This window comes from Xenopus laevis, chromosome 2L (genome assembly GCF_017654675.1).
Source record: "Xenopus laevis strain J_2021 chromosome 2L, Xenopus_laevis_v10.1, whole genome shotgun sequence".
In the NCBI taxonomy this organism is placed as follows: domain Eukaryota; kingdom Metazoa; phylum Chordata; class Amphibia; order Anura; family Pipidae; genus Xenopus; species Xenopus laevis.
Window position 1 is genome coordinate 87432990 of NC_054373.1, and position 144179 is coordinate 87577168.

The 144179-nt window shown below is 37.2% G+C and overlaps 1 protein-coding gene across 1 annotated transcript; it reads left to right on the forward strand.

Moving 5' to 3' along the window:
* The first annotated feature begins 13567 nt into the window (after positions 1-13567).
* Positions 13568-77686, forward strand: epha10.L (EPH receptor A10 L homeolog). Its single transcript, XM_018246715.2, has 3 exons — positions 13568-13855; positions 73527-73591; positions 75969-77686. Exons 1-3 carry the CDS (start codon positions 13684-13686, stop codon positions 76677-76679), a joined length of 948 nt encoding a protein of 315 aa, XP_018102204.1. The 5' UTR covers positions 13568-13683; the 3' UTR covers positions 76680-77686.
* Positions 77687-144179: the final 66493 nt, after the last annotated feature.

The window sequence follows — 144179 nt, forward strand, 5'->3', positions numbered from 1 at the left end:
TATAACTATAGGGAGCTTAGTTGCTTTCATGTGCAGGGTAGTTTCTGTTCAGGATCTCTGTGCTGTGACAAGCACGAGTAGAAACTGTCCCGCACAGTTCAAATCCAGGCACTAGTGGGAGCTGCCAGGTCAGTAACTATGGGGGAAAAACAGCAACTCATTTTGTGAGTTGTAATATGATCAGCCTAGTGGATAAACAACTATAATACACAAAAGCCATGAATATCTTGTAAAATATATCTTTATAAATGGTGAGTTCTGAGGTCATCAGTTATAAATGGTGAGTTCTGATGTCATTTCTGTCACATGACTCACTGAAACTTGTGTATTATAATAAATAAAGTACTCCGTTGTTGTAAAATACGAGGATATTAGAAGTTACCTCGGAGTTCCATGACCTATTCCATGACCTATGCTGCTCTTGACTCTGTTACTGTCATGTGTAGGTGCAATTGGCTCCTCTCCGACTACTCTCCTTGTCGAAGAGATAAGCATACCTCAGACAAAAAAGGGAGTGGGGCTTCACGCTAAAAAAAATGAGCTAGAAAAAATGAGCTGAAGGGTTCCACTGATTACTCAGAAACCAATTACCGTATATACTCGAGTATAAGCCGAGTTTTTCAGCCCCCAAAATATGCTGAAAAACTCTACCTCGGCTTATATTCGGGTCAAGCGCAAAAACGGTCGCCGGCGTCTAAGAATAATCGCCGGCGCCCAAGAATAGTCACCGGCGTCCAAGAATAGTCTCCAAGAATATTCGCCGGCGTCCAAGAATGGTCGCCGGCATCCAAAAACAAGACGCCGGCACCTCCAATGGGAGCAGAAACCCTCAATTTTTTGATTGAAACTTACCAGAAGCTGCTGCATTTTTCACCCTCGGCTTATACTCGAGTCAATAAGCTTTCCCAGTTTTTGGAGGTAAAATTAGGTACCTCGGCTTATACTCGGGACGGCTTATACTCGAGTATATACGGTATTTGTCAAGACTGCTCAGTACATATTACCAGGGACTGGAGTATGCACAGAACAGACCAGGTAATTTTTGGAGTGACAAACGAAAAGACGATGCGGCTAATGGCGGAGCTCACCCGTGACACGTGATGAAGTGTCAGGTTTACTGACACGAAACGCGTTAGATGTAATCCCCCTCCACAACAATTTTAATGCGCTTAATAAAGCCAATAATATGATATCTAAACGCCAGACTCCGTTATTGCTTTGAACGGCGCTCCGCAGCGGTACCATTGAAGTATAATTTTTGGAGTGGACCAGGTACTCTGCATGCATGTGCAGACGTTGCTTCGTGGTCCCATTGGTTTGGAAGGTAGGGTTGCCACCTTTCGAATCGGCAGGGGGCAGGCCGTGATGTCAGAGGGCGGGACAGTGATGTAGGTCGGTGTGTCAGTGGCATCAGGGGGCAGAGCTATGACATGGCGATTGGCAGATTGCCGTGTCAACCGAGGGAATCCTGCCCGGTTTTCCTTATTTGGAAAACTGGGCAGGAAGTTTTGACCCGGGCAGCCCTTCAAAATACCGGGCTCAGCTGTCCAGGTCAAAACCGGACAGTTGGCAACCCTATTGGAAGGGGAAGTTAATATGGCATTGCGATTTGAACTGCAGCAGTATCTTCTGCTGGCCAGCAGCAAAGCTAATGTGAGCATTATATGTAGGGTTGCCACCTCACCCCTTTAAAACAGAACACACATGGAATCCACAGCCTGCATGGCTAATTAACAATTCATTTAGATGCATGGCTGCACATAAATCAGTTCAGTCTGCAGCCTGCATATAAATGAATTGCTAATTAGCCATGCAGGCTGTAAATTCCATATGTATTCGGTTTTAAAGGGGTGAAGTGGCATCCCAAATTATATGGCTGAAATAAATTAGCGATCAGGGAGAGAAAAAGTGCCTGTAACATATGGAACAGAGTTGTAAAAATAGGTTGCATTGTCCTTTAAGATATGGAAATGGGGAATTCAACGTTTCACATTATCAAATTGCTGGCACAGTGAGTATTTAAATCTTTTTACAACCCTCATTTCTTCAGTAGTCTTATACTGCCACCTTCTAAAAAAAACCCTGCTGTTTTTCTTGCTACCATCAGCCCCCCATAAAGGTGATGTGTGTGTGTGAAACTACAGAAATAATAAAGAGTAAGAATTCTCATCTGTTTCCATCTTACAGAATTTTTGTTGTGTAGCTAAAGGTAAGAGGTTTTACTAACTAGCTATTTTGGAGATGGCACTCGCATCGTCCAAATTCAAAAATTCGAATATCAAAATGAATCATGTACTGTCTCTTTAAAACGTTGACTTCGGCCATTCACCATCTAAAACCTGCCGAAGTGCTGTTTTAGCCTATGGGGGACCTCCTAGAACCTATTTGAAGTCAATTGGCGGACTTTGAGTAATCAAAGTTTTGTGTGGGAAAAACGTAGAATCTAATTCGATCGAATGCGCTATTCCTTTGATCGTACGATTCGAATACGGCCGAATACGGACCACTTAGTTGGTCTTTTTGAATTCAAATTTCGAAGTATTTTCAATTCTATATTCGACTCTTGATAAATATGCCCCTAAGTGTATAAGTGTCATGTTTAGCTACTCGCTTTGTGATCATCAGTGCACAACTTCAAGGATGGCATTTCATTGTTCTCTGCAAATGTATTTTGTTTATAAGTGGTAAAGCTGGCACAGTAATCAAAGTTAAATGAATAAATACTACACACCATAAAAACAATAAAATACAATGGTTTAGATGCTAAGTTTTTACAACACATTTAAAACTATGCATCACAGTTCACATATAATAGCCTTTTTGCCAAGTTCTTTGGAGGTAAAAATTAAGACATTTAATTTAAAAAGAAATCTTATTTGATTATTGATTCCAATTAAGTTTGTCTTTGTGCAGGGGAGTGCTCAGTAGCATTTGTTACAAATGGTCTTTAGTTTAATCTACTAGACAGGGCAGGGATAAGCCGACTTGGCTCCCTAGGCAACCCAGCTGGCCAGCCTGCTACCCACTGTTGCGTCTGCCCGACCAAGACTGTGCTGATGTGCAGTAACAGAGGGAGGGCAAGGAGAGGGGAGGAGGGAAGGGAGAGCTAAAGAGAGCAGCAAACACGAATTAGGGTTAGGCAGAAGACGCTTAATAGGTACCTTCCAATCGCCCCCTTATGGTTATGTCCTAGGCAGGTGCCTGTTCTACCTACCCATAGTTCAGGCACTGCTACTAAAACTTATTTTTTCCTGTTGTCAAAACATCCTATATTCACATCCCATGCCCTTGATGTGTTATGAGGAAAATGTAATTCTCGGTCCAAAGAGGTATCATTTCCCATACCTTTCTCACTCCTATGAAATAATTAATTTAATCTGGTTAACTGCAAGGCAAATGTATTTCATGCTGTTGGTGAAAGATGATTTGCAGTGGTGGTGAGAGAGAGCCATGAAGAAAGTCTGTAAATCCTGAGTACCAGGAATAATACCATTTGCCCACAAAGGCTGTAAGCAAAATTTGTGCCGCAACTTGCATGCAATTTACCAAAGCAGATACTATTTTGTCCCCCCCCAATGGTGAATATTATGCATGTTGCAGCACACACTATTTAGAGGGTACCTAAACTGATGCTGGGAAATCAATGTGTTGTTTTTAAGAACATTACAACTTTTCTGAACTTTTCAAGTTGTCTTCGTTTTATCTTTTTAATAGTTTTTACATTATTTGCCTTCTTCTTCTGACTCCTTCCAGCTTTCAAGTGGGGGTCACTGACTTAATCTAAAAACAAGTGGTCTGTAAGGCTACAAATGTATTGTTAATAATACTTTTTATTACTCAACTTTCAATCCAGACCCTCTCCTATTCATATTCCAGTCTCTTTTGCAAATCAATGCATGGTTGCTGGGATAATTTGGAGCCTAGCAACCAAATTGCTGAAATTGCAAATCGTCTCAGAATATTATTCTCGACATCATTCTTAAAGTTAATTTAAAGGTGAGCAAAAATATGTCTATAAAATTCCAGAAATCAAACCCTATAGGTTGAGCCAGGATTCTGAGCATATTGAGATTGTATAATGTATGCAGGCACCAACAAAATGCTGTTAATATTCCCAGGAATATCAGTGTCCTATAGTTGCTAAGCTAAAAGCTGCTTTTTACCGTTTAATATATGTAATTATGTAATAATAAAAAGATTGACTTTTTGAAGAAAACACAGTATAATAGATAGTACAAAAAAAACCAAGATTGTTTAGTTTCAAACACCAAGTTCCAAGAAACAACTCTTATACTTTTTATTTACCCTACCTTAAACATTACAATGGGGCCATTTACATGAGAATACATTTTAAGCAGCTATTAATATGTATTATCATGCTCAGTGAAAACAGAAACAAGTCAAGATCATTGTAAAATGAGCTCCCTTGCTCAGAAAGATGCCCTGTGCATCTATTAAAGTGTCTAGCAATCACATTTTCAAAGTGTATATATTATTGTACTGATGCTATTTACTTCCTATGCCATGCTGTGCTCCTCTGAGGAGGCAGACAAAGCCAATTGGGACAAGAGATTTTTGTTACGGGCCAGTCTACATTATATACTACGTCAAGACTAGGGACACAACAACAACTTGCCTCCTAAATGTTTGGTAAATAAAGCTACCGTAACAGAAAAGAGATAGCAGAAAAGAAATCTGCTGAGCATAGTTCTGCCTTATTGTGGTTGTCCTCCAGTGTACTCTGCAAAGCTATCATATATCAGATGGTCATTTTTTTTCGTATTCAGTCTTTACTCAGCGTGTTTTGTTGCAAAAACCCCAGATGTTTCTTGAATGAAAAACATTCTCATTAGAAGGATTTACATTCACAATAAATTGGAGTAAATTTACTGTGAAATATTTTGCCAATAATTATCAGAATACATTATTTTTATATGTAGGATTTGTTATATTGGTTGATATGGATGGGCACTGATAATTTCATTAATAGGACTTTGCATTGCATGCCCTGCAGTGGTTAATCTCATGTTCAATGATTGCTGCTCTTTATCAAGTTGCAGGGCCATGTAAGCATTCAGTGTTATTGTTTCTGTCCTGTAGGCCCACCTATCCCACCAGTACATAAATTATATTTTCTATAGAAAATATCAGCTCATTCTGCCCACAAATACCCGGGACTAACTTATTTAAGATATAGAGCTCCTGTTGCATGTGTTTCAGAATACTGACATCTATGTGTTACTGAATTGTAACTCTGGAACCTGTGAGCATTTATTGTGGACTTTACAATGCTGAGGAACAACTGCTACCATTTTCAACAATAGCCTTATACTGACAAAAGCTGTTATTAAAAGACAAGGAAACTGGGCCAGTACTACTATTTGAAAAAAAAAAAGTTGTTGTGCTGTCATCCATAGCTACGGCTGCCATGTTAGGCCATATTTAAAACTGGGTAAAGGGGCAGGCTGATGAAGTCAGGGGTGGGGAAATGCAGGGGCAGTGTTACTGTGTCGCTTGGGTGCTATTGGTGGATCTCTGCCAGGTTTTCAGCATCTTGAAATAGCAGACAGCACCTTGAAAAACCAGACTGTCTCGTTCAAAACCAGAAAGGTGGTAACCTGACCCCTAGCATATACTTAGATACCTGCATGCAATTGTCAGATTTTACTCTACTGCACACATGCAAGCCCCCCAACTTGCATGTCATTCATACAGGCAACACAGAAGCCCTGTACCTACTACCTGTCCTATCACAATGAAAAGGCTGTCCTGCACCCACTGGTGCTCTCAGCATTAGCACTAATGAGTGTGATCTTGCACTTTTGCCTGAGGCCATAGTAAATTACCCCCTTTAATCTACAAAATCACATGCCTATATGCCTCCCCCTCATGCCCCTCAAGAATAGGGACATGCCGAATGTAGCAATGCCGAAAGGAAAGCAATCAACTGACAAAATTATACATAAAAAAGCACTTTAAGGATTTGTTTGAGTGCCATTTTTACAATAGAAAACCTGGGTCAAGGTTTAAACAGAATTCCACACTACTCCAGAGTCCAGAGCCTATATATAATGCTGTGTAAAACACAAACATCTGTCTCTGGCCAATTGTCTTTGACCCTTTTTGCAAATAAGGCCATGGTAGAATCTGTTATTGAACCCTTCTTATGTCAACTAACTCAGTTTCTTTTCAAAAATTAAGGTTACCATACAAGTGCCTTGTATAAGCTGCAAATAGACAAGTTAGTAGCCTAATGGGCGGTGTATGGAGCATTCCCATCTAATATCTGGCCAAAATATTTGTTAGATATGTATAGTGCATGTTTGAAAATACTATCAAGTGAGTGCCAGGTCAGACCTTTATATATAAGGCTAGCTTCAGACAAATAATTTAGCAGTGCCCAGCTATTAAAATGTATGCGATCATACCCAGATACATCCAGTAACATGTAGAAAGATAAGGTGGTAACAATATTGACAACTTCGTTTCAGTTATGCACAAATCTGAGCGCAGTCTGTGCATGTGTAGAGTACCGTGGACAATCCACATACTCTTTTGTGTGCTTTATTTTCAGCAAAAAAATATGACAGCGAATATTCTGTTGCAGTATTTTTCTTAAATAAGTTAGTACTCGGGGGTTGGGGGGGATGTGATCAGAAAAAAAAGTCAGGGTTTTTCTGCTATCACTTTTTCTCAACCTAGAAAATTAGTAAATAGGTATTGAGAAGGTATATTTTTCAAAAATTTTATTTGTGAATTTTCCAGATTCTTTTTAATTAAAAAAACTCAAAAACTTACCAAACATGAAAGTGCACTTATCAAAAACTTGTTAAAATTATTACTCAAAAACAAACAAAAAAGCTTGATTGCAGTGAATTAGCATTCTACTCATCATTTTAATAGGTCTATAAACTCTACAAAAATTATGAAAAAGTAAAAAACTTGAATTTAAAATAATACATTTTGCAAAGATTTGAGCATATTGAGTTTTTTGCATTTGATAAATCTCAACAATGCAAGTTTTTGAAGCTCTAATATGAATTTCTGAGTTTTAGCACAAAAAAGTATTGAATTGATTTTGAACGTTGATAGTGCCCAAACAACACATTTTGAGGTCACTATAATGCAGCTTCAAAAAGAAGAAAAATGGAGCCCTATCCATTTGATACAGGAGCTTTCTGGATAACGGCTTCCGGATAACGAATCCCATACCTGTATACAAAGTTTTCATGGATTCTGCTAGAAGTCCACATATCTCCTCTCCAGGATTGCAGTATATTACAAGCATTTATTTTTCAGGCTGCTGCTACTTTGGAAGGGTTTTCCTGAACTGCAGATTGCATTTAAACTGGATTAAGACAGATTTGCAATGTGTATATTACAATGGCTTTGAGAATAAAACATATTATTGTAATGCCATGCCAATTCTTTTTTAGATATTCGTGTGAAATCAGTCCAAAATATATTTAGCATTTTTAGTTTTCCTTTGGGATCAATGAATGGATACAGATAGTAACGGATGCATATAATGATGTGTTGCTTTGATTTACTATGCAGGACTTAACATATTTTATAGATCAATATAGGAGGTGGAAGTGATTGTCCAAATAAATTAAATATGATCTGCTCAACAACAAAACTTCTTATATTAAATCACATTAAATATATATATACTGTGCATGGAGCTTGTCCAGCTGCTAAATGTTACCTGTGAAATGCTTTGAAGCTTGCGCGTAAATGATATTGATGGTCTCCCAGTGTAATATATAAATGTATTGATTACCTATTTCTGTGCATGATCTCTATAGGAAAATGATCAATCAAAAAAGTGAAAGTGTACTAAAATTATTATAAATCTGAGGTAAATAAATGGCAATAAGAAACACCAGTATCCTTTTAATAAGGTGAAAGTTCATCTATAAGATCTGACACTGTAGTTTGAGATACTTGCAAAAGTAATTCAAGATATAAACCCAAAGAAAAGCAGTGACTTCATCACTGTGTGAAAGTCTCCACCTATTAGCTTTTCAGCATGCTTTCACAATTACTTGATCCCTTATCCTATATCCTTAAGGTAATAGGCTATATGTAACAACTCACCCTGGTGAGTGGGGGGACGGAAGGGATGCCTGCCGCCCCCTTGGCGGGGATGCCCGCAGCGCTGATCTTCCTCACTGGAGCCGGTTCTCTAGCGCCTCTTCTTTAATTTTATGCGCAAAATGGCGTGAAATTTAAATGTACTGAAAGGTACATTTTTCATTTCCACACTGCCCATTATAGGATTTGTTTCCTGGTGCTTCTAGCGTTCTGCTGTTGATTCTGTGTCTGATCTTGATTCCTGTTTTGACCCCTGCCTGGCTATTCGACTATCCTGATTTCCTGAAACCTGACCCTTGCCTGCTATCTGACTCCGATTCTGCTAAATCCCTTCTGATTGATCGCCCGGTTTGACCCTTGCCTGCTTGACTTTGTTTGTACTCTGCCTGCCTCGAACCGGCCTGATTTGACTACGATCCTGTCTTACGCCTTGTACCATGACCTTCTGCCCAAAGATTTTGCATACCGTTGTGCCCCTTTGCTTGGTCAGAACCCTTCGCCTTGCACCTCTCGTTATAAGACCTGGCAGCATCTGAGTAGCTGAGGGCTCCTCCCGAAGCCAAAGGCAGCTGCTACAGGCAGAAGCACGAGCTGAGACCAGGGTGCTTGGCATCGGTTCTGATTTTAGGGTGCCAACCGTTATACTATACATGTAACAATTCGGATCTTTCCTTTTCATTACAAACGTTCAGAGCTTGTCAGATAAACAGGCAAAAACAATTCTGTAGTAAACAGAGGCTGATGTTTGGTGCACCCTTGAAAATTTTCCTTCTTGACCGTTCGACGAGCTGACCATTATACAAGTATTCTGCTAATATTGGTCGGCTCGTATACAGGCAAAATATCTATCCGTGTCAGGAAATCAAAATGTGTTGCTATCTTTTCCCACGGGCCACAAGCACCTGCTTCTCTCAGATTTATCCTGCAAACTCTCATGGCACCCTTGTAGGTTTGAGTATCAGCATAAGGGTACCATTGGCTCCAAAAAACATGACTGGACTAGAACAACGCAGTGAAGCTGCCATTCTCCTTAAGGGGAACAAAGCTGCCACCGACCTTGTTAAGGGGCAGGGATACAGGCACTGGGGGTCTTCCTCATCCTGAGGGCCTATTTATTACGATTGTGAATGAATAAGTGATACTAATGCAATTGCATTGGCACCATTTAACAGATACTTACCCCAAACACTGTAAGACTGAAGGCACGGACATTGACGGCCACAGGGTCATAGCAAAACTTATGTGCTGACAGGCTCTGGTCTCAATTTCTGCCTGTACTGTACATGTCCAACAGAAAGGGATTACATGATTTAGTGCAAAAAACCCATACCTCTCTGAGGGGTCTCAGAGACATTCAGGGAAACCAACAACATATAATGAAAACTTCACATTCATCACCTCTATGTCATGGTTGGCACTCTAAATACAGAACCGATGCCAAGCACCCTGGTCTCGGCTCGTGCTTCTGCCTGTAGCAGCCGTCTTTGGCCTCTGGAGGAGCCCTCAGCTACTCAGATGCCGCCAGGTCTTATAACGAGAGGTTCAAGACGAAGGGTTCTGAACAAGCAAAGGGGCACAACTGTAAGTCTTTGGGCAAAAGGTCGTGGTACAAGGCGTAAGACAGAATCGTAGTCAGATCAGGCCGGGTCGGGGCAGGCAGAGTACAAACGAAGTCAGGCAGGCAAGGGTCAAAACCAGGAGATCAATCAGAGGTATTAAGCAGAAGAGGTAGTCGGATATCAGGCAAGGGACAGGATACAGAAGTCTAGAATCATCAAAGGCCAGGCAGGGGTCAAAACAGGTATCAGAATATCAGATTAGCACAAAGCTCAAACACCACAGGAATAAACCTATAACGGGCAATGATCACAAGCCCCAGTGACCTTTTATACCTTTAAATAATTACGCCAGCGCGACTGTGCCTATAAAATGCACCGAGGCGGGACGCATGCACCCTAAGGAACTGGCGCTTAAGGAGGAAGGACGCGGCGTGGCAGGCATCCCCGCCGCACCACTAGATCACCAGGGTGAGTTGTTAAACTTGGGAGGCGATGTTAGAGAGTCTTCTTTAACAAAAAAAACCTGTCTATCCTGCTTCTACATGTACCTCTATAGAAGGTGAACCCCATGATCACTGGGTAGTGGTGAATGTGCACATTCATGAGACTGGCCTTGCTAATCATGCTACTGAGGAAAGGAGTATCAGAACCCTATTGGACTGCAGCACCTCCCCTGTTCATGCGCCTAGTCATGGAGTAAAAGTCAACGCCAAAAACTACCAACTGGGCTGAAAAAAGAAAGGGCTTAGTCCTGCTAAACAAGTCCTTCCTCGCCCGTTTGAATGAGGACCATAAATATTAATCAGGCAAAAATCTTGTGCATTCAGCAGGATGTCAAGGACCATGCAACAACTCGTCTCTACTTCAATGACCCATTTGACTGTCACCTTAACAGTCTTAAAAATGACTGCCACTCCACCGTAAGTCTCGGCCGCAAGAGACCAATAGGAGGGACCGTGGCTCCATTCTTTTTTGGCTTTATGTATATCGGCCAGATGACATAGCCTAGTCTCTTGCAAAAATAAAACTTCTGCCACAATTTGGAAGAACAAAAAAACAGGCCAATTCTCACACTTGCAACATTAATGGTCGCAAAGAGAATTGGAGGGGGGGCAGCCATTTTCAGAGTGATTAAATTCTGCCTCTTTGTCCTTCTGTCATCATCTGAGGAGGAACTATTGCCATCATAGGAATTCAGTTCCCTAGCTAGCCGAGCCTCTTCTTCTTCCAACTCCAAATGCTCTGCCCAACATAGGGGACCAAAGCTATTTTCTGCTAGGCGCACAGAATCAGTAAGCTTCTCCTCGGTCTTGACAGGTTTTGTTTTACCCCTCTTTTTCCTATCCCTCTTAGACTTAGACCCACGTCAGGCCAGCCCTCCGATCACTTTGTGTAGTTTGAGAGGGTGAGATCGGGTGAGTTTGAGAGGACGGGTGAGGGGGAGCAATCACAATATTTGGTTCAGCATTGGTTGTAGGGGAAGTGCCTTCCTGTCTGAAGTCTATACTTGGGAGGCCTTGCAGCACCCTGGGATACAGGAGGAGTGGAAGATGAAGCACCTTGGAGAACAAGAGGAGTAGAGAATTAAGCACCTTGGGGTATAGAAGGAATGGAAGAGGTGGCTCTAGCAGGGGCTTGCTGAGTTGTGGGCGTTGCATAAACAGGTTCACCCATCTCTTCAATAAACGCATCTTCAATACTTTGCCACGACATAGGACACTTACTGTATGCTTGGCAAAGTTGCACCTGATACTGTTCGGGCATGCCTTTGCCACAAACCCAAAGCCAAGGCATAAGGCACACTTCATTCTGTCACAGTCCATACTGAAGTGTCTGGGTGACCCATATTTCCAGCCTTGCCTAGGATGGCCTGGCTAAAAACAGTAAATTCTGTCTTTTACTTTACTTATGTAAAATGTGGAGCTGGGGATATGTTGTGTGACATTCCAGATAGTACATAGGTGAACCCAGGCCTGTCACCCCCCTGCCCAAATACCTCTTTCATCCACAACCTTTTGTATTGCTCCTAGCACCTCACCGTACCTTTTTAACCAAACCTTGAGGTCTGCAGGGGGGATGGACTCATTGTCCACAAGTATGGTGACTTTCACAACCCCCGGTCTGGACACCGGAATGACTTTAAAGCTAACCCATTTTCCCTCTGCCTCTGCTGTCCTTTAATTCCTCCAGAAGGTATTGAGGTCCTGTAATCTCACAAAACTGATTGTGTAGTCTATAAACATGGTATTGTGGACAAACATAAAACATCTTTTGGTAGGAACTCTAATTCAAGCACCTTATCATGCACAGACCTTCTCTCAGGTGGGGACCCCTCACCTATCCACAGCAGCAGCACAACATCAGTGAGAAACCCCCCATATCCCCACCATGAGAAGGCAGGGAGACCCCCACAGCTGCACCAACTATGGAATTTAAAGTACCCTTTAATGAATTACATTAGCAAAAGATCTCCGGCCAGTGCCAAAAGTGGAACTCTCAGCTATCACAGAAAGAAAAACACCATAAGTAATATCAGGTGGACTAGGATGCACAGGGGGACCCTCAGCAGCTGCACTTACACAAGCATTTACAGGACCCCTTAATGTATGACTGCTCCCAGATGTTACATGAGCAAGGGGTCTCAGGGCAGCAACAGAAGCAGAACTCTCACCCCCCAGAGAAGGAGAAATGCCACGAGTAGTACCAGTTGGACCCTGGGTAGGTGCACTGACACAGGAGTTTTCAGGACCCCTTAATGAAAGACTGCTCCCAGATGTTAAATGTGCAAATGATGTCTTGGCAACACCAGAATTGGAACTTTCCACAGCAACAGCCATACACCCCACAGCTTTCACCCCCACAGATCTTACAGCACAGCCATCAGCCACATTACCAGAAGCCCTTGGGGCCCCTTCATTAGCTAGATTTTGTTTGGCATTAATAACAATAACCTGGGGGTAAAGGACAGACCTGTTGCCCTGTTTAGGGGGAAGAGACAAAGCACTAGGGGTGTCATTGGGAGGGGTTTTTCTCACCACCTTTTCAGCACCTGCAAGGGTAGAATTGTTTTTACCCAGTTTATTTTTAGCAGTCCCTCTACCCCTGGTGTCAGAGTCTTTAACAGCTGTAACCAACTCAGTTGCATCAGAATGAATCATGGGAGTTGTAGGCAATACATGAGAAAACTGCAGCTTCCTGCTGCAAAACTCTCCTTCCACGGCTCCAATAGCATCCTCAGATTATGGTTTACTGTCACTGCAGCTGGATCATGGATAATGGCAGATGTAGGCACTTGCAAGGGACAGTACTTGGTTTTCCTACGAGCAATGCCTTCCTTCCTGATGTCAGTGGCATCCTCAAACTGGCCCTCTGCTGCCTGTACAGCTGTTACTTTCAGAGCAGAACAAGAGAGGATGATGGGAGTTGTAGGCACTGATAAACACAACTGCCCCTTTCTGTTTCAAGCCTCTGCCTTTTTAACATTGACTGCATCCTCAAACTGTTTTGGCACAGTTTCTGCTGGTGTAACTGTCTCAAATGGACCAGAGAGGATGGAGGTAGATGTAGGCAACATTACACTAGACTTTGGACCAGAGGGATGAAGGTAGATGTAGGCAGCATTATACCAGACTTAATTTTCCCGCCAACAGTCCCTTCTTTCTCTGTCATTGGGACCAGAGGGGATGCTGGGAGTTGTAGGCACCTTTGTATAAAGGGGTGCACCCTGATGTTATGGTGTATACGTGTCAGCAGTACCTGGAATAGTGGAAGAGGTGCACATTTGCCCTTCCCCAGAGTTCCTAGCAGGATAAGTTGGTTTTAAGGAATAGCTCACGCTGAGGGTGCTGCACTCATAACACTGGAGGACACAGAGATATGGAATGGTGTTTCATTTTTAGCAGGTCCTTACTGTACACTGCTGTGTCCCTTCTAGCCTATACCTCCTCCCAACACGTGCTGGCTCCCTCCTCTTCAACTCTTCAATTGGTCAGTGCTCCGGTTTTGGCCCCTCCCTCATCTTCCTATTATGGAGCAGCCTGAGACCGGGCTGGGAGCTTCACAAACAGTAGACAAGGAGCATCAGTATCAGCATCAGCATCAGCAGCATCCCTGGGTATCCTCGCACAGCATGGGGCTCTGCAGCACCCTCACCTGCCTGCTCTTCCTCACACTCCCCTGGCAGCACTCTGCAGAGCAAGGTAGGGAAAACCCATTTAACCCTAGCATGGGCTCTAGAGGGTTAATCTCAGCTAATGGGATATGTAGGTCTGCACTCAATTGACATTATCTATCAGTATGCCAGTCTATGTCTCTCTCATTCTCTCTTTCTATATAATTTTAATTATATATGTATATATATATATATATATATATATATATATATATATATATATATATATTCCTTACACTAGCAGTTAATAATAATATTGGATATGTATATTTATATGGATATAAATGGGGATTTTATTATGGGATAGCACTGTAGTAAGTACATAATGCTGCACTGACTGGATCATTCATATCATGCGCACTTTGATGATAGCACATTGCATTCATGAGTAATAACATCAATCTGATTAGCAAAACACTTATTGTTAACATGCCTGGCCATGTGGTTAAGCATTCCTATCAATGTTTTACAAGTCATATCACATGGATTACTGTTATACAAGCCTGTTGTGGAATGGCATATAGTACAGTTTCAGACTGTAGTGTATTTATCACATCATGTGCTAGTTATATGAATGGTAACTATATTGATACTGATAATGTTGTACAAACCCCATAGATTTTACTACTGTTACTACATGTTCTTATTCATGGGATATTTACTTAATTTGACATTGTTGTTAGTGATGTGATAATCTCACCACAGTATGAACCAGATATAATTATGCCTGCTTAATTTCACTCCAAAAAACATATCTTATTATTGTACTATTTTTTTTTAGTCTACACTATAAACCTGATATTGTTTAGTTAAGCAGGGATGAACATATGTTACAGATATCAATAAATCTGAGAGTGGCAGTCACACACCTACTGATTAACAATACTCACCTTTTGGTCGCTAATTATGCTACAGATGCTTGACACGTATTGTGTAAGTGTGTATAGCAGCAATCGGATATGGTATCTACGTGCATAGTATAAAAGTGTGTATAACAAAGTATGTCAAATATAGTTATTGTGATAATTATTAATCCAGTTGCTGTTTTCAGTATGAATCCTTTGTTCTGCATGATGACATACTGAAAGAAAATTTGCTACATTTACAGACATGAGTATTCCATTTGCCTGCCATAGGAACTTCCAGTTAACCCCTTTGTACCCACAGGGCTGGCATTCCTTTTCAGGATTGGGCTTTATTAATATAAGGTTTACATTTACTGGATGTGCCCGGGGGGCATTTGTTTACAGGATTGATGTAGCACATACCTCTTAATTTAGATATAACATTCCCATGTTCAAATATTTACTTTTATGTCTGTTGCTATTGTCTATTGGCTTGTTGGCAACCCAGATTTATTAATAAATCTTCTTTTAAAACCTGCGAAAATAGGCAAGCATTTTAACACGAGTGTTTTAAAGGGGTGGTTGGTTTAAAATTCAATATTATTTAGAGAAAAGCAAAAACATTGGAGTTGTGTAAAAAAAAAAGTGATCATATTTATTGACACCATGATTGGACTTGGAATGAAACTTAACTTGAGTGTCACCTTGTCCTACTATTTGTGCTATAGTCACCTCATGAGCGATTTTTATTATCCATTATTAGAATAGTGCTCAATCTAAGGTTCTTATATTCACAGAATGGTCATTTTTTATCAAGGGCCTCTGTTTTTGGAATGTGAAAGAAAATCAAAGTACGTGGATGAAACCCATGCAGACAAGGGGAGGACATGCAAACTCCTTGCGAATTGTGCCCAGGTCAGGATTCAACTCTAGGACCCCAGTGCTGCAAGGTTGCAGTACAAACCATAGAAGCATCATGCCACCATATTAAGGAAAGGGCAGCAAATATTCTTAGAATATTTGACTTCAAAACACTTTGAATATAATGCACACGTAAGAAGCTTTTTTGTAATACAACTCTGAAACACTGTTTTTGATTAGTTCTGTTATTGCCTAGAAAATTTGTTTTCACCTCATTTGAGGTTCAAAGATGTCTGCAGGTGTATGCTGGGCTACTGTGTGTACACTGCAATGTATATATCAGCCAGAATTAATTTTAGTTTATAGGTGTTGGTCCACTATTATGTACAGCAAGAACAACTATATTGTATCAAGAACTGTATGTTATTATAAATAGAGTAGCCGTAGTGTCACTGTCTCTTTAAAATCTATTATGCTGAAAGCCCACTTGTATGGAAAAACCATTGCAGAAAGACAATGATTGATTTGTAGTAGTGTTTAGATTTCTGGAGACTATTATATAAGAACAAGCTGACAATACAACTGCTAACCATGGAAATGCCAGCTATTTAGTATCTCAAGAGAGTATCTATTGGCAGAAGATTCCTTTGTCGGCTCTCAAAGACACAACATAGAGTTGCACTGTCACTGTGGCAGCAGGTTTAAGTCCTCTGCCCCTAGACAGGGTTCAGTTTTGCACAGAAGAGATCCAAATAAATTATATTAAAAGCATTCAAATTGGGGGCATCTAACTGACAGAAAAATAAACAATTTCTGTTATTACTTAATATCGCCTAATGAATCATTGTTTTAGTTTATTATTGTGTGTGGGTAGGGCTGACAACAAGACAGTTAATAGGTTGTTCAGACATTAAAAAAATAAATTAATGAAGCTAAAGTAATTTTTAAAAGCAGCTCTGTTCAATCTTATAAGCACAGAATGTACAGTATAATTATGTTTTTTCTGGATAGGGGAGGGGTGCTAAAGGGAATAGCACAGGTGTAAGGAGAACTAGCTAAAGCTTTCACTGTTATTAGCTGCAGTAGCTTTAACGTGTGTGTCAGCTGCTAGGGAGCCAAGGGTGTTAGAGGCACGTGTCTATCAGTCTGTCATATGAAATACTTTACTCAAGGCAGTAAAAATCAAACCTTGACTTAAAAATATGGATCTCTTGGAGGATTATAATTTAAAAGGTTGCTGATACTTATGTGAAAAAGTAAAGGTGTGATGGTCACAGAACTGCCATATTTTGACTGAATTAAAGTGTAGAAAAGTCACAGTGCAATCTCAGTGCAATCTCATTTTGCGCCCTGTGTCTTGTAGTCGTCAGGCTGCTACTTAAAGCAACCGTGACGCTACAATTATGTATTTTACTACCTGGTAATTCAGATAAAACTATTGTGTATATCAATGCTGGTACAATCACTTTATCGTAGGAATGACCACCAGATGCTCTTATAATATTTGATTAATATTATTACAGAGTGAATAATGTTTACATATTAATATGTCTCTGCACAACAGTCATTTGTTTTTACAAAATAGATTGTGTGCTCCACTTCAGCTGTGTGGTAGCCTCTTTGTTTTAAATTCTAGGTAAACAATTGTCATACCTATTCCATCCTATGAGTGTTAGCAATCTTATAATGGAAGTTTTCACTTTAAGCTTAATGGGTCAGTGGAAAGTGTGTTGAAAAAAGTTTGAAAACACTTAAAGGCGTAGTACATCACCTTGTTCAATGACATCATATGTGATTAATATATTTTTTGCATTTACGTTGATAAGGAAATATGCATGTTTCTACACTAAAGACTGAAACTGAAAGTAGCAGTCCTCCCACCATCCTGGTTTATAGAAACTTGTTAAAGCAAATTACCGGAGCACTAAAAAGCCCAATGTATAAACCATTCAGCCTTTGTTAGGATTTGAGTTAAGTAGCTTTTCATTTTACAAAGGACTTCTTAGTAGACTGGCAAGAAGGTTGTAATAATTCTTATTTTCAGTTTCAGTCTTTACAATGAGAGATGAAGAAATACAAAAATCATGTATATTTTTCAATGAAAATTAGAGGTAGAAAGTATGTTCAGCACATGCCATACTCATTTAACTAATGTTGAAAAAGAAATTATAGGAATATAAAGCTTCCATAAAGGGTAAAGATCTAAACTGCAAGCTCTGCTACAATTAACCTAAGCCAAGACCTATATCTTAAACGTTATGTATCTTTGACAGTGAGACCCAACCCCCTCTATATGGGAAGGTAATAGCCGCTCACATCCTCAGCCATCTACCAACCAACCCCCCCTGATTGCACCAGCAAATAGAGGTTACCATATAATAAGACCCTGTGACCGCCCAATCTCCCTTGCAAGGTCTGTGGTATGGTAGTCATGTCACTGATCATTGAAATGGCATTTAGATGCTCAAGTGTTTCACAAACCATTTGCTTTCAAGTTGATTAAGTAGCAGTGAGCACTATATCGAACTTCATAACAAATCATATATGATCCAGGTAGTGAATCCATTAGATGTATCCCTTCTGTAACAAATTAGAAAAAAATGAAATTACTGATTTGAATTATTAGCTTTGGTTAACATGTGAAAGAATATTGAAAGCAGTAGAATAAGGGTTAATTGAGAATGAAATGCTGTTTTTAAAGAATACCATACTCATTTCAAAATAGAATTGATGCCCAGAAGTACCAAAAAGATGAGAAGATAAGAGTGGTATAGAAATTAACCACAAAATACCTGGCTGAATGTTTGTTTTACTACTTTAGAACTAAAAGTGGGGCTTATTTACCAATTGCAGGATGCAAAGTGCAAAAATCCAGTGTAAGGTGCAGAGCGCAGGTATGTTCCAGACTCTAAAATAAGACACTAATAAGCTCTATAGTGTCTTATTTCTTATTTCCCAGTTGGTAGCATAGTGTCCATTTAACGCTTAGCAGACAGTGGAATCCTAGGTAATTAATTATCTATGATAAAGAGTATATGAGTCGATGAGAGTAGTTTGGTAATTTGACCATATAACCAAAATTGGTAATATTTAAACTGCACAGTAGTATCTCATATGACTTTAATATAATTCTTAGTTTGATTCCTCTGTAATTCCCAAAAAGGTATACTGAAATAAAATAGAATTGCCATAATGATGTCTCTTTGGCCTGTCATGTACAGCTGGTGCACTGCCCAATACAGAAAACTGCATATGCAGCCAAGTATCCTTTGTATTTTTTCCAGAACGTTTGCAGCTATTTATGCAGGACTTATCAGGACATGTGGTGCTCAAAAACAAATTCTATGGCTATGAAAATACAGAAACATATACAGAAAATAGAACCAGAAACCTTTAAATGTATTACAAAGTTAAAAACTACATTTTAGATACATTAGTCAAAGATTATCTGACTGGTTTCCATGCCCCTAAGATCCAAAAAAATCAAATCAGCACAATTTGGACCATTGCTGGGGTGGTGAAATTGGGCAAAGACTTGCTCTTTTAGTGTGGATCTTACCAGCTTCCCCCACTATATATACTACTTGACTTCAATCCTCAGGGGAGGCACATTCCTCAGCTGTCTCTCACCCACCAGTCCTAGTCTGCCGATTATATTCTGCCTGTGCCTCTTATTTTGCAAGTAACCCTGGGCTCATTTGTCTTGAACAAATAAACTTTTCATCTGTTTTCACTGCAAGAACCTCCTGGCGTCCATTCTTTCCTATTTTCATTGCACAGTAGCCTGTGAGAGTTGTAGTAATGCTACACCACTAGTGATGGGCAAATAAATTCACCAGGCGAGAAATCGCAGCGGATTTTCCGCATTTCACTGACTGCGAGTAAATTTGCGAAAATGCAGTGAAAATTCGATGCGTCAAAAAAATTTGGATGCTTGTCAGAATAGTCACGCGCATAAAAACTGTCGCGTGCCAAAATTAGCAGGAAATTCGTGAATTTTTCAGTGAAGCAAAGCAGGACAAATTCGCCCATCACAAAACACCACACCTTTATTCTTCCACTTAGCGAAGGCCCTGCCTTTAGTGTTAGAGTCACATATAACCCATGCTCTAATCACTAGCTGGATATTAACCCTGTTTAGTCTGCCTAGCCCAAAATAGTGTTACACTTAAATAAAACCTTGTAGGGAGAGATGCAATAAAATCATACGTTTGTGCAAGAATATACCATACTTATATTTTAACAGATATCTGAATTCTGTTAGAGTGGCCATTCCATTACAGCTGGGGGCAAAGTATTTTCCTAAATGAATGTCTGTGTACATCTCTTTCTCTAATAGCGGTGAAGCCTGTATAGTTTGTGTACCCCTGAAGGTTAACCACACTAATGATTATGCAAATTGCAGGAGGGGATACAAATATGATAAAGGTAACTGTTAAAAGATTGGACATGATGGGCTGCTGCCTTTTGCCTACTCTGACTATAAAACATAAAACATACACTTATGTGTAAGCGCTGCCTGTCTGATCTCCTAGTGACCTCATAAAGCTAATGCCATCAGAGATACAGGGATTTGGGCGGATGAACAGATTTAATAAGTAACAGATTTTCTATTGAAATGGATGATAGCAGCAAAAAAGTTCATAACAGAGTTTTTGATAATTAATAAAAAAAGATAACATTTAATACATTTTCATCTTCAGTCATTTTTTTTTTCTCCATAAGTCCTGTGTGTGCTAGATTCTTTTGAGCCATTATATATATATATGAATATCTTGTAAATGATATAAACGGTGAGTACTGATGTCATTAGTTATAAACGGTGAGTAGTGGTGTAATTTTTGTCACATGACTCATTAAAACCTGTGTATTATAATAAATAAAGTAGCCTCATCTGTAAATTATAAGGATATTAGAAGTCACCTCGGGGTTCCATGACCTGTTTAAAAACACTCGACCTTCTGTACAGATACATATATTTTGTATGTGTCCATGAAAAATATATGAATAAAAATGTGAATAGATATGGTTTAAATAATGTATTTACTCGAGTATGCAGTGATACTAAAACGAATAAAGCATAATAGGTCGAGTCAAATTATATCTAAAACGATGAATTAGATGTAACTACATTACATAGAACAGACTGGCATATTTTTTTGGGATAAATCTGGATATATAGAGTTATGGGGTTTATAATTCATTTTTTTCTAAATAAGGGCCTACTAATTTTTTTTCTGATTAAAAATCATATCCTATGGTGCTTTGTTTCAGGTAATTAGGTAATACCTAAAACATATCTTAGAAACAAAGGCACGTTGTGATGTTTTCTCTGCATGTTTACTGCTGTCACTTTGGATTGCACTGCAACATTGGAATACAAAACGGGTTTCGTAATGAAAAATGTCCTTTAGCGTATCTTTTAAGATGAAATAGATTATGCCTGCGACACTCTGCCACAGGTTTTAATGGCCTGTCTCCTCATTACAATATTGCTTGGGAGAGACAGGGTAACATAGAATGTGACAGACGATAACCTCAGAGGCTGGTCTGCTCTTATCTGCTTGCTATAAAATTTCAGACCTTATTTCAAACAATTTAAGCCAGAAAAACCATTACTATTCAACAGAGCTGAAGGTGGTTCACTTGGGTATGATACTTTTTTTCACCCTCTTTTAGATACATGTAATATCTTATATGTTCTCAGTTCACCTCTCTAATGTCGATACAAAAATGGATAGAGAGACATATCTAGGTCATTCCGCTTTCTGAATTTGAATTTAAATAATAATTCATAATATAAAGTAAGGTCACAAAGGAAAGTGTTTCAAAAGTCACCCATAATTTGAGGTTCTGCTCTCTGTGGGGTAATACACATATATAAATTACATTACCACCTGCTAAGGCTGCTTACACTAGCTTTAATGTTATGGACTGAATTCCTAGGTTATATAATTACAGTATTTTATACACATTTTATTACATAGCCTTATTAGCCATGATACCATTTCCAACTTGTTCAATACATGCCGCCAGCTTTGCCCAAAACATCAGGAAGTTTAGCCTATTTCTTCAACACAACAGTTGTTTCCCATATTGAAGCAGGCAGGAAATTTTTCATCTAGAAATTGTTTGGCAGTTAACATTAGGGGGCCCATTTACTTAGGTCAGTGAAGGAATAGAGGAAAAAAACTTTGAATTTCGAATGGTCTTTTCGACCTTCGACTACAACTTCGAATCGAACGGTTCGAAGTAAAAATCGTTCGACTATTCAACCATTAGATAGTCGAAGTACTGTCTCTTTAAAAAAAAAACTTCGACCCCCTAGTTCGCCACCTAAAAGATACCGAAGTCAATGTTAGCCTATGGGGAAGGTCCCCATAGGCTTAGCTATCTTTTTTTGGTCGAACAAAAATCGTTCGATCGAACGAATAGCGCTAAATCCTTCAACTTCGATATTCGAAGTCGAAGGATTTAACTTCGACAGTCGAATATCGAGGGTTAATTAACCCTCGATATTCGACCATAATTAAATTTGCCCCCAGGTGTTCTAAAATGTCGTTCCCAGACACAAACTTTTATGGTAGATTTTAAATAACCCTTATCTTGCTCTAATGAGTGTAAATGGTTAAATGAAAGACACACTGCTGCTTAGGAGGTTGCTACAAAAATCAAAACGCTTACAAATAAATGTGGAAACTCTCGTGATTTGGCATAGATGGCCATAGTTTTGGAATAAGGAAAGGGTGAAAAATCTGAAAATGTTTCTTTGGCTGCTGAAATATGGGAAAAAGGAAAAAGCTTCCCTTGTCCTGTAAATTTCACTAAACACTTATCTGAGCAATTTAGTCAAGTGACCGAGAGAACAATGGTAAATAAAAGAAAAACAGACAAAAGAACACAAATAACAAGAACATTGCTTATGTTGCTAAGAAAAAGAAAAACTTTTTGAAATATGATCAGAAATAAACCAGAACAGGAGCAGTTGACTGGGTTTGTAACTGGAGCTTCCCACCAGGTGCAGAACTAGGGGTAGGCAGAAGAGGCACGTGTCTAGGGTGTAACAGGGGGAGGGGGTAATTCTATGCTCATCTACCTGCCTGCTCCTAGTTCATCTGTCAAAAATGTTAGCTCCCTGGCAGGCTGCAATCTATTGGCCACTCTGCTTTTACTCTTCAATCCCCCCATCTTTTCAACACAATCCCTCCACTTGTCACAATGCTGTGGAGGGAGAGCAGGGAATGGTTGCGGGGTGTTAGCTGAAAGTGGGGGGCTCCAGCTACAGTACCTAACCAATTAGTTACTCCTGCTCTGTGTCAGTTGTTTTCTTATTTTAGTGATTAGTGACCGGGGTATCTGTGCCGTTTTGCTTTGCTGAAAAATTCGGTAAACAACGGATAATTTGTGAAACGCATTGAAATCAATAGGCGTCAAAATAATTTTGACGCGCATCAAGTTTGACACAATCTGCAATTTTTATACGCGCGACTATTTTGTCCAAATGCATTAACGTTAATGGGCGTCCGAATAATTTTGACGGACTAACAATTTTATGCGCGCGACTATTATGATGCGGTATATTTTTTGCCTGAGAATTTTTGCTTCATACCAGTTGTCATGTGATGGACACATAAGTTGCTTATAAAATGGTCTGTTGTCTGTATTATGAACGCTTCCTGACCAATCCCAATTTTATGTTCAGCAAGGTCATTTTGTACGCAAAACAAAGTAGTAAGTAGTATGCCTAGTATTTGGAGCTTTGACTAAATAGTAGTGCCACTGCTCTAGAAATCAACAGAATAATAAATAGCAATATGCTACCAGAATATTATTATTATTGCCCATTTTCTATAGATCCATCATAATACACAATGCTACAGTGATGTTTAAAATCTATGGCCCTTGCCAACAAATACCAACAATCATGCATTTGCTTTAATGTTAAAATAAAGAATAAATGTGGTTGCTCGCATGTACTGCCCCATGCGTAATGAATGACCCATTTAAAGATTTTCTCTAAATTTGAAAGAAAACAAATATTCTGGAGGGGTGTCCTGAGAGTATTGCTGCCCATGTGATGAGGTACAAAGCACTCAAAATCACCTCCATTTCACCTGTATAGCAGTTGTCTGCAAAATCAGGTGCATTTACTTGGCAGGTTATTGTCTCTTGGAAGCCCTGAATGCCATGTTTCTTAGCATCAATAACCTGACAAATAAATCCAGACAACTGCCATAAATTGAGTATGATTTTGAGAACTACCAACTGAGAAAACACTAGGAAACATCCTGAATACCATTGTTTTTAAACAAGGTTTCCATGATATATGTCTTTTGGCTGAAGTTGCCTTAAAGCTCTTTATCGACACATTAGTGATGTTTTTAAGTTAGGTGTGAATGTGATTAATATCAAGCCCTGGCTTGCTTCTTAAGTGCCTGATTTAAAGATTAGAGTAGACACAAGAAATGTATCTGTGTGACTCCTATTCTCTAAAACAGAGTGCTGGGGATTGCATTGAAAGAATCACACTTTGGAATTCCCTGACACAGTGTTTTCAGAATGACCACTTCTGTTGCCTTTATAGATTTCTGGGTGCTTGCATCATCTTGCTAATCATTAGCTCAATAGGTTACAAGCTATTGATTGTAGATCTAGTTGGCATTGCAATTTTTCCAAAAAGTTGTACAAGGGAGATTTTTATTCATATATCTGTTTATTTGTTTTTACAACAAAACATATTTTCCAAACATTATATTTGACTTTTCGTTTTGTTGTTATTTCATTTCCAGTAATGTGTTTTATTGATACACATGTCAGTAACAATGTTGACATTGAAAAGTTATATAATCAGTTTAACATAAGGAACAAATCATAATAATAACAATCTAATGAAATTTTTTAATCTATTACCTCTGAAAGTCAGTATATCAAACCTTGGTAACTGGTTACATTGTCTTGTGGGTATCTTCCATATTTATTTATTCTGGTCAAGGTAGTCTTGGTCAATGGGTAGCAATTTAGTTTAGCTAATTTATAACAGGAAGGAGGGAGATTTTTTAAATTCTACCCAAGGCTGCCATATTATGGTATGGTTCTCTCTCTTGTTTTCAGTTAATGCTGTTAAGTAGTGCATTTCTTGGATATAGTCTAGATATAAACTGTGTTACTGAGAGCATAGGAAAGATCCAATTTAATGCTATAACCCACCTTCCAGCAGCCAATAATTGTAGTAATAAATAGTTATTTGATTTGTTTAAACCTTGGAAAGGGTAGTTCAATAGAATATACTCTGGGGATCGCAGTAAAGGAACCTTAAGTATTACGGACACTATTTGTACTATTTTCAACAATCGGACAGGTCCACCAAGAATGCTTATAGTCTCCTATCTCTCCACAACCTCTGAAACACTGTGGGGAGGCGTTAGGACACATAGCACTCTTATATTTTGGTGAGTACTTTATATGGCAATTCTGGCACAGCAGTATTAGGTGATATTCAGTGCTTTAGACCAGTCTTCTAAAGACCATGTTAGATTGAAATCTTTTTCCCATGCTTCCATATAGGAAGTGGGGAAGGTCATTGGTGTTTCAATTAATATTGAATATATTGTTGAAATATTTCCTTTAGTCAGTGATACATTTTTGCAAAGGTTCTCAAATACAGATACTGTGAGAGTGGGTTCTGTTGGGATTGAAAGGAATAAACGTGAAACAACTGAGAATACCTCAAGAATTATTTTGGAGGGATGTGTTCTCAGCCTGTTGTTGTACACATTGCTGACACATGACTGCATAGCTAGACACAGCTCAAACATCATCATCATCAAGTTTGCAGATTCCACGACTGTGGTGGGGCTCATCAGCCACAACGACGAGTTGGCGTACAGAGATGAGGTTCAGAAGCTGGTGGTCTGGTGCAGTGAGAACAACTTGTCAATGAATGTGGATAAAACAAAAGAGATGATCGTCGACTTCAGGAGAACTCGTCCTGCTCACACACCGCTCAACATCAATGGAGTCCACATTTCAGATGACCTCACCTGGACCACCAACACCGCCTCCATCACCAAAAAAGCTCAGCAGCGTCTTCACTTCTTAAGACGACTGAAACGGGTCAGCCTTCCACCTTCCACCCTGACAGTGTTCTGCAGGGGCACAATAGAGAGCGTCCAGATGAGCTGCATCTACATTTGGTACAGTAGTGCCAGCGCTGCTGACCGGAAAAGTCTACAGTGGACTGTCAGAGCAGCTGGCAACATCATTGGAGCGGCTCTTCCATCACTGCAGGACATCTTCCACAAGAAAGGCTGTGCAAGAAAGGCCTCCTGCATTGAAATGGACTCCACACACCCCTCACATGGACTGTTCACACTGCTGCCATCTGGCAGACCATCTCGCAGCATTAAAGCCCAATCAACTAGGCTGCACAAAAGCTTTTTTCCACAAGCTATCAGACTCCTTGACTCACTTCCTGCCCTCCCACTACATTCCAGACACACCTGAACTGTGAACTAAACTTTTGTTTTGCACTTCTGTACTTTACACACCTGGACTACCTCAGAGACACTCTGATATCTGTACTAGCTGGATCCATGTCGTCTCGTCTCTGTGTATTCATATACTGCTGAGATGACAATAACGTTTACTTTGAGTTTTACTTTGAAATGTTTCTTTAAGAGTCGTCCATAACTTTAAGCCTCTGATAGATAGTAAGTCATATAATTTGGTATATTTATGGGAAGTCCACCATTGGAAATCTTAATTTAATCCTGGTGGAAAAATCAGGATTGCCTATCAAGGCTTGCATGTAACTATTTTTATCTTTTGGAATCAGTTTATTTTTCATTGTCTTCCAAAGTTGTAAATTAAATTTGACTATAGGGTTGGTAATGGTAAATTTCCGAATATTACTTGCGGTTAACCACAACAATTCTGAAACTTGTAGTGGATATATTCAGGCATTCTCAAAGTCTACCCATGGTAAAATACCTGTTGTATTATGCCATTGAATTATTTGTGCTAATCTGGCTGCCCAGTAGTAGTTTCTAATGTTTGGAACCTTGAGAACCTTGAGATGTTGATCGATACAATGTGTTTTTCTTAAATCTATCATATTTATGTTTCCATATAAAATGCCATATATGTCTCTGTAATTGTGTGAGATCTTGGGTTTTTACTGCTATAGGTAATGCCCTAACTAAATATTTGGTATATACCTGAGTATAAGCTGAGTTTTTCAGCATCCAAAATGTGCTCAAAAAGTCTACCTCGGCTTATACTCGGGTCAGCGGTACCCGACCCGAGTATCTGAGATTGCAGTCACTTTTAATCATTCCTATACCAACAGTACACTTGGGGAGAGACTGCAATATCTCACAATGCCCTCTGTTGGTTATATGAAAGCATAACAGTGCGCCCTCTGTTGGTTATATGAAAGAATAACAGTGACTGCAATATCACACAGCGCCATCTGTTGGTTATATCAAACAATAACAGTGACTGCAATATCACACAGCGCCGTCTGTTGGTTATATGAAAGAATAACAGTGCGCCCTCTGTTGGTTATATGAAAGATTAACAGTGACTGCAATATCACACAGCGCTCTCTGTTGGTTATATGAAAGAATAACAGTGACTGCAATATCACACAGCTCCCTCTGTTGGTTATATGAAAGAATAACAGTGCGCCCTCTGTTGGTTATATGAAAGAATAACAGTGACTGCAATATCACACAGCACCCTCTGTTGGTTATACGAAAGATTAACAGTGATGGCAATATCAAACAGCACCCTCTGCCCATGGTAGTGGGACAGTGGGACAATGCACACAGTAATCCGTTTGACAATTCTCTGTCACCATCTACTTTGCAAAGAAGTCCGGTTGATCGCTGGGGGGGTCGCTTTGGCAGAATGTGCGCTGCTGGGAGACAGGGCTGTAGTTGTGTCTAAGATAATACTAGAGTCAATAAATTTACACAGTTTTCGTTGGTAAAATTAGGTACCTAATTAGGTACCTTGTCTTATACTCGGGTCGGCTTATACTCGAGTATATACGGTAATATATTGGGGAGGACTATCATTTGTGTGGCTGCAATGCGTCCAAACCAAGAAATGTGTAGATTATAACACATAAATAATCTACAGTAGTTGTGTGCCAATGGAATGAAAAATTCAGTTCCAATAGCTTTATTTGTGGTTTTGGAATTTTTATTGGTAAAGCCTCTGTTTTATAGATGTTTACTTTTAACTAGTGATGGGCGAATTTATTCGCCAGACGCGAATTTGCGGCGAATTTGCACGATTATAATAAATTCGTGAAACGCCCACGAGAATTTGCGGCAAAAATTCGCCGGCGTCAAAAACGGGCGAATTTTTCGCCGTTTCACGAATTTCGCGCGGAATTCACGAATTTTTCGGTGAAGCGAAACGGCGCAAATTCGCCCATCACTACTTTTAACCCTGAATTTTTAGCAAATTTGTCAAGAAGGGAAAAAAGGTTAGGGAGGCTCGTCAGGGGTTTGGTGAGAGTAAGGCAAATATCATCCACTTAGAGATTACGTTTATGAGGCTGGTTACCTTTGGTATATCCTGATATATTAATATTGTTTTGTAAAAGATGATCTAAAGGTTCAATGGCTAAGGAAAACAACAAAGGTGATAAGGGGCACCCGTGACGAGTCCCCTTATGGATGTACTTGTAAAGTCCTACAAAGTTTATGTATGCAAAGGGGTCTCGGTATATTACTCTTAGAGCATCCAAAAAGGCTCCAGAGATGTTGTATTTAGGAAGAATATGAAATAAATAAGGCCATGTGATACCATCAAAGGCATTTTGTATATCCAACATCAATATAACTAAGTGTTATTTTGAATTATTTGCATTTGAAATTACATTAATCAATTTGCAATTGCCATCAGTGGTTTGCTGTCCAGGGATAAATCCTGTCTGATCAGGGTTTATGAGACGAGGTAAAAACTTGCCAAGCCGTGTGGCTAATACTTTGACATCTACGTTGATTACTGATATTGGACGGTAATTTTGGGCGGCAGAATGGTCTCTGCCTGACTTGGGGATTAACGACAGGAGGAATAGAATGTCCTTAGAGCATTTCATTAAATAATTCTACTTAATGTGGAAGTAGAAAGGTTTTAAATGTTAGGTTCAGGACTCCTAACCCATTTGGGCCTTGCCGAAAAAGACACCTCTCCTTCTTCAAAGAAAAGCTCTTCTCCAGCACTTCAGCCTATTTGGGAGATGAAATCTGCGAAGCACAGAAACAATTAAAATACCTCATTAACTACAGAAGTTGACCCGAAATCAGATAGAATCATCTGTTTCCAATGACATTATGCGCACAACAAAAGATAATGAATCTACATAATTTACAATGATATACCAACCGAGTATCTTACTACACTTCAGTCAGAGGACGACTGCTCTCTTTCTGACATTCAGAATTTTTCTTATACCATCCGATGGCCTTCTCCATCCCCCAAGATGACCATGGATCGCTGAGACATAAAAAAACATGAGGACTATGGTTCCCCTGAGGTTGATGTATCCTCAGGCAAGATTAAGATAGTTTTTTCTAGTTTGTTATTTTATTTAATTTTTGCAAAGTTAATGCTAATATTTTTCTTTATACAAAACCTCTATAATAATGTATTACGATATTTATGCAAGGTAACAAGAGTTTATATTGATGTCAAGGGTATACTAAAGGTGGCCATACACGGGTCTATAAAAGCTGCCGACAGACTGTGTCGGCAGCTTATTGGCCCGTGTATGGGCCCCCCCGACAGGTTCCCCTATCGAGATCTGTCCAGAAGTCGGCCAGATCTCGATCGGATGGGACGAAAAATCCTGTCGGATCGCGGCCACATCTATCCGTTGATGTGGTCCCGCGATCCGACCGGCCATTACTATTCGTTAGGATCCGATCGTTGGGCCCTAGGGCCCACGATCGGATCAGCCCAATATTGCCCACATCGAAGTGGGCATATCGGGGAGAGATCCGCTCGTTTGGCGACATCGCCAAACGAGCGGATCTCTCCGTGTATGGCCACCTTTACTATAAGGATCTTTATAATATGTTTGATAATTAAGAGACAAAGATCCATTAGATACACATGGGTTATTTTTGCTTCTTAAAAAAAAGTTAAAAATGGAAATTACGATTGTTTCTCACAACGTAAAGGGACTAAACTCCCCTATGAAAAGAAAATTAGCCGCTCAATATTATTTACGTCACAAAGCGGATATTGTGGGATTACAAGAAACACACTGGCAACAATCAGGTCCATCCCCCTACATTCATAAATCGTATTCCCAAATTTATGCTACACAAAATGGGTTCTGAGGTGACTGTAATTAATATATATGCCCCTTTTATGGGACTTTTTATTCTAAGATATTTGAACTAATACAACAACATGCCACAGGGATGATCATTCTATTAAGTGACTTTAACTAAGTGATGAATCCAAAAACTGACCATAAGGAAATGATTGCAAATACATCTCCAAAATGAATGCTCTCAGATAATGCCCTGATAGATACTTGGATACATCTAAATCCCTCTCAGACAAATGACAACTTTTTTCCTCAGTCCATCGATCATATTCACGGATAGATCATATCTTTCTGTCTCAATACTCTCTACCCTATTTAACTATGGCAGAAATAGATTCCATAATCTGGTCAGACCACGCTTCAGTGAAAATTTCTATAAGATTACCCTGGTACCTGGTAGACCTTCCTGGTGACTGAATCACACCCTGTTATCTAATCCAGGTATACAAGACCACATTGCTAATGTAATAGAGAATTATTGGGTAGACAACCTTGACGAAGAATTATCAGTGGGTACATTGTGGGCAGCACACACATGCACTATTAGAAGCAAAAGTTCAAAGATTAGAAACTTAACACAAACAGAATCCATCCTCTACTAGAGCTGGGAAACACACTAAATAGTTTAAACAAAAATTATTCCAACTTAAAGACAAACCTGTAAAAATTCTCGCTAGAAAATTACAATTAGAGAGAGGCTTTAAACCCATACACTCCATACAATCAGTAACAGGACAATTAGTCCAAAACCCTTTAGAAATGCTTTATTGCAGCGAAGCAATAAAGAAACTAAAAAATACCTCTAGCCCAGGCCCAGATGGCTTTTCAGCCATATATTATATAACACAGTGCTCTCCAACTTCTGTGGTACCAAGGGCCGAAATTTTTCCCGCCTACATAGTGGAGGGCCGATAATGGAAGCCAGTGTTGACCACTCCCTGTCGTTAAACCACACCCACTTTAAACCACACCCATGTTATTACAAGACCACATCCACATTAATTGTGGTAGCACACTAAAAAACCAAATGGTTGTTGCTCACTGCAAGGATATCATTTATCACTCATAAGTGAAAAGGCGAGGCACACAGACGCAGAGCAGGGCACAGACAGGCAGAGTATGGCACACACAGGGAGCATATGGAAGTCAGAATAGAGCAGGAGACAGGTAAACCCATCAGGACCACTAACAAACCCCCAGAACAAATTCCAGGCTTATGTTCCACAGCCAGAGCAGGGCACATACAGGCAGAGCTGGACCTACACAGGCAGAGCAGGGCACACACAGGCAGAGTATGTCACACACAGGTAGAGCAGGGCACACACAGGCAGAGCACACACATGCAGAGCGGGGTACACACAGGCAGAGTATGTCACACACAGGCAAAGTATGTTACACACAGGCAGAGAAGGGCACCCACAGGCAGAGTAGGGCACACACAGGCAGAGCAGGGCACACAAAGGCAGAGCAGGGCACACACAGGCAGAGCAGGGCACGCACAGTCAGAGCAGGGCACGCACAGTCAGAGAGGGGCACACACAGGCAGAGTATGGTACACACAGGCAGAGTATGTCACACACAGGCAGAGTATGTCACACACAGGCAGAGCAGGGCACACACAAACAGGCAGAGCAGGGCACACACAGGCAGAGCAGGGCACACACACGCAGTGCAAGGCACACACAGGCAGAGCAGGGCACAAAAAGGCAGAGCAGGGTACACACTGGGAGCATTCAACAATACAGGGGGGATAACAGGTGTGAACAATACAGGGGATTAGTCTGAATTTGAGGTTTAAACAATGCAGGGGCCAGTAAATCTCTGTAATGATACCATTTAAAGATTACACATGGTAAGCAAACACAGCAGGTAGGTGAGGGGCCACACAAGGGGGGGCACGGGCCACCAGTTGGACGGCCCTGTTGTAGAGCAGCTGACCAAAAGTTGTTGAACTATATGTAGAAAAGGGACAAAACCTTTACACGAGCTCTGAAACAATTGTCTTTAAAAAAACAATTAACATAGTATAACATATTATTACTTTAAATAAAAATGTACAATATAAATACTGTAAAAAGGAGTATATGCAAAATAACTTGTTTCTCAGAAATGTCGAATAAACATTGCTAAAGGGAAATCTTTATTACTTCTACACATTGAAACAAAATGAAGAATAGATGTACCAAGCATTTTGTTTCTGCCATCAGGGAACAATATCCTCACTTAATAAAACCCTGTTGAGCTAGAATTCTAGTTTTATATACTATTTATTGTATGTGCAGCACTTTCCAAAACTGTGAGATAGTAAAGGAATCATAAAATCAGAAATAACCAACAAACATAAATTGGCACTAATCATACACGGACAGACATGGGGATAAGAGCAATGCCATCTGAAATGGTAAAGGACATACCTGCCCAGGGATTATTATTATGTTTGTCTGTTGTATTCTGGACAATTGCCTGAATAGGTTTGCCTGAAATGTAAATCATGCCATTACATTCATCCTTGCTTTATTTCTTTATAAACCCTATAACGCATTACATTACACTGTCTGTTTCCATATTCACCGTGACAGTCATTGTAAGTGCTTTGGAGGAGAACTTCAGAGAGAAAAATGAGACGCGGGCTATTTACAAACCTTCACAGTAATATTTCACGCGGAACCCATTTTATTGGTAGACAGAGAGATAAATCGTGGGTCTTCTCAACTTTTACAACCTTAAGCTGTCCTGTCTTGTTTAAAGAACTGGAATATACCTTCAGGGCTTTCTTTATTAGATAAAATATGCACATGCAGAGAAGCAACTGGAAGTTTTTAATGTTCCAGTGTTCACACACATCTCTTCTTCTGACTATGCCAGTGTCTATTGCAATTATCATCTATTACAGAATTACAGAGCTGCACAAAACCTCATTGGTTGCGGATTCATAGTTGGAAGGTTTTAAAATTTTAAAGGTGATTCTCCCCTAAAATGAATACATACAATTCCTAAAAGCAACCATATTTGGCAAGTTTCAGGCAGCCGCATATGGTTTTAAGCCATGTGGTAATCTATTTTGGCTAACTAAGTCATATAAATTCAATCAAATTACATTGATCAGCCTGTTCTTTCTGGGTGCTGAATCATATTATTGTCAAGGGGCTGTGGAAAAATACTTCCTGGGTTTGCCAATCAAGTTAGGCGATGGAGGAAATGACCATATTTTCAGTTTACCATCCAATTGGATTACAAAGTTCACCCCTCTTGGTCCTAACCACATCACACCATCTTTGGTCAGCATAAATTAAAATACTGAAAGGAAGAGAATGCTAAAGTCCAAGAGATGTTAATATGATTTGCTACAAGTTTAAATTAACTCAGTTCCTTATGTTTGTGTGCTGCTAAGACCAACAAATAGTATGTTTGGTTTGTTCCTTATTTGTTGTTTGTGAAAGTGCAGATGAAATTTTGTTTTATGTTATGCAAGAGAAGATATTCTTTAGTTTTAACTCGCTTCAGTGTAAAGATGTAATGAGCTCTGTTTTATGATCTTTTACCTCACCCTGTACTGCTTTTATTCTCAGGATTAATAAAAAAAGAGATATTATGCAAGGAGAGAGAGAGTTTCTTAATAACTATAACTTCTTCTCCCATGGATCGCCTAAATCAGTATCATCCATCTTCTCCCAGTGGATGGGGCATATATTCATATTGGAGAGGGACACATATTAAGACTAAGCCAATAGCAACACCCCTAATATTTAATGATATGCTAGATAAAGATCAGCCCCCATGTTATACCTTTTAACACAATCTATATATATATCTATATATCTATATATATATATATATATATATATCTATATATATATATATATCTATCTATATATCTATATATATATATATATAAGAACCTACATTCCTACATTCCCACAAAGGTGAAAGGAATACTAAACTTAATGTTGGCTTACAAAATTTCTTTTTTTTATGTTTAATCGCTTTCAGCATTGCCCGAAATTTTCTTTACCAGTTTCCATCCTATAATGTCTTCCTTTTCTTTGTCCACATATTGTTTTCTTTTAATTCACTTTACTTTCCAACATCCTTAACTCTCTAACTTTCAGTTTCTTAAATTTTTTCCATTTTTGTCTTTCCCCGACCTATGCAAGTGTCGAATATTTCCCATTGCCCCTCTTTGCTCACCACTTTCCTTTCCTCTTCCAAATTTTTAACTTATTTTATCTTGAAACCCCAGACCTATTATTTTCACCTTTATCATTTTAGCCCTTGTTGCCTTTCATGTCTCTTTCTCTACCCATACAGTATGTGCTCATCCAACTTATTTGTAGTCAAAAGTGTTAATACAAACAGCTCTCTACACATAAGGGAGCTCTACAAAACAGCACCAAGGAACAGTAACATCAACAGTAACATCAAAAAATTTAATTGTTATGTAATAAAAATATAATGCAGTGTTGCCCTGCACTAGTAAAACTGCTGTGTTTGCTCCAGGAACACTACTACTACTGTTTATATAAATAAGCTGGTGTGTGAGGGCAGCCATTGAAAGAAGAAAAGGCCCAGGTTACACAGAAGATACGCTTGTAGAACATAATGATGTCATCTGTTATCCACTATTTAACCTGTTCCAGCTTGTTTATATGAACTATAGTACTTGATATTTTTGTTATCTTAAAGCACTTTAATTTTTTGATGTTACTGTTCCTTTTAAAGAGGCAAATGACTGCTTAAGAGCTCTCTTGGAGAACTATAGCATTCAAAACAATCTCTGTAATCTTCAGACTCTACCTGTTCAAATAAATGGAAAAGCACTAATGAAAATGTCAAATGGATGACTTGTGTGTTTCCACATAGTTACATAGTTACATAGTTACAAAGTTAGATCGGGTTGAAAAGGGACCAAAGTCCATCAGTTCAACCCCTCAAAATGAAACCCAGCATACATACATGCACACACTGACCCCTCCATACCCTCACATAAATTATATATACCCATATCTATACTAACCATATATTTTTTTATCACAATAGTTTTGGGTATTATGTCTGTCATCCAAGCCATTCTTAAAGGCATTAACAGAATCAACCATCACAACATCACCCGGCAGTACATTCCACAACCTCACTGTCCTCACTATGAAAAACCACCTACGTTGCTTCAAATGAAAGTTCTTTTCCTCTAGTCTGAAGGAGTGGCCTCTGGTACAGTGATCCTCTTTTTGGGTAAAAAGGTCCCCTGATATTTGTCCATAATGTCCTCTAATGTACTTGTAAAGTGTAATCATGTCCCCTCTCAAGTGTCTTTTTTCCAGAGAAAACAACCCAAACCTTGACAGTATACCTTCATAATTTAAGTCTTCTAACCCACTAACCAGTTTAGTTGCTCTTCTCTGCACTCTCTCCAGATCATTTACAGTATTTCCCTCTTAAGGACTGGAGCCCAAAACTGTACTGCATACTCCAATCGAGGCCTTACCAGGGACCTATAAAGAGGCAAAATTATATTTTCAACCCTTGAGTTTATGCCCTTTCTTATGCAAGACACTACTTTATTTGCTTTAGTGCATAACCTTGCATTTATCAACATTGAACCTCATTTTCCAGTTTGCTCCCCAGTTTTCCAATTTAGTCCAATCGCTCTGCGAAGTGGCAGCATCCTGCATAGAACCTATAGATCTGCACAATTGTGTATCATCAGCAAAAATAGAAACAGTACTTTCAATGCCCACCTCCAGGTCATTAATAAACAAGCCGAAAGGCAAAAGACCAAGTACAGAGACCTGCAGTACTCCACTATCAACACTGGTCAAATTAGAAAATGTTCCATTTACCACTACTCTTTGTAATCTATATTTTAGCCAGTTCTCTGTCCATGTACAAATACTATGTTTAAAGCCAATGTAGTTATTAGTTGCACAGCTAATTTAGATTTAAAAAAATCCATAGACAAACCCCCATAATGACAGTAGAGACAGTAGAGGTGTTTAAATAACTTGAAGTCAATATTCACCCTAATCTTCATGCTGTGGGTATGTCTACCCAAATTTCATAACTCACCTGTCCATATTCCTAAAAGCTTTTTTAAAACTGTTAACAAGATCCTGATACAATTTATATGGGGAGGTAAAACACCCAGATTGGCTTGGTGTAAATTAACCCCCCTGGGACAACCAGATATATCTCTATATCTAGCTAGCCAGCTGCACTATGTCAAATGGTGGTTTAATCCAGACCCCTATAATCCATATACAACTCCTCAGGCACTGGCTGTGGGGTTATTTGAAGGTTTTAGGCACCTTCCGTACAGAGCAATAACAGATCATGAGAAACTTCCAGTCATTATGGCAACCCCAAGAAAGGCCTACAGCATTGTTCAATCCTAACATCTTGGAGGCCCATTTATCAAATTTGAATTCATGTGAGTTTTTTTTAACTCTAATAAATTATACTCGAAATTCGATTGGGAGGGTATTTAAGAAAAAATATTGAATATCTAAAACTCAAACGAATATTAAAAAACTCAAATCTAATTCGAATAAGACTAAACTCGAATCAAGTTTTTTTCTCCAAAAAAACTCAGGAATGTCAGGAAGGCTAATAACATCCTTAAATTGGTCACTGGACCCCTCCCATTGACTTATACATGAACTTGTCAGGTTTAAAGTGCCAATTAGTCAAATTCAAATTATTCCCAGAGTATAGGTTTGATAAATTTAAAAATTAGAATCAGAAATAAAATTCTAATAAAGTTTGGATAATTCACAATTTGAATTTGAGAGTTTTGACCAAAAACAAATTTGAAAATTCGACCCATAATAAATCTGTCCTCTAATGTACCTCTGTTGGCAAATTCCAGCCCTCCCCACCTTCATAAATTTCTTGATTTTCTGTACTGGCCCCAAAAGCAGGTCAGGCATTTATAAGATGTGCTAGATGGTACTACATTTGGCTCAATGAAACTTACATAACCCAACCTATCTCACTTTCGGTATTTCCAACTCAGGCAGGCCCAAGGACAATTTAGTGGAATGGATATACAAATCTCCCAACCCCAATTCGAAACAGCTCTCTGGTCTCCTGCCCTAACTAAACCAACGTCAACATCATAAAAAACCTTACTGCAAACAACCTCCCCACCCTTCCAGACGGCATAATGTAAATGGCTGACTGACATCCCAGACCTTACAAAGGAGGACTGGGATCAGGCAACAGACAGAAGCTATTATTATCTATACTCTATAAGGCATATATTAATCCAGTTTAAATGGCTTCGCCAGTTCTTGTACAGCCAAGTTTTGGACTGAAGCTATGAATCTCCTAGCAGACAAATTAGACCTCACTAAGGTGCTAACGCCACAGGTGTGCATACTATGGGGTCTTAGATGAAATAAAACACTACCTTTAGAAAAAAAACCCATAGACAATAGTCCATTGTGTTCAGCCCCTCTAAGTGACACAAAGATAATCATAGTGCCTACCAAAGGTAGAGAGTTTTCAGAGGCCTTTCTAGAAATGTATTTTAAGCTTTGTGCCACATCTGTACGAACATTTGCATTTACTAAATCTTCCAGTCTGCTTGTTCTGAATTCTATAAAAAAACAAATAGTTGTAAAGTTCTTTTTACTGGAGAGAGTATGACATATATAGGTCTGTAAAGAGAAATGAAGAGCAACATTCCTAGAGAAATATGGCTAACCATCTCATGAAATTGTAACCACATATTTACAAATTTTATGACATTTAGGCCATGCTGCATCCTATGTGCCAAGTGATGTCACAACCAAATTGTGAAAATACCTGGTGGTCTAGTGGGGCCCTCTGCAGGTATGCCCGCAGCCTTGATCTTCTGCTCAACAATGCGACATTGCGCATACAATGTAAATGGTGCACTGCTTCTCCTGATTGGTATCAACCCAACCTGTCCCTTGCCACACTGCTTGTTCTCCTTTCAAGTTAAAACATTTGGTTACCTTGCCTGCCCAGAACTCTCTCCCTGGTACTCTTGCATTAAGACCTGGCGGCACGCAAGAAGCCGAGGGCTCAGCCCTAAGTGAAAGGTGGTTGTTATAGGGGAAGAGATAGGGGAAGAGTGAGCCGATACCGGGACCTTGGTGCTAGTTCTGGGTTTGGGACTCCGTTCGTAACACAAATTTGTTCTATCACTTGAGATTATTGAGTCAGGTGACAGAGTTGAAAGTCAAGACATAATGTAGAAATAATCTGCTTCATTACCAAGCTAATTCAGCATCAGCTATGGTGGGATAAATCAAAGAACAAGAACTGTCAACCCATCCTTGTCACTATCTGTACCTCCTAACAGATATCCCATTGTTCTTCCCCCATACAAAGCCATAATCTGCTGATGTGCTGTATTGTATAGAACACCATGTGCTTTTGCAATGTGAATAATAAAGTCTACCTGATCAGAGGGTATAGGTTAGTTTATTAATATTTACATTGTCTACCTGATCAGAGGGTATAAGTTAGTTTATTAATACATACATTTGAATGTAAATAATACCAGTCTCAAAATGTAATTTAAAAAAACAAGTAAAAGGAGACCCTCAATATACTTATAATTGTCACTGTTTCTAGGTATAAATTTTTGCTGGTGGATGGCATTGTTGACACTTGGCTATTTGGTGGCTGTCTAGTGTGATAACTGCAGGTTTAGATTTATGTTGAATTTGAAACAGTTAGGCAGAGGTCAGAGAGTATTTTGATTTGTTGTAGAGTAAAGGAAGTTAAAAAGCAGCTGAAGAGAACATAGCAGATTTTGTAAATCCAGTTAGTGTCTGTCTGAAATGTGTAATTATAGGCCAGTAACACAGTCCATTAACTTGCTATCTTATACTGCAGTAGGGCCATCAGTATCATTAAATTCATTCCAAGGTCAACAAATTAACCAGGGGAGAATTTGTCAAGAAATTGGTTGTCATTCAACATGAAATATTCATGCTACTCTGAATTAGTACTGATAGCTTCACATATAAATGGATTTGGGGTTTTGCAGAAAAATATGTGTTATCTTTGGAAAGCAATATCACACATTAGAATTGCCAGTCACAATTTTTAGCCTAATTGAAAATGGATGGAAAATGCAAATTGTGATTGTGTGTTTCAATGCAACTTAACCTGCACAAATATCAATAAATCTGCCCGATAATGTGTGATTAAATAATTAACATTTATAACTGTGACACACCTCGGGCAATAGGGGAAAGCATCTAAAAATGATAAATCCCAGATAAATAGGATGTGGTTAGTTATTATCTTTAAAACAGATTTAAATTTTGTCATTTGCCATTATTGTAAAACAGAATGTTGTGCAGATTAGGGTTACCAGTTCAAGTGAAAATTTTCACTACACTATCATTAGTATTATTATTATAGTAGTATTATAAAATACTAAAAGGCTAATGTCATAGATCAATATGTGTGTTGCGGGGGTTATTAACTGAAATCCCATTATTTAAATTAAAAAACCACGAACAAAGTCCCATACCCGATTTTACCTTATTTATTATTAAAAAAGCTCAATTTAATTGGTTTGGGTAAAAACCCAATAAAATCGAGCATAGGCCCGAATCACGATTTTTTGGGATTTTTGACCTAGAAGTCTGAATTGGTCAGTTTTTCAGGCTAATTCCAGTGCAGACCACAGACAATTCCAAATAGTATAGGCAGCTCTGCCATTGATTGCCATACACAACCTCGCAGGTCTGAGATGGCGGATTTTCGGATTCAGGCTTTTTGCAGCATTGGGCTTTAATAAGTCTCGAAAAATTTGAGTTTAAAAAAAAAAGTAAATAAATTGAGTTTTGCACCAAAAAGTCCACCCAGATACATTTGGAGTTTAGTAAATAATCCCCTAAGTGTTACAATATTTAATGTTGTATATATATAGTCTTGTGACAACATTTGTGGCTTCCCCCTTCCTATCATGTGATCCCCCCCAACCACAAAAAAAACAGCTATTAAAAGGGATCTAAACCCCAAACTTTAATTGATGTAAACTTAATCAGGGTACGTCTCTGAGAACTGAAATCTATAATTTTCTGAGCAATCAAACACTTCACTGAGCAAAGTAAGGGCATGTTATAAAGGATAAAGGTTATATACAGTAGGCTAATAGCATGGGATCAGTGCAGATTTTAATGAATATGTGATAGAAAAATATTTTTATCTTTAATTTGTGAAAATGTTAAAGTTAACATGTACAGGTATGGGATCTGTTATACAGAATGCTTGGGACCTGGGGTTTTCCATAATTTGGATTTCCATACCTTATATTTACTAAAACATAATTTAAACATTAAACCCAATAGGATGCCTCCAATAAGGATTAATTATATCATAGTTGGGATCAAGTTTAAGGTGCTGTTTTATGACAGGTTTCAAGATAATGTATCCCATACCTGTAGTTATTCATCATTTGTGCTGCTATGGGTATTCTGTGCACAAACATATGATTTTAGGCATTTTTGATTGCCTCTGGCTGGTTTGCAATGAAGTATCAGATTATAAATGAGAAGAAATGGAAGATGACATTCCTTTAAATACAGCTGGAGAGAAGAGGGGAGGTTATGAAGTTTGCTATACAGAAATGCAAAGAAAATATCACCTTTGCTGACTGTGGAGAACTTGTAAAATGTTATGATATATCATGTCATTGAGGTCTGAGAAGAAATCTATGTTCTGGTTTGATATATGGCATCATAAAGAAATATTCAGCATCAGTACATGTATTTATTCAGCAGAGCCATAAATGCAAAAGAGTAAACTGAAAATGTCTGTATCAGCAGGTTAAACTGAGTGTAACATTTCCTAGCAATAGCACTGTCTGTTATCATAACCTTAGTCATTTCTCTGTTCCTAGGAGACTTGTATTCAGCAAATCCAATAGCGGAATAAAAAGGCCAGTCAAATGCTTTCTTGGCAACAACAAAAATAATTAGAATGAAAAAATTCCCTTAGCGTTGACTTGGACTGTAACTTAGACAGCAAATTGCTCCTTAGCCTTAGAAGTGTGCACCTTTATGTGCTGTGAGCACAAAGGAAAATCAAGGATCAATAAAGTAGAAAAGTTGATTTTTCCTGTAAAAGCTTCTCTGAGAGTCACTGACAGAGTCCATTGGAAAGGTCTATCATTGCTGTTGATTAAAAAAATAAAGATACCACTAGCGGTCTATAGAAAGTAGTGTATGTCAGGGACACTGCTTATGTGGAAACACTCAGACTGGCCAAATCTATAAATAAAACACTGTAGCTCAAAATATAACCAAACAAATATTTTTCACAATATTTATGTAATAAAATTTTGTATTAGTTAGGAGTCGGACCCCCACTGTAGAGTCCTGAACAGTCCAATTGGGCAAACCCGTGGCTGACCCGGACCCGCAGACCAGCAAGCCGACCCAATTTTGATTCATGAAGGTTTTTGAAACCACGACTAAACTCACAAACTCTAAAACTGCGAATGTCATGAAATTTATTAAAAATCCAAATAAAAAAGTATGAACAGCAAATGACGCTGAATAATCTGTTTAAATTAGGAATACCTCGAAAACCTCAACAAATTTGAGTTTTTCAGATAATTCCTGGAGGGAAAAAAAAATCCCAAAAACCTCTAAAAGTCCTATTTGATTTAAAATGGTCCAATAGGATCAGCTCAGCTCCCATTGCCATCTATAGGACCTCGACAACTTTTACCCGGCTAAATTTTGTATTAGTGATTTTTACACTCAATAAATCTCGAATTTTAAGAGCGTTTTAAAAAATTATAAATACACAAATTTTTAGACATTAGTGGAAAAATCTAAATTCGATTGTTAGCAAATGGACCCCTTAGTCTTAGATTAGCCTTTCACAATTTAGGGATTAAACCTCTTTATTAATAAATGATATTCAAGGTACTACATTATTACTTTTTTATTAATGTCATAATAAATATGTTTCAGTGCAGTTACCTATAGAAACCAATGCATAATTAGTGTTGATCAGCCTGTTTTGCTAAGAATAATGCCTGATTGTTTTCAGTGGGTTAGAAATGGCGCAGAGTTGCTTCAATGTGCTGTTCTTTGTATTATGTCACTGTTTACAAGTTCTCAATATCAGAAGTATAGATGTCATCTAATTCCTTTTTTAACAACATCCATGGATAGTGCAGTAAAATAGCTATAATCATATTGCATATTTGCATATTTTACATACATTGTGACCTGAGCTATCTACGCGCAGTTCATCAATATACTTTTTTACTTTAAATAGATTTGTACTATCTTACATGTGCCCATCAAACCAGATATAATATTTCCTAGTAGACATTTATACACCAGGAGTCAATAGATTGGAGCAAGAGTTTATAGAGAATATTTAGAAAGGTACAGCAAATTATATTGCGGCTGAGAATGTGTGTTGGAGAGAAATGGAGGTCATAGACAATGACTGAAAAACTCATCTGTCTATTGACTTTTCAATTTCAGAAACATTTTGTGTGGATGCAGTCTGCAGCCATCTACAGCTGTGCCAAGTGGTGCTGACTGACTGATTTACAAGAATCAGAGATTTCCTCAAAGATAGGTTCAGTCTTACACGTAAATGGGAAAAAGTTGTTTACAACTCATCTGAATTTTGTAGGTGTCTGCTTCTCTAAGATTCTCATGTACTCTCCACATTTACCCTGCTCCTGGATAATTTTGGGATAAGAGGATAAAGAAACATTTTTACAGTATTAAAACAAAGGGTCTTAATAAATCCATAAGAAAATAGCAGGTCTTTCTGCACACAATCCACCTTTTACAAGCCTATCCGCGTTAAATGGCAATAACTGTGTTGCCATTAAGTCTGAACATTAATATTTAATACTATTTAAGTTAAAATTTAAAAAATTTTTTAACTTTATCTTTCTGAAGCAGCTCTGTGAGGGGGCATTGCTGACTCCATTAACTGTTCTAAATTGATTGAGTTTCAGTAGACAGCTGTTAGAATTATTTTATAACTATTAGTACAGTAGTTACTAATATTCCACAGATGCTGCTGAGAAATGTATCAACTAATGTAGCAAATTACTGAGCTGCCAGACTGAAACACCAGAGACAGGAACATTAAACTTTAATTCTACAAAAACAGTCAAAATAAAACATGGAAAGTAATTGGAAAACATCTTTATTTCTGGTGACTTATTTTCTGAAAACAAGTGAACTGAAAAAAGTATTTGGAAGTTGAACAAATCCTTTACAGCCCAGTGCAACATTTTCAGCAAATGATTACGATTTAAAGCATGATGCAGGTGTAGGCAATGGATTTTTCATTACTGTACAGGATAACTAAAGTCCTCCAGGACCAGTGGCCCAATTGATTAACAAGGATACTTTAGTTAGAATACTGCTCTATTTACTTAAAGGGCTTCAGTCATGATTTGCATGGTATATTTTTATTACTAAATTATACGTTGCAAGTAATTAATTCTACCATTGCACACTTTATTCTTGAACCAATATTTTTTTTTTTTTTTGTAATATTGGTGTGTAGGCAGTCATTGTGCCTGGTCAAATGCTTTCAGAAAGAGCCAGCACTTCACAATGGAACTGCTTTCAGATATGCTATTGTTTCTCCTACTCATTGTAGCTGCAGGAGACCTGACTTGGGTTAGCTGGACTTGGATTTCTACTTTGAGTACTATCTCCATATATACTACTGGCATTTTCAGCAATGCAGGCGTCAGGGAGCTGTTATCTTGTTACCTTCCCATTATTCTGTTGATGGGCTGCAGGGGGAAGGTAGGTGATATCACTCCAACTTGCAGATCAGCGGTAAAGAGTTACTGAAATTTATCAGAGCCACGTGGCTGAGGGCAGCTAGGAAAATAATAACATGTTTAGCCCCATGTCAGATTTCAAAATTAAATATTAAAATATCTCTTTCCTCTTTTGAAAAATGGATTTCAATGGAGGATTCTTTAAGAGGAGCTTTATTAACAAATTTGATCCCATAGGCATTAACCAGTTTCATCTTGCAGTGCCATCTTACCCAATATATTGTACAAGCCTATATATGAAGGGTTTGGCCGGTGATGTCTTGGAGTAGGGCCTCAACAGATTGCGGAAAGGGGCCTAGTAAGTTGAGTAGTGTTGGCAGTTGTAGAAGTGAGGATCGGGGCAGATTGAGGGTAAAAATGAATGTCCTAAGAAGGTTAGAGGTAGAGGGAGAAGGAATTGCAGGAATATGTGCCTTCAATCACCTTTTTACCAGGGTCCTACAATTTTGTATGAAAGTGATCATAAATGTGCACTTTTATGTATGTTAAGATCTTAAGATTTTTGGGCTGATCTCTACTCCACACCTTGTACCTGCACTCAAGCGGAAGCTGTTCTTTTCAATGCAGATAAACTAAAATAACCCTCTCAGCCGGCAGAAAAAAAGCAGGCTGAGAGCAGTGGAACCAATTCTCCTTGTACCCTTGGCCTTAAAGGAGAAGGAAAGCTACTGAAGCAGTTTATTGCCAATACATTAGCCCCAATAGTGCAAGCTATAACACTATATTTATTCAGCATAATGCTTTTACATCACTTCCTGCCTGAGTCTCTCCCTAATCACTAACTGCTCTGGACTCAGATTACAGCAGGGAGAAGAGGAGGGGGAAGGATGGGGATTGGGAGGAGCAAACTGAGCATGCTCAAGCCCTAGCCCTGGAGGTCTATGTTGAAAACAGAAAGTCTGATACAAAAGCCCATGTGTGCACAATAGAAGGAAAGAAATGTGGTGTTTCTTTTGACAGAGGACTCAGAGCATTATTACTTTGAGGGTTTACTGGTGTATTTATATAGACTTTTCTGATCTTACTTAATTTTAACCTTTCCTTCTCCTTTAAAGCCTTTATACACAGCATTTTTTTGTTTGCTTGAGTCATGTTTGAGACGCAATTGTGAGTGCACCTAAACACATCAGAAAATTGATTCTATTATATTCTGCCTGTTTGTACTCCTGTTTGTGTAGAACTGCATTTTATTGTAGTCATGTCTAACTGCATTTTTATAAAAACAACATGCCCCATTTTTGTAGAATATAGAGTTGCATTTATAACATGCAAAAACACTTCAAGGGGTTGTTCACCATTATACCTGGTTTATATTTTTTATTATATGTAGTTTTTACGTTATATAGCTTTTTAATGAGCAAATTTTCAGTTTGCAATGGCAACAATCTGGTTATTAGGGTCCAAATTACCCTAGCAACCATGCATTGATTTGAATAAGTGGCTGGAATATAAATAGGAGAGGACCTGAAAAGAAAGATGAATAATCAAAAGTAGCAATAGCAATAAATTTGTAGCTTTACAAAGCATTTGTTTTTTTAGATGGGGTCAGTAACCCCTATTTGGAAAGAATCAGAAGAAGATGGCAATTCATTCAAAAACTAAAAAAAAATAAATAAACGAAGCACAATTCAAAAGGTGCTGAGGATTGGCCATTCTATAACATACTAAAAGTTAACTTAAAGGTGAACCATCCCTTTAATAGCATTTACAAAAGCATACAAACACAATACATGCTTTTTAAAAACTCAGCATGCATGTGTGCAAGAGCCCTAAGATGCTTAATCATGTTACCTTAATGTTCTTGGTGCAAAATAATTTCCATTTTTGACATATTGGTGGGATTTTTATTTGCAATTATTTGAAAAATGGCTGGTTTTGAAAACAACTATTCTAATTTTATAAATAAGAAACATAAATACAACCTATTAGGAGGCATCTCAACAAATATTAGCTGAAATACAGAACATTGTAAAAACGTGCTATACAAATGATTTCCATTAACTTCCTGTCTCAACTAATGCATTGGATCAATGAGTTGAATAGCTTCTTGGAACTCTTACTGCTCAATCATTGAAAGCAGTCTTCACAGTAGAGACCTGCCCAGGTTGTTTTCATACCGCTGACTGGCAGCCCATTGAAATGCATAGGCAGGATGCTTTTTTATTTAAAGGGTATAAGAGGCTGCACCCTACCTGACTACCCATGCAGGCTGCCCACAGACCACAGATGGCTTTTTGGTCTGAAACCTGATTGTTTTGTGGGTATTGTGTTTTGAAATACAGCTATATCAAGCATTACCCGCAAATCTCCATAATACTGAGTTTGCAGCCTTGCAGTGCAAAAAGCAGAAATATAAAATGGGATAGAATTACTTGTTATAAGCTTATTTAGCTTCTATGGAATAGAAAGCTATATCTGGAGTTCTAAAACTATAACGTGAGATGATAATTTAAAGATACTTTTGCAGCTCTACATTTATTGAGCTGAACCAAATACATTTCTCATTTCCATATTACACTGGGCAGTAGCTTTTTTTTGTCTGTGTTCTCAGAGAGGACTATTTTTAATTATCTTGACTTTAACAGTACAATTTGTTCCCAGTATAAGTTAAAAAAACCACGCTGACTTTTTTGGCCTTTAGTTAAATTCATATTTTTGTAATTATTATAGTAGTAACCTTATGTTTTAATTATAATTATTAAAGTGTTTAAGCCATGTTCCGTATTATTTTGTACTTTTTTAATGTTTGATTAGCTCTGCTTAATCGAGTATTGCTAAGATTTTAAAGGGAAATTGAACTAAAAGGATCAAAGAATATTATTTTCTCTGAAATCTAAAGTGAACATGTTGTAGTTTATTGTATGCACAGACCATTCTCATTTTATGATGAGGAAAGTTGCTGGACAGTTGGGGGCAGTAGATGTGATCTATTTGGATTTTGCCAAAGCATTTGATACTGTGCCCCACAAACGACTGCTTTTCTAAACTAAGGTCTGTTGGGCTTAACAAAGTCATTTGCACATGGAAAGTAAACTGGCTACAGGATCGGGTACAGAGGGTGGTTGTTAATGGTACATTCTCTACTTGGAGTAAGGTTCTTAGTGGGGTCCGTCAGGGCTCAGTATAACTTGTTTATTAATGACTTAGGGGAGGGTATTGTAAGTAATGTATCAGTATTTGTAGATGACACTGTTGAGCCCAATTAATTCCATCCAGGATGTGGCATCCTTGCAACAGGATATTGACAAACTGGCAATCTGGGCAGCTAAGTGGCAAATGAGATTCAATGTTGATAAATGTAAAGATGCACCTGGGATGTGAAAATATCCAAGCCACTTATACCCTTAATGGGACTGCACTAGGCAAATCCATTATGGAAAAGGACCTTGGAGTCCTTGTAGATGATAAACTTGGCTGTAGCAAGCAATGCCAGTCAGCAGCATCAAGGGCAAATAAGGTCTTGAGCTGCATTAAAGGGGCAGAGATTCAAAGCAGGAAGGGGTCATTCTTCCACTTTATAGAGCACTGGTAAGGCCCCATCTAGAATATGCCATACAGTTTTGGTCTCCATCACTCAAACAGGACATTATTTTATTAGAGAGGGTACAACTAAGCTGGTAAAAGGTATGGAAAATCTTAGCTATGAAGAAAAACTGCCCAAATTGGGGATGTTCACGCTGGAGAAGAGGCGTTTAAGGGGTGATATGATAACTATGTATAAATGTATAAGGGGATCATATAATAATCTCTCTAATGCTTTATTTACCAGTAGGTCTTTCCAGCTGATACAAGGTCACCCATTCCGTTTAAAAGAAAAGAGGTTCCCCCTAAATATTCGGAAGTAGTTTTTTTACAGTGAGGGCTGTGAAGATGTGGAATTCTCTCCCTGAATCTGACTGATACATTAGATAAGAAGGGACTATTGTACTTTGCACCTTACCATAAAAGTGCACTGAGGCACTGCTCTTTGTACTTCTGTTTATACAGTGTTAAATTCAAATGGGCTGGTATGCATGATAAGTACATTACACAATACTGTAGACTCTCCATATGAATACGTTAAAGAATATGTTGCACAGACCCTGTGGTTTTCAACATCATGTATTAAAAAAAAGAGCGAATGTGCAGTATCTAATGGCTGATAAATAGCGCAGAATGTCAGATTAAAACATTTTCATGTTTATTGAGAAGGGGCTGCAATTTCATTGTGTCTTTTTTAAAATCTAACCTAAATGTTTTTTCTTTTGTCTCAGAATCATTTGTATGCTACACTTTTCATTCAGCACATTGCCACAGATGGCACCTTTTTTATGACATGCTGAATTGATATTGTCATTTAATGTTTTTTTATAGTGCTGTGTGCAGCTCTGTTTCCTTATCATATTTATAGGAAGGAAATGTGCAAACTCCTAAACGTATGCACCACAGCATTTATTTACATGCTGCTTTCAACAAAAACTTCAGAATGCTGCAAATAACTTACCGCTCTATCTCTCTGCCGGTGTTTTACTTCTCTGTGCTCCTTGTGCCTTTCTGAACGCAAAATTACCAACCAGTTATTGACGTTCTAACTATTGGTGTCTGCTCCTGCTCTGCACTTTCCTGAAACACTGTCTCAATCTTCCCATTACATCTCCTCACCCTGACTTTCACTGTCTGTTAAACATTGCATACAGATGCAGCATGCATTATTCTGAATACCAGCGGAGCCAATTTAATGTCTATAAATCCCTCTTGCTGTACTATAAATTTCCTCTTCCTCCCTTTCAGGTCTGTCTTTACTCTCCTACCAATCTTTCACACTTCCATTTTCTTCCTACGCCCCTTCATGTGTTCAATCTCATTTCTACTCCCTATTCTAATTTTTTTCTCCCTTACCCTCCCTACCTTCCTTTGTAAGATGTAGCGTTTTCTATTAATTTTTCTATTGTTCCATACATAAAGAACATTACTGAGTTATGTTTTCTCTTTAATGCAAGCTCAAAATTACTGCACCTTTTGTAAATATATTTGTTGTTTCTGTTCATATGGAATTAGAATCCTCTTGAAAAACAAACCCTTTCAGTATCATTAACAGATTTGCCACCTTGAACATTAGTTTTAAAGTCAGTGAACTTAACTCTTAATAGAGCCCTAATACCAAATTGTTAAAAAAATTTGGAAGCAAATAAATACCTGTCTGCAGTAGATAATGTCCCGCTATATAAAGAGGGGGGCCTTTTGCATTAGAATTCTGCAGTGGGTCCGGTACCTTCAGAATACCCACAAGTCTCTCAGAATTTGGGTGGAATAGCCCAGATGTCCTCACTGTGCGGGTGGCCTGCAGGTGCTCAGTGGAGGCACAGCTGTTGTGGACGGCTGTAAACCTTTAAAAAAAAACCCAAAAAGACTCAAGCTCCCTAGCGTTTTCTTAATGTGTGATGTCACTTCTGGTTCCCAAGTCAGTCCCAGCCCTGAAATTTAATTTCCGGTTTACAGAGACGTTCAGCAGGGTGCAGGGCGAGGTTTTTTTTAAAAAAAACCCAAAAAGACTCAAGCTCCCTAGCGTTTTCTTAATTTGTGATGTCACTTCTGGTTCCCAAGTCAGTCCCGGCCCTGAAATTTCATTTCCGGTTTACAGAGACGTTCAGCAGGGTGCAGGGCGAGTTTGGGAGGCATTTCTTTGGGCAGGTTCGAGTAGGGGAAGATATCACAGCTAATGCGGGTACATGAGTCTGGGTCGGAGCACAGATACGTGGGTCTGTGTTGCATGCAGGTCTACAAAAACAGATGGTGCAGGACTCCACTTTGCATTTCCTTATTTTGTTGGGTAAAATGTGTATTTTAGGTAGAGGGATGCCCTCCTGCCAAAGATACAAAAATGGTCAGATCTAAGTGCTCACTAGTAATGTTAAGAGTAAGCTCTCATTAATAGTTGGCAAACCTAGAACTAGGTTATCTAGAATAATTATAACATCTGTCATTTGGGGAATTATATTTAATATAACTGTGTTATATTTTTACTGCTTACTGATACCAGGCAAGTTTTATATTTGAGAAGTGTGATAAGCAGTAACAGTGGTCACATGGTCATGGGCAATTTGGTCATGGTCATTGCAGTATACTGTTCTCTACACTGCACTGTACTTTTATTTTCCCTTCCATTATTACACTATCCTTAACCCTCCAATTAGGATGCCCATGAGCAACAAAGTTAAACAGTTAGTGAATGAAGGGGAACAAGGAAGTGGTATGGAAAAGTTCAAATTAGAGAGAAAAAAGTTTTTTTGATAAGATTTTTAAATCTTACTGTTCTATTGTTTTCTAAAGTAGAAAAGTATAAGATCATATTGCACTTTTAGCTCCAAGCTACATTTCATCTAAAAGACTGTTGGTTGATTTATATATAAATGATTTCACAGATCCCATTTTTAGATGCCCTAGGTCATAAAGTAAAAGTGGATGAATAGCTAAACCCTAATTTCCTTTATACTGAGCAAGACACTACACAATTATGGGGCCAGGTCCTGGCATAGAACATTAACTTTGCATAAAATCTGTCTCTATGTTCATACACCAGAATGCAGGTGTTCTTCATAAAGAACATACAACAATCAGCTACTCTTCCTATCACCATTTTCATGTGGTTATGGAATTATCTACCAAAATAATAGGTAATACATAAAACCAATAGACCTTAGAACCAGGATTCAAATATTTCAGATGTAAGACTTTGGCAAAAGGTAGTAACATAAAAGCATAAATACTAAAATATTAATCTCTCATCCTGTGTGTATTCCTATTATGTGTAAATATGTAGCACTAATGAATGGCACTGCTATATACAATTTCAAACCAAAACAACTATTTCACCATATTTTGCTTCACCCGGGACTGACATCATTTTGATATGCTTAGTGGCATCATCAATATGGCTGATTTTTGCTCTTCTCTAACACCATTACTTGAAATCATTTGACTCAGAAGGATCATATTACCTAGAGGCAATCTGTAAAATGCTAGAGATCACACTAAAGATGTAAGAGACAGGGCTTATTTAGAAACACTAGGCAAATATGAACCCAGGCAGGAATCCACAGTAACCAACCAGCAATTTGTTCTTTTTCAGCTGCAAGTAGAAAAAAGAAAGTAAAGGTCTTATGGGCTCCCATGGGTTACTGCCGTGTGCAAATGTGCCCACTGTAAATAAATGACCCCCACTAAGTTTTATCCATGTCTGGTTACCCAGATCAGATGTTTTGCTTTTAAAACGCAAACCTGTAAATCCTGGTGATTGCTTGATATGGTTCATTATAACTGGAGTAAGTATTGTACCTGTTACTACACAACCCCCTTAGTCTTTTCCAACCAGATGTCTCCTTACTTTTTTTTGAATTTTTGGTATTATTCTTAATAATATGGAGCTTTTCACATAACAGGTCTCCATATAACGGATTCCATACCTTTTTATATTATTATATTAAAAAGGAATAGATATAAGCATTATTAGTTCATATGTTATTATCAGTGTTACCATTACAGTCAATTGAATTGTTTACGTGTAGTGTGCAAGTATAGATATTTGTGCCAGGAATTTTGTATGATCAGAATAAGGTTACTTGCATATCTGTCCATGAAAGGTTTTCCAGAGAGGATTTTGGATCATCCTTCCAGTTTGGATAAAGATTTTCAATCAGAAAGAATTGTTCAATTTCTCTTATTTCTTAGAGATTGTTTGTTCTCAACTTGATGGATGGGAAGCAGAGAATTCTAGCATGCTTTCAGGTCTTCACTGCACCTATTAGCTGAATGGTTATTCATAATGAAAGGCTGGCAGAGCTTTGGAATGCTCATAAAACACATCCATTCCAGAAATGGCTGAAGCAGTGCCAACATGCACATATTTCATTCTGCTTTCCTAAGGCCTCCAGCTGAACATTAATTTCTCAAGTCTTCTCATTCTTTGGCTGTGCTTTGTTGTGACACCTGTTTTTCTACATTATACTTCAGTTTGAAGGTATTTTGTCGTTTTGAGTGTATTAAAGCCTAATAGTAACAACTTGAAAATCAATTAATCCATAACGGCAAGCTTTAGGTTTTCCTTTATACTAACTTTTTTTTCATTATTGAGAATTTGTATTACGCTGGCTTATTCTTACTGTAAAGTTCTCCTTTTTTTCTTTCTTTTTTTATTAAAGGTTGTAGATTATAGGGTACCTGTCACCTATTGTTTCCCCAACCAGTAGTACAGGCTAATTGAACTCTCACTCCGGTTGGGGTGAAAGAATAGTCAACCAAGCGATAGACCAGACGGAGCTCCCAGTATGGGTGGCCATGTTGGAAAACACACATGCGCATAATAAGCAAGTGCCACAACTCGCTCATTATCCACATTCGTGTGATTTAAACTTGTGAGGCACATCCACCATGCCTACATCAGACATCTGCACATAAAGAACAAGCAGGGAGACTCCTTCTATTACCCCACACTGCTGCTGGGGGAAACAGTTTCAGTTGGCAGATGCCCTTTGCTCTTTGCAGCTTATATAAGCGGTACAAAGCCTCTATTCTGAATTCCACAGATGAAGCAGGCTTTAGTAGTGGCACTATAACTTTGTTTATCATTGTAGTTAAGTATGTTGTGCCATGTTATTATGCATTATTAAAGCAGCAGTATCTAACAGGGCAGTGCAATACATAAGGGCACATTTACAAAGGGTCGAATATCGAGGGATATTCGACCATCGAAGTAAAATCCTTCGACGCCGAATATCGAAGTCGAAGGATTTACCGCAAATACGATTGAAGGAAAAATCGTACGATCGAACGATTAAATCCCCCCAAAAAAACTTCGAAATTCTACATTTTTTTCATCCGAATCCTTCACTCGAGCTAAGTAAATGTGCCCCATAATGTTGGAATTGTATTCGGTATATTTAAAAATGACTATCCTCATTAAGGGAGATATTTACTAAACCTCAATTTTTTTTGGACAAAAACTCACATTTTTAGTAAACAAAATAAACTCTAATTAAAAACTAAATTTTTCGAGATTTATTAAACCCTGAAAGTTGAAAAATAAGTACAATCCTCAAATCCGCCATCTTAAACCTGTCGAGGTCATGTAGATGTCAATGGCAGATGTCCCTTTTACAATTTGAAGATCTTGTTATCTGCACTGGGTTTCGTTTGATAACCCGAAAAAATATAGTGTTTTGCCTGTCAAGTTCGAGTACGATTTCTGCTCAATTTTATCAAGTTTTTTTTCCCCACTCAACTTTTGAGTTATTTTATATATAAATAATTGATTAATAAAAATATGAGATATATATTAAAGTGGGATAGGGGGTTGAAGTAATAAGGGTAATGACAAAACTATGTTATGCTATCATTATTTTTTTAAAACAAAAGATATAATTAAATAACATTAAATGGGCAGAATATGCATTCTAGGCAAATTCTGTTTATTTTACTTGCATTGAACAAAGTTGTATTAAGTCCCTTTACACCCTGCTTCATCTGTATGTGCCTAGCAATACTGCCAAAAGCCAGGGACCTGTACATGAGTAAACTCTAGTAAACTCCAAATAAATTTATATCATAACACTTTGACTTTATACATGTACACTTCAACCAAGATAAGAAAATTTGCAGGTACAGTATCCACCATTCAACATGTATATTTTCATTAAGACTATTGTAATAAAAATACCTGGCAGGCAGCAGGGACACCCGATGTCTCACCTGCGGGGACGCCAGCCACCACCTGTATGAACCTGCACTGAGCTGTCACTTCCGGGTTGCGCGGTGCTCGGGTAGCTTCGCCCCCTTATTGGGAGTGCCATGAACACCACTGCGCAGTGGCGCGAAATTCATATTTTTAAAGGGCTCTTTGCCTAAAGATCCTTGCCCAATGTAAAGGTTCTTTCTGAGTTCCTGGTACATTCTAAGCCTTTTTCTTGTTGTAATTTCTAGTGTTTGACGCTTGCCTGTCCTTGATTCTGCCATTCTGCTGCCTGAACTGACTCTGGCCTGTTTTGACTATTCTTCTGATTCCCATTTGGTGTTGCGCTCCTTCTCTATGTATGAACTTGGCCTGTGACCACAACTTTGTTCCCATTGCCCATTTTGGCACCGCATTTCCCATTTGGTTTGACCCGTCCTGTTCATTGACTCCGCTCACTGCTTCCCCGTCCACATTCGGTTTTTGTGCTCACCCAGAACTCTCTTCTTCATTGTCCCACACTAAGACATGGCGGCATCTAAGAAGCAGAGGGCTCCACCCGAAGCCAAAGGTGGCTGCTATAGACAGAAAAGTGGGTAGTTTGGGATACTGAAAGTTACAACTATACAGGGGTCCACAATTCATCACAGGAAAAGGAAAACAAAATAACTCTCCACCACACACAAAAAAAGCACCAAAGATACATTTATCTAGTCAATATTGTGCTGTTTATGTCCATCTGCTTTTAAAAAAGTTGGACACAACTTGCCAGGAAAAAAAAACACAAAAAGCATGTATCAGTTGCTAAAAGCAGTGCTCTTTTAATCAATGTATAATAACTTGCTTTATGATATCTTATTAAATGTGAACTATATTGAAGACATCAAATCTGGCCTTTCCAAATGTGGTGTTCTGAACTACCATTTATATAATGGGAAAGTAATTTAAAACAGAGAATTAAAATATTTCAAACTCTGGAGTCTTACGAATGCAAACTCTCATCATAAAACTGAATTTATTTAACTACAGCAACATTTTATCCAATTCCAGATTCATTTTCTCCGGCTTTATGAACATCGCATCTCAATTATTTGTCCAGCGCTAACATAAGCTCCAACGTACTATCTTCCAAGTGCCATTGTGTATTAATTCTATCACACTTCTTTTAGACAATTTGTACTTTATAAAATGAAAAAAGATTAGCATGAATAGTCAGGAGAAACTTTTATAATTTACTTTATTAAAATAACTAATAGCTAATGCATTAGAATATAATATCAGTAGTATGTAGTATTGTAGTATATATGTATTCACCTGACTTTGAAAAATTTTGTTCTTTTAATAAATTTCGATCGGTCGATTTTCAAGTTCATGGGAGTTTATGGGTGTTTTAAATAACTCCCATGAACTGGAAATTTGCTCCTTGATAAATCTGCCCCTAAAGGTATGATGATCCAAATTACAAAAAAGATTCATTATCTGGAAAACCCCAAACCCCAGGTCCTGAGCATTTTGGATAACAGGACCATACCTGCATATGAATACTGTATATGTGTACAATACGGGGCGGATTTGAATGATAAATTCGAATTTTGAATTTTTGAGTTGGTTTTTAGGTCAAAACTCACAATTTTTAGTTATCATCCCCCTACCTTGGAATAACCCACCTAAAACCTGCACAGTTTATGTAGAAGTCAATGGCAGAGTTTAGCTGACCTATTTGAAGAAGTTAATAGCCTTCCTGACATACAAGTTTTTTCATAGTTCAAATTTGATTCGACTTTGATTTGAGTTTTTGGGTGGATATCATTTGTTCAAATTTTAGACGTTCGAGTTTTTTCTTAAATACATACCATTTGAGTTTCGAGGTCATTCAAGGTCATTTGAGTTCATTGGAGGTAAATAAAAACCTTTACTATGACCTTTGATAAATACCCCCTGTGTGTTCAATATACACATCCAACATAGAGGTGCAAAGTAAAAAAATAATATGTCTAAAACAGATGCAATCGGACCAGCACGGGTTCAGGTGAAAAAATATAACATGCATTAAATAATGCATTTTATTTCCAGTACTTCGGTTGTCATTGGAGTTTCATCTATACCAGGGTCAGGAAAACTAATATTGCAATGTATATTGCACACAACCTTTTAATTTGCCCCAGAAGGGAAAAAAATACTATTGACATTTCTGTATTTACATATAAATATCAGTATAAATTATAAGCTATACTGTTACCTCTAATGAGAAAGATGCTTAAAGCCACTGAGCAGTCCAATAGATTGTTCAAAAACTTGCAAGGTTTATGCTATGCAATTTGTGATTTATCTGATTTTGCAGATAATTTTGAAATGATATTCTGCAAATATTCTAGTGGAAAGGAATTATTATAGATTGCAAGAATAAATTTGTACAAAACTGGGCTGGGGGTAGAACATATCTAAATGAAACTGTGACCTTGGTATCCATATTATATATGTTGTCCATGTTAACTGGTTATATAAATATATACTAAAAACTAAAGATTTTGGATTAAAGGGGCATAGAACTTTCCCAAGCTCCCCAAAATAGGCAATCGAAATTTAAATACGTTTCCACTACCAAATTATTTGATTGCTCAGCAAATACATGTCAAAACAGTGGATACGCTGCTATTTTGGCATTTGTTGCTAAAAAACACTTTAAATATGTCCAGATGTACATCGAGTAGGCAGGATTGTAAATGCAAATTCAACAGGTTTGGCTGTACAAATATTAAGGATGGATGGAACTGCATATACAGTACATTTATTTATTACAAACTGTCACACTTGCAGTTTTGGGAATGCATTCTACCAACATTCATGTGACAAACTGCGCTGAATGGCCTCATTTGCCATTGCACTAAACGTGCATTTAAGAAAATGTGGTATTAAAATAAAAGACAATTGCACAATAAAGACATTATCCATTTGCATTTCCTACACAACTTAATATTCGAACAACAATTTAGCATACTCTATTTAAATTACATGTGCAAAAACCAAAACAAAGGTTATTGCAAGCCCAAAATAAATGTATTGACTTTATTTAAATGACTTATTTGATACTATCCTTTAATATCATTTTAGTTCTTCTTTAAGAAAATGTGATCATATTTATTGACTTTATTGTATGATATTATATGCCAACAGATTACAAGCATGCCTGAAACTTTTTATTGTTTTTAGAAATGGAAAATACAACGTATTTATAAGCAGAGTCTCACTTTTTTTTTCCATGTATAACGGCAATGTGCATAGAAGAATCAACTCCAGACTGTTCTTGTTTGTGTTTTCGTTTGCAGATGTTTCAGTGTAATTTTATTCCAATGGGAGCTCCCATTAAATAGCTTATATCAATCAACCAGCATGGGTGTAAATCACTTAAAGGCAAGGCTTTGCCAGTGATGCAGACATAACCTTGTGTAATGGCAGACTGAGACACATAATGCAATCTCCCTCTAATATTTCCAAGCCAGATGTGTGAGTACATAAGCTGGGAAATAGCGAATTAGATGATAACGTTTATTATATCAGAATTGTCCATGAAACATTTTGTGTATTTTGATTCCAAGCACATTTAAAGCTCTATTTTGCCCTTCTCAAATTGTGTTCTGGACAATTAAAACTTTATACTCCTTTCAGTTAACCCTGTACTCAGCTACAGCAGAGTAGGTAAGTTGAAGTATTACTTATAGACACCATGACAGGCAAGGTTACTATACTGCCCCTCTCACCACAGGTTGGTAACATTTTCCTAGAAAGGTGACAGCTCTGATTAAAGGTAAATGGCTCACTTACCTGGGACCCTGCACAAAAAATTCAATGTTATATTGTACATAAAAAAAGTAACAGGCACTCACATATAAATATGTAGATAAAGCATCTCAGAGGGTATTTATCAGCAAGCCAAACAGGAATCCTCACAATACTACACTTATAGTAAACCCAAGGTATATTTATTCTGGTATATTTATTCTTAGACTGATATTTTGCCCCACACACCTTCAAAGTGCAAATCTCAGAGGGTATTTATCAGCAAGCCAAACAGGAATCCTCACAATACTACACTTATAGTAAACCCAAGGTATATTTATTCTGGTATATTTATTCTTAGACTGATATTTTGCCCCACACACCTTCAAAGTGCAAGTCTCAGAGGGTATTTATCAGCAAGCCAAACAGGAATCCTCACAATACTACACTTATAGTAAACCCAAGGTATATTTATTCTGGTATATTTATTCTTAGACTGATATTTTGCCCCACACACCTTCAAAGTGCAAATCTCAGAGGGTATTTATCAGCAAGCCAAACAGGAATCCTCACAATACTACACTTATAGTAAACCCAAGGTATATTTATTCTGGTATATTTATTCTTAGACTGATATTTTGCCCCACACACCTTCAAAGTGCAAATCTCAGAGGGTATTTATCAGCAAGCCAAACAGGAATCCTCACAATACTACACTTATAGTAAACCCAAGGTATATTTATTCTGGTATATTTATTCTTAGACTGATATTTTGCCCCACACACCTTCAAAGTGCAAATAAACACACAGTGAGCCCAGATACAAACACGTAGGGGGGAATTCACTAATTGGGCGAATTTTTGGACGCTTCACCACAATTCACCAGGCTTAAATTTGTTACCAGTACGTCAATTTACTAAAATGTGAAGTTGCTTCTCAGCAGCCAAACACTTGCAACATTTTTCTAGCGTTAATTTTCTTAGCGATCTTTCGCTAGCGCTTAATTTTAGTACTCTTACACTTAGGTCAAGTTGAATATATAGGTGGTATAGACGGATTAATTGGACACATGTCCAAGGAAGCAAAATAAAGACAAAAGAGATTCTCTAATGCCCTAGAAATGAGCCCACCCTAAAACAAATGTGGCATGCCCCTCAAATGTTTTGAAAAAAAATGTTAACACAAAAATCTTTAATATTTAGTACTTTTGAAGGAAATCCCGCTTTAGAAAATGAAAAAAAGCGTTTTTTACAACTTTTATTAGTTTCTGGCATACAGGATATGATGTCACTGACATAAGATTGAGGAGGATGTAGCTTCATCTTATCAGTTTGCTTGGTCTAAGGGGGTGAAGGGAACTCTGGTGAAAAGGGTAACATTCTGTAAAACTCGCACTTGAGCAAAAATTAGCCTGGTGATAGGGCTCGAAACTGCGCTTGCGACGGTCTCTTTCACTAGCAAATTGTCCTCTACGCCTTTTAGAAAATTGGCGATGTCTTTGCGGATGTGATTTCTGGCAAATTTTCGCTAGCAATGGCCACTTCACTCTTTAGTAAATCTGCCCCATAGTGCAGGAAAAGACAGTGAGAGCAACGAGGTGACATTAAAATGCATCACTATTTATCACTGGAAGAAACCATAAATATAATTGGAAATATAACAAAAATAGATAGAAAACAAAGACCAAGCATGGATATACTAGTGGAGTACTGTGCTAGACTGCAACATAGTAACCGTGTGTCAAAATGGCAGTGTATGGTTTGCAAGATATTAGCATAATGGTAATATGTATCCAAGAAAGCCGTAGATAATACATAATCGGTAATAGCAATCTGCAGAGAAATTATAGAAATGTGACGGCAAAAAACCTGCACTGCTTCCATTAAAATATGTGTACAAACAGAAGAAGAATTTGGATTTTAAACATGACTGGAATGTTGCGCAACAGCCTCTTCAAATAAAGAGACAGTGTTTGCATATGTTGTCAAACATGCCATGGAGAATGACCATTAATTCATATAGCCGACAGTTTATTTGGATTTTAAAAAAAACCCTACTTTGTTAACTGCTGCCGTTAAAACTTCTGAATTTTGTTACACTCCCAGATGTTTTCTTCATACTATTTATTGGCAAATTCTTGTAATCCTTATTGCCTGTATGTTTTTGTTCTTTTATTTTTATACATTGTTGTAGCTAAATTTATTCTGAGAGAGATATGGGCTTTACGACTATTAAATTGAGCCTGACGAAGGAGCCAATGTGTTCTGAAAGCTTGTTGCAATTGTTACTTATTCAGTTAGCCAATAAAATGTATTTATACTGTTTTATATCTGTTTCAAACTCCATACTTTTCACGTCTCCCTGAACAAAAACACAACACAGGTTTTGTACATGTTATATATCAAATCAATGTTATTTTTAAACAGCTTGGATCAAATAAAGGAATTTAGACATAAGTAAAAGTAGGTTTAACGTAGAAAGACTTAGACCTTATTAGGTTCTGAAAAAAGGGAACACAGGGAAGATTATTTACAGGCAGTTCTTAGAGTACATTTTTAGAGTTTTTTTGCATCAGTTGGGCTGCTGGTAGGGACGCAATATAGCACTGGTAAGCCCAAGACAAACATTTAGTTGGTGTGTCTACCAATCAAGTTTCAAGTCCCTCAATGGTACAGGTTGATGGTCCCTTGAGGGAATGAAGTGAATGGGGAAGAGTGGATCACTCATTCAAATAGGCCAGAGCCAGGCCAGGCCAGCCAGGCACCCTAGGCAACCTGGCTGGCCGCAACGTAAATCCTCACAAGAGCACAAGAGCAAAATGACACAGGCAGTCCAGAGAGCCATTTCGATTTGCCAAAAATTCACGAAATTATGGAAATTTTATGGAAATTTGCTGAAATGCATGGTTGAAAAATTTTGCTCATCACTACTAAACTTTTAAAAGAATTTGTAACCCAAAAACATGAACATTTGTGTGTACCTGGTACAGTGCCATTTGTGTGCTATTTATTTTTAATTTCTCTTTATACAAATTTTATACAAAATTAAAAAAGTCAAGAAATACAATGCAACATTATACAGGTAGCAATACAGTGATGATAACATAAACTTTCCTCAAGCAACATTATAAGCACTTGTGAAGGGCAACATAGGAACACTGTTAGGCTGACTTAGTCTGCAAGTATCAGTTTATCTTTCTGATATGTGTCCCAGGGAGACCAGATATCATGGTAGGAGTCTGAAGTGTCTTCAAGCCAAGTCATTAGGTAATACATATTTTTTATATAATTAAGCCTCTAATGGAACGTGATAATGTAGCTGTGAGCCAGTTGAGAGCGATCACCCATCGAGCAGCATTGTGTGCTATTTTAAATGCTGTTCAAATGTAACTTTCATATTTTTTGTTTCATTTGCTGCAGTTTTCAATTAGAATGAAATGCATGCTTTCTTTATCTGTTTGTTGATCCTCAGAGACTGAGGTTGTTTCCTCTAATCATTACTGATCCTGCTCCACAGTTTGGCCAGCAAGGTTTTTTGGTTTGTATACAAGAAGTTAACACATATTTATATTAGAGGATCCTCTTGCATTAAGTATGCTTTAAACCCTGACAGCATGGAATGAGTTGGGAGCTGCAGTCCAGCAACATTTTGGTAGCCTATGACCGAGCATTTTTGTTACGGAAGGTTTAGTTCCCCAGATCAATTGCAAGCTCTAGTGACTCTGTAAGAGAATCCATAAAGCTTTGCTTGCCTGCTCTGGAGATGAAAAAGAGGCAATCAACATCTTCATTGTTGAGAGAGGCAAAAAAAATAATTGTTAGGGAGAGTTTGGATCAGCAATCAACTGTTCCTGAACTTGTGAACCAACATAGTTTTATTGTTGAATTGTTTTATGGAGTGCAATCGTGCTTCAAATACTGTATTTTGTATTTCGAGTGCATTTTCTGGTGCGTTATAAATATTGCAGATTTTTTTATTACAGGGGGAGGTACAGACGTGAAGTTACTGGACTCTGTCCAATAGTCTTTTCTTCATTTCCAGTTTAATTTTATTATGACCTTGAATGACTGCATTAACCACTCTCTGTAGGTCAAGCACAAACCTGAGATTGTAAGATCTCCTGGGCAGCCACCTATCAGTTTTGAATAACTGTATATACAACTCTGGACACAGCAGTATATAAAATGAATAAATATGTATTTATAAGTCTACATATTACTAACCAATCCCTAAATGTTTACTCAGTCACACTGGATCAATGAATGGGAGACCTCTATGTTACAAATGGGATCGGTGACAGGTGTTAGAAGCTGATCAGTAGAATGAGGAGGCTTTGTGCTTGCTGAGTTATTGATTAGGTCAATAGGCTTTCTATGATGGCAGCAGTAATCTTGTAGAGGTCTGCTTTTGCACAATAATTGATTGAATTTAGTGGATTTTGAAATGAGTAATATAAATATTGATATCTATTCATCATTCTGAATGTTAAACTGTGGAATAGGAGTTATGGAATGGGGACTGCAGAGGTCATTGTGCCCCCTATTCAAATTAAACAACATACAAATACAAAAATACACACACAAAAAATAATAATGGGCAATAAAATAATTCTCTATCCTCATATTAGCATATTGTTTTAACCTTTCTGTGTGTTTGTTTTCTTGTGTTCTCCTGCTTTGTGCTTATATTCCTATATTTAACATTTGCACACACAACGGTCACCCTTGGGGTTCAATGTTCCCCTCTTAACAGAATACAGGAAAATGCTCTTGGGTCACTGTTCTGAAGGCTTAGGGGAGATAAAAAAATGAGTAAATGATACAAGCAGGATGGAGAAGCAGTGATTTTGCCAGTTTCCAGGTCCCCGCTACAGCAATTATGCTGCTGTCAGACAAGGTCCCGGAGACTGTGTAATTTGCTCTCTTCCCTGTATGGGAGTGGGTGGATAAGTCAAACTGCCTGACACTTGACAGGATTGAATGAACAGATTTTATCAATACTGTTATGCTAATGTCGTCATATATTGGTTCAATTCTGGGCCATATGTTACTAGTGTATTTACTTACAGAAATGTGCATTAGTTTATGCAAAATACATTTTATGCATTATTGATTCTTTTTTTTAATAGCAGAAACCCTCAATTTTTTGATTGAAACTTACAAGAAGCTGCTGCATTTCTCACCCTAGGCTTATACTCGAGTCAATAAGCTTTCCCAGTTTTTGGAGGTAAAATTAGGTACCTCGGCTTATACTCGGGACGGCTTATACTCGAGTATATACGGTACTTCATATAATCCAATTTTCTGTAATAATAAAGCAGTACCTTGTACTTGATCCAAACTAAGATACAATTCATCATTATTGGAAGCAAAACCAGCCTTTTGGGTGTATTTAATGTTAACATGTTTTTTTAGTAGACTAAAGGTATGAAGATCCAAATTAAAGAAAGATAACCCAGAAAATCCCAGGTCTCGAGCATTCTGGATAACAGGTCCCATACCTGTAATGCATTTAAGGTTTGGATTCAGTATTAACTCTCCTTTGATTTTTAAAGGAACAGTTCAGTATACATATAAAAACTGGGTAAATAGATAGGATGTGCAAAATAAAAAATGTTTCTATTATAGTTAGTTAGTTATAGTTAGTCATACCTTAGCAATAAAATCGATCGTTAATTTAATTCGTATGATTGACAGTCCCAAACCTAGACTTTATCCAATTGCCTCTGCGAAAACTCAACTTTATGAGATTATTGGACAAAAACCTAGACTTTATAGAATTATCCAGCACAGATCACGATGTCAAGAAACAAATTCAGGGACATCTGTCATTGACTTCTGCATGACCTTGACAAGTTGAGATGGAGTATTTTCGGATTCGAATTTTTAGCAGCTTTGGAATATAATAAAGATTTGAGGTTTTTTTCCTAGAAAAATTAAAGTTTTCCCCTTTAAAAACTCCACCAGTTAAATTTGAGGTTTAATAAATTGACCCCTATAAGTTCCATGCAGGATGCAGTCACTTTGCAGAGCGATCTGACTAAACTGAAAAACGGGGCAGACAACTGGTAAATGAGGTTCATTTTGATAAGTGCAAGGTTATGCACTTTGATTGAAATAACATAAATTTGAGTTAAACATTAAATGGTAGCATGTTATGGTAATCCCTAACACAATCCCTAATCTGGATATTTTTTTGTGGAAAACACAGATGATTGCTTTCAGTGTTCAACCAGCATATGGCTGAAGAAAGCTAAGTGCTGATTGGTTGCTATGGGTTACTGCCCTGGGGCAAATTTGCCTATTTTTTATAAATTAGCCCCCCTGTGTAAGTTTAGGCAGTGGCTACTAAAGCAAAATATACTGTCTTGCTGCCACCCCTTTAGACAAGAGTAGAAATTTAATTTGAAGCAGTGTAGGTGGTTCTTCAAGGTGAGGGCAGTGAGGTTGTAGAACCTAAATTTAAAATAATTTAATTTGGGAATGAATAGCATGCCTTTATTTATTTATTGAATGGATTTTTAGTTTGTCCTAAACAAGGAGAACGAGTTATACTGATAACAAGTGTTGTAGGCTACATAACTTGAAAAAGCATTTTAACAGACCTGCCCTCTTAACCTACACATTGTGTAGTTGCATCAAAATTTAATGACAAATACCTCTGTGGTATTGATTTTGGGATAGGCAGGGGCTTACGGGCTTATTGTTCTGTGCGGAAGATTTTCTATTGCTTTTTTCTGTTGAGGTATTTTTCATAATTATGATATCAATTTCCAGAAACGTATTATCCACAAAGCTCTTAAATATAGAAATGACACTTCCTGATAGCATACTATTTAAACATGAAGGGGCCGATTCACTATATGAAGGATATTCCTTCGATCGTTGGATTCAAATTCTTCTAATCGTCCAATTCGAAGGATTTAATCGTTTGATCGAAGGAATTATCCTTCGATCGTTCGATCGAACTATCTGCGCTAAATCCTTCGACTTCGATATTCGAAGTCGAAGGATTTTAGTTCCTAGTCGAATATCGAGGGTTAATTAACCCTCGATATTCGACCCTTAGTGAATCGGCCCCATAATGTTTCACTTGTATTTGATATTAACTAAACTAACATAAATGCATATTGTATCTAAAACAGTCTTTTTGGGCTTTATAATGTTTAAATATTTTATATTTTTAATGTGCCTTAAAGTATTGCGCTTTGCATAATGGAAAGGCCTCTTGTCAAGAAATCCCCATGTCCCAAGCATTCCAGATAAAAGATTCAATACCTGTACAATCAATTTGTTAATATTATGCCACTGTAATCAGTTGAACAGAAATTAACTAAAAGACATATTATGTTAATATAATATTGCATATTATGTTTTTATGTTTTTTGCATTTTGCACCCTGCCTCATTATTTTTTAAAGGTTGATTTTTATTGCATTTTACAACAGAACAAAAATTAGAAGGAAAGAAAGTTAGGTAGAAAAGGAGGAAAGAAGAAAGGACAGGGGAGAAGAGAAGTGGCTGAAATCATCGGTCAGTCGAGGTGGCTGGCGACTCAAGCCATGTATTCCAAATATTCTCGAATTTTTTAGGACATCCACGTGCTAAGTAAGTGAGCTTGTACAGTTCCAATTGTGAATTAATCAGTCCAATCCATCTATTCAGAGTCGGTGGCGAAGGGCCCATCCAGTGAAGGGCAACAACTTTTTTTGCGTAAAAGAAAAGCAACCGCATCAGACACCTAGTGCTTACTCTAGGAACCACGGAGTCAAGAAGACCCAAAAGACAGGTAGCCGGGTTAAGTATCTGGGGAAGCTCCAGTTCGGTAGCCATAAAGTTCACAATTGCCCTCCAGTATCTAAGTATCACCGGGCAATCCCACAGTAGATGTATAAAAGTAGCAACAGGGGCACCACACCTTGGGCAACCAGGCGAGGCCAACCTTCCCATTGTAAATAGTTTCTGGGGAGTGAGGTATGTTTGATGTATAATCCTAAACTGTATAAGCCTATCTCTCACACTCACCAACGGCACATATAAATTGTCTATGATTTCTTCCCAATCATCTGGGTCAACACGAACCCCACTACTCTCCCACTTATATTTCACGCTGGGTCTGGGATCATATCTGTTAGAAATTAAGTGCTTATAGGTATTAGATAATAGCTTGACCTTAGTGGGCTGGGCTATCAATTGTTCTATCCCTGTACATTGTAGATGTAGGGGGGGGGGTTGGGAACTGCGCTGAGCAAAGATGGCTAATCTGGTTGTATCGGAATTCAGACAGGTCGGGCAGAGAGAGAATCCGGCGCAATTGAGGGAGTGTGTGAAGAGTCCCATCCGTGTATACTTGTGATAGCCGCTTCAGACCAAATTTAGTCCACGTCCCCACTTCTGAGAAGGCAGCTAGGTGCGAATAGTTACTATTACCCCATAAAGGCGAGTCTGGAGACAGAGAGGTATCAGCTTTTGTGATTTGCACAATTGCATCCCAGGCTCTCTTAGCGGCATCCATTACAGGCAATAAAGGGCCAAGATCCTTTCGGGTTCTATATAAAGCATTGTGCAAACTTTCCACAGAGGTAAGATACAGCGCCTCAATTATGGATGCCTGGTTATCAGCGTCAAACACTTTCCAACCAGCTGCATGCGAGGCCTGGGAGGCAAGATAGTATAGTTCATAATTGGGAGAGGTCAGTCCTAGATGAGCTCGTGGAGCATTGAGGGTGGCTCTGGACAGTGTGGGCGTTTTGTTTCCCCAAATAAATTCAGATTGTGTTCGATCAATATCAAGCAATGCTTTCTTGGGTATGTGGCAGGGGGTATTACTCAGTATATAAAGAAATTTAGGAAGATAAATCATTTTGCAAATATTAATTCTTCCAATTAGCGTGAGAGGGAGTTTGGTCCAGTGTGCAAGCGTGTCCCTAAATTTGCGATGTAAGGAGTATAAGTTATGCTGCAAAAATAATGTCGGATCTTTATGCACTGTTATCCCTAGGTACTTAAAATTGTCCGTCACCTTAAGGTTACAGTCCGGGGCCATCTCTATCGGGAGTTGTCCGTCAAGGGGGAATAGTAGGGACTTGTCCCAGTTAATTTGGAGGCCCGAGAACGAACCAAATTGTTTGACAATCCCAAGCACAGAAGTGAGTGATTCGTGTGGGTCTGCTAAGTACAGGAGCGTATCATCCGCATACAATGAGATCTTCTCTTCAATTGTTTTGTAGATGAGACCCCGGACCCGGGGAGAGTGCCTAATTGCTATGGCCATAGGTTCAATTGCCAGCGCAAATATGAGCGGGGAGAGGGGGCACCCCTGACGAGTACCTCTGGTAAGGCAAAATGGTATAGAAGTAATGCCATTAACCCTGATGGATGCCTTTGGTTCACTGTACATCAACTTAAGCCATTTTATAAAGCAAGGGCCAAAACCCATTCTAGTCACAACCTCCCATAAATAGGGCCATTCCACTGAGTCAAATGCCTTAGCCGTGTCCAACGAAACCACCAGCCTGGAACCCACATTTTCATGATTTAGTTGTAAGTTAAGAAACAAACGTCTCAGGTTAAAGCTGGTTGATTTAGAAGGCATAAAGCCGGTCTGATCTGGTTCCACTACCGTAGTTACCACTTTAACAAGACGCTTAGCTAAGACTTTTGCAAGAATTTTAACTTCCATGTTGAGCAGTGAGATAGGTCTATAAGAGGAACACAGCGTGGGGTCCTTCCCCGGTTTGGGGATCACTACAATTGTCGCGTCTGAGAACGTTTTAGGGAGAGAAAAACTTTCAAAGGCATACATCAGGGTTTCATGCAATTTGGGGACTATTTCACGCAAATGAATACGGTACCACTCTATAACAAAGCCATCCGGACCTGGGGATTTGCCAGAGGGGAAGGATAAAATGGCCTCTGCAATCTCAAGAGGAGAAATCGGGGAGTCCATGTACCTCGCCTGCTGAGGTGAAATATTTGGAATGGGGATCCTATTAAGATAATCATGAAGATCATCAGTGGAATAATGCGCAGTAGAGGTGTAGAGAGAGGAGTAAAATTTACTGAATTCCAAGGCTATGTCAGATGGGGAGGTCAACATGGCCCCTGTTGAGGATAGTATCCTGGGAATAGCAGAAGTACCATTAGGGGGATTGGCCAGGAAAGCTAAGGGTTTGCCATTTTTATCACCATATGCAAATGTAGTGCTGGTGGCGTGTAGAAGTTGCTTTTTAGTCAGTTCTAACCTATGCAAATTGAGACGCCGAAGAGCAGCAGCAAATTCCCCATGCGTCCGTGGCGAGGGATTGTCAATATATACAGATTCGGTTTGGGTAACTGCTGATTCTAGGAGTTGTAGAGACTCTTTAGTAGTGTTTCTAGCCCTGGCAACTGCAGCCATCAGAGTACCACGAGAGACTGCCTTAAAAGCCTCCCAGGCAGTCGAGGGATCCACAGAACCATGATTTACACTCCAATACTGCGTGACAGAGTCAGTGGATTCCCCTACCACGCTAGGGACCTTCAGCCAGTAAGGGCTCAGCCTCCAAGTCCTATGTGCAGGGTCTGAGAGGAGGTCCAGTGAAAGAAGTAAAGGGGCATGGTCTGAGATTCCCCGTGGTAAATACCCAATCTCTCTAACTTTGGGGAGTAGGTCCGAAGTAACCAGTGCCAGGTCTATACGGGACAACGACTGATATGAGGTGGAATAACAGGAGAATTGCCTGCGCTCAGGATATTTCCAGCGCCATACATCAACCAAATTGTACGCCTGGGCCCAATCCGCAAGTTTAGAGGTGGTTGCTGAAGGGGCGGATAATCTATCCAATAGAGGATTGCAGCAACTATTAAAGTCACCCATGATACACACCGGGGCTGGGGGCAACTGCAACAGCGTCTGATACAGGTCATGAAGCACTGTCTCCGTAAACGGGGGAGGGATGTAAATATTAGCTATGAGGATGGGAAAGCCAGCTATAACACACGCCAATACTTGATACCTGCCCGCTCTGTCCGAACGCACCTCCAAGAGGTCAAATGGGAAACCTTTCCTAACTAGGACCGATGTGCCCCTGGCATAAGTTGAATATGTAGTATGATGAACATAAGCCACCCATGGTTTTCGAAGAGCTAGGACCCGGTTCCCAACCAAGTGGGTCTCCTGAAGTAGTAGAATGTGGGGGGCATAAGACTTCACATAGTTGAAAACCAATGCCCGCTTCACTTTATCATTTAGGCCCCGAACATTCCAAGATATTAACTTAACCGTAGCCATGAGGTATTGTGCAAAAGGGGATGGGTACTCACTTGACCATGAACATACTCCAGGTGTCCGGACACCCTACGACTCATGAACCCGCCATACACACACATTGTCATCCAGCCAGCGAAGGAAAGAGAAGAAGGAAAAAAAGACCGAAGGAAGGGAAAAAAGACATAGTTAAAACAACTCACACAAAAATAAAACCCCAACCCAACTACCCCCCACTCTGCCCAACCCTCACAGTCTGGCGGGCTTAGGTTCCCAAACATAATATCAACTGGGGAGATTGGTAGCCCTCAACAGGCTAACTCCAAAACTTGTCATGGTCAAAGAGCATCCGTGGTCACAGGATATTGAAAAAGTAATCTGCAGATCTAAAAGTAGTCATGTAGTTCCATAGTACATATAGATAGCATCGGCATTCCATAAGTCCCAAGGCAGACGTCAGTGCCCGAGTAAGGTGAAGAGCAGCACCTACATGTGTCCAGAAGCCTTGTAGAAGGCATGCCGGTCATCTAAATAGCCACAGTGCTGCAGTTGACAGGATCATACGATGCTGCTGGAACATACAGAAGCACCAACTACGGTGTGGAAAGCAACAAAAAATGAACACTTGCATCGATAACTACAGTCTGCAATAGGGATTACATTGAAAGGTTATGCATAAATGCCGCTCCTCACTTCTTAACAGAGCAAGGAAAGTGAAACAATGTGCAACAGATCAAAGAAGCGTCGAAGAAGAGGCTTACAAAAGAACCATTAGGGCCTGGGACTCCTGCCGGAACGTGCTTCAATCCAGGTCAATGCTTCTTCAGGAGTATTGAAAAAGTGAGATTTGTTAGCATCAATGACCTTGAGTTTAGCCGGGTACAGCATGGCATATACCAACTTCAAGTCTCGTAACTGCCGCTTCACACCAGTAAAGGTACTGCGCTGTTTCTGCAGATGAGTGGAGTAGTCAGGGTACAACGATATAGTTGCCCCATCATGCACCAGCTGGCCTTTCGCTCTTGCTTCGGAGAGGGCCGCATCTCTATCACGAAAGTGAAGCAGCCTTATGAGAAAGGAGCGCGGGGGAGCACCCGGAGGTCTAGGACGACCTGGGACGCGATGAGCCCGCTCCACGGTATAGTGCGCGGTGAAGGGTGCATTGGGCAGTAGTTGCTTGAGCCATCGTTCAGCAAAATCAGTAGGTGAATTGCCTTCCGTGCCCTCCGGAAGCCCAACAACCCGCACATTGTTACGGCATTGGCGGTTCTCATAGTCATCTAAGAGAGAGGCCTGCTGCTTAAGTTGCTGCTGTAAATCAGTAAGCTGTGCTGGAACTGGTGCACACATATCCTCAAGAGCACTGACCCTGGCCTCCACAGCTGTCGTTCTCTCTCTCACAGCCTGCAAATCCACTTTGATCAGAGATAGGTCAACTTTAACCTCCTCTATGTGTGTAATAAGTGTGGTTTGACAAGTCGCTATTGCAGCAAGAATTGGCGCAAATGTCGTCTCCGGATTATCCTCAACCGGTACTGAAGAAGGGGAGGAGGGTGCAGCGCCATCATGGCCAGAGCGCCTCACAAACTGGTCCATCTTCTGCGACGTTTCACCAGGCTTTTTTGGTGCTCTGCTGCTACGCATAATAAGCGTGTGAAGGAGCACTCACCACACAGAAAGGAGCAGACAGTTAGCTGATTAGTATATTATCAGGATCAATAGCACCACGGAGCTCTCAGAACTATAGCCTGTCAATTCAGCATGTAAACAGTATAACAAACAGTCCCGATATATCTGGGTCTTGAGCAAGGGGCACCATTAACAAGCAGGTGTACAGGCCCAATACTGTGCAGCACATAGAAGGCAATAGGGAGCATATAATAACACCCTAGTATGGCATTCTCAATCCCAGAACCACTCCACTCATGCAATAGGGGCAACAGTGCAGTCTTACAGAGGAGAACGTGTGGTACTGCAAAGGTGGAGCCGCGTTGGTACAGTAGGCAGTTCCCCCAGTTGGAGAGCAGCTCAAAGTTTGGTAATGCGAAGCGACTGCCCCCTATGGCGCCCTGCGTCGCCAGGCTTTAGCGATGGCTGTGCTGCTGCGCCCAGTACATGCGTTCCAGAGTGGAACGCTTCAGTTGCCAGAGCGCTAGAGGAGATGTCGGCCCCCAGGGACAGGGAATGTGTCTGTACGGCTTACCGGAGCGGCCTAGGCCGCATAAACAAGTCAGCTCCCTGCCGAAAATGCCCTCCTCGTGAAGCAGTGCCTTAGGATGTACTGGCGCAGCTCCGTCGCAGAGGAATGCAGCTCAAGTCCGTGTGCAGCGTCGGGCCGCGTTCCAGCGCGTTCCAGCGCAAGTCCCCGGTTTCCGGCCTTGGAGTAGGCCCCAAGCGGGAATGCGGCCCAAATGGTAGCAGAGAGCCGGATTTGCTGAATACCCGCAGAAGGTAGCTTCCCGTGCCGAATCAACAAAGGCAAGTATCGTGACAGAGGCAGATGGGGTCAGATTGTGAGGAAACCCAGAGAGCACAGGTAAAACACGTCTGCTCCTTTGTGCAGCTAGCCACGCCCCCACCCTGCCTCATTATTAGTGCATTTGGCCGCACTATATTTATGGGCTAAAGAGGAGATTTAAAAAATATCCTGTCTATATTATTTTACAGAGGATAATGCAGCTGTTTTAATAATGGAAACATTTTATCACATGAAAGAAAAATTTTATTTTTCCAACAAGCTCTCATCGACTAATATGATCCAATGCACAAACGGAGCATCACTCCGACTTTATTGTCTGTTTAGGCTTTACATGGTTTCTCTGTCAGGATGAGGCATAGCAAGATTGGAGTTAAGTAAACAATCCATATCTCTTTAGTGCAATAAAAAGATGTTATGTAGAAATATATTTTTCTTTTTCATTATCTCTCCATTGGGATGAAATGAAAGCAGAATAGAAAAACGGAGGAATGGTCAGTGAAGTGTGATACACAACAGCAATGTATAAAAAAAAGTATTTCCATTATATCCAGTACTGCATACAGACCTGGATATGGCATTCTGAAAAAAGAGTGGTAAAAATTTAAAAAACAGGCCAAAATGAACTAGTGAAGTAAAATTACTTCACATTAAATAGTACATATATGTTCTCAATGGTATGTCTTAAGTGCTGCCTGTACAGATTGCAAATGGGAGAGTTTTAGGGTTTACATCCCCTTTAAATTAGGGCCAATATTTATGCATTAAATTTTAGACCTGAACATTTTTGAAAAATAGAAGGCACATCAGTCTAAGTTATTAACCATTCTAATAACATTTAAATGACCTAGAACATATACATTTTGTAGATCACACAAAGATTTGCAACAGGTTTAATATACCTGCTGGTGCAAATAAAATGTGACACTTCCTTCTAGTTATATTTATCACTTGCTTTATGTTTTCTAAGACATCTGGATCAGTGAAACAATACTGTAAAAATACCATCATGTCTCAGCTTTGATCCATTTTATATACTTATCCCACAAATCCACCCTGACATGGGGAAATTTTAAAAAGCTAGCCATGCTATAGGTCACGTTTTAACAAAGGTGGGTTGCATTACATGATCTCATGTTGTCATTCAATAACTAAAGTATATTTGTACCCTATGTTATTTGCCAGAAATAAATATGCATTTCTGTGATTTTTCTGTCATTTGGTATACAGTTATGGGATTACTTATCTGCAATCCTTGCGCCATAACATATTGCATAGCAGGGTTCTTTCTTTTTTATTTAAATTTAAAAAGTCTGCCCAAACTAGAATCCACAATGTGACCTTATTTATTAATAAAAAAAAGCATAATTTAATCAGATCGGGAACAAACTCCATGGGGAAATCCGAATCATACGTTTTTTCGAGCTTGTTCCCGAAAACCCCAGATTTTTGCCTGAAATAGTCAGATTTTAAGACTAATATCAGTGCAGGCCACAGAAATTTCCAAATAAGATAGGGACTTCTCTCATTGACTTAAATAGAACCTCGGCAGGTCTGAGATTTTTGGATTCTGACTTTTTCCATCCTCGTGATATAATAAATCTCGGAAAAAATTCAAGTTTTCTTCCCCACTAAAAGTTTGGATTTTCAAATTTTTACTTATTTACAAAAAGTACAAAAGTACAAAATTAAAAGGAAATGATGTTTTATGGCAGAGCTGTCAGCCATAGGGGGAGAATTTGAATGGGAAGCAAATACAGACAAGGACAAGGTGACCTTTATGATTCTCCCCAAGAGCACCACGATGGAAAAAGATTTGAGGCTCCACTGCAGTGAGTGCAGGACAGGGAGAATGAAAGCCGACCTTGTCTTGACATTGAATGCAGCATTTTGTCCCAGTTTAATTGTGTCCACAAATGGATTGGAGCTTGGATTTGTGAATTGCAGATTTGTGAATTTGATACTATTGATTTAGTGGGGTTTGTGTCATATCCAGCATTGTTTGTTAAAATTATGTCTGCAAGTGATTGTTTAGGCCCAAGTCGCACTGGAAAACCAGGGTTGCTTGCATAAATAGGCGCACTTGCGCTCCGTTCATCAGAGAAGTCTAGGTGTGCGTAATGGTGTTTGAGTAAAGCAAATACAATGTGTCCATTTTTTGTGCAACAGCACTTGTGATTATTTTCATAAATGAGTCTTTCTGTCATCCATTTTTTTCTTTCTTCTCTTCTATTCTTTCTTTTATTTCTTAACGTACTTATGTAACTTTAAACATATATTTCCTTTTCTGTAATACTTAAGATAAGATTTGCTAATGTTTACTTAACATGCCCAGTAGTTTGCAGTTGAATAAGAACCATGACGATTATTAATGGGTTTTGTTACATGACATTAAAGGCATGTTATTGAGTTAACAAGTTACCCTGTGAGAAATTGTAAGGTACCAATTATGTGACATTATAATTAATGCCTGTGTTGTGCAGTGTTGATAAATAAAGTAGACTTCACAACTTTTGGAAATTACTTTTAATGTCTGACTAAATGTCACCACAGAAAGGGAGAAACATTTTGTTTTTAACACCATTTTCATTATCTTCTACTGTTTAATTGCAGTTGTTCTACTGGATTCCAAAGAATCACAAGCAGAACTGGGCTGGACTTCACATCCACCTAATGGAGTAAGTACTAATATTAATCTTAATATTAGTTAGGGAATCTTGAACTAATATGTGTATATTAGGGATGTAGCGAACTGCCGATTTGGTGTTCGCGAACGCCGTTCGCGAACACCGGCAAAAAATGCGAACGTTCGCGGACAGTTCGTGAACTTCGAACACCCGCTAAAATCGTTCGATTCGAACGATCGAAGGATTTTAATCATTCGATCGAAGGATTTTCATTCGAATTGAACGATCGAAGCCATTCGATCGAATGCTTTTCATTGAATCGAATGCTTACAATCGCTCGAACGAATGGAAATCGTTCGATTTTAGCGGTCGAAGGAATTCGAATGGTCGAATGGTCGAACGACTTGTATTCGAATCGAACGCAAACTCAAAATGTGAACGTTCCCAAACGTTCGCGAACATTCGGCGGACGCGAACGGTCGAAGTTCGCGCGAACTAGTTCGCAGCAGAACAGTTCGCTACATCCCTAGTGTATATGTCCAATTCATTACTTGGAAACCAATGTGATTCTAAAAATGAATATAATACACTGAAGTATTATCATAATTGTATGTATATATTAGCATAATGCCCCTGCTTCATATGTATTTTGTACACCACTTTATGCATAGACAACCAATTTACCAAAATGCAGATGATGAAGATGGTAGACTGTCTCAAATCGTCAACATAATTTGCATTCGCTGACATGTAATTTCTTGTTGGAGAATATTCATGTTCTTTGGCTCTGCATTCACGATAGGTCAGACAAGTTATTTACAGCTTAGTACCAGTTAGATCTACCACTTTATTAATAAAACTCACAGTAAAAGGTAAAGGAGTGGATGTGATTCAAATCATGGGCTATTCACAAATATGGCACCAAGACAGGACTGGAGTGAAAGTGTTTGTATGGAGATAATCTATATGTGTAAGTGAAAATTGCAGAGCTTCAGAATGGCCGCCTTTTCAAAAATGCACTGTTGCATACATGCTGTGCATATTCAGTGTAAAATTGCACAATATTTTTACTTACTTGGAACAAATACAATGGGCAACAAAACCCTAGACAGCTCAATTACTACCAGGATTTATTTGTTCAGTTTCTATTATGTCTAGGTATATTTTTTGGGAGAAGAAAACACATAATTTTACACATATTCTACATAATTCAGAGACGGTTCAAAATGTTAGTTGTCAGATACACAAACAGAACATGGATAAATTAACTAAATAGATCCCTCAGGGGCCCTGAATTTAGTGAAGGTTGTGTCTGCCTCCAGTGTCTCAGGTGAGCTTAGTTCCTTATCCCCTTTCTCTTGGGATAATCTGTTTCCGTAGTCTTGGCATAAAAAAGGGTTGTGACAAAAACTTTGGGATACCCCCAGGACATACATAAAGTTCAGAAGGACACATACCCAAAGGAAAGACAAAACAGATATAAAACACAGTATTCTGTCATAGAAATGGTAGTGGATTTTATAAAATCAAATTTTGAAGTAAATTTTATATCTTGTGAAACTCTAGAGGGAAAAACAAGGAAGCTACATTTATAATTTTTTAAATGTCAGTAGAACAGGCAAATGCAAAACAAATTACAATACGTTGAAGAGGACCTTTCACCCAGACATAAAAATCTGTATATATAAAAGTCCTTTTCAAATTAAACATGAAACCCAAATTCTTTTAAATCATCCATATTTGTTATAAACTTATTAAAAAAATGAATCATATATTACCTCCCCCCTTCTATGCCTTAGGGTGACATGTCCCTTTTAATATTATGCTCTGCAACATTAAGTTAAACAGATAGTTTAGGCTGAAAAATACAGTTTCCATCAAGTGGAACCCCTACAAATGTTCCCCTGTGATGAGATCACAATTTTGCCTTTTTTTGTGCTTTAAGTTCAAATGTGTTAAAGATAAAAAAAAAACAGTCTAAAGGGTAATAAACTTGCTTAAAAAGGGGGGCAATTAAATGAAAAATGTATAATCTGCAATCCATGGAAAACAAAAATGCCCCCTCTCTATATCCATTGCTGCTTTTGTTAAACTTCTACAGCTTCCTTTCTTCTCCATTCCCCAGGATTCCCCTTGCCAAATCCCAACTCGTGTACCTGCTTATATATTTTTTTTTACTTTAATTCATACAACCACAGCCATTTTCTCTGTTTAGTTGACTTGATTTTATTTGAGCAATATTTTATATTGAAAATATTATTGCAGCCCTACAATTTGTTGTTTTTACAGTGATATCTCCCCATACTATTTATTGTATGGCAGCATCATTTTATGAAGTTTCAGTCTCTTACTGCACGTAACAAGCATATACAGTATTTGTAATGAAAAAATGCTTTGAATGACATGTTTTCTGTCTCATTTTTTGTAGTGGGAGGAAATCAGCGGTGTTGATGAGAACTACAAACCAATTCGTACATACCAGGTTTGCAATGTGATGGAGCCAAACCAGAACAACTGGCTACAGACAGGCTGGATTTTAAGACGAAATGGCCAAAGGATCTTTATTGAGCTGAAATTTACGCTAAGAGATTGTAATAGCATTCCCGGGGTGGCAGGGACATGCAAGGAGACCTTTAACCTTTACTACATTGAATCTGATTACGACCTAGGAAGAAACATTAAAGAGAGCAAGTATGTCAAGATTGATACCATAGCAGCTGATGAGAGCTTCACACAAGGCGATCTGGGAGAGCGTAAAATGAAACTGAATACAGAGGTCAGGGAGATTGGGCACCTTAATAAGAGAGGCTTTCACTTGGGATTTCAGGATGTTGGAGCTTGTGTTGCCCTTGTCTCTGTACGTGTCTATTATAAAAAGTGCCTGTCCACTGTGCAGAACCTGGCTGTATTTCCAGACACTGTGGCAGAGGCTGCCTTCTCAACTCTTGTGGAAGTAAGGGGAACTTGTGTGAATAACTCTGAAGTAGACCTTGATAATCCTCCCAGGATGCACTGCAGTGCAGAGGGTGAATGGCTGGTCCCTATTGGAAAATGTACTTGTAGTGCTGGATTTGAAGAAAAAGAGGGTAGCTGTACAGGTAAAAAACAGTTTATGGTCTCTATAGATTTGCTGGAATAATACCATATGTAACAGTTAAATCTGTAAGAAAAACAATGCAAGTGAATGCTAATGGTTAGTAGGCAATTTTGCTAGTCAACATTGTTATCTTTTTCTGTCTTGTATGTATATCCTGTAACTTGTATCTCCTAATATTTTACTTGTCTTGTATTAAGGCAAAAGTGAAGCAATATACCAGAGCATTTATAGCTGCTTTCAATGGGGTATGAGAACCTATTGTAATTGGACTTTTGTTTATAAATGAACAGTTTTGCAGTTTTCAGGGCCAGTCAGGTCATTACAGTGTTCACATCCAAAGGTACAGAACAACCCTGTACAATATAAAAAACCAAATACACCAGGGCTCATTTATAAACTTCATGCAGCACAAAATGATTTACACAGTGAACAAATTTGTCCCTCGCATGGTCGCATATTTGTAAAGCTAAGATTGGTGTGTTTATTGTGCAAACATAATTGCAAATTTTGTTAAGAGCTTTTTAAATACATCATAATCCCAAATTGCGAACATTTATGCATACTCTGAATTACGCCATGGCTTTGGTGGTAGAAAATTTTTTTTTTGCAAAATGTGAATTTAAATTACCATCAACATTATATTCACACGCAACAACTTTGCACAGAGGCCGTGCTCATGCAAACACCCATCTCATTTGAGAACCATTTGTGTACAATACGAATTCATACAAACAAAAAGAAAGGACATAGTAGTGCAATATAAAAAAAAAAAATGTGCTGCTCGAAATTTATAAATGACCACCACTGAAACGAAAGGAAGCCGATGCCTCGAATGTAACTTATCAGATTGTAAAGACCCCCTCTGTGTCTTGGCCAAGGACATGATGTGTAAAGATTATACGCAACATCCAGAAAGCAAAGGTTGGAAGAAGCAAAGCAATAACAGTAGCTAAACAGCAAAGGCTAATGCATAGTTTAAACTGCTTATGGCACATACGCAGAGGGAAATGAATGCACATAAATACAGTATATATATTTATCTATATATATATATATATATATATATATATATATATATATATATATATATATATATATATATATACATAGGTTTTTGGTAAGTGAATATTGAATGTTATTGCAATTATATACTGTATGTAATATGTTGATATATGCATTTCACTTGGCATTAGTCTTTTTGGTGTATTGCGGGTAGTTTGAAAAGTATTCAGTATGCAATAGAAAGATGATAGATTAATAGATATAGATAAACACAAATACATAAAAAGCTGAGTTTTCTTTAGATTTTGTTCTTTAGATTAACCAAATATAAACAATAGCAACCCTATGTAAAAACAATTAACAAAATGCAGCGGCATAGAACTAGAAAATTCTCTGGACTGGCTCCATTTTTGGCTTTGCACTAAAATACATTATTTGCTGGCTTTGCACTAGAGGCTGCTGACACAAATATATCTTTGTGATTTAAAGCTGGCTTATAAATGAGCATGTTAACATTAGCAAGAGTATATTCTTAAGCAACAGGATTCATTTACATGTGTTTTTCAGCATTATTTATCTACCTGCCATTTGGTATTCCATATATATATGCACAGGCAATGTATACCCACAAAATATAGGAGACTTGAAACACGTGCAAAACGTTTACTCTTATATGATCTATATATGAGCCTCAGCTGTGAATCCCTATTGGATTTTTTTTTCGACACCTTTCTCTGGTGAAATTCACCTGCTTCTCCAATATACTGACTGATGGTGCAAGTTGCATTTTGTAAATAGCTGAAGTGCTTCTTTCTCTCACTCCTGGTCTAAATGAGCTTGAAAAGTGGCACCAACTGAATTAGTTGTTAGCCTATTATTATATGTTCTACAGGATGCGTGGGCTAAACAGTAGGCTGGATTAAACTGGATCAATCATAATTAAGCCCTCTGAATCCTTTCTGTATTGTCATATCTGGGTACTTCTGTGCTTCTTGATATGTTTAATTATATACTATTGTGCCTTTTCTTTTTTGTAAAACAAAAACCACATACAATAAGGCAGCAAATAGTCATTACACCTACTTTGTACCCAGGCATGCAGATCTGATTTATTTTTTATTTGCATTCAAAAAGTATTTATATAAAAGAAATTAGTTTAAATTCACCTCCGGGTCCAGGGGGTGGCATTTTCCTCTCTATGAATAATTGTGACAATGTTGCATGATTATGCTCATAAATGTGCTTGTTTCTTATAATACTGGCTAAGGCAGTGTGCTGGAAAGTTTGTTAATATAACTGTGTTGCATTGATTGTTTTGTAAAGGTGACATTGATGCCAAGATGATCATATTTACATATATACCTCAGTATATTATAATTCAATGTTTGAAACTCTAGTGACCTCTATACAAGCTGTAGATATACTATATGTGACTTCACATAATGTGGGTTGTGAACTGTTAATAAGGGAAGCATGCAACAATTACATTTTAATAACCTATGTTCCTAATATCAGAAGCTGACTGTTCTACCTCAGTCACTTTTCAACCTCTGGACTATCAATCTTTGCAGAGCAGCTTAGTGTTAACCTCTTAATTTCATCTCTCATGATAAGGCAAGATGCTCAATACAAATTTAGATCTAGCAGTATCGAACTGATGCCTCTCAATAACTCCGCTGTTATGCTGGGATTTTGAAAGTAAAGGTCATGCTCTTGTGAGGGTTATGTGGTTTGTCAATTACGTCCAGTTAAAGTGGAACTATTATTATATGTATAAAACCTTAGATTTAGCCTTAACTGATGCAATGTCTTTCTCTGTATCATAGCGTTCACAATGTTTGTAGACTTATATTTATTCTTGTTCTTCTGAAAAATTTGTTTTCTTTTTGCCTCTTGTATACATATAAGCCTCAGAATTACTGTAATTGCCTTATCATCCAACACCAATGAAAATAATTGCATCCCCCCCAAAAAAGATCAACTTTTCCTTAGAACTCGTATGCTTACCAGCAAGAAACGAGCAGAACTTCAAACACTTGAACCTCTGTTATTTAATGATAGTTCCCCTTTGACACGTTATTTTTTAGCAATTGTCTGAATTCAGTTTTTCAGCAAGCTTTGTTAATACTTAATCTGAGTGTGATTAGTCACTTGCAAATAGTACATTCAAAGAAATGTTATTCTTCCAATGTAAACCAAGTACCATTGTGATTATTTTTTACATTTAAAAAATAAATTGCATTTTTGCCATGACAAAAAAGTAATTTAAAGTCTCCTTTCTTTTGTTAGAGTTATAAACTTGTGGGTTTGATGTAAAAAATAGTTGTACATAACTGATTGAGGTTGGAGTGAATGTATTCTAGCATGGTGATGTGTTATCTATATTAATAGCAGACGTTTATAGAACTCTGGAAATCCACAATAAAACAGATGTTGCATGAAGTAGTCTGCTTATGTATGGCAGTTTTCTCTAGGAAGGTGCTGTGATCAAACCCATTGAAACAATGGCAGCTATTAACCAAAATGCTTAATTATATTTAATAATTGGGCAGTACAATGCCTATTCTGGGCCTTCTAGGATTCCTGATGCACTTCTTCTACTACCAATTTTTTCTCCTGCTGAATTTAAAAAAATCTTAATAACATAATTACGATAAAACAAAATCTCATGTACATTGGAGAATCCCATAATATTAATGTGTCCCTTTCCATATAATACACACACAAAGGAACTTTAATGTGTCTTTAAAAGAAAGCCTTGCACAGGTTGTTATCTTACTTTTTATATATTTTTTTCTGTAGTCTTCAGGGCTAAATAAACTACAGGTATGGGACTCATTATCCATAAAGGTCTGAATTAAAGAAAGACCATCTCCCACATACTCAATTTTATCAAAATAATCCAAATTTTTCAAAATGATTCCCTTTTTTTTCTGTAATAATAAAAAAGTATCTTGTGTTTGATCTAAAGTAAGATATAATTAATCCTTATTGAAAGCAAAACCAGACTTTTGAGCTTATTTAATGTGTACATGATTTTCTAGTAGACTTAAGGTATGAAGATCCAAATTGTGGAAAGATCCATTATTCGGAAAACCCAAGGTCCCAAGCATTCTGGATAACAGGTCCCCTACCTGTACGGAGTAGCAGGTTTAGTGTACTTAGCTAGTGAAAGACACCAACCAATCACATGTTTCATTTAATTATTCATATAACACTAGAACGTAAAAGTTCATTGTTGATTGACTGCTATTAGATATTGACGGTATTGCATAACTGGGATAGCAACCTTTAGGGCAATACAAGCTTTATAAATGGTAATAAATGGTAAACTTATAAAAACATATAAAAAGACTGCTGTTCCTGTAAAAATATTGGATCTATCCATTAGGAGGTGTTTATGTTGTATCAATAAGATATCACTAGGCAGTATTAGGGCAAAAAGGGTTAGAATTTTCATATTTTTCAATCAAAATAAAGTACTAATGGCTAAAGTCATAATATAAGAAAGTGGTACAACTAGTGGAGAAAGTTTAAAGGACTGCAGGAGACCTTTTCTGTTTGAAGGCTAAAATCTTTTAAGGCATGATGTAGAATTTGTTTCAGTTTACATATTGTTTGCCTTAATAGCATTGCAAGAACAGTAGCTTTAGTAATCTGAGATTTTCTATATTATAACTATTGATTATATTATTATAATGTTAATGGTAAGTGCAAAATAACTGGCAGCATAATTAGACTAGCTTCTGTCAAACAGCTGGTAGATACTTCATGGTTCCTCTTACTCTATGCTACTCTGTAGTTTCCATTAACAAGGCAATGATGTTACCTCACTCTCTTATGTTCAGGTTGTTCTGCAGGAGAATCTAGAAAGCACCTGCTTGCTGCTCTTACTTCTAATTTATTTTATGATGCAATTAAATTCTTAAACATTGTCAATAGATCACTTTCATTTCCTGTGCTTTTCTGTAAATCTCCATTCTTACACAAGGAAGCAGTCGAAAATTATAATACTAAAATGTGTTTATTTTTTTATCGTGTCTCATCCACTTGTCATCCAAGGGATCACATATGCAAACAATAAGTGGGAGAATCATGACATGTTGGCAGTGGTTATATTTTATACCTTATTAATCTGCATATTTAACAGTTGGAACCGAGGTTACTGTTGGTATTGAAAAAAATATATACCCTCTTTTTGACATAAACTCAGTTGAGATTATGTAGAATTATGTAGAAAGGTGCATAAAACAATGGCTGAACTTCCAAATTATTTAAATATGTATGTACACACACACAGAGATCCAAAAAAAGAAACTGACATGACTGTGTTATGGCCACTCCTCCATCGTGTCCACTCCCAAAGTGTGCAGGTTTTCCCATGCTGGTCTCCATTCCAGTAGACATCATATGTGGGGGATTTAGTGGTTGAGAAAACCATTCCACACATATGGAGTAAAATCAAAATTCCAGCTTTATTTGATAATTAATACAACAAACAGGCATCTATTACAGATGTACTCCTACCCTATGACATGTTTGATCACCTGACGCATTTCATGCCTCCGTCTGGCACTTCATCAGAGGTGAGGTCACAGGATATCCTGTGCCTTATATACCTGTATTTATTAAAAAAATCCCAAGTATAAAAAAACAAAAAGACATATATAAGAAGTGTGCATATTTATATCTTTTTGCTTGTTTACAAGTCATATTGGTCAACCACTAAATCCCCCACATATGATGTACACACACACACACACACACACACACACACACACACACACACACACACACACACATATATATATATATATATATATATATATAGAAAATATGTTTTTACATGGATATACATGATTCCACAGACTAAATGGAAACCATGTTACTCTGATGAATGATTTCTCAACATCCCTTAGACTTAGCATGTAATGCAACCCTTACTCATTTTGTTTCATTATGAAGTGATGAATTCTGGGCTCTCTGCTTTCAATAGTGAGTGGTGCAAAGATTTTCTGGGAAACGAGAGACTTCAGGTTCCAGAATCCATCACTTCACAACGAAACAAGGTAAGGGTGGGTTTGGATCTCTAAATGGAAGTAGGGAGCTGGTCCCTTTAGCATAAGAAAACTATTATAGTTTCCTTTAAGTCTGTGAAATCAAGTATGTTTGTGTAAAAGAATACATTACAAAATTCTGTCAGAAAGCCAAGCTCATGTAGCCAATATATCATCAAAAATAATATAGGAAAGGAAATAATCTGCCATTTGTGTGACCATTGTTTTTTTTTTTCCCAAGAAAGTCCTTTCTGATATCAAAAGAAGGCTTAGTCTAATAGACTTCCAAGTATTTAACATTGCTAGTGCCTAATGGATTATTTACCTAGATTGCAACAGGGGATTATGACTGGCAAATCAGACCAGGGATACAGCAAGGCTCACACAGGAAATAAATGTGTAAATGTCCCTATCGATCCATCATTTCTTGAGTTTTTTGTGACTTTCATACTTTAAATTATTTGAGTACCTCTATATGCAGGAGCATCACTGAGCCTTTCTGAAACAGCCTCTGTAGCTCTGCTATGATGGCTCGGCATTTTTGAGCACATGCTGTATAACATGCCCAAATGATCACCCATTTTGGTTGGAAGCTGGCCAAACTGTATGATATGAAACCTTGTAACAGTTTTGTCACTGTTTGCAAATCATCTATGATTTAGCAAGGAAATAGTACAAATTGTCTTCCATCTATTCGTTGGGATCCCAAAAGTGAGCAGGGGTAGACAAATCTAACCCAACATAAGGGTCAGTGAAAGCTCCTAATCTGCTATCATTTTGGATATATAGAACACATTAAAGACATAATTTTTAAATGCTAAATAGTCTTATTTTGTAACGGAATTGGCATTTCAAGATTAATCCTATTAGCAATTTAATACATTAATATCATAAACCCTGTGTATCAGTTCATATCATATCATGTTCATGTGCTTCTGTACTGAAAAGCTTAACCTTTTATTAGTTTATTTATTAAAGATTGATTTTTTTTTTCCATAACAAATTCGAGTTTTCAAGGGTATTTTTCAGTGAAAACTCGAATTTTCAATTTAAAAAAAAAAAAAAATGTGAGTTTTTTTGACATTTTGATTTTTTTCTAGATTTATTATACCCTGAAGCTGGAAATAGCTCAAATCTAAAAACACGCTATCTAAAACCTGTCAAAGTCATGTAGAAGTCAATGGTAGAGGTCGCTTGAACGATTTGAAGATATTTGTAGCCGTAAAGATGTTCAAATTATGTTAGGTGGGTTTCACTTGAAAACTCTTGTTTTGCCAAAAACTCAATCAATTTGAGTATTCAAGTTTTTTAACCTGACTAGACTGATTTGAGATTTTAAATTCAAGGTTTTTTCAAGTTAGAAATCATTCGAGTTGTGAGTTCATTCGAGGTCTAAAAAAGTTTACAAAGTTCTAAATTTCGACCTTTGATAAATAACCTCCGGCAGTGTTCTTTTTACTCAACAGGACTCTAAAGTTCCACTGGCTACATCTGCAGCAGCACCAACATATGCAAAAGTACTGGTACCAAACACAATTTAAAGCAGTTCTATTTCATAATATTGTTTTTCTATGGCAGTGATCCCCAACCAGTGGCTCACAAGCAAGCACCATTTTGCTCATAAACCCATTGGATGTTGCTCTCAGTGGACTCAAAGCAGGTGCTTTTTTTTTAATTCATGGCTTGAAGTCAGGCTTTAGTTGCATAAAAAACAGGTACAGGTATGGGACCTGTTATCCAGAATGCATGCATGGGACCTGTGGGTTTCTGGATAACTGATCTTTCTGTAATTTGGATCTTCATACCTTAAGTCTACTATAAAATCATTCAAGCATTAAATAAACCTAATTGACTGGTTTTGCCTCCCATAAGGATAAGTTATCTCATAGTTTGAATCAAGTACAAGGTACCGTTTTATTATTACAGGGAAAATCGAAATCATTTTCAAAAATCCGGATTACTTTGATAAAATAGAGTCTATGGCAGACGGGCTTTTATATATTTTTTTACTATAGCAACAAGCTTATGTATACTAAACCATTTAAAACCTCTGATATGGTTGATATTTCTCAACTCTGCTACATTTCACTCATTATTGCTTTACATGCCTTCAGTATATTTCGGGGCATTCAAATGCAGGTATAATACTTGTATCTGATTTAACAAAGTCAGTGTTAGGAGGAGCATTCTGCTTTAAAATAATGTACCTGATGGGCTTCAGCAAAAACTGCAACTAATCTGTCTTTTATATATTTTACCTGCCTCTTATTTAATCTAAAACAAATACAGTCATACCTCAATTTTATAATTTCCAGGGACAAGGAAAAAAACCTAAAAACCAAGAAACCGTAAAATGGGGGTAGGTTAAAATCAGTTTTTTAAACCCTTAAAACATGGGAAAACTAACATTAAGATAGGATAAACAGGGGCTTTTAAAAAAAATGGCCCAAACTTATGTAACCACGTAAAATGCTCCCATTGAAATGCATTAGAACTCTGCATTTGGGACTGTAAACAAACAAAAAAAAAACTTAATATCCATGGAAATGTAAAATCAGGGGACCTAAAATCTGTGTTTTACTGTACAGGTTTACATGTTTTCCCATTTGTCTATCTATAAAGAAATGGAAACTTGTTTTACTTAACACTTATCCTCCTCCTCCTCCAATAAAGGTAAAACTTCAGTATACATTACCTCCTTAGCCATGTAAATATCTCAAACAGATTTTTTATGCAGGATGTGTTTCTCCATCTGGAGCACCGTAAATATATCATGATGTCCATAGAAATAGTGGTACACTGCACATACAATTAAAACTAATATACTAACAAACTTATAATATATAAATATATTTTATGATGCAATATGCACACAGGTGCATACATGTGTGCGCCCCATAGTTGAGCCTCCTTTTGCAAATTTAACAGCCTCTAGACGCCTTCTATAGCCTTTGATGAGGATTCAGGATGGCGGTATTTTTGACCATTCGTCCATACAAAATCTCTCCAGTTCAGTTAAATTTGATGGCTGCAGAGCATGGACAGCCTGCATCAAATCATCCCACAGATTTTCCATGATATTCAAGTCGGGGGACTGTGACGGCCATTCCAGAATATTGTACTTCTCCATTTGCATGAATGCCTTTGTAGATTTCAAAGTGTGTTAAGGGTCATTGTCTTGTTGGAATATCCAACCCCTGCGTAACTTCAACTTTGTGACTGATGCTTGAACATTATCCTGAAGAATTTGTTGATATTGGGTTGAATTCATCCGACCCTCGACTTTAACAAGGGCCCCAGTCCCGAACTAGACACACAGCCCCACAGCATGATGGAACCTCCAACAAATTTGACAGTAGGTAGCAGGTATTTTTCTTGGAATGCGGTGTTCATGCAAAGCATTTTTTGTTATGACCAAATAACTAAGTTTTTGTCTCATCAGTCCAAAGCACTTTGTTCCAAAATGAGTGTGGCTTGTCTAAATGAGTTTTTGCATACAACAAGCGACTCTGTTTATGGCGTGAGTGTAGAAAGGGCTTCTTTCTCATCACCCTGCCTGCAATACAGATGTTATTTGTGCAAATTGTGCTGAATTGTGGAACGATGTACAGATACACCATCTGCATCAAGATGTTCTTGCAGGTCTTTGGAGGTGATCTTTGGGTTGTCTGTAACCATTCTCACAATCATCCGCTTATGACGCTGCTGTATTTTTCTTGGCCTGCCAGACATGAGTTTTACAGCAACTGTGCCTGTGGCCTTCCATTTCCTGATTACATTCCTTACAGTTGAAACTGACAGTTTAAGCCTCTTTTTGTAGCCTTCTCCTAAACCATGATACTGAATAATCTTTGTTTTTAGATCTTTTAAGCGTTGCTTTGAGGATCCCATGCTGTCACTCTTCAGGAGAGTCAAACAGAAGCACAACTTGCTATTGGCCACCTTAAATACCTTTTCTCGTAATTGAACACACCTGCCTATGAAGTTAAAGGCTTATCGAGCTAATCCAAACAATTTGGTGTTACCAGTAATCAGTATTGAGCAGTTACATGCATTTAATTAGCAAAATTACAAGGGTACCTTTTGCACAGCCAGTTTTTCACATTTGATTTAATTTCATAAAAATGAATACTGGTTCAGTAAACATATTTGTTCAGAAAACAGTGCAGTACTCAGATGTTCCTGGAAAATGAAAGACATACAACTGTTATCTTTTTTGTTGAAAGTGGAGTAAATTATTATGCAGGCTGAGAGGGGTTTCCTAACTTCTTCATATGACTGTATATAGGTTTGCTTCCTTACTCAAGCAGCTACCAAGCTTGGGAACTTTACTACTTTTGGGGGTAGAGAGCAAATTATTGACAGATGGCAGCTTAACAAAGAAGTACATAATATCTGTGCTGCTGTTAGTTACCTGAGTTTAGGGACCACATTTAATAACCCCTTTAGCCTTAGTGTATATAATAGGCAAACTTCATTGTCTGCTTGATGATTTGTGATGACCCGAGGCTTAGCTTCTCAACAGCTGCCCAGTCCACATTCAGCATGTGAGTGTCAATGACACTCCGAACAAAGTTCAAGAGGGGGGGCTCCTGTGACAACTTTGATGGCCTGGATCATTATCATTATAGAGTTGTGAACATTTATTCTGATGCATTGCATTGGTTTTTAAGCTTTAGTTCTCATTTAAATTCCAATCATGGGGAGATTTGGGAATTCATTTTTAAAAATGTTTTCGATATAAATAAAAAAAAACTGTAGCAGAGGTCTCTCTTATGGCCTTTTTTTTTCCACACAGCAGACCCAGCTTTTGTGTCCTGTTCAACAACAACAACAACAAGGACCTAATTGATATAGGAAAGGAAATAATCTGCCATTTGTGTGACCATTGTTTTTTTTTTTCCCAAGAAAGTCCTTTCTGATATCAAAAGAAGGCTTAGTCTAATAGACTTCCAAGTATTTAACATTGCTAGTGCCTAATGGATTATTTACCTAGATTGCAACAGGGGATTATGACTGGCAAATCAGACCAGGGATACAGCAAGGCTCACACAGGAAATAAATGTGTAAATGTCCCTATCGATCCATCATTTCTTGAGTTTTTTGTGACTTTCATACTTTAAATTATTTGAGTACCTCTATATGCAGGAGCATCACTGAGCCTTTCTGAAACAGCCTCTGTAGCTCTGCTATGATGGCTCGGCATTTTTGAGCACATGCTGTATAACATGCCCAAATGATCACCCATTTTGGTTGGAAGCTGGCCAAACTGTATGATATGAAACCTTGTAACAGTTTTGTCACTGTTTGCAAATCATCTATGATTTAGCAAGGAAATAGTACAAATTGTCTTCCATCTATTCGTTGGGATCCCAAAAGTGAGCAGGGGTAGACAAATCTAACCCAACATAAGGGTCAGTGAAAGCTCCTAATCTGCTATCATTTTGGATATATAGAACACATTAAAGACATAATTTTTAAATGCTAAATAGTCTTATTTTGTAACGGAATTGGCATTTCAAGATTAATCCTATTAGCAATTTAATACATTAATATCATAAACCCTGTGTATCAGTTCATATCATATCATGTTCATGTGCTTCTGTACTGAAAAGCTTAACCTTTTATTAGTTTATTTATTAAAGATTGATTTTTTTTTTCCATAACAAATTCGAGTTTTCAAGGGTATTTTTCAGTGAAAACTCGAATTTTCAATTTAAAAAAAAAAAAAAAATGTGAGTTTTTTTGACATTTTGATTTTTTTCTAGATTTATTATACCCTGAAGCTGGAAATAGCTCAAATCTAAAAACACGCTATCTAAAACCTGTCAAAGTCATGTAGAAGTCAATGGTAGAGGTCGCTTGAACGATTTGAAGATATTTGTAGCCGTAAAGATGTTCAAATTATGTTAGGTGGGTTTCACTTGAAAACTCTTGTTTTGCCAAAAACTCAATCAATTTGAGTATTCAAGTTTTTTAACCTGACTAGACTGATTTGAGATTTTAAATTCAAGGTTTTTCAAGTTAGAAATCATTCGAGTTGTGAGTTCATTCGAGGTCTAAAAAAGTTTACAAAGTTCTAAATTTCGACCTTTGATAAATAACCTCCGGCAGTGTTCTTTTTACTCAACAGGACTCTAAAGTTCCACTGGCTACATCTGCAGCAGCACCAACATATGCAAAAGTACTGGTACCAAACACAATTTAAAGCAGTTCTATTTCATAATATTGTTTTTCTATGGCAGTGATCCCCAACCAGTGGCTCACAAGCAAGCACCATTTTGCTCATAAACCCATTGGATGTTGCTCTCAGTGGACTCAAAGCAGGTGCTTTTTTTTTAATTCATGGCTTGAAGTCAGGCTTTAGTTGCATAAAAAACAGGTACAGGTATGGGACCTGTTATCCAGAATGCATGCATGGGACCTGTGGGTTTCTGGATAACTGATCTTTCTGTAATTTGGATCTTCATACCTTAAGTCTACTATAAAATCATTCAAGCATTAAATAAACCTAATTGACTGGTTTTGCCTCCCATAAGGATAAGTTATCTCATAGTTTGAATCAAGTACAAGGTACCGTTTTATTATTACAGGGAAAATCGAAATCATTTTCAAAAATCCGGATTACTTTGATAAAATAGAGTCTATGGCAGACGGGCTTTTATATATTTTTTTACTATAGCAACAAGCTTATGTATACTAAACCATTTAAAACCTCTGATATGGTTGATATTTCTCAACTCTGCTACATTTCACTCATTATTGCTTTACATGCCTTCAGTATATTTCGGGGCATTCAAATGCAGGTATAATACTTGTATCTGATTTAACAAAGTCAGTGTTAGGAGGAGCATTCTGCTTTAAAATAATGTACCTGATGGGCTTCAGCAAAAACTGCAACTAATCTGTCTTTTATATATTTTACCTGCCTCTTATTTAATCTAAAACAAATACAGTCATACCTCAATTTTATAATTTCCAGGGACAAGGAAAAAAACCTAAAAACCAAGAAACCGTAAAATGGGGGTAGGTTAAAATCAGTTTTTTAAACCCTTAAAACATGGGAAAACTAACATTAAGATAGGATAAACAGGGGCTTTTAAAAAAAATGGCCCAAACTTATGTAACCACGTAAAATGCTCCCATTGAAATGCATTAGAACTCTGCATTTGGGACTGTAAACAAACAAAAAAAAAAACTTAATATCCATGGAAATGTAAAATCAGGGGACCTAAAATCTGTGTTTTACTGTACAGGTTTACATGTTTTCCCATTTGTCTATCTATAAAGAAATGGAAACTTGTTTTACTTAACACTTATCCTCCTCCTCCTCCAATAAAGGTAAAACTTCAGTATACATTACCTCCTTAGCCATGTAAATATCTCAAACAGATTTTTTATGCAGGATGTGTTTCTCCATCTGGAGCACCGTAAATATATCATGATGTCCATAGAAATAGTGGTACACTGCACATACAATTAAAACTAATATACTAACAAACTTATAATATATAAATATATTTTATGATGCAATATGCACACAGGTGCATACATGTGTGCGCCCCATAGTTGAGCCTCCTTTTGCAAATTTAACAGCCTCTAGACGCCTTCTATAGCCTTTGATGAGGATTCAGGATGGCGGTATTTTTGACCATTCGTCCATACAAAATCTCTCCAGTTCAGTTAAATTTGATGGCTGCAGAGCATGGACAGCCTGCATCAAATCATCCCACAGATTTTCCATGATATTCAAGTCGGGGGACTGTGACGGCCATTCCAGAATATTGTACTTCTCCATTTGCATGAATGCCTTTGTAGATTTCAAAGTGTGTTAAGGGTCATTGTCTTGTTGGAATATCCAACCCCTGCGTAACTTCAACTTTGTGACTGATGCTTGAACATTATCCTGAAGAATTTGTTGATATTGGGTTGAATTCATCCGACCCTCGACTTTAACAAGGGCCCCAGTCCCGAACTAGACACACAGCCCCACAGCATGATGGAACCTCCAACAAATTTGACAGTAGGTAGCAGGTATTTTTCTTGGAATGCGGTGTTCATGCAAAGCATTTTTTGTTATGACCAAATAACTAAGTTTTTGTCTCATCAGTCCAAAGCACTTTGTTCCAAAATGAGTGTGGCTTGTCTAAATGAGTTTTTGCATACAACAAGCGACTCTGTTATGGCGTGAGTGTAGAAAGGGCTTCTTTCTCATCACCCTGCCTGCAATACAGATGTTATTTGTGCAAATTGTGCTGAATTGTGGAACGATGTACAGATACACCATCTGCATCAAGATGTTCTTGCAGGTCTTTGGAGGTGATCTTTGGGTTGTCTGTAACCATTCTCACAATCATCCGCTTATGACGCTGCTGTATTTTTCTTGGCCTGCCAGACATGAGTTTTACAGCAACTGTGCCTGTGGCCTTCCATTTCCTGATTACATTCCTTACAGTTGAAACTGACAGTTTAAGCCTCTTTTGTAGCCTTCTCCTAAACCATGATACTGAATAATCTTTGTTTTTAGATCTTTTAAGCGTTGCTTTGAGGATCCCATGCTGTCACTCTTCAGGAGAGTCAAACAGAAGCACAACTTGCTATTGGCCACCTTAAATACCTTTTCTCGTAATTGAACACACCTGCCTATGAAGTTAAAGGCTTATCGAGCTAATCCAAACAATTTGGTGTTACCAGTAATCAGTATTGAGCAGTTACATGCATTTAATTAGCAAAATTACAAGGGTACCTTTTGCACAGCCAGTTTTTCACATTTGATTTAATTTCATAAAAATGAATACTGGTTCAGTAAACATATTTGTTCAGAAAACAGTGCAGTACTCAGATGTTCCTGGAAAATGAAAGACATACAACTGTTATCTTTTTTGTTGAAAGTGGAGTAAATTATTATGCAGGCTGAGAGGGGTTTCCTAACTTCTTCATATGACTGTATATAGGTTTGCTTCCTTACTCAAGCAGCTACCAAGCTTGGGAACTTTACTACTTTTGGGGGTAGAGAGCAAATTATTGACAGATGGCAGCTTAACAAAGAAGTACATAATATCTGTGCTGCTGTTAGTTACCTGAGTTTAGGGACCACATTTAATAACCCCTTTAGCCTTAGTGTATATAATAGGCAAACTTCATTGTCTGCTTGATGATTTGTGATGACCCGAGGCTTAGCTTCTCAACAGCTGCCCAGTCCACATTCAGCATGTGAGTGTCAATGACACTCCGAACAAAGTTCAAGAGGGGGGGCTCCTGTGACAACTTTGATGGCCTGGATCATTATCATTATAGAGTTGTGAACATTTATTCTGATGCATTGCATTGGTTTTTAAGCTTTAGTTCTCATTTAAATTCCAATCATGGGGAGATTTGGGAATTCATTTTTAAAAATGTTTTCGATATAAATAAAAAAAAACTGTAGCAGAGGTCTCTCTTATGGCCTTTTTTTTTCCACACAGCAGACCCAGCTTTTGTGTCCTGTTCAACAACAACAACAACAAGGACCTAATTGATATAGGAAAGGAAATAATCTGCCATTTGTGTGACCATTGTTTTTTTTTTCCCAAGAAAGTCCTTTCTGATATCAAAAGAAGGCTTAGTCTAATAGACTTCCAAGTATTTAACATTGCTAGTGCCTAATGGATTATTTACCTAGATTGCAACAGGGGATTATGACTGGCAAATCAGACCAGGGATACAGCAAGGCTCACACAGGAAATAAATGTGTAAATGTCCCTATCGATCCATCATTTCTTGAGTTTTTTGTGACTTTCATACTTTAAATTATTTGAGTACCTCTATATGCAGGAGCATCACTGAGCCTTTCTGAAACAGCCTCTGTAGCTCTGCTATGATGGCTCGGCATTTTTGAGCACATGCTGTATAACATGCCCAAATGATCACCCATTTTGGTTGGAAGCTGGCCAAACTGTATGATATGAAACCTTGTAACAGTTTTGTCACTGTTTGCAAATCATCTATGATTTAGCAAGGAAATAGTACAAATTGTCTTCCATCTATTCGTTGGGATCCCAAAAGTGAGCAGGGGTAGACAAATCTAACCCAACATAAGGGTCAGTGAAAGCTCCTAATCTGCTATCATTTTGGATATATAGAACACATTAAAGACATAATTTTTAAATGCTAAATAGTCTTATTTTGTAACGGAATTGGCATTTCAAGATTAATCCTATTAGCAATTTAATACATTAATATCATAAACCCTGTGTATCAGTTCATATCATATCATGTTCATGTGCTTCTGTACTGAAAAGCTTAACCTTTTATTAGTTTATTTATTAAAGATTGATTTTTTTTTCCATAACAAATTCGAGTTTTCAAGGGTATTTTTCAGTGAAAACTCGAATTTTCAATTTAAAAAAAAAAAAAAATGTGAGTTTTTTTGACATTTTGATTTTTTTCTAGATTTATTATACCCTGAAGCTGGAAATAGCTCAAATCTAAAAACACGCTATCTAAAACCTGTCAAAGTCATGTAGAAGTCAATGGTAGAGGTCGCTTGAACGATTTGAAGATATTTGTAGCCGTAAAGATGTTCAAATTATGTTAGGTGGGTTTCACTTGAAAACTCTTGTTTTGCCAAAAACTCAATCAATTTGAGTATTCAAGTTTTTTAACCTGACTAGACTGATTTGAGATTTTAAATTCAAGGTTTTTTCAAGTTAGAAATCATTCGAGTTGTGAGTTCATTCGAGGTCTAAAAAAGTTTACAAAGTTCTAAATTTCGACCTTTGATAAATAACCTCCGGCAGTGTTCTTTTACTCAACAGGACTCTAAAGTTCCACTGGCTACATCTGCAGCAGCACCAACATATGCAAAAGTACTGGTACCAAACACAATTTAAAGCAGTTCTATTTCATAATATTGTTTTTCTATGGCAGTGATCCCCAACCAGTGGCTCACAAGCAAGCACCATTTTGCTCATAAACCCATTGGATGTTGCTCTCAGTGGACTCAAAGCAGGTGCTTTTTTTTTAATTCATGGCTTGAAGTCAGGCTTTAGTTGCATAAAAAACAGGTACAGGTATGGGACCTGTTATCCAGAATGCATGCATGGGACCTGTGGGTTTCTGGATAACTGATCTTTCTGTAATTTGGATCTTCATACCTTAAGTCTACTATAAAATCATTCAAGCATTAAATAAACCTAATTGACTGGTTTTGCCTCCCATAAGGATAAGTTATCTCATAGTTTGAATCAAGTACAAGGTACCGTTTTATTATTACAGGGAAAATCGAAATCATTTTCAAAAATCCGGATTACTTTGATAAAATAGAGTCTATGGCAGACGGGCTTTTATATATTTTTTTACTATAGCAACAAGCTTATGTATACTAAACCATTTAAAACCTCTGATATGGTTGATATTTCTCAACTCTGCTACATTTCACTCATTATTGCTTTACATGCCTTCAGTATATTTCGGGGCATTCAAATGCAGGTATAATACTTGTATCTGATTTAACAAAGTCAGTGTTAGGAGGAGCATTCTGCTTTAAAATAATGTACCTGATGGGCTTCAGCAAAAACTGCAACTAATCTGTCTTTTATATATTTTACCTGCCTCTTATTTAATCTAAAACAAATACAGTCATACCTCAATTTTATAATTTCCAGGGACAAGGAAAAAAACCTAAAAACCAAGAAACCGTAAAATGGGGGTAGGTTAAAATCAGTTTTTTAAACCCTTAAAACATGGGAAAACTAACATTAAGATAGGATAAACAGGGGCTTTTAAAAAAAATGGCCCAAACTTATGTAACCACGTAAAATGCTCCCATTGAAATGCATTAGAACTCTGCATTTGGGACTGTAAACAAACAAAAAAAAAAACTTAATATCCATGGAAATGTAAAATCAGGGGACCTAAAATCTGTGTTTTACTGTACAGGTTTACATGTTTTCCCATTTGTCTATCTATAAAGAAATGGAAACTTGTTTTACTTAACACTTATCCTCCTCCTCCTCCAATAAAGGTAAAACTTCAGTATACATTACCTCCTTAGCCATGTAAATATCTCAAACAGATTTTTTATGCAGGATGTGTTTCTCCATCTGGAGCACCGTAAATATATCATGATGTCCATAGAAATAGTGGTACACTGCACATACAATTAAAACTAATATACTAACAAACTTATAATATATAAATATATTTTATGATGCAATATGCACACAGGTGCATACATGTGTGCGCCCCATAGTTGAGCCTCCTTTTGCAAATTTAACAGCCTCTAGACGCCTTCTATAGCCTTTGATGAGGATTCAGGATGGCGGTATTTTTGACCATTCGTCCATACAAAATCTCTCCAGTTCAGTTAAATTTGATGGCTGCAGAGCATGGACAGCCTGCATCAAATCATCCCACAGATTTTCCATGATATTCAAGTCGGGGGACTGTGACGGCCATTCCAGAATATTGTACTTCTCCATTTGCATGAATGCCTTTGTAGATTTCAAAGTGTGTTAAGGGTCATTGTCTTGTTGGAATATCCAACCCCTGCGTAACTTCAACTTTGTGACTGATGCTTGAACATTATCCTGAAGAATTTGTTGATATTGGGTTGAATTCATCCGACCCTCGACTTTAACAAGGGCCCCAGTCCCGAACTAGACACACAGCCCCACAGCATGATGGAACCTCCAACAAATTTGACAGTAGGTAGCAGGTATTTTTCTTGGAATGCGGTGTTCATGCAAAGCATTTTTTGTTATGACCAAATAACTAAGTTTTTGTCTCATCAGTCCAAAGCACTTTGTTCCAAAATGAGTGTGGCTTGTCTAAATGAGTTTTTGCATACAACAAGCGACTCTGTTTATGGCGTGAGTGTAGAAAGGGCTTCTTTCTCATCACCCTGCCTGCAATACAGATGTTATTTGTGCAAATTGTGCTGAATTGTGGAACGATGTACAGATACACCATCTGCATCAAGATGTTCTTGCAGGTCTTTGGAGGTGATCTTTGGGTTGTCTGTAACCATTCTCACAATCATCCGCTTATGACGCTGCTGTATTTTTCTTGGCCTGCCAGACATGAGTTTTACAGCAACTGTGCCTGTGGCCTTCCATTTCCTGATTACATTCCTTACAGTTGAAACTGACAGTTTAAGCCTCTTTTTGTAGCCTTCTCCTAAACCATGATACTGAATAATCTTTGTTTTTAGATCTTTTAAGCGTTGCTTTGAGGATCCCATGCTGTCACTCTTCAGGAGAGTCAAACAGAAGCACAACTTGCTATTGGCCACCTTAAATACCTTTTCTCGTAATTGAACACACCTGCCTATGAAGTTAAAGGCTTATCGAGCTAATCCAAACAATTTGGTGTTACCAGTAATCAGTATTGAGCAGTTACATGCATTTAATTAGCAAAATTACAAGGGTACCTTTTGCACAGCCAGTTTTTCACATTTGATTTAATTTCATAAAAATGAATACTGGTTCAGTAAACATATTTGTTCAGAAAACAGTGCAGTACTCAGATGTTCCTGGAAAATGAAAGACATACAACTGTTATCTTTTTTGTTGAAAGTGGAGTAAATTATTATGCAGGCTGAGAGGGGTTTCCTAACTTCTTCATATGACTGTATATAGGTTTGCTTCCTTACTCAAGCAGCTACCAAGCTTGGGAACTTTACTACTTTTGGGGGTAGAGAGCAAATTATTGACAGATGGCAGCTTAACAAAGAAGTACATAATATCTGTGCTGCTGTTAGTTACCTGAGTTTAGGGACCACATTTAATAACCCCTTTAGCCTTAGTGTATATAATAGGCAAACTTCATTGTCTGCTTGATGATTTGTGATGACCCGAGGCTTAGCTTCTCAACAGCTGCCCAGTCCACATTCAGCATGTGAGTGTCAATGACACTCCGAACAAAGTTCAAGAGGGGGGGCTCCTGTGACAACTTTGATGGCCTGGATCATTATCATTATAGAGTTGTGAACATTTATTCTGATGCATTGCATTGGTTTTTAAGCTTTAGTTCTCATTTAAATTCCAATCATGGGGAGATTTGGGAATTCATTTTTAAAAATGTTTTCGATATAAATAAAAAAAAACTGTAGCAGAGGTCTCTCTTATGGCCTTTTTTTTTCCACACAGCAGACCCAGCTTTTGTGTCCTGTTCAACAACAACAACAACAAGGACCTAATTGATTAATAGTCATGGAAGGGAACGAGGAAAAAAATCATGCAATTGTGTTCCTTATCATGTGCATGTTTTTTTTTTTTTTTAACAAGAGTACTGTCCAGTACTCTTCCATGTACTCTTCCATGATTATTAATATATTATTGTTCTGTATAAGAATGATGAACCAATGTTATTGCTAGTTTATACTATGCCTTTAATATGAAAACATTTGAAATTTCAATATGTACTGTTTATATCCATGTTACCCAGACACCCTGTGCAGTCTTAAGAGCAGTCTGCATATCATTTATGAGTGTGTTGGGGGAAGGTTGGCAATGATTTATTATCTTATTTAGCAAACTGTACCATTGCCTGAAGGAGATTTTACAGACGATAACTGCTTAAAATGAGTTTCTCTATATAATGTCTCTTTATGAGAAAAAATTATATGCTATCTAAAATGTTCTAGCTTTAGACAAGTTCTTTTTTTTGCCAAAATCTGTTAAACAGATCCCGTGCTATGAAAGTCCACACTGTGCCTATTTACATATTTTGTTTTCCATTTTCCTGTTTACCTTTAAGTCTCCTGAAAACCACTTGTATACGTTTTCTGTGATTGTTATTCACCAGCAGTAAAATTCTGCAGGATTTTGTTTCCCTTTGCAAATAAATAATTATTTTGAATTTACTAGAGAATAAAAAGTCTGCATAGCCTTAAGAAACTCATAATGGCCAGTTCCTTGCATACATATGCATCGCCCTTAGTGATATATTATGTTTTTCTCTTACTTTAATGCATATTTTACATTCCATAGATGTTAACAATTTTGTAATACTCTGAATATATAAAAATAAGGTCATGGCAAATTGCTTACATGCAAAAGTTAAGAGTATGGGAAAAAAAGGTGTCAAATGATAAAAAAAAACACTCAGCTAACTACCAAGTAGAAATACAGACAAAATTGTTTTTTTTATAGGTGTTATAGATATGTGATTGGCTGTTGTTAGTTATACATACAACCATCATAATGCATGTTAATATTCCCGAACTTGAAGTCAAACATCAAGCATAGATAAAGGACAATCCAAGCATGTGCTACGTTTGTTCTGAAGTTTATGTGATCTTCATTTGCTTTGCTCTAATCAAAACCACAGGGGTCTTTTGTGATGTCAAAAATTCACTGTTGCAAGATACAAGGCTATTCTATACTTTCCTAGCAAGTCTATGGGTGACAGCTTCCCTTGAAAACATATTTTTGCAAATTCAATCTTTTGAGAGCAAAGTGTTCCTTTATTAATCACAAAAGGGTCTTGTCTAAAGCCTATAGGTTGATTATCACAGACAGTAATATAGAGCAAATGATGACTTTCACAAGTGGTACATGCTAATGGATATAAGAAATATAAATATAAATTTTTTTGTTAAATATCTTTGGTTCTCATAGAATATCATGGTTTAAATCCAGAACAGCACCAGCAATTTTTTGGGGCACAGTTATTTAGCACCCCCACATTCCAGTTCATAAATAACCAGGTATTACGAGGAACCACATAATAAATCCAGGAGATCTGGATGAGCTAGACACTTAGGGGAATATTTTTGAAAGGTAAAATTTTGATATTTATATAGCTATACCTCGAATGAACTTGAAAGGTTTCTAATTTAAGAAAAAACTCGAATGGGAAAAATTTGAATCAGTTAACAACCCAAAAAGTCTAATTAATCGAGTATTGGTGGGAAAAAACTCTAATCACTCTAATTGATCGAGTTTTTGGGCAAAACCTTCCGAAAAAAAAACTTGTACATCATGAAGGCTAGGCTAGTAACATCTTCAAGTGGTTCAAGGGGACTCTGCCATTGACTCTTAAATGACTTTGACAGGTTGTAGATGGTTTATTTTCAGATTCAAGCTATTTCCAGGGTCAGGGTATAATAAATCTCGAGAATTTTTATTTTTTTTTTAACCTGAAAATTTTGACTAAAAAAACCTTGAATATTCGTGGAAAATACAACTCAAACTTTAATAAATTTGCCCCCTTGTAACAGAGAATAAAAACTCACCAGGAAAAACAGTAGTCTACTCACTTAAGAGTTCATGGGGAAATGTGTATAAAATATGTATATCTTTACTTATGTAGCAGTACTTTTAATTTTCCAGAAATGTATAGAGATAAGTAATTTTTCCTGGCAAATTCCCCTTTGTAAGTTTCTGACTTTATACTTTGTTTTGTTTTCACTTAGTTCTTTTGCTTGTGTTTTGCATTGTGTCACTTCATTACACAAAACGTATTGATAGATAGAGAATAAAGTGTATTTCCTGCCATGTTCACAAAGGCATGATAAGCATTTACTGCTAGAATGGCCTTTCACTGAGATTAGTTTGGTTCACCTATAACTCAAAGGTGACTACTGGGCTGTTCCAGCTAAGATTGGCTTTTTAAAAAACCAAAGATAATGGTTTCTGACGCATGTGTTTGAGTTTTATGATTCTGTCTAGCGGAATGTTGTAAACCTACAAGCCTTTAGATGGCTTTTGAAGAACGCTCTTCAAAAATAGTTATCATGCTGCAATATTACTTTATACCCCGTGAATATCAAGTAGCTAAGAAAAAAGATGTGTGTTTTTTTAAAAAAAATAAATATTTAACTATAAAAATATAGGATTCAGACTTTGTCTTGACTGGAAAAACATTGCTCCTGGAATGGTATAGACAATATTATTTGGAATATAAATGCTTTAGCACTAGGATATCAAAGGAAGTCACATCATTCTGAACACTGTTTATTTGGAATATTCTGTCTTTTGTAGTGTAAATGAAAAGTGTAGTACAAGTAATGTTTTTCCTACGATGAAAAAATATTTTTTAATTCAAAAATATTTGGCAACATAATAATTTTGAGAAAACTTCTGCAGAAAAAAGTGCATGCAGCTACAAGATGCAGCAGTTCATTTTAGTGTTTTCATTTCATGTTACTGATTTCACTTTCATTATTAGATTATGAGGACAAACTTAAAGTTGTGCAGACTTTAGAAAAGATACTGAGGTGAACAATTCAAGTTCAATTTATAGCTATTGCAAAAGATTACATTTGAATTTATTGCAAGGTATAACAGGGTACTACTAATTATATAATTATACTAATTATCATTAGCTGAGGTATATACCCTTTACTATTGGGGTGTTTTTCAGTCTGGAAGTAATGAAATATATGTCAAGGTTTTCCCGACACAAGTAAAGGTAAATGAAATGATAATATATAATATATAGTGAATAAAGTACCCCCTCTTGTAAATTATAAGGATATTATAAGTTACTGAGGGGTTTTATGACCACATAAAAACACGAGGCCAAAGGCCTCACTAATACCCAAGTGAGTCATGTGACAGAAATTACATCACTACTCACCGTTTATAACTGATGACATCAGTCATTTAAGGATATAATTTACAAGATATTCATGGCTTTTGTGTATGATATTATAATAAATAATGATATAAATCATACTATCTTGTGCGTAAAGGGGAACTATCACAAATATGAGAATTTAATATAAGCCTCATCATACTGAAATAAGAAACTTTCTAAGTACAATCAATTAAAAATTTTGCATTGTTTCTAAAATAGTCAAGTTTATCTGTACTATCCATCTCTTAGCATCTGTTTCTCTTCATTCTTTCTTCATGCAGCAGTTGGGTGTCAACTAGTAATTGACAGGTAGATCCAATATATCTTATGGGGGGCTTCCTTTCCAACTAACAACTAACAATAAAATACTCTGCAAGCTTTCGAAGCACCAAAGCCCCTTCGTCAAGCAAAATACAAATGAAACCTGGAAAGGTACAGCATATATACTGTTAGATCTGTGAATGGTATTCATGGGCAATAAATTAGGAAGTTACAGATAGATAGAGTTAAATTGTACAGATAATAAAATTAATTATTGTATTTTGCCTGACAGAGGGGTCTTGGTGCTCCGAAAGCTTGCAATGTATTTTTATTGTAAGCCAATATAGGTATTACTTCTACAATAATTGTTGTATTTGTTTGTGTTCTTATTTGTTATTTTTGCTACTGGCCAACACAGAACCACAGTTTTTGTTTTGTGGTGATTTTAATAAAGTGAACTCTAATACATATTAGGCAAAGGGACCCCCCCTATAAGATATATTGGATCTAAATGTCAATCGACGTCTGACACCCAACTTCTGCAAGAAGATAGAATGAAGAGAATGAAGAGAAACAGATGCTGAGAGAGGAATAGTGAAGATAAATGTGATTATTTCAGAAACTTTACAGGATTTTTAATTGATTGTATTTAGAAAGTTTTATTTCAGTATGATGAAGCTCATATTAGATTTTCATTCTCATAATAGTTCCCCTTTAAGTGAGCCGATATCTAAAATATTGGTAGTGGTGTCATGGAGAAGACTTGAGGTAAATAGTGTATTCAACAAAAGTCAGTGGATTCTGAACTCACAAAGAGTTAGACTTGGAATGTATGACATGAAAACATATGTGAATACAAATAAAAGGGAGTTACCAGTTTGAGAACATAGAGCTATCTCTTTACAGCACTGAAAAATAGGGATGTCGCAGACTGTTCGCCCGCGAACTAATTCGCGCGAACATCGACTGTTCGCATCCGCCGAATGTTCGCGAACGTCGCGCGACGTTCGCCAATTTGGGTTCGCCTTAGCTGGCGCTTATTTTTGACCTCTCACCCCAGACCAGCAGATACATGGCAGCCAATCAGGAAGCTCTCCCTCCTGGACCACCCCCACACCCCCTGGACCACTCCCCTTCCATATATAAACTGAAGCCCTGCAGCGTTTTTTCATTCTGCCTGTGTGTGCTTGGAAGAGCTAGTGTAGGGAGAGAGCTGTTGAGTGATTTGAGGGACAGTTGATAGTAACGTTGCTGGCTAATAATCTACTTGATACTGCTCTGTATTGTAGGGACAGAACTCTGCAGGGATTTGAGGGACATTTTAGGTTAGGTAGCTTTGCTGGCTAGTAATCTACCTTCACTGCAGTGCTCTGTATGTAGCTGCTGTGGGCAGCTGTCCTGCTGCTGATCTCTCATCTGCTGACTGTTGCCTGTAACCCAATAGTCCTTGTAAGGACTGCTTTTATTTTCTTTTTTGTTTTTTTTACTTTGCTACTGTAAGAGCCCAGTGCTATTAGTCTAGCTGTGTTGGGGAGTGGGACTGGTGTGCTGCTCCTCCTAGTAGTTCACCACTACCAGCACCAACCAGAGTCAAAATTTTTACAAAGTATCTTATTTGCACCTGTTAGCTGTTCTGAGCTCTCTGCCAAAAGCTAATTAAGTTAGAAACTGTTTTTTTTCTGGCTGTTCAGTTCAGAGAAAAGAGGGACTGGTGTGCTGCTCCTCCTAGTAGTTCACCACCACCAGCAACAACCAGAGTCAAAATTGTTACAAAGTATCTTATTTGCACCTGTTAGCTGTTCTGAGCTCTCTGCCAAAAGCTAATTAAGTTAGAAACTTTTCTTTTTCTGGCTGTTCAGTGCAGAGAAAAGAGGGACTTTCCAGTACAAAAGAGGGACAGGGGGTTGAGTGGTCAAAAGAGGGACAGTTGGGAGGTATGCAAGTGCCACCTAGCTGTGTGAGCTTTTTCACATTCTGTCTAAATAACAATAATAATTCCGTGTCCGTAAACATCACCTGAGTGATGTTTTTACAGCAGCAATAATATATTCCGTATCCACTACTGTATACGTTGCCCTTGCAGGCATTGTTTGCCCAGTCTTTAACCAAGTGCCACCTAGCTGTGTGAGCTTTTTCACATTCCGTGTCCAGAAACATCACCTGAGTGACGTAGTGTGATTTCTGCCCTTTACAGCACAAAACACAGCGCTGTGTCAACAATGTATTTTCCAGATACATTTTTGCCCTTGATCCCCCTCTGGCATGCCACTGTCCAGGTCGTTGCACCCTTTAAACAAAATCATTTTTCTGGCCAGAAATGTCTTTTCTAGCTTTTAAAATTCGCCTTCCCATTGAAGTCTATGGGGTTCGCGACGTTCGCGAACTGTTCGCATTTTTGACGCAAGTTCGCGAATATGTTCGCGAACATTTTTTCCGCCGTTCGCTACATCCCTACTGAAAAACAAAGAACTGCTCTTATAGACAAAATAGTGGTTCTGCCTCAAGGTAAGGGTACAAGTAACCAAGCTAGCTTGAGAACAGAATCCATCCAAGTCAGGGGAGGGCTCACTGGGGAATCTGCATACACAGAATGTTATTCTCTCCCAGTAGAATGTGCAGACCAAATGGGAGAAGCTAGGATGTAAGGGCTACCAACAGAGCTCACTTCATGGACTACAGTATCATAAACCACATAATAAGTGATTTTGCTCATTGACTGATATACTTCTGTAATGAAGTGCAAGTACTGAGGCTGGTGAATTATAGTACAGTAAATGAAAAACTACTTCATTCATCAAGAGGTGCTTGTTGTGTGCTGGATAAGGGACTTTACCCACTGTAAGTCACTGGGCATTGTAACCAATGGCTCTCTGGTTCTGTCAGAAGGAACTATATAATACATTCTGGTCAACAATAATTTACAGTATATTCGGGACTCTGCAGTAGACATGGTTCGGTTTTGCTTCAAATATACAAGATTCATAGCTACTTGTTCATCAGATTCTGGGTTTATTACTTTTATGTTTATCAGTCCCCAAATTTCCCCCAAATTATTATTTTCAAAATTGACCAGGATATGCAATATACTTCACATCACATTTTTTTTTTTTAGATATCTACAAGTCAGTAGACAGTTTTCAAGAAGCCTATCCTCAGTATATGAAGAGGCGAAGTATCATTATTGCTAGGGCAGTTGTTCAGAACATCAATACTGAAATTAGTGGTTTGGGCAAACTTTTCTATACATTTTTACATTGGTACATTAGAACCAGTAATCTGCAGAGAAGTAGTATTCCATGGAAGAATTCATACAGTCTTTTACTGTAGTAGTTCAGTATCTCTTAAACATATATAAGAACTCTTATTAAAAAACAGAGGTCTGCCATTTTGTTCAAAAGTCATTGCAGCTGAAAAATGGTTTTGATTATCTGTTAGTTGGAGTGCAGCATCTCACTGCGTTAAGTCGACGGACAAACAATTTTTTCCACAAATAATGCCATCAGTTCTGATTCATGCTACAGATGAAACCTTGCCATTTCAAATGAAATAACCTTTGAACAAAGCTTCTCTAAAACAGCAGATCCTTAGCTGAAACAACTGACTACTTCAAATAAAGTTATACTACCATATATCATATATAGTCTGAATAAGTGAATGCTAAAGCATATCTAGTTCACATTTGAATGACTCATTTCATATTCTATATTAATGCTAAAACATATATGTATTCGCTCAAATAGAAAAAGAGAATTTGAAAGGTAGTGGAGTCAGGTGTTCCCAAATATGTAGGTCTTGCCCTTCCTTTTCTGATTCATGAAAAATGTAATTATTGAGTATAAACAGCATAGTTCCTTAGAATGTAATGCTAAAACTAAGGTACAAGGTGGAAAAAATATTTTATCATTTTTTTCAGATTGCAAAACCAAGCATAATAATAATCATAGAATTATACACTGTACAAAAATATTTTAAGGTAACATATCACGTGACTAAAATTATTAGATTGTATTCACTCACATGTTAATTCTACATTGTTTGTATCTGGATTTGGAACAACTTAACACATATATTTATTTCCTTTACATTTTTAGTTTTTTGTTGTAAAGGTTTTAGTCTTTTCTAAACTCTTGGGCATGACATGACATTATTTTTAATGAGTTTACAAGCTCAAACAAATTTGAAAAACTCAAAAAAAACTTGAACTAAATAAATAGATTACATTTTGGCTTGGACAGCTCCCATTGACTTCTACAGAACCTTGCAAAGTTTTACATTTGAGTTTTTTTTTCACTTAATAAATATTGAACATTTGTGTTTTTTTAAGCCATTATTCACATTTATGATTTTTAGTGCAAAAAAAAAAAAATTGAATTGCAGAAAAAAATACAAACTTTGGTAGATAACCCCTGATATCTTTAGGGGAATGGCAAGCTTAAATAAGTCATAAATGGAATGCTCCATAGAAAAGACAACTTTCTAGAGTTTCTCTATAAAAACGATGCCAGTACTGTTATTCGCTGCACTATGCACAATTCTGCAGTAGACTGTAAACCCTATTGGTGCAACAAATGATTGTCCTTTCCTCCCATCCTACATGCTTTCCAGTGCAGCTTTTGTATTGGTCTTGTCATGCAAAGAAGTAATGTGTTGCTGTTAAATATGATTTAGCAAATGTAAAAATGAGGATTTAAAAAAAAAAAAATTATTATAACACCTTAGACCGCAATAAAACATTTCTGTAGAAAAGCAAAATACACAAAACTACTTTTAACTTTCTAAAAATGGTGTCTCCTAATTTCATAAATCACAACACTATAAACGTGAGAGTAAGAACACAACTTTACAAATGATGACTTTTTATTTTATACCACTTTTGACAAGTTTTGTTGGTGTAAAATACAATATACCTTTATAAATATAGCCGTGTTATAATCTGTGTTTACAAAATTAAAGTTAGAATGAATGTATACAGGATAAGGAGCAGTGCTGTGTTATGCTCAGAAATACTTACAATCGCAACAGAACATACTGGCTTCTATTATCGGGAACAAGGCAAATCTTGTTTGTAACAATACAATTCTACGTCATTAGCCCATTAAAACTCCATTTCATCTTTCTGTACTTCCTGTTGATATCATCTTGCCCTTTGTGATTTGAAAGCTTTAATGGCCCTTGTGGAAATCCACCATAAAAGAACACAGCATCAAGTACATCAAGACCAAAGGATATCAGCTACACTTCTGAATTTCAGTTCTCCTGCCTCTTGGAATAATAATGTTCACTTGTTTTGTTTTTTTAAATATTGATATAAGGGGAAAAAAACAAAACAAAGGAATACACTCTAACTTCTGTCTTTCTTCTTTAAATCACAGGGTAAAAAGACACAGTTAAAATCATATTGAGATCTTGCTATTGTTCTTTGCTTCACTACCCCAGTGGCAGCTAGCCATTAGCAGCCATCTGTTTGAAGCAGTACATTTACATACTGTGTCCCTGAAGAGAATTTTACAATTTTAGGTTTTCTTTATGTTGAGTATGAATAATTTCCATTCAATTAAATGTATTCAGCACACACACATATACATGTTTATCTATATATCAATATATATATAGATATATATATATATATAAATTTGTAAATTTGTATTATCTTGATAAAGACCCCATTGAGGTTTGAAAGTCGATCTAAATAAAATTTCTATTTTTACCTTTCAAAAAAGTCCCTTGCGTGTAAAAACTCTCTTTCTACAAATTATATATTTATATATATATATATATATATATATATATATATATATATATATATATATATATATATATATATATATATATTCTTTTGGCACAGGGCATTAACTCATCTTGAAGTGTGTGCAGCAGTCTCACAACTTGTATATATATATATATATATATATATATATATATATATATATATATATATATATATATATATATATATATATATATATATATATATATATATATATATATATATATATATATATATATATATATATATATATATATATATATATATATATACTTGGGTAAAGCTGGAGCACTCAAACAAAAATTCAACAACCGCTGCTTTTTTGCACCTTACTAAGTCCTGTGATTACAGTTCATTTCTGTGTGTGTATATATATATATATATATATATATATATATATATATATATATATATATATATATATATATATATATACACACATTTTTTACAAAATAAAAAAACACATTAGGCCAAATTTCAAGCACAATTACAATATTTTTTCACACAATGCTGCTTTTTTCCCATAATTCTAGCATCATTGTAGTCACAGGGGGTGATGCTCTTGACACAATATTTTCAACTTCTGCCTGGCATCATTTCTGTTGTTCACTATTCTTTCTGACCAATTCAACTGCGGCAATAGACAATTCTATTGGCTACTTCGACCATCGAATTGGCTACTTCGACCATTGAATTGGCTACTTCGACTACGATTCGAACAGAATCGGTCGACTATTCGACCATTTGAAGTAATGTCTCTTTAAAAAAAACTTTGACCACCTACTTCGCCACCTAAAACCTACCGAGCACCAATGTTAGCCTATGGGGAAGGTCCCCATATGCTTTGGGATCGAAGGAAAATCGTTCGATCGATGGATTAAAATCCTTCGAATCGTTCGATTTGAAGTATTTAATTGTTCGATCAAACGATTTTTCCTTCGATCGTTCGAGAGATTATAGATAGATGGATGGATGCATTTTACAGTTTATCCAAAGCTTCCTAACAGTCTAACTTATTTAACTTATCATTCTGTGGGGTATTCTATGGGGTATCAGAATCTTTGCTTGTTAATGCTCCCTGTGCTGGAATCAATAATTTCAGCATACAAATAAATTGATAAATATAAAATAAAAAAATAATTTACTAAGCAGTAATAAATACAGAGGGATGATTACCCCAATACATAGTATCTATTATGGATAATTTTAAAGTTTTTTCTGTTGTGTTTTATTTTTCATATAATTTTATTACATATTGTTTGAGATGACACCATGCCTTGTGCTAACATACAAATCTCTTGAACAGCTACACACAGGTTAGGGAGGGCTTTGCCTTTTGTAAAGCCTGAGTTTTCTAATCTAAAGATATAAATACATGGTTGTAAAATAATACCCTGGGAAACATTTCCAGTGTAAAAATGATGGCTAATATTATTCGTATGTTTTCGGCAATAATTTCACAGCATTATTTACAAGTTTATGCTTATTTAAAGTTACTTGCTACTGGTTACTACACTGCAAATATAAATCATTATTTTCTACAGTATTAGCCAGAACCCCCAACTGGATAGGGTGGAGAGAGGGATCTGTGGCATTCACACAAAGAAACCACTGGCAACAGAAGGAAAAGCACAACATGAGACAACATATGAGTAAATGCCATCTATAATTTCTCATTCTTACTTCTGCAGCACCATGTCATGCTCTGTTTCATGATAATAGATTAAAGTGCTTTAGTAGTAGAACAACATTATAAATGCAAATATAAGAAAAGATAAATGTGTTCATTAACCAAGAACTAGGAAAACCAAGCAACTCTATCACAAACATTGAAGCAGAGGGAAGGCTATTATTGTTTATTATAGTAAGTAGCTGGTATACTCTTAGCATTGCATATTCGACTAATAATGTAAGGCTGCAGACCCACCAGTGGAATGAACTTCATCTGTTCAGACTCACATTTTAGCCCAGCCTGGTGGGACAGAGACAGAGCTCTTCACTCCTCTGTACCTCACTACATCTCTTCACTTGTATCTCCATAGGGTCCTGGTCATCTCATGTCTTCCTCGAATAGCTCACATGACCCAAATCCATTGCCATCCCTCACATAAAAGGGAAAAAACAACATTTGTCTAATGAAAGACAGCAATTAAAGTGATTAATATTCATTAAGAGATACATTTATTAAACCTCGATTTTTTCTTATAGAGGTTTTTGGGGGGGAAACTTGAATTTTTGGTGGAAAAAAACTCGAATTTCTAAAGATTTATCATTCCCCAAAGCTGCAAAAAATCCTGTCAAGGTCATATAGAAGTCAATGGCAGATATCCCTGAAGTTGTTTTTGTTGCGAAAACCTGATAAAATTGAGTTTTTGGAGCGTCAGTCATACGATTCGATTTGAGGATCAATTTTGTTGTGACATTTTGTTGCTCGGATTTCTTCAAGAAAAATGATTGATAAATGAGTTTGGTCGGATTTGTTTTCCAACTAAAATTAGATTAATTCAAGTTTTAGTAAATGTGCCCCTAAAAATTACAATATTAATTATAATACTATATAAATAGTATACACAATAAAACATTAATATGATATAATATTGATATGAATTAATATTATATTATATTAATTATACAATGGCACTTGTTTTAAAGTTATTTGTAAATGTAACAGGAGAGAAAGACACTGGTTTCAATAGCAAATAACACCAATGAAAAGGTATAATTAATGTATATTGGAAAGTCGATACAGATTCTCTCATTCTTTATATTTTTGGCTTTACATCCCATATAAAATAAATCACTTTTTGCTGATTAGTATCAGATGGACCAATACCTTGTTAATGTACCAAAATATAACCAGCTTCTGATGTTATATTTAACAGTATAAAACAGTCCTTTACTACTATACCAGCTGCCATTGTTCAGCCTGGATTCTGTGTTACCTTGCATTGAAATTCAAGGCAATGCTGCATTTATGTCTTTTACACATTAGTCAAAAGATGAATCGTGTGCTTTCAGTTGAATAAGCTACCATAAATATTAGCATTTTGTCAAGTAAAGTAAACAAATCAATATTGCCTGTTATGGGAAAACAATCAAATCTAAATCTTAAATATATAGGCTTGTAGTATAATTATTTCCCAATCATAAAATAGGTTCATTTCATTATTTAGTCTTTCAGTAGTTGGTAACAGAAAAAAACTTTTAGAGCCGATTTAAAAAAAAAAGGAAAATCAGTAGTAGTTAAAAAATTCTTACGACAGAGACAATAACTAGTAGAGACTATCAGACAGAAAAAGTCTGCTTTAGGTGCACATTGCTAGGTCAGTGTATAACTAGGAAACACGAGGGAATTATTTAGATTTGTACTGGAAACTCAGAAATTGAAAAGCAATTAAACGCCTAACACTTCTTCCCTGCATCCTCCCTTAGGGCTAAAACAACTAGTGTTTGAAAAGTTTGTGGTTTAGAAGGTTGGCTGTTAGCTATAATACTCATTATATTGTTAGGAACACAGTATGTGTACTCAGTAATTCTTTTTACCACTTTTTTGTGCCTCACCAAAGAAATTGTTTCAGTCATTTAAGGTAAACTACAGTCTCAAACTTCCTTTTACCTTTGAAATGGTCAGATGATGATAAGAAATGAGGGATGAATACAGTCAGTAAGAGCATGTGTCTAGTGACTCAGAAGTTTGCAAACAGCAGACCAGTAAATAAACCCATTTCTAGGCTTAATCCAGTGATCCCCAACCACTGGCTCATGAGCAACATTTTGCTCACCAACCTTTTGGATGTTGAGTGGCCTCAAAGCAGGTGCTTATTTTTTAATTCCAGGCAAGTTTTGGTTGCATTAAATGTAGACTGCCAATCCACATTGGGGCTACCAAATATCCAATCACAGCCCTTATTTGGCATCCCCACTTTTTTCATACTTGTGTTGCTCCTCAACATTCTTTTACATTTGAATGTGGCTCTTGGATGAAAAAGGTTGGGGACTCCTGTCCTAGAGTAATGGTTGTGCTTTTGTTATGTTGCTAGTGTTAGCTAGATATGCCCTAGTTTGCAGACTATCTTCATCAAGTACCAAAACAGAAAAACTTAAAGCAGAAAACCTTGCAACACATGCTCTAGTTTTGGGTTTTCTGGTATAGAAACACAAGGCACATGCTGCTATAGTTATACAGTATGAGGGCCTTATGATGGAATAGAGAAACTATCAATGGTAAAATGTGCTACAGCAATAATAGATTGGAACAAATTGTCTGAAAAACAATTTTGTGGACTAGATGTCACATGGATGACTGTCAAGGATTCAGTCAGTATGGTACAGGAACATTGACAATCATAACCTCACAGTGAAAGCATGGTTTTATACCCTATTCGATTGAAGTTCCAAGAGGCTTTCCCACAATTTCAGCAGACTGAATTAACGAACATGAATCCAGAGCATTATCTGGGTTAACAGTTTTGTCCATTCAATTTCCAATATTTTTACTTTATAACACACATAAGAATATATTAAATATGTAGGGGAACTGTATTATAGTTTAAGCTAGGGGATAAAGAAGAATTCCCATCAATACTATCACCTGTCCGAATATTTGCTCTATTGAAACCATTTGGAAACGTATTTTCCACAATGATAGAAAACTTCCCAGTGTGAAAAATAAAAAGGCGATCTTTATATATTTTAAGAGTGGAAATCATCTGATGCATTGTGTTGGCTTAATGCCTGTTTGAAAAGAAAACTGTGAACAATGAGATCTAATCTGTAAACAAATCTGAAAGGTAAATACCCATACCGTAAGTAATTAAACCTACAGTATAACAACCAGTCAAGTATTTAACCATGCCATGTGACAGTTAAACATTACACCATTAAAAGAGATTTTTTTTTCTTCTTAGTCAGAGAAAGAAATGGAAGCCAAAGCGCTGAGTTGCCAAGAAGCAGGGATACTGAGCGGCATCCTGGTAATTTTAAGAGCCAAAGAAATTCAGCTACTCTAGTGCTCTAGTGTCCTGGACCCCCCTACCAACATCGTGGAGGGGCCAGGATCACACCTGCCAAGGAGGAAGTAATGATAATAGATCTGTCTTTTGTAACATTGTTTTAAAAGCAGAATACCTCCTTGTAAAAATAACAAGTACTATGTCTTTAAACCCTGCCTGATGAATCCACATTCTGATTGAAAAGGGATATCAGCAGGGAGTTAAAGAGAACCCACTAGATTATCTAATGTAAAACCCCTTCCTGCTTGAATGTCTGGAAGTAACGCAATCTTGCAAAGTAGCCCATAAAACCATCTTTGCTCTTTCCATTACAGTCCCTTCCAGACATAAATGGATGAAATGCTGCTTTGAGTTTACCCTGGAGTTTGGCAGGGGATAAAACACCATGTGTTTTCAAAATAGCTGGAGTGCATTAAGAGAACATTCATTGCTATGCATAAGCCATGCTGCATAATGCCAAGTGCTATTTATGACACAAGCAGATGCATGCATAATGACTTTCACTATGGGGTAAAGGAAGAGTGCACATCACATTGGGAAACCTGACTAAAAGCATGCAGCCAAAAGGCCATTCAGCCCAAACTGCAAATTGATATTTCAGACTTAAGGAGTTATGTAAAATTGGGTCAGTGCTACTGACCCTTAGCCACCAATTAGCAGGTAGCAATTACGGGTGGCCTGTTTGAAAGCTAGCATCTAATTGGTTGCTGTGGAGTTATAGCCCTGGAGCAAACTTCTATTAACATTAACCTAGTAGACTTCTCTTGAGTTCTGCTGCTTCTTCCATTATTCTTTAAGTTTAGCAAAACTGCCTAGCAGTTATTCAGGTTTAATTTAGGCAAAACAATTTAACTTGCTAGATGTGTGTCCTTTTTCACCCTGAATTATTATGTTACAAGAGTACCAGGTTTGTACTTGAGATGACAATACTACTACTACTAATATCAATAATAATATTAGTAATAAAAGGTCCAGGGCATAGAAGAATAAAGGTGACTACATTTTATCCTTGGAATGTGGTGAAGAAAATCTGCCAAACACCTATATCCTGCAAGGTCTGTGAAAATGGGGCCCTAAGGTTATTCAGGAAGTTCCTCAAGTGGGGAAGTGAATTAGTATTGGCCAACACACAGGTCCTTAGCAACCATTAAAAGTCCATATTCAGCATTCAACATTCAAAAGTCCACATTATTGAAGGTGATTTTGGGTATCTCTTACATAAATGTTTGCTGTCTTCCCATGGTTCCCAGCATAAAGACAGAATCAAGGGCATATGTTCTCTTTCCTGTTATTACATTTCATCTTTTGTGTGGCTAAACCCTCTACCTTTTCTGCACATCTACTGAGGTAATAGACAAGAATGTCAAAGAATTATTATGTTTATATAGTAACATTCACTTGATTGCAAATTTAATTCTTAACATTGGGTTTTTGATACCTCAATAACTTTCAGTCTGCACAGCAAGTGTGGGAGCTGCTAAGCAAGTGCATTTGATCAATGTTCCCTCTAATTCCTTCTTGGCTATGTCCGCAAAAATAATCTTTTGTGTGCATTTTTAACTGTGTGCACACCACAATTTGTTGTGTGAACTGGCATCAAATTTTATGTGGACATGCAAAAGCGCACAGTATACAGGGAACATTGCAAGTGTTGCATGTGAATTAAGGAGCCCATTTATTAAACCTCTCCCTTTTCTGGTCGATGTTTTTAGTGGGAAAACTCAATTTTTTTGTGCTAAGAAAAACTGGAATTTTTACAGATTTATTATCAGAATCAAAAAATATGCCATCTCAAACCTGTTGAGGTCATGTAGAAGTCAATGGCAGATGTCCCTGAAGTTATTTCTTGATATTGTGATCTGCTCTGAATAACTTGGGGTCTTTCATCCGATAATCCGAACAAGTCTAGTTTGATTAAAAAAAATAGATAAAATCGAGTTTTCAGAGCTTCAAACATACGATAGAAATTGAAGCTTGATTTTGTTGTCATGTTTTGTTTCTCGTATTTTTGGAGAAAAATTATTGGTAAATGACTTCCATTTGTGGAAGGGGGTTTGGTCGACTCTGTTTTCATTAAAAATTTAGATTAATTTGAGTTTTAGTAAATAAGCCCCCAAGTGTTTTGCAGGCATTAAACACCTAAAGGAATTGGTGTTTGCTGTCCATGTTGGAAGTGCTGGGTGTAAGGAGGGAGTAAGTGCAAATTACTGACTGCTGTGTATTTGAGTGTTAACTTTTTCTCTTCTCTGTGGACTCGGGTCTGGGCTGGCGGGGCCCATTAGGGTTTGGCATGAAGTAAAATGAGGGCCTGCGATCATAGTACGCATACGTACCAATGACAAAGTTAGAGGAGGGTGAAGTCTTCAATAGTGATGAGCGAATCTGTCCAGAAAAATTTGTGAAATGCGTTAATGTCATTGGGAGTTTTTATTGTGGCAACTTTTTTTGTCTCTTTGACTTTTTTGTCCAAATGCATTAAAGTCAATGGTCTTTTTTTCTTCTGGCGACTTTTTTGTCCAAATACATTAAAGTCAATGGCTGTTTTTTCTTATGGCGACTTTTTTGTCTCAGCAACATTTTTGTCTCTGGGACTTTTTTGTCAAGGTGACAAATAAAAATAGATTTTGATCTCAGTCTGGCAATTATAGGCCAGTAAGTTTGACATCCTTGGTGGGCAAATTATTTGAAGCCTTGTTAAGGGATCACATTCAAAATTGTGTCCGAGTGAATGGCATTATGAGCAGCAAATCTTTACTTGTATTATGAGCAGCAATCAGCACGGCTTTTTGAAGGATAGGTCATGTCAGACAAATTTGCTTTTTACAATGAGGTTAGGTAGGTTATATATAGACTTAAAAGGCTAAACTTGATGGACGTGTGTCTTTTTTCAACCTAACTAACCATGTAACATGAGCTATTGCTCTTTTATTTTCTATAACTAGAATAACTAAGAATGACTCTCATTGAAGTTCTTCTATACGTTATCAAAGATTCATTTTCCACCAGTTAAAATACACATTTCAGTGTCTATTCTTTCATTATATGTGTACATGGGGAATCTTCAGCAAACTGAATTGTTAAAGACTGAGTGAATGCATCTTTATAGCTGTCAGCCTGCAAACTTTGACCTTGGTAAAGTCAGGATGCTATTCTGCGGTATCATACTTCTTCCGTCAGTGGAGACAATTGTAATTTCCAAACATAGGCCTCCACAGCATTATCTCCCAAGTCTAAAGTTGTCTCATTTGTGACCAATCAGGTTGGAAAACATTAACCTTGGGCCTCGTTGAAATTCACCTTGTAGTGCAGGACAGACGTGAGATGAGGCGATGGCAGTTTGATAGTGCAGCTTTACTGAACAAGGGTAGCATTTACATGAGAATGTCAATCAATGTCGATTTCAGGAATATACGGTATGCTAGAAAAAAGTGCAAGGGTGAAGGGGGGGCAGGAAAAGAAGTAAGCTGGTTTATTACAATGGATTGCACAGGAAATAGTAACAGCATGTACACATACATATGTGTATTCTGTCTCACACAACACACAACCTACAGTATACTGTACATCTCTTTGCATTCAAAATAAACGTTTTAGCATTATTCTTTATATTATTTTGTTGTGACCTTTATTTCCTTGAACTCATTACCAAAGGCAGGAATTTCTGATTCCACTGCTACATTTAACCAATATGCAGATCCAAAGGATATTTGTTTGCCATTAATTTTAATTTTGTTTAGTCTTGCAATTTTTTTTTTTTATCTTTGTAACTAGCAAATAAAAAAGTTTGGATGGTTGTAAATGTATTACCGCTAATTCTTTCTATGGGTTATTACCAGAGGGGGAAATTTACTAAAGAAAAAATTCGCCAGCGTGACGTCATTTTGGTACTTCACCGATTTACTAACGGTCGCCAGCGTAACTTCGCTAGCGAAGGAGATAGACTCTAGCTGTAAGTCGCTCCCTTACGGCTGGCAAATTTGCGCTCTGGTGAATGGACGTAACTACGCAAATTCACTAAGATGCAGATTTAACTGAACGTTACCTCTTGCTCCAGACTTGCCTTCGCCACCTCAGACCAGGCAAAGTGCAATAGAGTAGATAGGACTTCCTCAAAAAATGTTGAAAATTTTTCAAAGTCCCAAAAAACACTGGCAACTTCATTTTTCAGGGTGATAGGCTGCAAAAGATCGTACATTTTTTCTGGGGTACCCGGCTTCCTCCCTACATTTCCTCACATACGGCACATAAACCATACAGTGGGCACATCTATATATTAACCCTATTTTATTAAGGTTCCCTGGCCTTGTGTATTGTAATGTATTTGCTGCAACATATACATCCATTCAACTTTAACTTCCTGCAGTATGCAAATGAGGAAACGCTAGCGCAACTTCGCTTCGCTTGCCGCAGTAATGCTAGCACAACTTCATCAGCGTTCTGCGCCCTGGGCGCAACTTCGGATTTTAATGAATTAGTCCTGGCAAATCTACATTAGTAAATTTGCACAATAGTCTTTAGTATTGGTCTATCTTAAACCTCCAGGCCCCATAAGCCAAACAGGCAATCACTCCTTGATCAATATTCTTGTGAGGTACACAGTAAATGGCAACATCGATAAATGCTAAAATGAGCTACAGCTAGGAATATTCTGAATAAGGGTTTTTCATAATGACTAAACTCTTCTTCAACTAAAAAATAATTGCTTTACCATTATAATGGATCTGTGCAGTTTACAAAAATCAAACCTAAAGCAGTAAATGCAATACAACACCTACACTCCTTTTTGCAAAGTTCGTAAAAGGATGGCATGGCAGTATACTTTGCCAAATTTCCCCATTCTCTGAAGTCTCTTTCTAATATGAACATCCAGGAAGCTAGGTAACTTGTCCTGCCCAACACTGCTTTTTAAATTATTGGCATAAGGTTTTCTGCATGGTTTTTCCTATACAAAATCACTCAGTGTAACAGTGCTCTTATACTTTGATTATAAGAATACAATGCAATTTCTCCCTTAAGTCATCCTTGGTAATCTACCAGAATTACTAAACCCTGATTCTTTTCAGAAGGGAATTCAAATTATGAGCTATTGATTGCCTGGCTCATTAATGTAAATGTAACTGAAGTTTGATAAAGTGACTGTGAATGGCAGAGAAGATTTGGTTCATGTGAGTGACAGTGATCTGGATTAAATGGAATGTGTTTGTAAATTAGTCTGCAGGAAGCGCCTCATTTATTCACAGGCACAAGAAAAGTGACTTCAGTGAGCCGATCGAAAATGTTCTGCTTTTAACTGCTCTGCAGGGCCTTGTGTGTAATGAGTTTTCAGTAAAAATTCAACCTTTTTGTCATAAATCATAAAAGAAATATTTGTTCTATTCAAACAAAGTGAGCCATGTCTGTATTGGCACATGTATGTACTTTGTAGTACGTGATGTGGTGTATGGATAATTGTCAAGGTAAAACAGTAGCTTGGCGCTATGTGTTTTCAAATTTAAAGCAAAGCAATATACATGTCACATTTCTTAACCAGTGGTGGGTGAATCTGTCCCGCTTCTCCAAAAATTGGGGAAACGGCAAAAATGGCGTACAATGCAATGCAAATTGTTTCTTGATGCATGATAAATTTTTGACACACGACAATTTTTTTCATCCATGAGTCTATGGGCATAATTTTTGCAGTGAAACTTGGCAAAAAATGTTGCTCATCACTAACTTCTTTATAAAATAACTAATCTGGCAACAAAGGCTTTTTCCTCTTGCTGTCTGAGTCAAGCTTGCCTCTCCTATAGCCAAACCAGGGCAAAGCAGGTCATGATAAAAAGTGTAAGGAGTGCAGCTGAACTGAAGGAAGTGGTCCAAAAAGATGTTAAAACTCATCAAAGTTGATGGAGGGCCCAGATGTTTGCCATAAAGTGAGAACAAACCATACAGCAATAAAAAGGGAAGGTACTCAAAAAAGGCAAACTAATCCAGGCTTTCTATTAAAAATTAATCTATTTAAAGAGTAAAAGTATGACCCTTTTATTTCACGTATTAATGATTTCAAAAAGGTCACTGAAAGCAGTTTCTCTGTAAATGATATAATGGTGTGTAGTTATAAATGGGATTAAAAGTAAGTTATTGCATTTCTTGAATACGATTAAGTTAAATAATTCACTGATAAACTTTTATATTAACTGTAGCAAGCCATGTTATTCTCTATATAATATAGCCAGTGAAATAGTGTCATATATTATAAAGTACACAGGGTCCAGTGGATTTTTTTTTTATCTCTAGTTCACAACAAAACAATATGGCACTGGAGAGAGAATATTGCTAATAGTGCCTGAGGAAATAGGTACTATCTATAAAATATTTTTTAAAGTCTTGTTTTTTTTCATCTTTTGCATTAAAGCAATCCCAATATGTTTCCTTATATTCCCTGAGATTGCTAGTTCTAGTCATTATCAAATAACACAAGATTTGGTCAGGCTATTTATCTGGTTTCTATCATACCAACTGAATGTGTGGATATATATGTCAACCTGAGGGGTTAGTTTTGGTTAAATACAGTGAGAGTCTTAAGGAGAGACTGTAGCCATTTTTCAGTCCACCATGTAGTGATATTCTTTTCAATAGACAAGTTTTCCAGGTGCTTACTTTAAACTGTGTTCATTTATGTCACCGTATGTTTCACACTAGAAAGGAAAATACAAATCCAAGTATTGAACTGGAAGTCATATTTATTTGTCAACCACATCTTCTACCCATCTTTCATAGAGATCAGTATGCATGAAAATGACAAATTTGCCCTCACAATTCTTATGGATTGCAAATGGTAGATATTGCTGGAGGAAGAGGTATGTGGCTGGGAGGGCCTGATGTGGAGGTAGGCCTCAGTATAGGAGCAAGCAAGTGTCAGGTCAGAAACTGCAATAGGTCACTATAGGAGTGACAGATAGGTTCAGGAAAGTTAGTGAGCAGCTAAGGCTCCAACAAGGAGTTTAGTGAAGGGTTAGCACCCTGAGTTGACAAGGCCAAAAGTGACAAAGTGGTTATGCTCAGGGATAGATAGATCCTTGGAGTGTAAAACCAACTGTGAGATTCAATGGGGATTGTGCATCAAAGGCAGGCAAGGCAACTCAATTCAGAAAGCTGACAAACAAAGAATCAGACAGTATCCATGAGTAATATATTTGTGTAAATGACCTGCTGCCACTACTTGTTCGAGGAGTGTACCATCTGAGCATACACCTTGAATATGTGATTGACCATTAAGAAGTGTACAACCAGTTCCCTCAATTGTTCTGCTGTTTTTAAGAACCATTTCCACCCAAAGTGATTTGAGTGAATACAGTGCATTTATACCAGATTGGTAATCCCTTCCTCCATACCATAAGCGGGGGTGCCCACCTGAAGATAACGAGTCTAATTATATTGTGCCTAGCAGGAGTTGCTGGGAGTTGGACCCCTTGCCCAGGTTCTGGAACCAGTGTATAGTAACCCAAAGAAGGTTAAGGCAGACCCTGACCCATCTACCTGTTAAGCAAGCATGGACAGAACACAATATTCTTCCTGAAGCTCTATTAGTTTCTTGAAACTTGTTTATGTTATATATATATATATATATATATATATATATATATATATATATATATATATATATATATATATATATATATATATATTGTATGAATATAACATTTTGGAAATATAAACTATATAGTACAGTGTGACCATTATGCCTGCCTGTAATGAGAATACTGCATATAGTTTAGGCACAATATGAAAATATTACCTTTCATTGGATATAAAGCAATGTTTAATGAATATGAACATTTGAAAAGAAACATTATAAACAAAAAATACTTTTGGTATGCAAATAACTTCAAAATACTTCAATTCAACCCTGTCAAATACATCAATCAAATTGATGTAATTTTTAATACCCTACTGTACTGGAGATAATGGAATCCAATCAGTCTCTTTCCAAATAAGCTCTTGTTTCCATGACTATAACCTAAGCTTACCAGAGTATAAGCATTTTCACAAGCCCATTTTTTTAAAACAAATCTTTCCCCGGACCTACTGCAGATTTTTACCAAATCCATCCATGTTGGCCTTTACCTGTTCAACTATTAAGCACAGCAAGTTTTAAGATACTCTTATATACAGTGCCCTCTTACTATTTTTGGTTTGCACTGAGTTGTTTGTTTAGCTTATTGATTATCAATGCATATGGATCAAGGATGTCTATCTAAAATTATTTTGATGTTTATTTGTATCTAATTATCTCAAAGCTGACATTTAGGGGGTTATCTATTAAAATTCGAGTTGTGTTTTCTGGAAAAATGTTTTTTCGAGGAAAAAAAGTAAATAAGCATGTTCAGTTCAAACCCTATTTATTGAACATGTATTGTACAAGGGGAGTATTATGCAGGACTTAAATCATAGTGCAGAGTAACTTGCATTAAGGAAAACTGAAACTACAATATAATGATCAAAATCCTGATACCATGTGTTATTTGTGTTATTTTGCAGCAAGTCAATAGACAGACAGTAAGAGGAGGCTTCATATTCGAGAAGAAATTTAAATGTCACTCTTGACTTGATTTTTGCTTGTGTACCTTGGTCATGGATAGAGTGCATGTTTTATGTGCTCTATATGACACTTTTGAGATCAACTCAACTGCATTGGGGTTCCATGGGTCGTACTACAATTCAATGATAAACCATAGTTATGTCTCCATTATTTAGAAAGAGCACATAGAGATATTCTTTAATGTCAGAGTTTTAGAAGACCCCCAACCCAAAGTGCTGACTTTTTCAATATTTTTTCAATAAACAAACTGTTTTCATCAGCAAATAGTCAGCCATTCTAACTATTCATCTTATAAACTTTATACTTCTTAAGCCAGGCTATATTTGTTAGTAAATTAATTTGTATATGAGTTGGCTGTCTGCTATCATTTGCTGGGTAACAATGCCTATATTTACTATGGAGCAATATATTACCCAGCAATATATGTAAAACAAGGGCACTGGACTCAAATATCTATCCCAAAATCTGCTAATTTTACCTTACTCAACCCTCAGCTTCAATTCACTATTAACCCTTATACGTCATATGTATTTAATGTTCTGCCAATGCATTAAGTACTGTAATAATATAAATTGTGCATTTTACAAAAAGAGATATTTCATATAGGAGTAATGCATATTGAAGGACAAAGAAGAGAAGAGAAAGAGACACATGGCCTAATGTATTTATTTTCAGAGAGCAAGTGAAATCTAACATACTTTCTTGCACACACTGTTCACATTTGCTATGAAGTTCTCCAAATACCCCCTCCAAATACACACAAGCTACTCAGTTGAGTGTAATTGCATTAAATATATTTGAACTAATCAACATTTTTCCAATCTAATATTTTTGCTGAGGTTATATATTTTTCAAGACAAGCTTAAAGGACAAGGAAAGTGTATCAAAGATATTAAGTAGGGATGCACCGAAACCAGCATTTGGTGCGGGATTCGGCCTTTTTCAACAGGATTCGGATTCAGCCGAATCCTTCTGGCCAGCCGAAGTAAAACATTTTTTAACCTTCCCACCTCTAATTTGCATATGCAAATTAAGATTCAGATCCGGTTCAGTGTTCGGCCGAATCTTTCTCTGAGGATTCGGTGGTTCGTAGAATCCAAAATAGTAGATTTGGTGCATCCTTAATATTATGTAATCCTAAAGGCTTGCCTGTAGTGTGCTCTGCAGCACTGTTAACCATTCAAACACTGGCATAACTACCTATACAGCAGGGGGCCTGGGCAACAGGGGTCTGCTGCATCATAGTCCCCCTCTCAGACCCATCTTTTACACTTAAAATAGCATCACATTGCTGGCCGGAAAGGTGCAATGTGAGCAGGTCGGGAGCGAGCCAGGAACTTGCAAATTATATCAAATACAGGAAAAATTATTCACACAAAGGATTCATTTTTGCATTGCCAATGTTACATTGCCACAAAATAAAATTTTGGAGATTTGTTTTTGTTTTTATGACAAAACATAAAATCCATTTTTAAATCCATTAACGGCCCCCCTAGGAGTCAGTGGATGGGGGCCTGAAGACTATTAAGGGTAAAGTTTAATGAAAATGCCCATTTGATCTCCTAGATTTGGGGTGAACAATTATTTGCCATCCAATATACTATTGCAGTTGTGGCTGAATGGCAGTTTTTCATGTTTTATCAACTTAATAAAGAAGTTCTGAAGTTCTAACCAAAGTGTGGATCTCAAAAGGGTATTATCAGAGAATCATAACATACTGTACCAATGGAGACTGATGCTAGCATGATGCAGATTTCTCAGTTGGGAAACATTTATCACACAAATTTGTATTTAAAAAAATATCCAATTATATATATATAAATATATGTGTAGCCGCATATATATATATATATATATATATATATATATATCTTATTCTTGTTAATAGGGGGTGTCCATACATTCAGTATCATGCTGCTTGTGCTTTGGAAGCACATAACCAATTACCCATTTTCTTTATTCCGTGGGCAAACACTATGAAATTAATTGACTTTAACAATCTCCACATATTGCGTGGAATGAAAGTAACACTAGAATCACAGGCAGGGGTAAATTTTTTTACAGTCAGCCTGGAAATACTTCAAACTCTTTCAGTAAATGCAGTCAAGGGAGATGAATAGAGCTGCTATTGCTGACCAAGTGATACAAGCCAGCTTTGTAATTTGTCGCCAGTGAACTGAACAGGAGATGAGCAAACAATGACATTATAAAGCTGTAGAGTATTGAGTCTGTGGCATCTGCTCACACAAAGGGTGGTCTGAAAGCCAAGAGAGGTCTGATAACCAGACTGCCCATAGCTAAACCTTATTAGACTATCATTTGCATGCATTTCCCTTTACTTCCATCAGCTTTGCTATCACAGGGAACGCAGGAAACAATTATAAACATATTAGAAGGCTTGAATTATGGCTGTGCTAACTGGGTGTCTAAGTGACTTGTTAGCTACTAATTGGTCTGGTAATTATGCAGTAAACAGTGTGGGATGTAAAAAGAAAGAAGGCACTTTTGCCACAGGGACACAAGAGGGTAAAACTACACTACAAGCAAATAGTAGCTGAAAGATAGAAGAGGAGAAACAATTCCGTGAATCATGTAGCAGCCTATTTCTAATGTATTAGCTTTATTACGTCTCAGCTGAGTTTTCAGATCTTCGGTTCATGGATTTTATTTAAGAACCAGAGCTACTGATCTGTACCGTTTCAGCCCTCAGGAATAAAGCTGTGTTATCAAAGTGAATGGTTTGTAAAAAAAAACATAGCAATAAATATATCTTGTATATTGCTTTCCATTTAAATGTTTTCTTTCCAGAAGAACATGCTATTGTATGTGTTGATACTTAGATCCTTTTTCTATAGTATCAATATTACACCCACACAAATGTGGCTGTAAATACAACTATTTCCCAACTCTCTGTTCAAGATTGGGATTCAAAAATCAGAAATATTGGAATGCTAAGCTTTGAACCCTTCAGATGGAGGGAACTATATAAGGATTTGGTTTAGGTGGCTTCCCGTGTCCCAACATGTCATTCTGTTTAAATAGATCATGATTTCCTTTTTTATTGAATTCTGAAAAGCACAAAAATAGATGTACAACTATGCATTCTATTCACAATATTAGTTGCCACTGTTTTTGTAACAATTGTGAAGTACAGGATCCAAAGTTCAATGGGAGCCTTGGAATTAACGCTGGCATTGAGCTGCCAGTAATTCTAGTTCCCCTAGTAGGTTGGTTTTACACATCCAGCTTATGTCAGATGTCTTATTTCAGAAGATAATACTGTATAATAATAATATTTATAATAATGCACAGGAAATGAATGCATTAAAAAACATATTTTATGTACAATTTACGAATGTGGATGCTAAATTTTATCCATTCATTGGTAAACCACATGCAAGTTGCAGGGCATGCTACTTAGCAGGTACTTACAATGATGCTGCAGGGGTTTACATTGGCCCATACAACTCATAGGAAGCTAACTGTTTCAAAGTCTTCAAAGACATTTTTATTTGCGCTTTCTATATTTCGATATTTTAGTAACAATACTATTTGATGGCTTTTGTTATAATAAAACCCATGGCAATAAAATCTAGAATTGTCTCCTTTACTCAAATCAACCATACCAGTTAAATGTAGTCATATTATGTTCCCTATAGGCTTTGCTAGCAAGAGAATAGCCATGGATGTGGCGAACAGTGTTCTCCTTTTTGGGGAAGAAACTCTCCCTTCACCATCAATACATGTGAACACATTTAAGCACTGTAGAACCCACCCAATACATGAAACTAAGGCGTGATAATCCCTAATTTGTCTAATGGAAATCCTTGTTGAAACAAACAATAAGGTGTTTCATGATCTGTCATCCTCCAAAGCACAAACATAATGCATATATTTTATTTGTTTGTACAGGGCTTCCCATGTACTTCATGATGTGTCTTTTTTAATACTCTTGTTACATGTGCATTAAGGAATGCAAAATCACACCCCTAAAATTGCTTAAAGAGTAAAATGGATATATATATATATATATATATATATATATATATATATATATATATATATATATATATATAGACACAGGGCCACATGTCCCATAAATGGAGATCATGGTATATAGCTTATAGCAATATAGATGCATAGAAAAACAAAATGACAGCAAAACAAAAATTGACAATTTATTAAGCCATTAGGTGACCACTTCAGTCCCTGTGCAAAATGTTTTGTTATGTGTGTGTGCATGATCTTCTGTTTGCCCCTCTTTTTAATCTTATTTCTCAATGTACTGTCTCATTTGTGTTCCTAATTTTCAAAGTGGTTAGAATAGCAGAATTGAAGCTGAATAGCAGAGGACCTGAACAGAGAGATAAGTAATAAAAATAATGATAACAATAAAATCTAGTCTTGCAATGCATCTGCTTTCTGGTTGCATGCATTTGCTGACCCCACCAAAAAGACAGTTTTTTAAATATCACAAAAGAGTCAGAATAGAAATAATTTAATAAATGCAAACACTATAGACAAAGACGTTTTCGAATTTCACTTAAACTCTATGTTAATAACTAGATTATGTTTCCTTTATATATACATAATATATATTTATATATTAATAATATATTTACATAATAATAAACACGTACCTACACATCCACAGAGAAGGCAAATTGGTTTACTAGAAATAAACTAGGATTCTTTAGATGTGTACATCAAGTCACCACGCTGAGCAGCACATTTGCACATCTTTAGAAGTGATAGAGATTGAAGATACATCAGGATATCACTTGCACCACCACATGTTTAATTTATTTGATCACCTGCCCATGTGGCTTATCTTACGTTGGTAAAACAGATTGATGCTTAAAGGGATACTGTCATGGGAAAAAAAAATTTTTCAAAATGAATCAGTTAATAGTGCTGCTCCAGCAGAATTCTGCATTGAAATCCATTTCTCAAAAGAGCAAACAGATTTTTTTATATTCAATTTTGAAATCTGACATGGGGCTAGACATTTTGTCCATTTCCCAGCTGCCCCATGTCATGTGACTTGTGCCTGCACTTCAGGAGAGAAATGCTTTCTGGCAGGCTGCTGTTTTTCCTTCTCAATGTAACTGAATGTGTCCCAGTGGGACATGGGTTTTTACTATTGAGTGTTGTTCTTAGATCTACCAGGCAGCTGTTATCTTGTGTTAGGGAGCTGCTATCTGGTTACCTTCCCATTGTTCTTTTGTTTGGCTGCTGGGGGGGGGAAAGGGAGGGGGTGATATTACTCTAACTTGCAGTACAGCAGTAAAGAGTGATTGAAGTTTATCAGAGCACAAGTCACATGACATGGGGCAGCTGGGAAATTGACAAAATGTCTAGCCCCATGTCAGATTTCAAAATTGAATATAAAAAAATCTGTTTGCTCTTTTGAGAAATGGATTTCAGTGCAGAATTCTGCTGGAGCAGCACTATTAACTGATTCATTTTGGAAAAAATTTTTTTCCAATGACAGTATCCCTTTAAGTTTCAAACTGATGCCCACAGTGAGCATCCAATTCGATCAAATACGATGTTACTTCGACTCGTACGATTCGAATGGAAACTGCCTATTCACCCGGAAAAAAAAAAAGTAATGATTTTCGTTTGGTCTTTTTTTATTTGAATTTCAAAAGTTTTTTTAATTCTAAATTTGACCCTTGATAAATCTGCCCCTAAGTGTTACCCCAGGCAAATGCCCGTAATGTTTTTCCTAACCCTCGGTGCAGATGCAGGCATTGGAGTTCACAGGCGCCATCTTCAGCTGCTTTGGTAGGCTTCGTAATGAGACCGGCACATCTGCAATTTTTGCACATGCGCTCCAACTGTGCATGGGCCGACATGCTGATCTAATTTATGAAGATTTCTGAAGAAAAGAAGATGGCGCCAGTGAAGGAGGGTGGGACTCCGTATTTTGACTCAATCCGACGAGATGCGCAAAAACGCAGGCGTCAAGTCGGATGAGACGGAAAAAAGGTAAGAGATGGAAATGTTGGATGAAGTTGCAGCATTCATAAGACGCGATGCGACCTGACTGTCCGATGCAGATGCAGCGTGCAGCTGCATCGGACGAACAATGCAACACCATCCGACGATCCTGTTGCTTAACTCATTTCCGTCGTATCCAACTTGACGCCTGCATTTTTGGGCAATGAAATCGCCCGTGGAGTTCCTCCCTATCACTCAGGCTGGGGGGAGGATGGAGGGGGGGTCTATGTAGGGTAGGTGGGTAGGGTTTTTATAAGTTTAAGGTTGAATTCTCCTTTAAGTATATAACAATTGATAATATCCCTACACTGATGTTTATGAAAGTTCTCATTCATCTAGGTCATGGTATATCTATAGGAATAAGTCAAATCAACTGGACTTGCTGTGTTTTTCTTGAAGACATTTCACCAGTCATCCAACTGGCTTTCTCAATTCAGAATAACTTGTACTGTCAATTGTTACTGGCAATATGGGGATCATTTACTAGCAATTGGATTTCAATACTTTACATGAATCTCTTAAAATCATGGTTTTCTCATTACTTTAAAAAGCTCTAAAAGCATTTAGGGGGTTATTTACTAAGCACCGAATACCCAAAATCTGTGTTTTTTTTTTTTTATAAAATCTGACTTTTAAAATACCCCGATGGCTAAAAAGCCAGAATATAAAAACATGGCATCTCAAACCTGTTGAGGTTGCATAAAAGTCAATGGGAACAGTTCCATTGATTTTTGGTTGTGTCAGGGGTTTCGGGCAATTTCGCTATGTTTTTGGAGTTTTTGGGGAAAATTCACTAAAAAATCATGAAAATCTGAGCTTTTCCCGCAAAGCAAATTCTCAGGAAAATGTAATAATAAATAAGCGTTAAAAACCAGAGCGGGTTAGATCAGAGTTTGTAGCAGCCGATATTGAGATAAATGACCCCCTTAGTGTTATTTTTTGTGCGTACTTTTTTTATTCAGATTTTTTAATAAATCTCAATAAATGACATTGTAGTTTTAGGGTTTGTGAGTTTCAAAAACCACTAAAACCATGAAAATGAGAGACTGTTGATAAATAGGCCCCTCAGTCTTGAGAAAAACACCAAAACTTTATGTTGAATTAATAAAATATTTTCAAATGGAGTGCACACCTTTCTATGATATTTATCTGTGATGCATATATATATATGTGTGTGTGTGTGTTTTTTGAGTGTTTACCTGATAAATACTAGTGCTTAACAAATAAAATATAAACATGTTATCACCAGCTGAAGTTGGAGCAAGTCTTTATATTCTGTGAGAGGATATTTACAGTCAGACACACAAGTGAGTCAGCGTGCTGAGCATATCACATTATTTCTCTGTGCATTTGATTAGATATTTTTATCTGCTTTCCATCATGTCCAAGGACAAACATCCAGCATAGTTATTAAAGACAATTCATTAGAGTTTTTTTTTTCTCTCTGCCGGTCAGGGGAAGTCACTTTTCTTTACTCTGTGAGCCCTGTGTCTATCTCCCACACAAGATAAGTTAAAATCTTATTATTTTATTTAATTGGAAAATTTGACTTGGGTCATTCTGACCTTGTGTAGTCCTAGGCCTGTTGCCAGTGTAAAGCTCAATTAAAGTTAAGTGATTTTAAGTATGTTTCACGTACATAGACTTTGTGAATGCAACTGATAATACGTATATTTTTTTACATTCTTAGTATAATTTTATGCTTATTATTATTATTGTTATTAATATTGATATCGACTTTTCAGATGTGCATCCAAATTGGACGCGGGCTTGAATTTTCGAGATCTTTGCAATTTCGCGTATTTACCCTTGCTAGCGGAGTGTATTGAGAATGGCCAACTCTTCTTGCCCTACTGTGGCACTTCAAGACTCCAGTTCAGGTTAAAGAAATACCTGATTACAGATGTTATGTTCTTCTACTGATTGTGTGGTCTTTCACAGCTGCAATAGGAAACCACAGAACCGTGTGGGTTCCTATTTCGTCTTTTAAAGGTCTGTTCCGGTGCTGTATCATGGCTCCTGCTCCCACTTCCGGTCCATGCGTTCCACTTGATGCGTTCCAGCGTGCTCACTTCCCCTCCAGCGCATCCGATGTTGAATTTTTCCTCATTTCACAGAATTTACATGATCGATCATACTGTCCTTATCATGCTGGTGATTATAACAGTTTGGTCCCACAGTCCTCATCTATTGCAAGTATCTATCTCAACAGGATATTATGCAAATACTTGCGATAGATACTTGCATCGATCATGTAAATGATCGATCATGTAAATTCTGTGAAATGAGGAAAAATTCAACATCGGATGCGCTGGAGGGGAAGTGAGCACGCTGGAACGCATCAAGTGGAACGCACGGACCGGAAGTGGGAGCAGGAGCCATGATACAGCACCGGAACAGACCTTTAAAAGACGAAATAGGAACCCACACGGAATATACCTCTGAGGAAGCTGACCATAACGACAGCGAAACGCGTTAGGTACGTTTGGGGTACGCTTTGGACCCAGGAGAGGCACCACAGGGGAGTCCAAAAGAATCGGCAGGACCGCCCCAAGGGAGCACACTCAAACTTTGTGGGACTGAATGCGTATTACCCAAGAGGGTAAATGTGAGTGTATTTTTTACTTGTTTTTAATTATGTTTTAATAAAAGTGGTATTACACTATCCTCGGTTCCTATTTCTAATCCGGAGTCTGACAGGAGCGGTGAATTGGAGGAGGGATTGGAAAGAATTCTTTTGATATGCACAACGCCACAGTAGTGGTTTGTAAGTAGGTATTTTATACATAGTGTGGAGGCACTTCACTATCGGATTGCACCTTTTTTATACAAGGAAGGTTACCTCTTGTTTTTATATTCACTTGGATCCATTTTTTCTTTCTCTTTTTTGAACCAATAGCTACCCAAAAAAAAGGGGAGCACACCTCTGAGAAATCTTTTTTGTATACGCACAGGGTGATATTCCCTTTAATTGAACGTATTACGCTATGCTTGTTTCTAATTTCTGTTGCCACAGGCGCTGATCTCCTTATATATATCCCCTAGGGGATACATATATACTTGCTCTGGACTTTCATTTACAGCTGAGGGACTGTGAAGGGATCGGCAAGAAATACCTAAGAGACTGACATTTTTTACCGAGTTGCATGTGTAAGCTGTGTATCCTATACAGAAAAATAATTATTTGTATACATCTTTTCTTTAAAACTGTTTGGGTTATGTTGTATAAAATAATTCATTAGAAAAAGCCTGCTTGACCTCTAGGGAAGCTTTAAAGGTAAAGCACTTATTGGAAATACACCATAATGACATCACTCAGGACCGGTGAAATAAAATGATAAATGATGGGAGGACAAAAATATGCGAAATCTATGCTAATAAAGTCAGAAATTAAATGAGTTTATATAAATACAGATTGAGTAAACATAATAGAAAAAAGTCAGCCCTAACACCAGAGTTTTATTTTCTCTGACCAAGTTTAAGGTTAATATTTCATCTATAAAATTAATTTTTCAGCCCCACCGATGCTTTAAATCTGAAATAGAGCAGCATTAGTTCCAAACACAAGTAGCAGACAGCACAAGGTTCATTTAATAACCTGAGGCATAGAAAGAACCAAATTCATTTACTAACTCTCAGAGTGCTCAGCAGTACTCAATTCATTTACTAACCCTGAGGACAGAAAGTAGCAGATTTATTTATTAATTCTGCAGAGATGTTCATTCTATGCAACTGGATTTTATTTTATTCTAGTAAACTTAAATTATGTACTGGATTTCTGTTTTCTACAGACTCTTTCTAAAGACTATTTAAAAAAAATAGAAATGAAGGGTTAAATGCAGTAGTGCAACTACTATACAGTAAGAGCAAAATGGGGCCCAGACCACAGAGTCTGCTGTATGGTTGAACCAGGTACCTGCTTGCCTTGCAAGGTAAGGGAGTTGAGGATAACAGTTGCAACTGAGGGTAAGGTCCTCATTCGTGGTGGGAGGCCTGACAAATTTTTACTGGGGGGCCCAATGAAACACGTTATACCTCTGGATAGATGTGCTGTACCAGGACATTAAATACTCCTATCTTATTTGTTATTATATCCATTATGGTAGAATATGCCAAGCACTTTATTTTGTCAAAGTTTCAGCACAATTTATATCAAAGCATTTAATATGTAATAATAAATGCAAAGTTTGCACTCGGTCTAATGACCCATAGCAACCAATCAGATTTTTTATTTCACTCTTTACTAAACCTGTAGCAAAATCTGCACCAGTTTTTACATTAGCATTCTAAGCATTTCAGAGCAGGATACAATCCGCCATGTTTTTTTTGTACTTTTAGCCCTGCATTGCACAAATAAAAATAGCAGGTCTCTGTGCTCCAGAATTTGCCCAGTTGCCTCCGTTAGCAGAAGATATACACTAAGGGAAGGAGGCTGACCTAAGCTTAAACTTTAAAGGGGTGGTTTACCTTTAAATTAACTTTTAGTACCGAATGAATCATTCTAAAAAAAACTTTTCAGTTGGCCTCTATTTTTTCTTTTTTATATACAGGTATAGGATCCTTTATCTGGAAACCCGATATCCAGAATGCTCCGAATTACAGAATGGCTGTCTCCCATGGACTCCATTTTATCCAAATAATCCAAATTTTTAAAAATGATTTCCTTTTTGTCTGTAATAATAAAACAGTAGCTTGTACTTGATACCAACTAACATATAATTAATCCTTATTGGAAGCAAAACCAGCTTGTTGGTTTTTTTTAATGTTTAAATGAATTTCTAGTAGACTTAAGGCATGAAGACCCAAATTACGGAAAGATCCATTCTGGATAACAGGTCCCATACCTGTATATATTTTTGTTTTGTTATTTCCAGCTTTCAAATGAGGGTCAGTGACCCCATCTAAAAAACAAATGCTACACATGTATTGTTATTACTACTTTTTATATTCAGGCCCTCTCCTATTTATATTCCAGTCTCTTATTTAAAGTACTGCATGGTTGCTAGGGTAATTTGGACTCAAATAATAAAAAATAAAAACAAATTGCAAATCGTCTCAGAATATCACTCTCTACAACATACTAAAAGTTAATTTAAATGTGAACAACCCCTTTGAGTGGTCTATTTATCATGATGTCTAAGAAAACGGTGAGCAAGCACCATACATCATACTTTACCATCTGATCTAAAAATCAGATGTAAGTAGCAGCAGAATAAAAAAAATAGCAATCCTCCAGTGGGGGAAAAAGGTTTTTTTTTTAATGCAGTAATGTACTTGCCACCTAAATTATTCCCATTGACTGCAATGGATTATACCATAAATATAACAGCGTAAATTTACACTGCTGATTGCACTGTTTTTCTGGTGTAAACAATTTTACACAGCATGATAAAGAGGCCCCTTAAACTGTGCTGCTGACTGTATGTTGAGAAAATGTGTAGGCATAAAATTACTTACAACTAGACTTGGCTACATGCAAGACACAAGAGCAAGTGTTTGTGCCTAGCCCTTCACATAGGAACTCTCCTCTCCTATGCCTCAGATCAGATTTTAAATGAATGTGTTAATGCAAAAATGCTGAGAATTTTTTCATTAACACACGATTGTGTCCGAATCAAGTCGAGAGACTGTGCAGCAGTGTGCTAGATTTTTAGAATGAGTTAGACATTTCAGTTAAACTAGATAGTTTAATTGATTTTCTTTTTAAACGGTGACTTTGAATTTTCAAGCTTAGAAAGTTCAGCCAGATCAATGCTCAGATCCGTTCCTTTAATGCCTCATTGCAAAATATGATTATTCTGTGTGAACCACGTAGATTCATCACAACTTGTCTAGAGGGGAATCTCCTTGATGATTCCAAGTTCCCATTTTTATATATGTTAACCTATTATCCAGAATGCTCGGGACCTGGGGTTTTCCAGATAATGGATCTTTCCTTAATCTGGATCTTTATACCTAGTCTACTAGAAAACCATGTAAACATTGAAGAGATTCTGTTACAGGAAAACATGTTTTTTTCTTCAAAATGCATCAGTTAATAGTGCTGCACTAAAATCCATTTTTCAAAAGAGCAAACAGATTTTTTAATATGTCATCTTGAAATCTGAAATGGGACTAGACATATTGTCAGCTTCCCAGGTGCCCAGTCATGTGACTTGTGCTCTGATAAACTTCAGTCACACTTTACTACTGAACTGCAAGTTGGAGTGATATCACCCTCCCTTCCCTCCACCCCCAGCAGCCCATCAGTTGCCTATCAACAGAACAATGGGAATGTAACAAAATAGCAGCTCCCTGATACAAGATAACAGCTTCTTGGTACATATGAGAAGAGCACTCAATGGTAAAAGTCCCACTGCAACTCCTTCTTACATTGAGTAATCTGAAAGCAGTTCCACCCTAAAGTGCTGGCTCTTTCTGAAAGCACATGACCTGGCAAAATTTCCTGATATGGCTGCCTACACACCAATACTGCAACTAAAAAAATACACTTGTTCAGGAATACAATTTTATATGGTAGAGTGCATTATTTGCAGTCTAAACAATGTAATTTAGAAGGCTTTATATCCACATGTGAAGAGCCTGTTCAGGGAACCACATAATAACCCTGTCATTTGTCAATTGATATTTCATTTAGCAAAGGGTGTTCATAAAGGCTCTATAATAAATATATCATATCCCATGAAAGAAAGAAAGAGAGAGAGAGAGAGAAAGAAAGAAAGAAAGAACATTTTTTTTCACTCCCCATCACTGATTTGCATATGCAAATTAGGGTTCAGATTCGGTTCGGTATTCGGCCGAATCTTTCACTGATTCGGAGGTTGGGCCAATTCCAAAATAGTGGATTTGCTGCATCCCTAATAAATATATTCTTTATTACTAATTAAAGCTCTTTATTTTCAGATAGGCGATAGGAATCGGTGAAAATGAGAGAGACAGACTCAGGCACATATGTTGTCACACGGGAAAGGCAACATTAAAATGCTAGAAACTTCCTGCAGTCAGCCTCTTCTACAGAATTAAATACAAATGGCAATTATATTAAGGAATAACATATAGTTACAGAACATTTAATACAGCCTCCTCTTAGTGAAATAAAATTATTCCCAATTTAATTGTATGGTACGCTACAGTTTTATGATAGGTTTAATTGCTGCACTAATGCATTTTCTAATATCTTAGAAATGTGTAAAATGACTTGTTTGGGATGTTTATTTTTATTACAGCTCTCATTTTTTATCAGCTCACTTCCTGAAGAAGCTGTGATGTTTCTTTATGATAATTCCTTATAATAGAATCAGAGGTTGCCTACATGTTCTTTACTGTATGCTTATAATCCCATGCTAATATCACAAGCACTTCAGCACTTGACCTGTTTTAGATACATAATTGCAGCCATACAAATAGATCTGAACTAAGCAATCTGGTTCAAACCAATCTGGAATTCCAATGAGACACTTTATTAGAGGTTCCATCAAGGTACTGTGTAATAGGTGGTGCATTTGTCTTGCTACAGGACTTTCTGGATCCAGATCATTTTGTTCAGGAAGCTCATAACAGTTTTTTCCTTTGATCTAATGATCAAAGGTAAGGGCTGGTGGACCAATAGATGCAGGTGGTCAGTTAGGGGACAGTGGGTTACAGATATCATTCCATATACCCTCTGATAAATGACAAAAAATAGTTATAGGGGATCATATGTTTCCTATGGTGCTAGAAATGGCCATCCTACACCTGCCGGTCTGCAGGGGTGGTATCTGGGGGGGATGGATTATCAGATATCCCTCAGATATCATTCTCAATACCCACCTATAAAACACCATGCCAATATTTTGTTAATAATAATTGGAACTAGGAGGTAGAGTCCTGCAGTGTGCTGGAATCTAGGAATCTAGGAATCTATACTTAACAGATAGGTTTTCTGTGTTTTCTCCCTTTTTTTCGTTATTTTATAATTATTTACATTTTATATTTGTAATATCCTCTCTTTTGTTTATATGCCCTGCTCATCTTTTTGTGATACTAAATATAACATTTAATCAGTTTTGTCCTTGCTGCTCTAATGAACGCATTACCTCAAAGAAAGTGTGGAACTGTGACTGTTCCTTAATCCTCTGCATGCTGAAAGAAAAAAGTTTGTCTGTTTAAATGCTAATTAACCATTCAGTATTTGCTGAAAAAGTGGAAGCTAACCCTTTGATTGCTGTGTGGCTTTGCAGCACTTTTGACATCTACATGAGTGGTACAGAGTTGGAAAAACTTCTAATCGAATGTGCTATTACTTTGATTCATATCCGAAAACAGACCTATTCAATCGAAAACTGACCTATTTGGCCAAAAAAAAATTAATTTCGGTTGGTCTTTTTGAATTCAAATTTCGAAGTTTTTCAAATTCGAAATTCAACCCTTGATAAATCTGCCCCATATATTCAATGTTTATTGAACCAAACAAACATGAAAAACTCAAATCTAAAACTTCAGTATTTAATAGTTTGCAATGTAGAAATTAATGGGAGCTGTTTTAAATGAAGACCATTTATTTACTTTAAAACTATTTTGGAGCTTGTAAACTCACTTACAATTATGAGCAAAACACAAATTTGACGTATTTTGAGTTATTTCCGATGAATTTACTTTTTGTACTTAAATTTTTTTTCCTACGAATTTACTTTTTGTATTCAGATTTTTTTTTCCTACGAATTTACCTTTTGTATTCAGAATTTTTTTTCCTACGAATTTACCTTTTGTATTCAGATTCTTTTTTAATAAATAAGGACACATTCAAGATCTTTTTTTAAATTGTAATTGAATTCAATAATAAGCACCTGATTTGAGACCACTTTGATCAACAACCAATGGGTTGGTGAGCAACATATTGATCACTGCCATAGACTAATATTGCAATTGCCTGTCAAAGCTTATACTAATGTAATCAAAATATCACCAGTGGTGTTGCCCTTAGCAACCAATTACATTTGTTTTCCAACTTTCAGGTGATCTAATAGCTGATTGGCTGCTATGGGAAACATCACCAGTGATATTTATCTGTAATGTTAGTAAACATGCATTTGTGAAGTTTATCAGACAATTATTATCTTAGAAGCGACATATCAGAAGCTTGCAATGTTTATGGTTAGATAATGGGGGACCATTTTGGGCAGTTTAAAGGAGAACTAAACCCCCCAGTAACAACAGCCCTCCTTAACTACCTTCCATCACCCCCCTCACCTCTCCTTCCCCGCACTATATATTAAACAGAAAGGTGCCCCTGAAAAAAACCTGAACCTAAAATGTAGAGCAGCAGAGTTCCCTGGTACCATCTTCTGCCCATTTAATTATTTAACTCTTCATTGACACAAAGCCTGTGGGAGCATGTGTAGTTGAAGACGATTCATGACTAGGCCCAACTATGAATGCTATCGCAGGCTTAGGGGACCGTTTATTATTCTGTGTAAAATGAAAGTCGCCTAAAAACAGTGTAAAAAGCTGTGTAAAATAAACAGCAAATATATCAAGGTTTGTGTAACTTTACGCAATATGAACAAAAGATTTGACACCATTACTTTACGTTTCTTTCAACGGAAGTCACTATAAGAAAAAACGCATAAACATTTTACACCGTTTTATTATACAGCAAAGCCTGGTGACGTGTTGTGTATTATCCCGCTGTTTTTTACCCAGCATATTAAATATGCCCCTTAGTGTCAGCGAAGAGACACCGGAAGAAAATGCGAACAGGCAGAAGATAGCGCCAGGGAACTCTAAGGTGCTGCTCTGCATTTTAGGGTCAGGTTTTTTTTCAGGGGCCCCTTTCTGTTGAATGCACAGTGTCGGGAGGGAGGGAGGCGGCAATGGAAGGCAGTTAAGTGGGGCTGTTGTTACTAGGAGTTCTATGTTTAGTTCTCCTTTAATGGCATGGCACTTAAGCGTTCAAAACAGCCCCATGTGCCATTAGTGATACAGTATTGGGTAGTAGTGATGATTCGACAGGCATGGATTTGTGGTGATTATCCGTGTTTTACCGCTTGCAAATGTTTTCGCGAAACTGCATTGAAAATTAGTCGGTGAAAAATCAGCAGAGACAAAAAACAATTGTCGCGTGTTAAAATTATTCGGACACCCACTAACTTTAAAGCATTTGGGCAAAATAGTCGCACGTATAAAAATTGTCGCTCGTGTCAAAATTATTTTTACACCCATTGATTTCAATGCATTTCACGAATTTCCGACGGGACAAATTGTCCATCACTACTGGCCAGCACAAATTAGAAGTGCATATGAAAACTTGTAAATTTTGTGAACACACTATGCCTTTTGTTACCCCAACTGTGCAGAACTACTGTAACATGCCTTTTTTCAGCTGAATAATGCTGAGGGTGGTATTGCTGCAGCACCGGTGATATCAATGTTTTCCAATTTATAATAAATACCAAGCTCTAATTAAAATCCCAGTACTGGTAAGATTATTTGACATCATGTCAGGTTGTTTATTTGACATATGCGCATTGGTATAAGTCAAACGGATATCTAATATAAGTGTAATAAAATGCAAACAAAATGAACTGTACAAGCTGAGTGCATGGCCCATTGTTGGCGATTTCTAAACATTGCATTAACCTTGATTTCACCTTGAGAAGCTGATACTCATTAGTGATACAACATCAGCCTGCTATTCTTATTGTTTGTTAAAGCTTTGCTGTGCTTCTAAACACATCTCTGCTATCAGAAGCCCCTGTTTGCTTATCTCCTAGTATCTGCTGCTAAATGATCCACAGAACAATGAGCTACATGGCCTTTAAAGTTTAATGTCGAATTTCTGTTTACTAATGTTGGAGCTGAAGCCACTAAACACCATTTTGCTTTCAATTATTCAGGATTATGTTCACAAAGGGTTTTTTTTTTTATAGACACACAACCATGGAATCCCCTAGTGTGCAAAGTCATATATTTAATCAGATGCTACTGATAATATTGAGATTCAGAACAATCATGTCTGGAGTGAAACTTGTTAATAATTTATGTTTTGCTTAGGAAGCCATGCTATGTATGCCAAAATAAAGAAATATGAAGTACCATAAGAGGCAGTGAAATTACGGCATATGAGCTGCATAAAAAGCAATGAAACTTCTAAATGATATTTGCAATCTTCTAATTTAATTAAATGCCCATTAATTAAAATATACCATAAAACACAAGCCTGTTCAGCAGCATTATATAATAATAAGGCATATGGTCTTCTGTATGTCAACTGTGTTTCTCACTGTTCCGAATGCTAAAATAACATCCTGATGAAGGCAACACAACTGCATAAACAAATGCAAATTTGTTCTTTAGATTTAAATAACTGGCTTGCTAAATTTATTCCACATTTTGGGTCTGAATCAGCACTGATGGAGCAGCCAATTGCACAATGTTTTCCTGCCTTATTTCTTAGTCAATGTAAAATGGTAAAGATATTAAAGGGATGCATTTAATCAAGATCAATAAACAGCTATTTTTGAATTGCAACTGCCAAGGCCCCTGAAAGTCTGAAAACACTTATGTATTATCGAAATAAAGATTATTTAATAATATTTTTATATGGCTTTTCTTTAATAGACAATATTTAGGTCACTGCTGCAATCACATTAGGGTCAGTGGGGTCTCAGCATTCTGTATATGCATATGTTCCATTTGTCACTCGTGTCTCTAGTGGCATTCCTATATTGTCATGAGCTTAATGACATTCAACACTTCTAGGCTTGTGGGTGACACAGAAATGTTAGAACCCATGTCACATCTCTACAGGCAGTCCTTATTTAGCATGTTATGGGCAGGGGTTTGGCCTATACACAGTGTGAAGTGAATGAGCCCCTGTATCTTGACCATCTTCCTGATGGCTGAGGTTTTGGGTCCTCAGTTGTGTTGGTCTGCAACGTTGTGCCTTACATTGCTTGTACCAGTTCTTTAGCATGAGATTTTTGCACATTTTTAAACTGTTGGAAGAAGTAATAGCATATGCGCTAAGGGTAAAATGCAATGTTCTTTGTGCTACCTAAGCACAATTCCATCTGAATATTTTAGGAAATAGTGGCCCATAACCGAATAGGAAGATTAGTTGCAGCTTGCTCTTTTATTTGAGTGTTGTTTAGAAATAGGTTTCTACATAATCTGTTATTTCAGCTAGGCTTGTACAGAAAAGGTGCATAAACACTATCCTAACTTCCAGAAATAAACAAATACCTGATTTCATATATTGATAATAAGCCATGTTACTAATAAGAACCATTTTTCAACTTCCTTTGGAAATGGGTGGAGATGCAATGTATTTTCTCTTCAATAATGTGAGTGGTTATTTCTATCTGTTATCACAATGATACATTTACATGCATAATGGATCTGACAGATTTTACAGGAATTATTAAAATACAGATTGGCCTGTAGTGAGACTGACCATTTTAATATGACAATATCATTAAAATCAAATCTGCCCTTCAGAAATACTTCATTGAGTCCCATTAAAATGGAGTTTTGTCCAGTTCAGTAGGAATGATCATTTTAACATGACACTGTGATTATCATGGAAATGAATTGCATAGTGAATCTATAAAGTAAAATGGACACATCATTTCATAATTCCTACTTATGTTGGTAGGAAGGGTGGGAATAGCCAGGATTTTTCTCAGTCCAAACCACCTTTGAGGTAACACAGGTCTTCCTTTTAGCTCAAGGATACAGATGAAAACACTTCTGTATCATCTATCCTAAATGGATTTTTGACTGGTCATCCTGTAGTATCTAGGAGAGCAGAAAGGCTTATTTATCAAAATCCGAAATGTTTAGTAATTTAAATAAAAAAGCCTGACCAACTAGAATCCACTATTGGATCTTATTTATTATTAAAAAACATGATTTAATCGGATCGGGGACAAACAAAAATCTGAATGATGTTTTTTCCCAAATCACTCATTTTTTGGGCTTTATCCCGAAAATCCCAAATTTTTAAGATTTTTGCCAAAAAGTCAGTTTTTTTGAGGGTAATTCCAGCAGACCACAGAAAAATAGGATAGGGATCTCTCCCATTGACTTATATACAATCTTGGTAGGTCTGAGATGCCGGATTTTTGGATTCTGAATTTTTCCATCCTCAGGGTATAATTACCACTAAAAATTCAGATTTTATAGTAAAAAATAATTTTTCGAGTTTTTGGCATTCTAACTTTAATAAATAACCCACTGAATGATCTTTAGTGCAGCCAAAGCCCTGGGCCAAATACCACTTCCATAATCAACAAGTGTCGATCTTACAATGCAAAGACATAATGTGAATGCAAAAATATGCAAGATATTTTCTGGAACTGAATAGCCAAGATTTATTAAAGAAGAAAACTGCAAAAAGTTGCCAGAAATAACCCAGCAAATAATAGCTGGCGAGGTTTTATAGAAGGCAATGACATATTCTTTTAACAACTTTAATCATTTATTTTAATTTATTTTATAAGCTTTTTAGCCGCATTGAAAAAGAATGGAACATTGTGAGCCTACAAAAAATGAGAATATTCTGAAGCATATTTTCCAAAATTAGGTACTGTTGAGACCCCCCCCCCGCAAACTCAAATTTTAATAAATAAGGCCCATTAATTCCACTAATACAATATAGTTATTGTGAGTTCTATAGCTATAACATATCAAAAAGATGACTATTTCAATCATACACATAATATGGGATTCCTGAAGTAGTTAGGGAAAGATTTTTCTGGCAACTTGTGCATACCAACTATACAACGTTCTGTAGAATATTTTATATTTTTCACTGGGGTTTTCTTCTTGAAGATGGAAACTCTAATTTTGACAAATCAGCCATTAATATTGTCAATTGTTTTCTTGTTCCTCACTCTAACTATAAAGCAGTATCCATATTGAAGGCAAAAATAATCCTACTGGGTTTATTGAATATAAGAATATTTTTCAGTAGGCTTAAAATCTGAACTGAAAAAATCATCTACTGGCTACCTACCTATTAATAATAACTAATAATAATCCTGATATTGTCCCATGCATCCTATCATTAATATGAACAGAAGGATACTGTGACTGCTTGTTGTATGAGGGTTTAGCCCTAAAATGCAGTCCAAAATGATATTTTCATTAGGGGACACATTTACTAAAGCAAATTTTTAGATGAAACTGTTTTTGACAAATATTCGCTAAAAAGACAATTTGCAGTGACATTGCCTATTTAACACACTTCGCTAGTACACTTCAATGCTGTTGAACTATTCGCCAGGCAAAATTTATCTCAGGCAAACGACTCTTAATCCGCTTATTTATCAAAATGTGAAAGTTTCTATTCATTACCCTTTTTGCCAAAGTATATTTCGACAGGTTCTTAATGGATTAATAAGATGAAACTACATCCTCAACATTATTATGTCTGTGACATCATATCATGAATTCCAAAAAAGCCACAAGCAAAAATCAAAATGCTGGCATTTTTTCATATTTAAAGTGGAACAATGTTTACAAGTTGTAACTGTTAAACATATCTTATTTACACTTTTGAAGCTCATGTCACATTTGTTTTAGGATGGGCTCATGGCCTAGGACAATAGAGGATCTCTATTGTCTTCATTTTGCTTGCTTGGACATTTTTAATAAAAAACATTCACTTCCAGCAATTTCACCAACATCATCATAATAAATAAATACATATGACTTTTATATACCCATTGAATTTAAATTGACGGAAGGTAGTAACACTAGAGAAAATTTGCTAATATATTTTTGAGCCAATGAATCAACGCTGATAAAAGTACACCAACAATCTTTTGCCGAGAAGTACTTGCACATTTTGATGAATACATGTATTCATCATGAAATAACATCTGACGTAGTTGCGTGAAGTAGTTTGCGGAGCAAATGTTTGCACGTAAGTAAATGCGCTTTATAGCATTTTAATTTATATTTTGTTCCTGTTTTGGAGCAACTGGATACATTACAGATAATTCATGTGCATTCTTTTGTTCTTTAATTGCCTTTTGTGTTTCAAAAACATGCATTTATATATAGGAATAAATATGCCTGTGGAGTTCAAATTGGAAAGCAATAGTTATACATTTTTTCACTTTTGGATCTACGGGTTCATTACTATGAACATTTTTTCACCTTGATACATTTTCTCCATATCCTATGGAGTATCATGTCTGTGCAGCTCTATGTTTAGAGTTAGTGTTTTCATTACCAAAAAAATGCAGTGTTTTTGGTCTATATATTTAGTTGTTTAATATTTCTCTAGGTAGAGGAAATGTAGTCACTGAACAAAACCTAACTACAACATGGACAAAAACACCTCAATTTAGTGTTCAATTTGTATTTTCTTCTGACAGAAAGCATCCCAAATCAGTCCCTATGATCTGTAGTGCTTCGATAACTTCATAATAGTTGTATTTATTACAAAAAATATATAATTTGGGCTGGTTGTAAAATAAAAAAAAGATTAGATTGAGGAAATGTAATAAAAGTGTACACCTGATCAAGTTACCCATAACAACCAATTAGATATTGGCTTTTATACAGCTGAATAGCAAATGCTGCCTGCTGATGAGTTATAAGATTTAGGGGCAGATTTATAAAAATCTACAGCATAAACCACATTTTTAAAATGCTCCACACCTACTTTAGAATGACTATTTGGCACAGCTATGGGGCCTGTTATACAGAATGCTTGGGACCTGGGATTTTCCAGATTTAAACGTTAAACTCAATAGACTGGTTTTGCCTCCAATAAAGATTAATTATATCTTAGGAAAAATAGGAAATAGTTTTTAAAAATTTTGATTATTTGAATAAAATAGTCTGGGCCTAAGGGAGATGGAAATTTCTGGATAACGGATCCCATACCTGTAAATTGTACTGAAAATTTCTTTCTTACAGTGTCTGACTGGCAAACCGAGTTCTGTTTTGAGAACCTAGAAAACAATGGCAACCTGGGTATGTTTTCTACAGAATACTTCTGTAATTGCAGAGATCTTTTTCTGGAACCACTAGTATCCACCTTCTGTTGTAGTGTGCTGTCTAAACTACACAGGAGTAAGTGTAGCCTAAAAATGGTGAGAGAATATGAATGACAAAAAATAAGTGAATTAGTTCCTGCTAAAACCGACTAATGTATAAGAATGTGAATGTGATAGGGACCTTCAACTGTAAACTCGATTGAAGCAGGCTTACTGAATCTTTTAATCTGTGAGTAATCTATAATAGATCACTCAGGAGCAATAAATGGGATAAAAAAAATCACACCAGAATAATAGTGATGGGGTAAAACAAGAAAGGGAAGTAGTATTGGAAGAAAAATTAAGGAATGGAAAGTATAGGTGGAAAGGGTAAATAGGAGATTTCTAAAACCAATGGAAAATGAAAACGTATAGAAAAAACAGCTCAAGATGGGGGGGGGGGAGGTATGAAATAGATGATAGCAGTAGCTAAAGCAGCCTTACACCTTATTCAACATAATGTCAAAGAACAGGTTTTGTGCTCAACATACTTTTAGCCTATTACGTTAATCACATAAAAAAATTGAAACCACTCCATGTCTGGTCACTGCAAGGTAGAGAATTAGTATATGCACCACCATCACCATCTGCTGTGTATGTTTTGTAAGCAGGAGCCCCTTATGCAGGGGAAATGTTTGTTCAATGATGGTTTAATTATTGACCTTGCAAGAGCAAAATATGGAGTAGCTTCAAATTCCCTATTTGGCCTGTGTAGCTCAAGAAATAATGATAAACCATTCATTTTTGTGATTAAAACAATAGGCAAAAGTAAGTTCAGGATAAGCCCTATTCTTTGAACACATGTTAAATAAAGGGGTATACTGCCACTTCATGAAAAAAGGGAATTAAAAGGGGTGAAGGTAAGAAGTAGTATAACATGTAGTGCATATGGAATGGGGAGACAGGTGAGCAAATAGGAGTAGACTGAGAAAACATGAGAAAATGAGAATTTGCTTGCTGTCAAATACCTTGTTCTCTGTTATTAGGCATTGTGATTTGTTCTGGCCCATTTAACACACTCCTAACATGGCAGTTGGTACAAAACTCATTACACTTACAACTAACATTTAAACCATCTGCTTCATTTGTTCTTAAGTACTTGAAAGGACAGATAGTAGGAAACCCACACAGATACTGATAGTAGGAAGCCCACAAACTCCATCCAGATGATGCACAGGAACCCAGCAAAGCAAGACGACAATGCTAACCACTACATCCCCATGCTTTCCATTAGAAATCATTAAATTGTCTTAACATGAACAGATTTTTGCTGCAGATCTTGCTTATATGTGATTAATGGGGAATTCATTTTTAGGTTACATTGTCCCACTACAAATGGGAAGGTTAAAAAATAGGTCTTAAAGATCAATGGCAATTGTTAATGACAGGGTTCCCTTGCTCAGAGTCTTTTGACAGATTTTTATTCAGGACCAGCGTAATGAGCAAAGAAACGGTGCTGGATGATTAAGTGCATAAACTCACTGCATAGTGTTTATGAACTCTAAGCACCCCTACATTAAAAGAGTGCTTTATATGAATACATATAGTCTTGATCCAGGGACTGGTATAATTGCCACTTTCAGTTGAGAAAGGGTTTGTTTTTCTCCTGAGCAAACAGATACAACCTCAACAAGGGGAGCACTAGATGTGATCTATTTGGATTTTGCCAAAGCGTTTGATACTGTGCCCCACAAACGACTGCTTTCTAAACTAAGGTCTGTTGGGCTTAATGAAGTCATTTGCACATGGATAGGAAACTGGCTACAGGATCTGGTACTGATGGTGGTTGTTAATGGGACATTCTCTACTTGGAGTAAGGTTCTTAGCGGGGTTTCTCAGGGCTCGGTATTGGGTCCACTTTTATTTAACTTGTTCATTAATGACTTAGGGGAGGGTATTGTCAGGGGCGCTCCGCCAATGAGGTGAGCTGAGCCGCTCGCCTCAGGCGGCAAAGCCAGAGTGGATTCCAGGGGCGGCAAAAAGCCGCTCCTGCACCTTTAAGAGCCGAATTTCCGGTTTCTAAACTGGAAATTCGGCTGTACTATTGCGAGAGAGCGCAATTGCACTCTCCGCAATAGTGTTCCTGCCTCCCCTCCCGACAGGTAAGCCGGTGAGGGGGGCAGCATTGCAGGAGCCGCCTCAGGTGGCTCCTTAGTCAGAATCGGCGCTGGGTATTGTAAGTAATGTATCAGTGTTTGCAGATGACATAAAACTATCCAGCCCAATTAATTCCATCCAGGATGTGGCATCCTTGCAACAG

Coding starts and splice junctions, on each gene's coding strand:
- epha10.L (XM_018246715.2), top strand. CDS start 13,684: ATGGAGCAGCCTGAGACCGGGCTGGGAGCTTCACAAACAGTAGACAAG. Junction 13,856..73,526: donor GCAGCACTCTGCAGAGCAAG/GTAGGGAAAACC, acceptor GTTTAATTGCAG/TTGTTCTACTGGATTCCAAA. Junction 73,592..75,968: donor CTTCACATCCACCTAATGGA/GTAAGTACTAAT, acceptor CATTTTTTGTAG/TGGGAGGAAATCAGCGGTGT.